The 132,677-nt window shown below is 37.8% G+C and overlaps 14 protein-coding genes, 2 long non-coding RNA genes and 1 pseudogene across 21 annotated transcripts in view; 4 read left to right on the forward strand and 13 right to left on the reverse strand.

Moving 5' to 3' along the window:
• The window catches only part of LOC18022365 (probable xyloglucan glycosyltransferase 8), a 3,075-nt gene extending 2,037 nt beyond the window's left edge, over positions 1–1,038 (reverse strand). Inside the window, exons 1-2 of the mRNA XM_006404936.2 lie at positions 948–1,038; positions 1–872 (exon numbers count right to left, since the gene is read on the reverse strand). The exon at positions 1–872 is cut by the window's left edge and continues 134 nt beyond it. Coding sequence (XP_006404999.2) covers positions 1–586 — 586 coding nt within the window. The 5' untranslated portion in view covers positions 587–872; positions 948–1,038. The remainder of the gene's footprint in view (positions 873–947) is intronic.
• Positions 1,039–4,065: 3,027 nt separating this feature from the next.
• LOC18022316 (ubiquitin carboxyl-terminal hydrolase 19) lies at positions 4,066–7,849 on the reverse strand. The gene is made up of 10 exons (XM_006404938.2): positions 7,494–7,849; positions 7,002–7,179; positions 6,733–6,907; positions 6,469–6,631; positions 6,255–6,378; positions 5,662–5,819; positions 5,469–5,553; positions 5,166–5,378; positions 4,988–5,049; positions 4,066–4,891 (listed from the first exon to the last, which is right to left on the reverse strand). Exons 1-10 carry the CDS (start codon positions 7,739–7,741, stop codon positions 4,417–4,419), a joined length of 1,881 nt encoding a protein of 626 aa, XP_006405001.1. The 5' UTR covers positions 7,742–7,849; the 3' UTR covers positions 4,066–4,416.
• Positions 7,850–9,718: 1,869 nt separating this feature from the next.
• LOC18022317 (F-box/kelch-repeat protein At1g64840) lies at positions 9,719–11,781 on the reverse strand. Its single transcript, XM_006404939.2, has 2 exons — positions 11,629–11,781; positions 9,719–11,115 (listed from the first exon to the last, which is right to left on the reverse strand). Exons 1-2 carry the CDS (start codon positions 11,654–11,656, stop codon positions 9,944–9,946), a joined length of 1,200 nt encoding a protein of 399 aa, XP_006405002.1. The 5' UTR covers positions 11,657–11,781; the 3' UTR covers positions 9,719–9,943.
• A 6,404-nt stretch (positions 11,782–18,185) lies between these two features.
• On the reverse strand, positions 18,186–19,689 carry LOC18022318 (F-box/kelch-repeat protein At1g64840). Its single transcript, XM_024158183.1, has 2 exons — positions 19,568–19,689; positions 18,186–19,345 (listed from the first exon to the last, which is right to left on the reverse strand). The coding sequence occupies exon 2, from the start codon at positions 19,323–19,325 to the stop codon at positions 18,186–18,188; it is 1,140 nt and encodes a 379-aa protein (XP_024013951.1). The 5' UTR covers positions 19,326–19,345; positions 19,568–19,689.
• Positions 19,690–20,150: 461 nt separating this feature from the next.
• On the reverse strand, positions 20,151–22,197 carry LOC18022319 (B3 domain-containing protein REM14). Of its 2 annotated transcripts, none has more exons than XM_006404941.2 (6): positions 22,148–22,197; positions 21,870–21,954; positions 21,485–21,770; positions 21,221–21,336; positions 20,674–21,132; positions 20,151–20,596 (listed from the first exon to the last, which is right to left on the reverse strand). In XM_006404941.2, exons 2-6 carry the CDS (start codon positions 21,921–21,923, stop codon positions 20,333–20,335), a joined length of 1,179 nt encoding a protein of 392 aa, XP_006405004.1. In that variant the 5' UTR covers positions 21,924–21,954; positions 22,148–22,197; the 3' UTR covers positions 20,151–20,332. The 2 variants fall into 2 exon arrangements, with proteins under 2 accessions (XP_006405004.1, XP_024014117.1); XM_024158349.1 differs by having other exon boundaries at positions 21,870–21,959; positions 22,148–22,183.
• A 153-nt stretch (positions 22,198–22,350) lies between these two features.
• LOC18022320 (putative FBD-associated F-box protein At5g53635) lies at positions 22,351–24,711 on the forward strand. The gene is given in 5 exon segments (XM_006404942.2): positions 22,351–22,507; positions 22,784–23,766; positions 23,846–23,986; positions 24,074–24,166; positions 24,168–24,711. Coding segments are annotated over 4 exon segments (1,380 nt in total). The 5' UTR covers positions 22,351–22,507; positions 22,784–22,812; the 3' UTR covers positions 24,360–24,711.
• A 254-nt stretch (positions 24,712–24,965) lies between these two features.
• LOC18022321 (B3 domain-containing protein REM14) lies at positions 24,966–28,307 on the reverse strand. 2 transcript variants are annotated; one of them, XM_024158348.1, is made up of 9 exons: positions 28,222–28,307; positions 27,799–28,087; positions 27,404–27,525; positions 26,991–27,318; positions 26,696–26,817; positions 26,281–26,605; positions 26,031–26,143; positions 25,455–25,925; positions 24,966–25,374 (listed from the first exon to the last, which is right to left on the reverse strand). In XM_024158348.1, the coding sequence occupies exons 1-9, from the start codon at positions 28,273–28,275 to the stop codon at positions 25,111–25,113; spliced, it is 2,088 nt and encodes a 695-aa protein (XP_024014116.1). In that variant the 5' UTR covers positions 28,276–28,307; the 3' UTR covers positions 24,966–25,110. The 2 variants fall into 2 exon arrangements, with proteins under 2 accessions (XP_024014116.1, XP_024014115.1); XM_024158347.1 differs by lacking the exons at positions 26,031–26,143; positions 26,281–26,605; positions 26,696–26,817; positions 26,991–27,318.
• Positions 28,308–28,488: 181 nt separating this feature from the next.
• On the reverse strand, positions 28,489–31,291 carry LOC18022322 (B3 domain-containing protein REM13). Its single transcript, XM_024158184.1, has 7 exons — positions 31,214–31,291; positions 30,835–31,132; positions 30,663–30,746; positions 30,459–30,583; positions 29,489–29,995; positions 28,854–29,396; positions 28,489–28,755 (listed from the first exon to the last, which is right to left on the reverse strand). Exons 1-7 carry the CDS (start codon positions 31,283–31,285, stop codon positions 28,489–28,491), a joined length of 1,896 nt encoding a protein of 631 aa, XP_024013952.1. The 5' UTR covers positions 31,286–31,291.
• A 1,925-nt stretch (positions 31,292–33,216) lies between these two features.
• On the reverse strand, positions 33,217–37,566 carry LOC18022323 (B3 domain-containing protein REM13). Its single transcript, XM_024158344.1, has 10 exons — positions 37,403–37,566; positions 37,026–37,311; positions 36,857–36,913; positions 36,652–36,779; positions 35,794–36,276; positions 35,243–35,707; positions 34,672–35,145; positions 34,059–34,565; positions 33,591–33,956; positions 33,217–33,486 (listed from the first exon to the last, which is right to left on the reverse strand). The coding sequence occupies exons 1-10, from the start codon at positions 37,472–37,474 to the stop codon at positions 33,244–33,246; spliced, it is 3,081 nt and encodes a 1,026-aa protein (XP_024014112.1). The 5' UTR covers positions 37,475–37,566; the 3' UTR covers positions 33,217–33,243.
• Positions 37,567–38,214: 648 nt separating this feature from the next.
• On the reverse strand, positions 38,215–43,602 carry LOC18022324 (B3 domain-containing protein REM-like 1). 3 transcript variants are annotated; one of them, XM_024158343.1, is made up of 12 exons: positions 43,301–43,602; positions 43,103–43,186; positions 42,897–42,997; positions 42,082–42,243; positions 41,509–41,991; positions 40,889–41,429; positions 40,740–40,802; positions 40,509–40,627; positions 39,786–39,950; positions 39,208–39,696; positions 38,662–39,126; positions 38,215–38,565 (listed from the first exon to the last, which is right to left on the reverse strand). In XM_024158343.1, exons 1-12 carry the CDS (start codon positions 43,425–43,427, stop codon positions 38,302–38,304), a joined length of 3,063 nt encoding a protein of 1,020 aa, XP_024014111.1. In that variant the 5' UTR covers positions 43,428–43,602; the 3' UTR covers positions 38,215–38,301. The 3 variants fall into 3 exon arrangements, with proteins under 3 accessions (XP_024014111.1, XP_024014109.1, XP_024014110.1); XM_024158341.1 differs by having other exon boundaries at positions 40,710–40,802; XM_024158342.1 differs by having other exon boundaries at positions 40,719–40,802; positions 43,301–43,601.
• A 107-nt stretch (positions 43,603–43,709) lies between these two features.
• On the reverse strand, positions 43,710–47,059 carry LOC112088138 (B3 domain-containing protein REM12-like). Its single transcript, XM_024158345.1, has 7 exons — positions 46,673–47,059; positions 46,313–46,381; positions 46,077–46,198; positions 45,234–45,635; positions 44,671–45,153; positions 44,109–44,552; positions 43,710–44,031 (listed from the first exon to the last, which is right to left on the reverse strand). Exons 1-7 carry the CDS (start codon positions 46,728–46,730, stop codon positions 43,789–43,791), a joined length of 1,821 nt encoding a protein of 606 aa, XP_024014113.1. The 5' UTR covers positions 46,731–47,059; the 3' UTR covers positions 43,710–43,788.
• A 21,118-nt stretch (positions 47,060–68,177) lies between these two features.
• LOC18022325 lies at positions 68,178–71,359 on the reverse strand (annotated as a pseudogene).
• A 27,044-nt stretch (positions 71,360–98,403) lies between these two features.
• LOC112088141 lies at positions 98,404–100,769 on the forward strand. The gene is made up of 3 exons (XR_002900363.1): positions 98,404–98,788; positions 99,832–99,962; positions 100,607–100,769. It is a non-coding gene; the product is annotated as an uncharacterized LOC112088141 (long non-coding RNA).
• Positions 100,770–102,702: 1,933 nt separating this feature from the next.
• On the forward strand, positions 102,703–105,475 carry LOC112088140. Of its 2 annotated transcripts, XR_002900362.1 has the most exons (7): positions 102,714–102,843; positions 103,021–103,090; positions 103,221–103,310; positions 104,180–104,258; positions 104,505–104,633; positions 104,784–104,910; positions 104,986–105,475. It is a non-coding gene; the product is annotated as an uncharacterized LOC112088140 (long non-coding RNA). The 2 variants fall into 2 exon arrangements; XR_002900361.1 differs by having other exon boundaries at positions 102,703–103,090.
• Positions 105,476–118,557: 13,082 nt separating this feature from the next.
• Positions 118,558–121,153, forward strand: LOC112088033 (uncharacterized protein At3g60930, chloroplastic-like). Its single transcript, XM_024158185.1, has 5 exons — positions 118,558–119,446; positions 119,539–119,759; positions 119,902–120,309; positions 120,383–120,443; positions 120,477–121,153. Exons 1-5 carry the CDS (start codon positions 118,558–118,560, stop codon positions 121,151–121,153), a joined length of 2,256 nt encoding a protein of 751 aa, XP_024013953.1.
• A 2,373-nt stretch (positions 121,154–123,526) lies between these two features.
• Positions 123,527–125,263, reverse strand: LOC112088034. The gene is made up of 2 exons (XM_024158186.1): positions 124,922–125,263; positions 123,527–124,855 (listed from the first exon to the last, which is right to left on the reverse strand). The coding sequence occupies exons 1-2, from the start codon at positions 125,261–125,263 to the stop codon at positions 123,527–123,529; spliced, it is 1,671 nt and encodes a 556-aa protein (XP_024013954.1).
• A 521-nt stretch (positions 125,264–125,784) lies between these two features.
• LOC112088035 lies at positions 125,785–126,945 on the reverse strand. Its single transcript, XM_024158188.1, has one exon. It carries the CDS (start codon positions 126,943–126,945, stop codon positions 125,785–125,787), a length of 1,161 nt encoding a protein of 386 aa, XP_024013956.1.
• Between the last annotated feature and the right edge of the window lie 5,732 nt (positions 126,946–132,677).

Raw genomic sequence — 132,677 nt, forward strand, 5'->3', positions numbered from 1 at the left:
CTAAGCAAAGAATCAAACGATCTACAGACTGTACAAGGAACAGCACAATACAAAACTTGGAGAGAGCTTTGATTGGAGGAGCGATATAATCAGCTCTTAAGCTCAGCCAACCAACATAGAGCAGATGAAACAAGCTCTGGATCTCAAGTTTGCTTATAGGTATATGAAGATTAGGGTTCTTGAAGTAATGCCAGCCTCTGTAATAAGCAACTAACTCAAACCCAAGAATCGACAATGAAGCAGCTAAGAAGAGCTTAATGGCTGAGAAAAGCCATTTGTCTCTGCCAAGTCTCTCAGAACCAAATGGGTGAGTGAAACTGAGCCGTCTCTTGACCGAACCAAGGAGAGACCAGAAGACTGTAGCTAGCCAAGTGAGACATCCAACGGCTTTGTGAGCTTTAAGAAGCAAAACCCAAGTCACTTGCTTAGCGTTCTTGCCTCTACTCTTCTCCATTGGTCTAAACGCACCGTCTGGCTCCTCTACTTCAACGATTGAGTAATTGGGATTCTCCATTTTCACCACAACTGGTGTACCTCTCCTCGTTTCCTTCGCCCACAAATCTGAAAAATCAAACCTTGGAGCCATTTTTTAGCTTCTCCCCAAAAGAAGCAGAGACTCGAAAAGGGAAGAAGTTGAATCTCTTGATGAGAGTTGAAAGTTAAGAAATCCCTGAAAGACCCAAATCTCGAAGTTGAAGATTAAGCAAAACCCATCTTGGGAAACGAAAATGGAGTAGCTTTGAGTGAGGTAAGGAACAAAAATATTAAAGAAACCTGAACAACCCAGATCCAAGAACCCGGATATCTAAAGAACCATTTTTGAAAAACAGACAAAGAAGTAGCAACAGCTCAAAGGGGTCATTAATAGTGACCTGCGAGAGAGTAAAGACAATGAGTGGTTTTGGCAAGAGAGAGAGAAGAGAGTGGAGAGAGGTAGAGATTGATACTTGGCAATGTGAGAAAGAGAGAGAGAAGCAGAAGAAAGGTATCTAAGAAGTTGTAAGGACCCCTTCCACTTTCATGTGAATGTTTCCTCTTCAGCTACCTCAATGATGGCTTCAAGATGCAAATTCATCTCCTTTTCCTAAACTGAGAAAAAAAGTTGGGATTTTAACATCTCATGATTATGAATCCTCATAGAGACGCATTTTTAAGCAATTTTTTTCTTATTTAACAAAAAAAAAAGCTAGAAAGATGAAATATCATTGATACAAAAATTCAAATTATAGTAAACAGCTGAATAAGCTAGTACTCTAAAAAGGGTACAAAATGTTAAACAAATTTTACTTCAAATGAATTATTAAGAAGATTTTGTAATAGTAAACAAACCTAGTTTTAGGTTTTGAATAATTTAGACGTGGCAATTGCATTTGACCACTGTTTACAAGACATTTATTTCTCTAGCTGATACAAACACATACCGTGCAAACCCAAACTCTTCATCAAACACCATTCAATATTTGAAAGAAACAAACAAATTTGAAAGGAACAACAAATTGTTGTGAGTCAGTTTTTTTTTTTATCGATCATTATAAGTTAAAGGAAACAAAATATGTTTTTGTGGTTTAAAGTGATTAAACCATAGTTAAAAATTGATATTACCGTACATCTCGAATAATCATTCAACATTTGTTCCATTTGATCTTCATTTGTTTTGCACGTTTATACATTTTTTATGGCATTTAATATGTTAATAACCAGTACTATTCAAATCCTTAATGAATATATACCAGATTGAAGTTGTATAGGCAATCTTGCTAAATTATCAAAAATATCATCAATCAAGTAACATAATTAATTTGGTGAGGATATTTTCCCAAAAATATTAAATAACATTTCCGAGTATATCTAAATCTTTTGATATTTCAAAACTGGTAACTCATTATATAGAAAAAAATAGAAATTTACAACACATTAAATTAAATACTCATTGATAATTTCATTACACTTGTCTATTTTACAAGGTAAATTAACGATCTTATATGAGAAGAATTATTTATTTTAAATTGGAAAAAAATTAAGTAGAAAATGTAAGTCAGCCGATTTAGATTTTATGAATCTAAATATTTTAAATAAGATTTAAGAAAATAAGATAAATGAAGTATATAAGTTAATATATATATATATATATATATATCTTCTTTCGTTAATTTTAGTTTTAAAATAATTATGCAAGCTTTTCTTCTCTAAATTTATATAAAATGATAAGCACCATTTTATATTTTGCGGTACAAATACATTTAATCATGTATTGGAAAAAGTAAGATTTTAAAATAAAATAATTATTCATTTAAAAATTTCCAAACTTACTGGTTTTGGCCAAATAAATCTCCAATTTTAAGTTGACATGACCGAATTAGACCCAGCATTAATCAAACATAACACACTCCATTGAACTTGACTAATTTTGGACTAAGTTAGCCAAGTCTAGGCAAATTTAAAACTTTATTTGGACAAACGAGGAACTTGAAGATTTGTTTGGCCAATAAAAAAGTTGAGAACTCTTTTGACCTAAATACAAAAGTTTGATTGTGCCCTACTTTTCTAACCATTTTCCTCATTTTTTTCATCAAAGATCCTTATTTTTGTTAGCACTAGGTGAAATGGTTTTGCGTCCATACAACAAATATGGAAACGAAGGAATTACAAGGAAGAAAGTAACCATGATCTCTGACTTTGTAGACGAAAATGATCAGTTAACAAATTTAACGAACGTAACAACTTGATATTTGTATATTATGGATAGTTATCAATTTTTTTTTTATCAACATTTTCGTAGAAATGATTGACAAAAGAGAAAAAGAGACAATCAATTGATCGAAACATTTAAAAAAATAAAAATAAAAAAAAAGCTTGTAATCTGAACATACACGTTTTTCTAGACATTCTTGTCTTCGAACATCACTCATCAGTTTCATATCTTTATTCATCTTCTTTTTCGATTTTTTCCTCTTTCTTTTCTAGTTCACCATATCTCAAGTAAGCGCACTTTCAGAATTTTTAAAATCATTTATTTTCACCCATAATAGCTTATCAAGCCACATATATATAAAACTACAAATCGCTCCCTATTTTAAAAAACAATACTGTTCCGTTCTCAAAAAAAAAAAAAAACAATACTGTTCTGTATTGATTCTTAGGTCCAAGATCTTATACAGTTAAACTCCATATTCAACATATCGCTAAAGCGCTACTCAGGTCGGGGTGCGGTCTAGTGCTTAGCGAAAAAATCGGAGATTAATCAGAGTTTAGTTTTTGAGTGTTTTCATTGTTTCTAACCTATACATACACTTAGCTATATTACCAAATATTCAAATTGAATAGTACATTATACGTATATCTCGTAATACCTAATCTTATTCAAGTACCTAATCTTATTTAAGTACCTAATCATAGTCAACTTCGGATTTGAGTTTTGGAGCGTTTTTTTAAAGACACCGTACTATGGTTGTTCCCTCTATCGTTTTATACTTTTATCTAACACATACGTATCAATTTAGCTCAGACACCACTATGGTGGTTCCCTCTTTGTCGTATTATTTAACACAGCAATTTAGTTCCACACCGTCGAACTCTAAAAGGTGCTTTCATAAACACCATCACCCGATCATCCGTGACAGTCTAGAAAACCAAATCAAAACTCAAACAAAAATCTAGTTAATTTTGTTAATCACTGTTCTTTCCTCTCAGAAACAAATTATCAATGATGATAAAAAAAAGTTTTCACCCATTTGTAGCTCATTTTTCTTTTCTCTAGCATCAATCTAGCATGCACTGTCACTGATATAGGATCTTCCTACCTACATTAGCTTTGAAGTCGTGTCTAATTAACAAAAAACGAACTACATAAAAAGAAAAACGAAAAAACTGAGAAAGCAAAGGCAACTTTTTATGCTGTCTTTAATCTCTAAAGCTGGCCTGTCGGCAACTTCTTTTGAGCCGGTTCAGTCTAGGGACTAGGGACTGGGATGCATAGTGAATAAAATTAAAAAACAAAAACCAGATTCCATTTTAAACCGGTCGAAAATCAAATTTAGTTTGTTTTCTGAATTTTCCAAACAAAAATAAGCCACAAAAGTTGTCACTGTGTTCCTCCATTAATCTTTCTTGCTATTAGAGTTTTGTGTTCAATGGTAAGAATCTATTTCAAAAGACAAATAAACATCAAAAGAATAGCTTACCTACGTGCTTCCGGATCCTGAATCTCTATTTCATATCACTAAGTAACAATCTTGGGAATTCACCAGTAAGAACCTAGACTTCTTCTAAATATGGAAATTCCAGGATCCCCCAATCTTGGGAAGTCGCAGCGTCTAAAGTAATTTTTCACCAGCATTATTGTTAAGTTAGAAGCTCCCCTTATCGATTTTCAAGAGCCATGAAAAAATGTTGTGACTCCACCAGCGTTTTTTGGATTCATTTAGCAGCATCGATCATCTCAGTGTCTGGATCTTCATTCTCTGAGGGTTTGGAGTCTGTAGCAGCAGACTGAGATGAGGTAGTTATGTCCGAACAAGAAGTGTCAACAACCAGATTTTCAACCGTTGGATCTTCTTTCGCATTTGCTTCTTCTTGTTCTTGATGATGATCTGTTCCAGATTCATGTTCCATTTCAATAGAAGGGTTTGACTCGGAATCTACTGCATCAACTCTTTCGTCAACTTCTTTTCCTTTTTCAGAGACAGTTGCGGATGATGATGATTCATTTTTGCATTCACGATCTTCTGAATGTGAGATGATGCCATTGCACAGCGAGGACACACTGGTATCATTTGCTCCCACCCCAGAACTCTCAACAGAGCCACCTTGGCTAGATTCTGTGTTCAATGCATCTGTTTTCTTCTCCTTTTGAACTTCTTCGGATCTAAGACTTGATGGTCTAGTCTGAACCCTGCACCAACACAAGGAATCATAAACTAAAGCTACTTCTCTAAATACAAGATTCTTTGTTCTAGCAAGATTCTTCATCAACAAGTAAAAGGCCCACCTGCTGTAGAGGAGCATGTATGCTCGTTGAGAAAGGACATCTTCTAGCTCTACTTTTGCCACCTGCGAGTTTTTTGAGACAGTATTAGAAGATCTCTGAAAATTCTACTTTTTTCATCATGTTGACATTCATAATAGGCAAACAAAACAACAAAGAGTTCATAAAAGATGATTCTTACCTGAGAATCGTCTATTCTGTACCAGTTTCCGCGGAAGTCCTTAACAAAGCATATGTAATGGCCGAAAAACGAGGCATTCAACATGTCTAAATGGACAATCACAGCGTAGAGTTTGTATATATCAGATCCTTCCATCCCGCTGCTCATGTAAGGGCCAAGATCAAATGTCTCAGGAAAACTGATTCTTTTGTTCAGTTTACCGAATCTCCCACCCTGTACATAGTTTTTAGATTTATTAGACAACCAATGTCAGAGGTATATGCAGATGCAAAGAGACTAACTGAGAGCAAAAGAGATGGTAACCTGAAATCTTTTTAAGGCAATTGTAAGAATATTTGGAGCACAACGAATTGAAAGGCGCTTGCATGCCTTCACATAGTCATTACATCTAAAGAAGAGAGAACAAACTTTCAGAAACACAGTTCATTCACAAGATTCGCATACCAACCATATCTATTGTTAAGAAAAATTCAGGCTCCAGAAGAAATATAAATACCTATCACATTTGTAAAGGTTATCTCCCTGAAGCCACTCTTTAGCTGTGAACTGATCGAGACATTCCTCCAATGATACCGCATCCCCGTGGATCTCAACGGTTAAATCCATCATATTCTCATATTGATCAGAAACATTACTGCAAACAGTACATTGGACCTGCAAAAGTTAAATAAAAAAAACGCAGCGAATGAGGAAAAATTACAGAATGAGAGAGAGAGGACGATAATCAGGATGAATACATCACAAAAAAAGAATAACATGTTAGACAACTAAATTACTAAAGCGAGTTTCAAATTTGCTCACACTACAAGTTCTTAGGAGTACGTGATAAGAAAGATCCAATCCATCCCGTAGGCTAACCTATCTCGAACTTATAATAATCCAATCCAAGCCCTAGCCTAGGCTAACCTGTTTTCAACTTATTACCTAGTGATTTGATGATTCATATCCTAAGACTAACATTAGCATGTCTTATGACTCTTATCGGCACAATGTCTATCTTTGTTGTATTAAATCTAACTTGTGCATCATTGTATTATTAAAATTTGCAAATACAACGCAAGACCTGCTAATTGGATAAGGAAACATTACCTGTGACTGAAGGATACCGCCAAATATATATTGGATAAGTGTTGTTTCTTGGGCACGGGGAGGCACCACTTTCTCTCCACCAAACTCATCGAGGCAAACAGATTGCATCATGTCAATTGCAAACCTAAATCACAAGAAGTTTAAAAGAATTAGCTGACAGATTGACAACTACTCCACCGCTAGGCTTACAATCAACGAGTAACAAATTGCTGACCTCATCAACTCATGAGCATCTTCCTGTCTCCCATACCCAAGATTTCCACCAATGTTAGGCAACCTCGAGATAATGTTCATTGGTGAAAAAGGAAACCGGCTTAGGTTTGCTCTGTCGAGATGAGTTTCAAATTCACAGAAAAAGCACCAATCATTGCGCCGACCTGTCAAACAAAACGTAGAAGCAAAGTTAAGTTAAAATGCATACAGAAAACCCAATTGAAGAGTTTTGAAGTATTAAATTTTTCCTCGAATAGAAATTTACATTCTCTCTTGTGGCCTCTCTCCATAAGGTATGCAACAAGAGGGCGTGTCCAGGAAAGGCATTGTAGAACCACATTAGCAAAACAGCTGTTTCCACAATTGATGAGCCCACAAGGAGCCAATATAGGCTTGTCCCAGTTAAAATATTTAACAAAAGTTTCGTATGGGAAAAGAACCTGCACATGATACAAACGGAATCAATAAGATTGCACAATCAAACCTATCAAGAAAGATTGTCAAAGATCAGATGAATAAAAGAAGACACATTACATCTCTTGGCTTGAGGACAGCCTTGCTTTGTCTTAGCTGAGGAACCAATGCAATCTTAGAAGCAGACCTATTCCCGAACAGAGAAGCTTTGAAATCGAGGTCATCTCTTCTAACAGGTGATGAATTGCATTTTCGATTATGTCCCGATTTCCAATCTGACGCTTGGCAATCCGCAGAGCTAGTAGCAAAGAACAGAGGTAAAACGGAATCAAATCCAACTACACTAAAATCCTAAAAATCAAAACTTTCAAAAGCAAGAAACTTTGATAATCTAGAGGATGACTTATAAAGGTAAAAGACCGTTTCTTTCATTAAAAAATTCCCTAAAAATCAAAACTTTCAAAATCAAGATTGTTCTGCGGAAGCACGAGCTAGACAGTAAGTAACGACCATCGTTCCAATTCTAATCCAGCTACGTCTAAATCAAATCAAGAAACCCTAATTCGGAGAAATTATAAATCTTTTTGCAAAGTGAAGGAGGTGATTGATTACCAGTATTTAACGGATTTGCAACGAGAGCATTGCTTGGTGGAGAGCTTCCCACAGACAGCGCATACGGACGTGTCGGAAACCATGAAGTCTCGGCGGTGGTCGCTGTCGAAACCACCGGAGCCGCCGACCTCGAAGTACTTAGCCGCCGTGCGTTTGACAAAGAAGAGGACACCGATGGAGAGGAAGAAGAGCGTCAAGACAAGCTGCGTGAAGAATTTGAGATCCACCGGTAATCCAACTTCATGCATCTAATTCCTCGAACATCGATCTCGAAGCTAATTTCGCTTCTTCTCTCTCAGATTCGATTCGGAGATGCCGAGAATCTCCTCAGCTTTTCTTTCTTTTTTTCTTTTCTCGTTGTGTTTTAGACTTAGAAAAAGAATGAGAGAATGGGGGGACCTGTTAAATCTTTTGTTTATTACAGTCACATGAGGGCCTTAATTACATTTTTTTAATAAAAAGATAAAATATTTCCTTTTTCTCTTATTTGTTTCCATTGCTATTGTTTGGTCTAAATTTAGTTAATTTAACATTATCAGCAATGACAACTATTTATAGATAATTTCATCATAAAATAATGTAAATTTGATTGATGTGTATACACACAATTTCCTCTATTTTACAATTTGTGGCATTCTAGCATTTTTCACACATTAAAAAACTAATCTAAGATATTTATTTCTCATTATTCATAGACTAAGTAAATTTCTATTTTCCTAATTAATACACTAAATTAGTCAAATTAAATTAGAGTTTTGTTCAAAAATTTGCATTGGAAGTGCAAAACGAGTAAAACAAATATAAAACTTAAAATAACATTTTTGTATAAATAACATTCTTTTGTGTAAAATTAAATAACATTCTTTGTAAATTAGAGGAAGTACATATATAATATAGGAGAATTATCATCTATCTATATACTTATTTGTGTAGTGATTTGCTTATACGTCATGCTCACAACGATTTTCACAGCTTTTCGTTTACGTGTTAGCTCCAGAATGAATTTTGGTGGTAAAAGGACCGTTTAGCCATATTTTACAGTTACATGTTATTTTTTTATTAGATCTTATCTGATGGTGTATAAAAACTTAAAACAAACCGATTTAAATTATTATGGTTTAATGTTTAATTTCATAGTCAATCAAACCGTTTTTCAAATTATATATAACAAAAAAAAATTTAAAAATGTCTAAATTATTATGGTTTAATGTTTAATTTAATAGTCAATCAAACCGTATTTAAAATTATATATAACCGAAATTATATATAACCGTAACAAAAACATTTTTATATAAAAAATAGAATCTATATCTCTTAGTGTTTACCATTTCTTATTTTTCCGAAATTAAAAAAAATTCTAACAAAAATGTTGAAAAAATGGAAACTATTTAAAAAGTAATGGAATATCGTTTCAAAACAAAAAAAAACTAAAATTTTTTAAAAAAAAACTCTAACAAAAAAGTTTTTTAAAAAGGAAAATATATATATCTAACTAATGGATGACGTTATTTGTGATGTTTAAAACTCATAAAACAGTAATCAAAATCGAATAAGTTTATACGGTACTTCAAAAAATTACGTCTATAGTGATCAAAAGATCTGAAAACTATTTCAACTAAGTTATTTGGATACTATTATGTTTTTATTTACTCTCTTCTATTCTATATTATTTTCACGATCATGTATTCCAATATTAAAGTATAAAGAAATCTAACAAACAAATATACTCAAAAATAAAAACCAAATGAATCCAAACAACTATTAGATTTTCAAACAATCAAAGATAAATTATGCCCGCGTCTAGGAAAGTTAACTAGTTTTATAGTTAAAGTTCAAGAGGCTATCACTATCACGTATAAAAAGTTTCATAGGTCTTTTCTAGATCAATTAAAATATGAGTCAGATAACATGCCAAAACAAATTACCAATACGTCACATAATTTTTTTTTTCTTACGGCAAAAACAATTTTATTGATTTCAATATGGAACTACAAAATCAATACGTCACATAATTGTTTTACAAAAAAAAACATAAAAAAAAAGAAAGAAAGCCGATATAAAATAAAGAACCGGATATAAAAAAAAGATATATGTGATGCAAATGAGAAAAGAAAACTTTTTAGAGAAACAGTAGTTTTCGAAACTATTATCAGACTCAATATTTTAAAATTTTTAGTGGCAACTTGTTCAATATCAACGTTCCAAAAAAAAAAAAAACCTTGTTCAAAATCATAAATTTCTCCATAAAGCGGAATTTCAGTGAGACATGCCTAATAAAACTACACTTACATGAATGCATGCATCATCAAAGTTCTGTTGATATTTTAGAACAGACAAAATGACATCAGAGGCACAAAATCTACACTTAATGTCATAAGATAAGTTTGTTTTGGCTCTTACAAAAACAAAAGCAATAGATATCTCAAGTATCCAAAAGTAAAGACATATGGCTACTTAACACGAACACTGAAAGCCAACGCCGGAGATCCAGATACGATGATCTCCACACGACTCTCACTTGAGGATCTCCAACAACCACTGCTGTATACATAGAACGAGATATGAAGACCTAACTGAGTGAACAAAATCGAGTTCCCACTCACACCACAACCATCAGGAAGCTCCTTGACCGAGCAAGCAACATTTACCAAACATCCAACAAAAAACACTCTGTCTCCAAAATCACTAACCTCGACCCATTTACGAGCTTTTACATCTAGCCTAAAAACTCCAAAAGTTGTTCCATCAATAGGAGTCACGTTTTCCTCAACTAGGAAAAGTTCATCATCACCAATAGGGACAAGATAGTTTTTTGCGTCCCTATGCTTCAAGGACCTCCTTAGGCGGGTCGCTTTCAGTGAACGAGGATTGATGACAAAGACGTCCCGTCCAACAAAGGCTGCATAAAATTTGCCTCTAAAAGAAACTACTCCCGTGGATGAATAGCCTGGGACGTTCTCAACTCGCTTCCACTTCCTTTCACCACTTTTGAACACAACCAAAGTGTTAGAGTAGCTGCGAAGCACGAGGAACTCACTTACTCCCTTCTTGCTTAGCTCAAGATACGCCACATCTCTCTCAGATTTTCTCAACCCTTCAGGACTCCAACAAACTATTTGGTACTGATGGCCCATGTTAATGATCTGGCAACCACGCGTGTTCATCCATGTTGACTCACAGTCTAATATCTTCTTCCACATTAAACCAGCTCCTGCTAGCTGCAATGCTGAATCAGATCTTGCTAGCTTCACTCTCAGTGTGCACTGAAGAGGAGATGGAAACTCCATGTAATCCCCAGACTCATCTCGGCATATTCCTCCCACGAAATACTCAGAAACCGACTCAACAGCGGTTGGGACTCTAAAGAGAATCAAAGGGATCTTCTCGAGGGAGCACAAGCCTTGCTTTTCAATAGGATAAGTCGGAAGAGAGTAACTTTGGATTAGTAAGCAAGAAGGAAAAGGAAATAAAGATCTCCACGAGCTGCAAACAGAGCGAGCATTAACAACATCGAAACAGTTGTTCAGTTTCTCGATGATCATTTGAAGTAACTCTTCAGGGAGCTGAGTCCAGTCTGTCATATTCTTTTTCGTTGAAGGCTCTGCCATGTTTATATTGATAGCTGCAATTTCGAAATTACAAATACAAACTTATTAAATTAATAAATATACATGAACCTTAAAGATTAAATCTAATTCCTAAATGAACATTGAAAACAAAAGTTTAAAAACCCTAAAATTAAATCCAATTCCTAAACAAACATTGAAAATAAACGTTTAAAAACCCTGAAATTAAATCCCATTCCTAAACTTACATTGAAAACAGAAGTTTAAAAACCCTAAAAATTAAATCCAATTCCTAAACGAGTATTGAAAACAAAAGTTCAAAACCCTAAAATCAAATACAATTAAGGAAATCGGTACAAAAGGAAGAGAAAGAATCTGTAACAAAACCCTCAGTCAGAAGTTTAGAACCCAGAAAACAAAAGATTGTAGACGACTTCTCCCAAAGGTGACATTTTTGCAGAATTAATCTAAAACCCAGAAAGATTCTCTAAGAAAATAGATTCAAATTACTACACTCCATAGCCGACAAATTTAGTTTGTTGTAAGGACAAGGGAAAACAAAACTGTACCTTTCGATTGCGTTAGAAATTGAGTCATGACGGAGATGTTGACTGTTCAATACCACTCTGAGCTTCGGTCTCAATGATGAAAAGTATCTATCTCAATACAGAAACATGTTGTAATTGGGAAGAAGAAGTTGTCGGAGAAATGATTCGACCATTTTCATCATTTCAGCGAAAGAAGAAAGGAGTAAGGCATCATCTTTTATACCACTCATTAAAACATTTTAATCTCCTATCTCTTCCATTCATTTCTTATTTTATCATTAATCACTCATTAAAACTTTTTAATCTCTTATCTTTTCCACTCATTTTTTATCTTATTAGTAACCATTCATTAAAACTTTTTAATTTCTTATCTCTTTCATTCATCTCTTATCTTATTAGTAACCATTCATTAAAACTTTTTATTTTCCTATCTCTTCCATTCATCTCTTATTTTATCAGTAAGTAAAAAGACTAAATTGTCATTTCTTAAACAATTTTCTGTAAAAATTAATTAAAAAATATAAAAAAACTATTTTTTTCGACCCCATTTTTAAAGGTGGATCCAACCAATTTAGGCATTCTTTCTTTCTTTCTTCTCTTTACTCAAGCTCCATCTCTCGTCCTCTTGCTCAGACTCTCTCTCTGATCCGCTATCACCACCAATGTCGGGGAGATTGGGTTCAGAAATTGACTCCATGCCGCCTCTATCACCGTCTATTTCTTTCACCATTGCTGTTTTTTCCTCTGTTAAACTGTCTTAACTGATAAGTTTCTCAGATTTTTTATATTGAATTCAGCATATGTTGAACTCATTTTAGCATGCACATTGAGAGTTTAACCTTTAATTCTGGATTGATTAGGACTTCAATTTAGTTATATAACTAGATGATGGCCCGATTCGTAGTGCATGTTAAATAATTGGTGAGAACATTTGGCTCTTGCAAAAGAAGAACTGGGTATAACTATCAGTACTGGAAAATATAGTATAACTAGTAAAATTGGTATTACTTGAAGTCGAGATTTATAGAGTAAAACTTGGTGCAACTAGTATTACTATGTATAGTGAAGGTATAACTCTGGATTACTAGTATTACTGATCAAGTGTTTTGTATTATTTTGACAGATACAATGAGCAAAACTATCAGCATTCATTTTAAATACTAAAGTCACATGTATAGTTTACTGTTGAAGACACATGTGGGGAAGATAACTCCATCGATGATAGAAGGTATGATATACAAAAAGCTTGCATTAGATGAAAATAAGATAAAATTGGAAATGAGTTACATTCCACTGCTGGTTGGAGGAGGTGAGGAACGGTTTATTATTTCTGATGATGAAGATCTGTGTGTTTTTCTAACATCTGTTGATAAAGACAATCAAAAATATATTTTATATGTGGAGGCTATGAATATTTCAGAACAGCCTGAGCAAGTGGTGAGAAAGGACAATATTGTTGAAGATGAAATTGGAGCTAATGCCATTACTTTGTACGTACCCAACGAACAAGCAAACGTTATGGATAAAGGTATTGATGCTGAACGTGTGGATGAGGGTACTGATGATGGCCCTAATAGATCAGTTATGCATGAGCCTCCACCTCTGTTAGAAAGCAGTCATCGAATAGTGTCATGGAAATACAGTTTGGGTGTGAGTCAGTTTCAGGAATTTTCAAATAAAACAAACAGTGCAAGAGTTTATGGATAGATGAACATTTCTTAAGTCTTTTGGTTATGTTATAAAGTGGTCGGATAAAACTCGTTACGTGGTCAAATATTCTCAAGAAATGTGTAAATAGGGTTCACGAGCTGCAAGAATCACATGGACAGAAATTTTCTCAGTTAGAACACACACAAAGATGCATTCATGCTCTCGAGCAAGTCAGAGTACAAATAACTCTAAGAAAAAAGGCAATCCATGATTAGTTGCATCACTTTTGCATGATGATTATCTGCATGATTGCTTTCTAATATGTGGAGGAAAGTACTATAAAAGAGAAATGGGCACGGTGTTATTTTTGAGGGGATAGATACAACATAGACACAAGCAACGCTGTGGAATCTTTAAACAATGTTTTTGAAAACGCAAGGAAGTGCTCTCTAATACCCATGCTCAATGAGGTTATTAAAGTGTTTGCTGATTGGTTTAATCAACATCACAAAGAGGATGTTTCTGGATCAATTGATAATAAACTGGTGCCTTTAGTGGAGAATTACCTGCATGATTTATGGAGTGTTGCTGAGAAATTAACTGTGATAGCGTTAAACAGTTTCGACTGTGAATACAACGTCATTGGTACTGATGGAAAGCCTTATTTGGTGAACTTGATATTGAGAAGTTGCAGTTGCCGGTTTTTCAATTTTGAGAAGTATCCATGTGTTCACGCACTAGCTGCTTTCATTGACTTCAAAAATGATGTTTCTAGAGGTGATGATGCCATAGAGATACATGAATTATGTTCAAAATATTATTGGACGGATTTCTAGGTATTGGCATATATCAAGACAATTTATTTAGTTCCGAATAGGTCTCAGTGGAATGTCCCAACTGAGTTCAAAAAGCTGCAGATCTTACCTCCAGTGAAAAAGAAGGGGAAAAAGAGAAGTAAAATATTTTCATCGGCTGGAGAACAGCATCGTCCTAGGACGCAAAATAAAAGACGGTCAATACAAAGACTATTGGCTGCTATTTGGAACTGGTAGATCTCCAATGTAATACTATTTATTATGTTTTATTATCCTGTAATACTAAATAGAACTTGTATCATACTAACTTAAGCATATTATATCAAAGTTCTTCTATGAAACTATTAAAAAATTTAGTACAATATATCCATAAAACCAAAAATTAAAACTAACAAGCAATATTCAAATAACCAAAATTATTTTATTTTAAGAAAAACTAAAGTCATGAGTGAAAAAATAGCATATTATATCAAAGTTCTTCTATAAAACTATTAAAAATTTTAGTACAACATATCCATAAAGCCAAAAATCAAAACTAACAAGCAAATATTTAATTATGTAATCAGAATTATATTTTAAGAAAAACTAAAGTCATGAGTGAAAAAATAGCATATTATATCAAAGTTCTTCTATGAAACTATAAAATAATTAGTACAACATATCCATAAAGTCAAAAATCAAAACTAACAAACAAATATTTAATTATGTAACAATGTACAACTAGTACAACTGGTGAAACTAGGATGTTGGGATATTATGACATAATTTAAAAAAAAAAAACTAAACAAATCCATGTGTTCAGATGTTGGGATGTTATGACACAGTTTACATAATAGTATAACATCACAATTTTTATTTAAAAATATATTTTATATCATATAAAGTTGAGTTTACACAATATATGTCTTATACTTCTAAGATGAGTTATGAACATACTAAGCATCTTATGAGTAAAAAATAAAAAATGTTTATATTTAATATTTAATTGAATAGTACATTTAGACACATACTATTGTGGAATATACTTATCTGTAAAACTAATAAAGCAATTATTTAGGGTGAGTTATTAAAAACATATTATTTCTACTTAGTTTGACATAATTTTTCATAGTATTACTGCGTAGTTTGACATAATTATTCATAGTAATACTAATTAGTTTCTAATACGAATCCAAACACAAAAACTACTAAGGTGTACGTAGTTTTACACGAATTCAAATTCAAAGCAACTTAGAAAAATATAGTTAAACATAGTTTTACTTCAACCCTCAACTCTTCATTTTGTATTGTCTCCTCGCCTACGCTTTTTTCCAGCGGTCTGTAATCAAACATAGATTAATAACAACATCATGTTTAATAACACAAAACCCATGGTTTGAGAAGTAAAATATGGTTACCTTTAAGGTCTCTCCTTGCTCATTCAAAAAAGATTCCAACAGTTCAACTCTTCCCACCAAATCGTTAACCTTATCTTTGATAACATTCATCTTTTCTCCCATTTCTGTTTTCAGAGTGTTTATGAGCTCTACCACTTTATTTACAGGCGTGTTTTCACATATTTCATTGGGGACATTCTCGAGTACGGATCCTAGTCGTGAAACAACATCTTCATTATACATGTCTTCAATCCATATGGTATATCCTTCGTGAAGACGCAGGATCCAACTGTTGACAACAATATCATGTTTATCAACATCGTCATCTTCTTCTGTGAGTCTAGCCAGAAGATCATTTTCTTTTGGAGTAGCTACCACCAAGCTTTCAATGTCCTAAAAATGTAAACACTTAGTTCCAAACATTAACAACATAACAAACATATGCAAAGGATAACTAACCTTGATTGTACCAAGTTTTCCATTTATTTTTGAAAGAGGAAATCCTTTTAATTCGCTTTTCTTAAACTTTGACCTGCACATCCTAGGACAACCCATGTCTGCACCTGGAAAAATACTCCATAGCTCTAAAATTGCCTCAAATGCCAAAAACTACACAACACACATATAGTTAAACTTATCTTCAACTATAATAGATAATATCAATTTTAAATACCTCAAATAAATTTTTACTTACCTCTAAAAGAATACAGAAATCTGGAATTGGCCAGGTTACACCGCCTTGACTAAACCCCCAAAATGAGTCATCGTGTGCGATATGTTCTTCACCATATAGTCATATGACAGTCTCTCCCAAGGAAAGCTCTTACATAACTCGAGATCATCCACCGCAATTTGAAAGAATTTCAAAACGGGTGTAGCATCTACTCCAGTCTTTGTCTACCCTACGACAATGTTGGATAAGAAGAACAAGACCAACTTCTTCAACCTATCTCGACTAGTTTCCATTTCCTCCAGTTTTTCTTTCACGTCTTGATGAGACACTATTGCTCCTTTCCCAAAATGCTTGTTCACAAATTTCTTATCCACGATTTTACTTCCTTCCACATAATGTAGTGGATAGTTGCGACAGTCAAATCCCGATATCAAGGCGTGTTCCCTTAGACCATAACGGATAGGAACACCACGAACCAAACTTCTTTTTTATTTTCGATGCATGCCATTCGAAGAAGGAGCATCCATAAGCTTGTGGTATCTGTCCCTAGGCATGTGGAAAATGTGTTTGAACTGCCGATGTTTCTCAAACCATCTCAACTCAACACTACTCAAAGGATGCTTCAACCCTTCTATTGTATTCAAGAATTCAAATATATAACACCTTGTCGATATCTTAATTTTCTTGACATATTTCTTCGGTGGGAAGTAGTAGAGCTGTCGTTTCGTCTTCTGAATTTTGCAGCAATAATTGAGTTCTACCAAGTTATATTAGTTTAACATATCAATTTCTCTTAGTGTTCTCTAGTGTTACCTAGTTCTACCAGAATTACTAATAAACTCATAGTTTTACCTAGTAATATCGGTATTTTTCCGAATATTAACACAATTTTACGTAGTTCTACCAATATTACTTCAAAAATCCACATAGTTTTATCTAGTTCTTCCATTACTAACATATAAATTCTGCCTAGTTGTACCTAGTTATACTAGTATTGCTAATACAAACAGATATACTTACCGTTGAGACCACATCCTCGTCCATGGCGTATGAATTTCCATGTTCTCCTTCATCCTCTTCTTTATCCGCATCCTTCTCTAATTCTTTGTCTTCTTCTTCGTCTTTCTCTCCTTCCTCTTCTTCGTCAACTTCTTCTTCCTTGTCTGACTTCTCTACATCTCCTCCTTCTTCCTCATCTTCTTCTTCTTTGTCTGACTTTTCTAGGTCTTCTCTTTCTTCTTCAGTTCTCAGAACTTAATCTTCAACCTCTTCCTCCATTTTTGATGCTTCAACCATTGGAGGTGGCGGATCGGAACTGCTCTCGCCCTTGGTTTTTGGAGCTCTAATCTTCTTCTTCTTCTTTGTCCATCTTGTTCTAGCCATTTTTCTCGATCGATAACAGTTTTGGGAGGATTAGATTTGTAGTTATCCCTAGTTTGACGATGAGAGAATCGAATATCGGAAAAGAGATAAAGAGAAATCGTTATGGATTTGATCGATTTGGGGAGAACTCTAAAACAATCCAAATTTTTGGATCAAGTTTTTCGAGTTATGCCCGATATCACTGGCTGGACGGGTTTCATCCAGATATAAAATGTGATTTTTTTGAATTAAAATGGGTTTAAGATTTTTTACCTATTTTGAACATTAAAAATAATTACATTAAAAATTCTTTAAAATAAAGAGAGATATCGGATTTGTATTTGAGAAGGAAGGGTAAATTAGATGATTCCCCAAACGACTAAGGATTTTCAGTGAATAGCGACGTCGTTTCCCGGGAAATGAGACAACATCGGTTTGAGTAGCATCGCCATCTATATTTCCGGTTCAAGGTTTGGTTTCATCCGGGTTAGTTTCACATTTGAACATTTCATGGGCTCAAAAACATATGATATCTATCCATACACCAAGAACACAGCCAGACACGGCTTGGAAATTTCATGAGAAAATAACGGTTGTAAGTTAACCAGTGACATGGCTACTAGAGTTTACCAAGATCGTAGAGGATAGTCTAGAATAACAGGCATCAAAATGACATTAAAGACACACGACCTACACCTAAAATTATAGGATAAGGTTGTTTTGATTTAGATGTCTCAAGTAATCCAAAGTACGCCTTATGGTTTGATTCTCAACACGGAAAGACAAAGTAAGACGCTCTCTTGAGAGTTCCCAATCACCGCTTCCTGCTGCATATTTAAAGATGAAGTTTGCATGGCCTGGCCGCTCGGTGAAAAAAATTGAGTTCCTGCTCAAACCACAACCATCAGGAAGCTGCTTCGTCGAGCATGAATTATTTGCACCGTATCCAGCAAACAACACACGGTCTCCCAAGTCAGTGACCTTGACCCATTTACCAGCCTCCTCATCTAGCCTACGCACTCTACATTTTAACCCAGCAGCATGAGGGGTGGTACTCAGAAATTTCTCAACCAGGAAAAGTTCATCATCGCCTGATGGAATTACATGAAAGAATCCGTTCAGATGCTCTGAGGGCATTAGGCGAGTTGCTTTTAGCAAATAAGGATCAATAACAAAAACGTCCTTGTTCCTAAATGCTGCATAAAACCTGCCTCTAAAAGCTACTAAGTCCAAGCATGTAGTATCTGGGACGTCTTTGAGTTGCAACCACCTCTTTTCAACACTTGTGAACACCACCAAAGTTCTTGAGTAGCTGCGGATCACAACGAATTCTGCTCCTCCCTCCTTGTTTAGCGGAAGAAAAGCCACATCTTTGAAAGTTATCCTCAACCCTTGATGCCAACAAATCATTCTGTAATGATGACCTACAGAGAAGATCTGGCAGTCAAGCATGTTCTTCAATGTTGGATTAGATCCTGGTAACTTCAATCTCAGTGAGCACTGAGGAGGAGATGGGAACTGTGAATAATCCTCTGACTCATCTCGGCATATTCCTCCCAAAAAATACTCAGAAGCCGACTCAGCAGCAGTTGGGACTCTACAGAGGAAAAAAGGGATCTTCTCGAGGGAGCACAAGCTTTCCATTTCAATAGGATAAAGGGGAAGGGAGTAACTTTGGCGTAGTAGGGAAGCTGGAAAGGGAAATGTGGATCGCCACGAGGTGCAAACAGAGCGAGCATGAACAACATCGAAACAGTTCTCTAGTTTCTCCTTGATGATGTGAAGTAGCTCTTGAGGAAGCTGAGTCCAGTCTGGAATCATCGATTTCGATGATGTCTTCATTTTTGTTGATGTCTTCACTGCTGCAATTTCGAAATCAGAAAGACAAATTAAGCTTATGTGGTTTAAGAACCGAACATTTCTGAATTGACTTCATCAAAACAGACTACAATAACAACATTTCCTAAAACGAACACTGAAAACAAACGTTAAATAACCGAAATTACTACATAGACACAATTACTACAGTAAAAAGCCGAAATTCTAGTTTGTTTCACCGTACGGTCAAGGAAAAAAAACTGTACCTCAAGGAGTTACGTTCGACGCTGAGGCACGACCGAGATGGCGACTCTGCAATACCACACTGAGCTTCGATCTCAATGATGAGAGGGTCTCAATATACAGAAACATACATGTGTAAGGCTATGAAGACAAAACCAAAGAGATGGAGAAGTTGTCAGAGAAGAAATGACTCATCGACTGCCTTATAACTTCAAATTTTCATCATTTCAGGGATTTTCAATGACCAACGACGTCGTTTTCCCGAAAACGATCTATATTCCGGTTCAAAGGTTTTGTTTCATTCGGTTTGATTTCACATTTGAACATCCCATATTAATGGGCTAAAAATATGATATCCATCCATTTAGCACCCAAATAAAGGGCCATGATCATTCCTAATGATCCAACTTGCCTTCGAATTGCGTTCATGATTGTAAAAAAAACACCATCAAAGTCACATTTTGACACAGACCGGTTTAGAGATTTCTGGCGACCTGTATCTTAATGCCTTGAGTGTTTCTTTATGTGATACATCGCTCTTATTGGTTGTTTTTGTATTAGATGTTGAGACTTCTTGATATCAGAGTAATCTCAAACCAACATTTACAAATCCCACACAGTAAGGCTAATGATCTCACTCACTCAAATCCTACTCCATACTTAACATGCTACTACAATTGGACCTTACTAGTTAAGGTAAACATTGTTAAATTTTACCAAAATAAAAAAAAGGCCAAACATTGATTCATTTCAATTTGTCTTTGGCACTTACACAAAAGGACACATCTTCATTTGGTCACTTGCTTCACCTTAGAGCAGAACTTAAGAACACAGTTTGCGTCTCCTTCCCAAATCAGCTTCAACATGACCGATTCACCTATCTTCACATTGTTAGCTTTGAAGAACTCTCTCCAGCCTTTTACAAGTCTAATTCTTTTACCTTGGTCACCAGACCGTAGACCCGTAGGCCACTTCACATCGTTTTTATCCAGCAGAGTCATTTTAGTTTTCTCAGTGATGCCATTCATCCTCGTGAAGGGCATTGGTAGAAACTGAAAACAAATATTCAAACAGAGGATTCAGAATCGATAGACTGTAAAAAAGACAATGGCTTGTTGATGAAACTGACCAGGATAGAGTTTTTGACGACCCAAGGTCTAAGAGTTAATGTCACAAATCGGTTTTGGGATGGTGAAGGTGAAGCTTTCCATGTCGATTTACCGGTTCTATGTTTCCTCTCTGAACATTTCTGCGAGCTTCTCTCATCTTGGTTGCTCTCTTCATCGCTTTGCGGCTCTATATCATTAGCTTCTAATGAGCAATCATCTTCTTCTTCTTCTTCAGATTCATTGAGTGACAAACGTAGAACCAGATTTTTTCCTCTCTGGATCAGTTTGAGAGTGAAGAAATCTCCAGCCTTATATCCATTGGCACTACAGAAAGTTCTCCATCCTCTTCTGATGTAAGTAGTTCCACATTTCTTCTGTTTTAAAGCTAAAGTCCATGATCTACCCTTATCATTCATTAGAACAATCTCTCCACATCTTGTGTTTAGACCATTTGCCCTCGCAAAACTCATCGGAAGACTCTGGAAATTCAACATGTATATCTTTTAATCAAACTTAGATTATAGTATAAGAGCTCTTTCTTTTATTCAAATTAAAGAGTAGACACACCAGTGAATCATAACGTAGGCTCGCATGCGTGACATTAGCCACAAAGCAAGAGGGATTTAGTGAAGAAGAAGACTCTGCTTCTCTTTTCACTCTCTTCTTCTTCTTTGGAATCTTCTCTGAAAAAAACAAAACAAAACAAAATCAATCTCTCTACTTACTGATTCATACTCCAAGATCACAGTTTAAACTTTGTTTAATTGTGCACATTTCTTCTTAAATGTCTGTCTCAGATTCAGAGTTAGAAAGAGACAGAACACAACTCACCGAGCTTGTTCTCATCGTCCAAACAAGACTCATACTGAATCTCACAGCAACTGGGTCCAAAGGGTGTGACGTGGAAAGTCATGTCTTTCTCTTGTCTGAAAATAACAATGTCACCGATTCGAAAATCATGAGCGAGAGCGAACTCTTTCCAACCATCAGTGAGTCTCCGGCCATCTTCTACCTTCACTCTCCAGGTTATCTCCGACGCGTCTGATCTCAGCTTCGCCGTAGTCTTGTGCTCATTTTTTCCTTTTATGTACTTGGAGAAGAAAGCTACAGGAATTGTCTGAAACAACATGCAAATACCAAATTAGACCCATCCTTCTTGATGAGATTCTCAGAGAGACAGAGACATGCAGAAAGTGGGAGAAAAGAGAGAGGGTACTAAGTGGCTGTGGAAGTCTGGAAGAAGAGGCTGGAAGAAATGTCTCTTGGCCATGAATCTTCAGAAGCTTTGAATCTCTCAAAGTCTACACTGCATAAAAATCAGGATAAACAATCTATTAAGTAAAAAAAACTGATCCGAATTGAGACTACAAGAACATCATTTTGCTAACAAATATTAAAAACAGAGAATCGAATCCAATTCCAGAATTCGATCAGAAATAGTCAGAATTTCAAAACCCTAAAATCACTGAGAAGAGAAGATATCGTCGTCGTCACCGTTTTCACTCTAGTTCTAGTTCTAGTTCAAGCTCATAAGTCACTCGAGTGAGTGTTGGAGAGCTTCTGCGGAAGGTTTAGGTGACTACGGGGAAATCACGTGCAACACACGTGGTTCGTCTAACATGCGCACATCTTCTTTCATTTCTGGAAACATAATTTATTCTGTAAGAACACACACTGTAGCTATAGGTCCCAAAAAACCCAAATTGAGTTGCCATTTTCGATTAATTTCAGTCTTCTTCAGAGAAAATCGGCACGTGATATCCCCATTTTTCCGGCAACGAATTACATTCCCGCCGGCGAAGTACGATCTACAGTTCCGGCAATTGATTGCGTTCCGTTTGGCGACAAAACACTGTGCTCTTCTTCTTACTTGACCCTTTTTGTGTTCTTCTTTACTTGACCCTTTTTGTGTTCTTCTTCTTACTTGACCCTTTTTGTGTTCTTCTTCTTACTTGACCCTTTTTTTCTTTTCCTGTAATCATCTTCATAAGTAAAAACCCTAGCTTGACTAGTCTCAATGTAGTATAGTTTCACTCTCTCTTACACTGTTTAAGATGCAGATTTTGAAAACTCTTTCAGTGAACTAAAGGAGAATTCTGATTAGTGTTGGTTTCAATCTTTGTTATGCAGATTTCCTTGTTCTACAGAAGAAAACACACATGGTTGGTGGAGGGAAAAAGAAACAGACTCGTTCCAATAGGTCTTCGATTCATAGATTGAAGGAAGATAGGATAAGCCAGTTACCTGATTCTTTGTTATGCAAGATACTTGGCCATCTTCCCGCAAAAGAAGCTGTTAAGACGAGCGTCTTATCCACCAGATGGAAAAGTCTCTGGCTTTGGGCTCCTAGTTTGGAATTAGACTCCAATAAATTCCCAGATTTCAATGCCTTTGCGAGTCTTGGTGACAGGTTTTTCGATTCCAATAGGGTTTCATGCATAGACAAGCTTGAGTTAAAAGTTTATGAAAGTGACAATGATGATGTCGAAGATTATGTAGCTTATTTCACCTCATGGATTGATGCTGCAGTTAAGCGTAAGGTCCAACATCTACATGTTGTGTCTCTTCCCGATGAATACTCATTTGAGATTCCCATAAGCCTTTATATAAGTCAGACACTGGCATTCTTGAAACTTCAACTGGTGGCCTTGGTTAGTGCTGAGTCTTTTTCCTTACCTTGTCTGAAGACTATGCATCTAGAAGAGATCTGGTTTCAGTATCCCAATGAGACCACTTTTGAAAGACTTGTCTCATCATGTCCTGTCTTGGAAGAGTTAAAAATTATCGAGTTTGGGAATGCTCCTAATGTCTTTCGGGTGCACTCTTTTTCACTCAAGAGGCTCGAAATAAAAATACGTTATGCTTTAACTGATGATTACTTAAATGTTGTGATTGATGCTCCTTTACTACGCTGGTTGAGAATCGATGATTGCTTATCTGAAAGATATATGATAAACAACTTGGATTCCGGTGCCAAGTTAGATATTTCTCTCAGCTTTGGTGAATTGCTTCCTAATGAAGAAACAGTTTCATCAAAGAGATATATCATCCGCGATTTGCTGCCCCGGATTTCAGAGGTCGGGGAAATGATCATGTATCTAGACATTTTTAAGGTATATGTTTGTTAATGCAGGTATATGTTTTCTTCTATAATGAAAGTCTCTCACCCACAAGTCTTTCTATTGGTTTCAGGTCATTCATTACTATTCCAAATTAGAACCCTTGCCTCATTTTGGTTACATGTCCCGCCTGGATATAACACTCTGTGTATCTGATCTAAAATGGTTGCCAACTTTTCTTGAGCACTGCCCTAATCTGAAATCCCTCGTTTTGGTGAGAATCTGCTAGTCATATGATTTTTCTTATCTCTATGAAGTTTCTGTGTATTTTTTCATTGTGTTTTCTTTTTTTTTTCATCAGAAATTGGATACTCAGTTTAAGGAGATCCATTCTGAGGAGATGAAACAAATCAGATTTTCACATGTGCCTCAATGTTTGTTATCTTCGCTAAAGTTTTGTTGATATCAAAAGCACAATCAGTGGATATACTGCAGAAATGAAGCTGGTGAGGTACTTCCTGGAGAGTTCAGCAATCCTCAAGAAACTGACTCTACGTTTGAAATATTGTTCAAATGAAATTGTCATCTTCAAGAAACTCCTGAAAATACCAAGACGTTCTACCAAGTGTCAGGTCGTCGTACTGTGATTGGCAAAGGCAAGAGACAACATGACAAAGCTTATGTTCTGACCGGTACAGTCAGTTGATGATTTGCCGCACAAGATTTGCAGTTGTAGGCTTATAAGTATGTTTGTTTCTTTGGTAAATAGAAATGCAACTGTTTTTAGGTACTTTTGCAGGAAATCATTATGCTGTTTATAGAATCAAGTTTGATCTGCATTCAGTGGAACGGTGCGGTGCATTCTGTTGCGGGATTGTTCTGTAATTTTAGCTAATGTGGATGTAATTTTTCAGTGTGTGACTAGTATTGGTTTTCAGAAACGGACACTATAAGATTGACTTATATCCTGTTGCACCAGGCTTTCAATTGAATGATAAGAAGCTCCTAAGGCTTATAACTGTGAGTCTGAGACATAGGTACACTTAAATCTATGTCAAATCTATGTTCATTGCCTTGCGTTTTGAGATTTCTTGCGACCTTTTATCTGAATTCCTTGTGCTTCTATAATAAATAATCTTTGAGTGTCTCTCTCTTTGGTGGTTTTTGTGAGATGGTGAGATTTCTTGAAATCAGAGTATTCTCAACCAAAGTTAATTTAAACCATTCACAAATTCACACACTCGGATCTTACAACATGCTTCAAATAACATACTACAATAGACAATAGGCTGGACCTTTTGAGTTGTTATATCTTACACACATAATAAGCCAGAAACTGATGCATTCCAATTCGTCTTGGGCACTTACAAAAGCTAAAGAAATTACTCATACACAGTTTCATTTGGTCACTTGCTTCAGCTTAGAGCAGAACTTAAGGACACAACTTTTGTCTCCTTCCCAAATCAGCTTCAACATGACCGATTCACCTATCTTCACACAGTTTGCTTTGAAGAACTCTTGCCAACCTCCTACCATTCTTATTCTATCACCTGTTATCTCAGACCGCAGATTCGTAGACCACCTCACACCATGTTTGTCCACCAGACTCATTTTAGTTTCCTCATTGATGCCATGCATCCTCGTGAAGGGTATCGGAAGTAACTGTAACAACGATTCAAAGAAAGGATTCAAGGCTCGATAGACTGTAACAAGACAAAATGGCTTGCAGTGATGAAACTTACCATTACATACTTTGTGAGATTGAAAGGCTTAAGAGTTAATGTCACAAATCGGTTTTGGGATGGTGTGGATGACGCTTTCCATAACAATCTAGGCTTCTTGAAGCTTTTCTCATCTTGGTTGCCCTCTTCATCGCTTTCTTGTTCTGTGGAAAGAGACTCTATTTCATCACCTTCTGAGCTCTCTTCTTCTTCTTCTTCTTCTTCTTCTTCTTCTTCTTCTTCGGAATCTGTGGGGGACAATCGTAGAACCAGAGTTCCTCCTCTTTGGATCAGTTTGAAAGTGATGGAATCACCAGCTCTAAGTCCATTGGCACGACAGAAACTTCTCCATCCTCGTCTGATATAAGCAGTCCCACATGAATTCTTTCGTTTCAAATTTAACGTCCATGATCTACCCATTTCATTCATCAGAACAATCTCTCCGCATCTTGTGTCTAGACCATTTTCCCGTGAAAAATTCCTTGGAAGATACTGGAAATTCATTACAATACAAATGAATATTTTTTTTTATCAACTTAGACCATAGGTCCATAGTATAAGAGCTTTTTCTTTTGTTCAAACTACGAGTAGAAATACCAGTGAGTCATAACGTAGGCTCGCATGCGTGACATTAGCAACAAAACAAGAGGGATATAGTGAAGAAGACTCTCCTTCTTCTCTTTTTGGATTCTTGTTTATTTGAATCTTCTCTGAAAAAAAAAAAGGTAATCAATCCAAGTGGTATTGTATTAGTCAAACTGATTCTCTCTACTTACAGATCCAAATAGCATAATCAGCTTGAAACTACAGTTTAAAAGAGTTAGAGAAAGACTGAAACACAACTCACCGAGTTTGCTCTCCTCATCGCTTTCTGAGTCTGTGGAAAGGGACTCTACTTCATCACCTTCTGAGCTCTCTTCTTCTTCTTCTGACTCTGCGGGGGAGAAACTCAGAACCGGAGTTTCTCCTCTTTGGATAAGTTTGAAAGTGTAGAAACCTCCAGCTTTCAGCCCATTGGCATAACAGAAACTTCTCCACCCTCGTCTGATAACAGTTCCATAAGTCTTTCCTCTTAGAAGTAAGGACCATGATTTACCCTTACCGTTCATCAGTACAATCTTTCCCCATCTTGTATCTAGACCATTTGCCCTCGCAAAACTCACTGGAAGATTCTGTAAATTCATATACAATACAACATGATCTTGACAATTTTCAGACCTTAGTGTAAAAGGTTTTCTTTTGTTTAAATTCGGAGTTAATACCAGTCTGTCTTGACGTAGGGTCGAAGGCGAGACTTTAGCCACAAAATAAGAGGGATCTAGCGGATAAGACTCAGTTTCTCTTTCCGGATTCTTCTTCAGTTTTTTCCTTCTCTGAATTTCCGCTGAAAAAGAAGCAAATCAAGCCAAGTGATAATGGTCAGTCTGATTCTCTCTACTTACTGATCCATATTCCTAAATAAGCCAAAATTACAGTTTAAACGTTTCTCTAGTTACTTGAGCACATTTCTTAAATGACTGAGAGTCAAGAGTTAGAGCAAGACGGAACACAACTCACCGAGGTTGCTCTCTTCATCACTTTCCGGTTCTGTGGAAAGGGACTCTACTTCATCAGCTCCTGAGCTCTCTTCTTCTTCTTCAGACTCTGTGGTGGACAAACGTAGAACCGGAACTTTTCCCCTTTGGATCAGTTTGAAAGTGAATGCCTCTCCAGCCTTAAATCCATTGGCACTACAGAAAGTTCTCCACCCTCGTCTGATGTAAGTACTTCCACATTTCTTCTGTTTTAAAGCTAAAGTCCATGATCTACCCTTATCATTCATTAGAACAATCTCTCCACATCTTGTGTTTAGACCATTTGCCCTCGCAAAACTCATCGGAAGATTCTGAAAATTCATTACAATACAACATGATTTTGATCAAACTCAGATTTTAGTATAAGAGATGTTTTCAAATTAAGAGAAGACATACCAGTGAGTCATAACGTAGGCTCGCATGCGTGACATGAGCCACAAAGCAAGAGGGATCTAGTGAAGAAGACTCTGTTTCTTTTCTTGGATTCTTCTTCACTTTCGTCTTCTTTGGAATCTTCCCTAAAAATAACAAAAAAAAAAAAAATCTCATTGGCAAATCAATAGTCAACTGATTCTCTCTACCTCCACATGCATGTTCCAAAATCAGTTTACTTCTTAAGTATCATTCTCAGATTCAGAGTCACGGGCAGAGTTAGAGAGAGAGAGAGAGAGAGAGAGAGAGAGAGAGAGAGAGAGAGAGAGAGAGAGAGAGAGAGAGAGAGAGAGAGAGAGAGAGAGAGAGAGAGAGAGAGAGAGAGAGAGAGAGAGAGAGAGAGAGAGAACACAGCTCACCGAGGTTGTTCTCGTCATCTAAACCAGACTCATATTGAATCTCACAGCAACTGGGTCCCATGAGTGTCACGTGGAAAGCCATGTCTTTCTCTTGTCTGAAGATGGCAATGTCACCGACTCTAAGATCGTGTGCAAGAACGAACTCTTTCCAACCATCAGTGAGTTTCTGGCCATCTTCTATCTTCACTTCCCACGTTATGTCCGACGCGTCTGATCTCAGCTTCGCCGTAGTCTTCTTCTGCTCATTTGTTCCTTTTATATACTTCAAGAAGAAAGCTACAGGAATTGTCTGAAGCAACATGCAAACACAAAACCAGATAAAGACAGATATTGATGAGAGAGAGAGAAAGAGTGACAGAGAGAAAGGGAGAGAGGGAGAAAGTGAGAGAGGGAGAGAGAGATAGAGAGAGAGAGAGAGAGTACCAAGTGACTGTGGAAGCCAGGAAGAAGAGGCTTAAAGAAATGTTTATTCGCCATCCTCAGAAGCTCTAACTCTCCTAGAGAAAAGAATGTAATGAACCAACTTGAAGAAATGAAGACGACGCTTCATTACCCTTATTTATTGTAAAGCTTCTTCTTTTTGATTGGATAAAGGCTTAAAGTTTAATTAAGTAATCTCCCTTTATTATGGATCCTATTTATTGTAGACCTTCTTCATTTTCCCTATATTTAATGCTCACTTTCTGATAATTAACAAATTTTGTATTTATTAGTCTCCCGAGAACAAAACTTAAGTACATAAGTTGTTTTGGTTTGTTCAGAAATGAACTCCAAAGTGAAGGACTCTCCTGTTCTAACGCCATTAGCCTCACAAAACCATTTCCAATCAATTCCCAAAGCCACGAATCCATCTCTTGACAAAAGAAAAGCCGAACACTTCGTTCCTTCTTTACCCAACATAGTTATCTTCCCAAGCTTGCCGATGCCATTAGCCTTCATGAACTGCCTTGGAAGATGCTGGGAGAAATTTGAACAAACACATTTACGTTACCAATTGGAATATAAGAAAGAGAAACTTAACTCAACTCGGAAACAAGATTGGATGATGAACTTACCAATTTACATGCTCTGACATCTTCAGGTGTGAGTGTTAATTCCGCGAATCGGTTTTGGATTGCTGAGGATGAATCTCTGCTTCTAGGTTTCGTGGAAACCGACTCTTTCTCGTTAGGTTTTGAACAGCTAGACTTTGCATGGAACATAGACATGGTATTCACTTTCCTATTTTCTTCTTTCTTGTTTTTCTCTTTACTGTTCTCGTCTTTGCTTATTTTCTCATAGCTGCTAGGTTCTATGGAAAGAGAGTTTTCCTGGTCTGTTTCTGAACACTCTCCTCCTGCTCCTCTGTCAATGCTACATTCTGCAGGGCACAAGCTAAGCATAGGAGTTGTGTCTTCCCAAATCAACTCCAGTGTGAAGGACTCGCTCATCTTTAAGCCGTTTGCTTTTACAAAATCTTTCAAACCCATTTCCATTTTCATTGTTCCGTTCTTGTCCCGTTGAAGGTTTGTCAGCCACTTTTTACCATCTTTACCTAAGAGATATATCTCCCCAGTCTTATTGATGCCATTCTCCCTCAGGAACGACCTTGGAAGACACTGAAGATATTTGAACAGAGGACGAATAAATATGCGTCAAAAGACTCAAAACCAACAAGGGAAGAATCAAGAGTTGTTTTCGATGAACTTACCAATCTACGAATTCTGTCATAATCAGGTGGAAGTGTAAATGTTACGAAACGCTTATAACGTGGTGAATATGATGAACATGACAAAATTCTTCGTTTCAGGCTACACTTCTTCTCTTTTGTCTCCATGAGTGACTCCATTGAGCTGCAATCGTCTTCACTGCTCTCCCCTTCTATGTTCTCTTCCCCGCTGCTAATTTCTGTGGAAAAAGATTCTCTCCCGCTAGCTTCTGAACAGTTTCTTTGCCTTTTATCATTACAAGATTCTGAAGGGCAGAAACCGAGCACAGGCGTTTCCCCATTTCTCACTAGTTTAAACATAAAGAAGGATTCTGCTTCTCGACCGTTTTCCTCACAGAATTTTCTCCAACCTCGGCTAATGTAAAAACTATCAGATGACTTGCTGAACCTCAGATCCAATGCCCATGATCTTTCCTCTCCATCTGTTAAAACAATCTTGCGGCATTTTCTTGTAATACCACTTGAGTTTGTGACATATTGTGGAAGATACTGCAACCACCAGATTAACACAAGAGTTAGATTAATTTACTTAGAAAACACTTGCAAAAAATAATATAGCAAACGTGGACAAACTCTTTCTTTAGTTACATTATTCTATAGGCATGAAAATAGGAATAGTAGGTGAATAAGGGCAAATCAAACCAATCCACATGAAAGCAAACTAGACCAAACAGCATCAAAACGAACAGTTTTGCAAGTTTTCTCCCACACCAAAGTAAGCAAAGATTAACCAAATCCAACTTCTAACATACATACAGTAATCTAACACTTCTTATCAAACCAATACCGAATTGCAATTAACTAACTTTTGATTTCACTTCAACAAATTTTCTCCTAAAATCTAAGCCCCCAACACTAGAAACAGCCGTTCATTTAGTGAGTCATGAAACCACAGTTATGCAAAAATATTATAAGTATGAGATTTTTGCAAATGCAGGAGTAGAGCAATCACCAGTTTATCTGTGCGTAGGCTCGAAGGCGTGACCATGGCCACAAAACATGAGTCGTCTGATGAGGAAGAAGAAACTTCTTCTGCCTCTGGACTGTTCTTCTTCGCTTTCTTCTTTACGGGAATCTCTGTATCATAATTATCTTACATGTTTAAACCTCTGATACTTAGATTGGACTCATACAATACAAGAGAAGTGAAAATTACCTAAGTTATCCTCATCATCAACATCGTTTGATGAAAAGACCACTTGTGTTCTTGGGTGCAGACGCTTTTTCAACAAATTTTTACCTGATTTGGAGAAGAAAAGATCACTAAAATTACCAGATTTTGCAGTTTTGTCTTACAATGACATCTTTAAATCGCAGAAGTCACTTACCAATGTCGTCCTGACCATAACTGTTGTTGCTCAAAGGCGGAATGTCTTGAATCTCACAGCAACTGGATCCTAAATCCGAAACATGGAAGACCATATCTCCTTCATATCTAACAACGACAACATCGCCGGTTCGAAAATTGTTAGCGACGGCGAACTCTTCCCAGCCGTCACTGAGTCTCCGACCAGTCATCTTCACTTTCCAGGTTATGTCCGACGAGTCAGATTTCAGCTCAGCCGTCGTCTTCTCCACACTGGTCTTTCCTTCGATATACTTGGAGAAGAACTCTAAGGGAATCGTCTGCAAAATAAAGATCAATATCTGTGAGTTAAGCTGTTCGGAGACAGAAAAAAAGAGAGAAGGAGGCATGGTAGTAGTTACGAGGTGAGTGTTGAAGCCAGGAACAAGAGTGTGGAAGAATTGCGGGTGAAGAAGAAGCGTTGGTTTCGCCATTCGGCATTGTCGAAGCAGAAGAAAGAATATGGGAAAAATGCCAAAACATACCTCATTTATTTAATTTTTGGAAGAATCACACACGAACTTTTAACGTTGCCAAAAACCATAAAACTATTTTTTCGATGCATAAAAATACATAAGTTTTTTAAAGCTTCATTTTCCTCCTTCTGATTTCACGGCCGTTAACAGACATAACGGAATCAATAAACAGAGTTAATTTTTGTTAGAAAAAAATGCTAAAAAATACATCAACTATTTAATTTTGCCAGAAACCCACACAAACTTTTTGCATTGCCAGAAATCCACACAGACTATTTTTTTAATCTATAAAAATACATAAACTTTTTATAATTCCATTTTCCCTCCTCAAGTTTCACGGTCATTATAGACATAACAAAATCAAAAAACTGCGTTAATTTTTTATAACACGTGTTAATTACTGTCAAATTAATATCATTATTACCTTTAAAAAGAAAAACCTAAACTCTAATTTTTTTCTCTTACTTTTCAGAAATTGAGTGAAATCGGTTGAAAATATGGTCAATAAAGCAATAAATCATGTTTAGAACATATACATCATCTCCTCGAATTGCTCTTATTAGTCTTACATATCACAACACACAATGTTTCCGACTCGATTTATACTACCAACCATATTTTTCAACCGATTTCACTCAATTTCTAAAAGAGAGAGAAAAATTAGGGTGTAGATTTTTCTTCCCCAAATCAATTTGAAGATTTTTTAAGGGTAACAATGATATGTAGTTAGCACGTGTTACAAAAAACTAACATAACGACCGTGAAACTTGAGGAGAAAAAAAATAGAATTATAAAAAGTTTGTGTATTTTTATAGATTGAAAAAATAGTCTGTGTGGATTTCTGGCAATGCAAAAAGTTTGTGTGAATTTCTGGCAAAATTAAATAGTTGATGTATTTTTTTAGTATTTTTTCCTACAAAAAATTAACGCTGTTTATTGATTCCGTTATGTATGTTAATGGCCGTGAAATTAGAGGGGGAAATGAAACTTTAAAAAACTTATGTATTTTTATGCATCGAAAAAATAGTTTGTGTGAGTTTTTGGCAACGCTAAAAGTTGGTGGATGATTCTTCCAAAAATTAAATAAATGAGGTACTTTTTGGCATTTTTCTCGAAAGAATAAACCTTAGAAATTTTCTCTTTAAAATACAACCAAATTCAAAATAACGGATTTTGGGCAGTGGCACAAATTGGTAAATAAACGGAAAAACAAAGGCATTGTTGGTTTGGACTAAATAGTGACACACAAAAAAAATGGAAAACAGAGAGTCGAATCAAAATCAAAATCAAAATCAAAATCGAACCTGAAATTGAAACGAAGTCAGAAACTAATTTTTGTGTTAAATTGAGCCTGAGGGAAATAAACAATGGGCTTGATTTGGGCCTTCAGATTCTATCCAAATAATCTCCGGCGAGATTGACTTAAAGTAATATGATTAATACAAGTTACGAGTCAAGTGTGGAAGCCAGGAAAGTGTGTGGAAGCATTGCCGATGAGGCGATGAAGAAGAAGCATGTTATCTTTCGCCATTGTCGAAGCACAATAAAGAAAACCCTAGTAAACTTCTCTCTAATGTATACCAAATTTCATCTTATGTGCCTCTGTGGTATAGTAAATAACGGATTATGAATTTTATTTGGACCTATAAGTAGTGGCGGATCTAGAAAAAAGTTTAGTTGGGAGCATAAATTATTAATATGGAACACTTTATTTTTACCACTATATTATATTTATTTTTAATTAAATTTAATTAAATATTTAAAAAAATAAAAAAGAATGAGGCACTAGACCCCACTTCTACTACAATTGCTCCGCCCCCGCCTGTAAGTATCTTTACAGTTGACACTTAGAAATAATATCCGACCGTTAGCGGGATACTTCCTCTATATTTTTAAAAGTCAATTTCGTATTAAGTCTACCGAGAACAAAACTTGAGTACAATGCTTGTGTTAAGTTCATAAACGAACTCCAAAGTGAAAGATTCTCCTAACTTCACGCCATTAGCTTTACAAAACTCATCCCAACCATTTTCTAAAGCAACAGTTCCATCTCTGATGGACAATAGATATGCAGACCATTCCACTTTGTTTTCACCTAAAATAGTTATCTCTCCAAGTTTGTTGATGCCATTAGCCTTCATGAATTGACTTGGAAGATGCTGCAAAAATATATTTGAACAAACACATTTGGTTACCAAATAGATTCAAGACAGAAACTAACTCATCTCTAAGACAAGAGTTGTTTGATGAACTTTGAACTTACCAGTATACAGGCTCTGACGTCTTCAGGTGTGAGTGTTAATGTCAAGGTTCGGTTTTGGATTGCTGAGGATGAATCTCTGCTTCTAGGTTCTGTCGACTCTTTCTCGTTGGCTTTTGAACTGTTAGGGTTTGAATGGACCAATTTGAGCATACGAGTTCCGTCTTCTGATATTAACTCCATCTTGAAAGACTCGCCTGTTTTTAAGTCGTTTGCTTTAGCAAATTCTTTCCAGTCGTTTCCCAAATTCATTCTTCCGTCTCCATCCTGTACAAGATTTACCATCCACTTTTTACCATCTTTTCCCAACAGATCTATCATTCCAGGCTTGTTCAAGCTATTCTCTCTCGCAAATTGTGCTGGAAGAGTCTGGAAAAGATTTGAAAGAAGTATACGTATAATACCAATAAGAGTACAAGAGAAAAAACTAATCATCTGAATTCTGAAACAAGAGTTGTTTGATAAACTTACCAGTTTACACTTTGAGTAACTGGAAGGTGTAATTGTTAATGTCATTAGTTGTTTTTGGGTCGATGGAGTTGAATCCCTCCCTCTCAGATGATTCTTCTCTCTTTCCATTGACATGGTCTCCTCTTTCTTATTTGCCTCATTGTTGTTTTTCTCTTTACTGTTCTCGTCTTTGCTTATTTTCTCACAGCTGCTAGGTTCTATGGGAAGAGACTTTTTCTGGTCTGTTTCTGAACATTCTCCTCCTGATCCTCTGTCCATGCTACATTCCGCATGGCACAAGCTGAGCACAGGAGTTGTGTCTTCCCATGTCAACTTGAGCGTGAAGGAGTTGCCAGTCTTTAACCCGTTTGCTTTAGCAAAATCCATCCAGCCTTTTCCCAGAGTCATTATTCCTGTTCCTTTGTCCCACAGCAATTTCGTCTGATGTTTAATGCCATCTTTCCCTAACAGAATAATCATCGCATGCTTGTTGATGTCATTCTCCCTCGTGAAAGCCTTTGGAAGACGCTATGGAAAATTTCAATAATAAGCAAAAAAATGTGTCAAAACCATTAAAAAAGTGGTTACAGTAAAGAAACCAACCCCCTGAGAAAAAGTTGTTTGATGTTCTTACCAGTATACACTTTTTGACACTATAAGGTGTCATTGTTAATGTCACAGATTGTTTTTGGCTCGATGGAGTTGACTCCCTTCCTCTCAGATGATTCTTCTCTCTCTCCATTGACATGGTCTCCTTGTTTTCCACTTTACTGTTCTCGTCTTTGCTTAATTTCTCACAGCTACTAGGTTCTATGGGAAGAGAATTTTTCTGGTCTGTTTCTGAAGATTCTCCTCGGTCAATGCTACATTCTCCATGGCACAAGCTGAGCATAGGAGTTGTTTCTTCCCAAATCAACTTGAGCGTGAAAGAGTCGCCAATCTTTAAGCCGTTTGCTTTAACAAAAGATTTCCATCCGTTTCCCAAAGCCGCTTTTTTTCCTTTGCTGAATAGCAATTTCGTCTGCTGCTTTATACCGTCTTTGCCCAGAAGAGTAATCATCCTAGGCTTGTTGATGCCATTCTCTCTCGTGAATTTCCTTGGAAGAGGCTGTGGAAGATTTAAGCAGAAAAGAAAAAGTGTCAAAACCATTAAAAGGTACAATAAACTAACAACACCTGAAACCAAAGTTGTTTGATAGACTTACCAGTATACACTTTTCAACACTATAAGGTGTAATTGTAAATGACAAAAATTGATCTTGGCTCGATGCAGTTGAATTCCTCCCTCTCAGATGATCCTTCCCTCTCTCCATTGACCTCCTCTCCTCTTTCTTATTCTCATCTTTTCCGATCTTATCTTTTTTGCTAGGATCTTTGAAAATAGACTGTTTCTCGACAGCTTTTGAAAACTCTTTTTCCTCTCTGTCACTGGCGGATTCTGCAGAGCACAAACTAAACACAGGAGTTGTGCCTTCCCATATCAACTTGAGCGTGAAGCCTGACTCTAAGCCATTTCCTTTAACAAATTCTTTCCAACCCTTTCTCCACCTCATTTGTCCTGTCTTGTCCAGCAGAAGGCTTGTTGGCCACTTTCTACCATCTTTACCCAACAGATATATCTCCCCACCCTTGTTGATGCCATTCTCCATCACGAATGGCTTTGGAAGAGTCTGTAGATATTTGAACAGAGGACGAATAAATATGCAGTCAAAACCAGTAAGTGCAGGAGCAAGAAATGTTTTTTTGATGAACTTACCAATCTACGAATTCTGTCATAATCAGGTGGAAGTGTAAATGTTACGAATCGCTTACGACATGGTGAATATGATGCATATGATAAAACTCTCCGTTTCTTCTTTTCTGTCTCCAGTATTCTGCACTCGTCTTCATTCCTCTCCCCTTCTATGTCCGCTTCCTTGTTACTAAGTTCTGTGGAAAGAGATACTCTGCCGGTAGCTTCAGAACAGTCTCTAGGCCTTCTATTATCGATAGATTCTGTAGGGGAGAAACTGAGCACAGGAGTTTCCCCGTTCCCCACTAGTTTAAACGTAAAGAAGCCTCCTGCTTTTTTACCGTTTTCTTCACAGAAACGTCTCCAACCTCGGCTTATGTAAAAAGTATCAGATGTTTCGTCCAACATCAGATCCAATGCCCATGATCTTTCCCCTCCATCTATTAAAACAATCTTGCGGCATTTTATTGTAATGCCATTTGAGCTTGTGAAATGTTGTGGAAGATACTGCAAACACCAAATTAACAAAAGAGGCATATTAAAAAAGGTTCAGCATTTGCTCATGAGTCTGTGTTTAGATTTATGACTAAACAACTTAGCAATAATATATAACTAACATTAACAAGACCTTTTTTTTAGTTACATGATTCTATATGCAGGAAAGTAAGCAAATAGGACAAACCGAACCAATCCAAATGAAACCATGCATAAATCCAGTTTTATTTCGGCAAGTTTTCTATCACACCAAAGTAAACAAGGATACACCAAATCCAACTTGAAGCTAAAATATATAGTCACCTAAGACGTTTTATCAGACCGAACCAAAACAAAATAGAAACACAGAAACAGTCGTTCATGTAGTGAGTGATCAAACTACAATACCAGTGTATCTGTGCATAGATTCGAAGCCGTGACATTGGCCACAAAACAAGAGTTGTCTAATGAAGAAGAATCCGCTTCTGTTTCATCAACACTATTCTTCTTCTTGACTTTCTTCTTCTTAGGAACCTCTATTTCATAAACATCCCACATGTTACAACCTCATATACAATCTTCTTTTTAAAAAGATTCATACAAGTAAAATTACCTTCATCATCACCAACATCTGTTCTTGGATGCTTATGCTTTTTCAATAAAAAGTCACCTGATTTAGAAGAAGAAGAAAAAGAAAAAAAAAACCGCCCAAATTGATTTTTCTAATACAGTTTCGTCTTTGAAAACATTGATTCTTGTCCAAACGCAGAAGAAAGACTTACAGTTGTTGTTGTTCTGATCCTTGTTACTTGGAAACGTTACGTCACAGCAATTTGGTCCTAAATCCGAAACATGAAAGACCAAATCTCCTTCATATCTGACAAGGACGACGTCGCCGGTTCGAAAGTTATTAGCGACGGCAAACTCTTCCCAGCCGTCACTGAGTCTCCGACCAGTCATCTTCGCTCTCCAGGTTATGTCCGACGAGTCAGATTTCAGCTCAGCCGTCGTCTTCTCCACACTCCTCTTTCCTTCAACATACATAGAGAAGAAGTCTACAGGAATCATCTACAAACAAAATAAATGAATCAGAAGAATCTCTCCACTGAATAAGCTGATTCGGAGAGGGACAAAAGAGAGAAGTAGACAGAGTGGTTACGAGGTGAGTGTGGAAGCCAGGGACAAGTGTGTGGAAGAATTGCGGGTGGAGAAGAAGCGTTGATTTCGCCATTGTTGAAAGCACTTCAACAGAAACCAAACAAGAAAAAAAAAAAAAAAACCCTAGAAAATTTCTCAGGTAACACAAAAGAAAAATATTTTCCTTTTCGTCTTGACTCTAACGGATTTTGGCGGTGGCAAAAATTGTTAATTGTTACGAAGGCATGTTTTTTTTCGTTAACTAAAAAATCCGAATTATAACACAAGGACACTGTCTCTCTGTTTTCAAGCAGAACTTGATCAGAAGATTCATTTCTTTAATCCAGTTATGAAGCAAAAGTAAACGCAGGAAATAATCTCTAAAACCTATGAAGGCAATAAAAGTCTCTGAAGAATAAGCAAAGGAGTTTACTTTTCTTGCTGCATCGTCCTCAAAATCGTGATTAATACAAACAGATGAAGCAGCAACGATTGTAGAGCAATAACACTCCAAACATTTCATGTAAACAACAGATGGTGTCTAACTCAGCAAGAAGATGCATCTCAAACCCTGGCCATGGAGTTTCAGTGTCAATGGATGCTACAATAGTACCAGCATTAGCCACAGTCAAGAATTTTGTGGATTTTGGATGTCCATAAAAAGCTTGGAGTGTTAAGATTCTCGCCTGCATTTTCTGCTCACGCTAGACTCAAAGTCAAAGGTGAACCTTACCATCTTAATGGTAATCTCATGTGTGCCATAAAATAAAACAGGTTCTCCTTAAGAAACCATTGTTAGAAAGCTACTCATGGTCAAGACACCAAACCAAGTCGATTCCAAATGTATCCATATATATATACCTTGAGCATCGTTCCGTGCTATAACCACATAAAAAAAGTTTTGAAAAAACTTGGTACTAGTTACCAGTTATGTATTTGGTCTCCGAAGTTGGAGCAAAACTTAAATACATGATCTGTGTCTTCTCTGGGAATGTATTCCAAAATGTAAGATTCTCCTACCATCACGCCATTAGCCTCACAAAAACCTTTCCAACCATTTCCTAAAGCGACAGCTCCGTCGTTTGATAGTAAATATGCAAACCATTTCATCCCGCTTCTACCCAACATAGTTATCTTTCCAGGCTTGGTGATGCCATTAGTCCTCATGAATTGGCTAGGAAGATGCTGTGAGATATTTGAACAAACACATTTCGTTAGCCATTAGAATTCAAAACAGAAAGTCTAACCCACCTCTAAAGCAAGAGACGTTGATGAGCTTACCAGCTTACAATCTCTGACATCTTCAGGTGTAAGTGTTAACATCACGATTCGGTTTTGGATTGCTAAAGATGAATGCACTCTTCTAAGAAGATCTTTACTTTTCTCAAACTCCCCTGAGCTACTCCCTTCTCTATTGTTCTCTGCTTTCCTTGTCTTGTTCCCACTGCTACGTCCTGTGGAAAGAGACAGTTTTGAAAACTCACTTTGCCCTCTATCATTGCTAGCCTCTATACGGAGCAAACTGAGCACAGGTGTTGCGTCTTCCCAAATTGACTCCAACGTGATGGAATCGCCCGTCTTTAAGCCGTTTGCTTTAGCAAAATCTTTCCATCCCTTTCCCAAACTCATTCTTCCTCTTCTTTCTAGTAGAAGGCTTACCAGCCACTTTGCACCATCTTTACCCAAAAGAGTTATATCTCCAGGCGTGTTCATGCTATTCTCCCTCATGAATTGCAATGGAAGACGCTAGAACAGATATGAACAGAGAATTAAAAGACGCCATTACGTTATGCGATAAAACGAATAAAGTTTGATTGATGAACTCACCAGTCTACCATGTCTGAGACTGTCAGGTGTGATAGTTAATGTCAGAAATCGGTTTTGGCTGGGTGAACTTGAATTGCTCGATATTAGTTGATTCTTCTCTCTCTCCCAAGAGGTGCTCTCCTCTTTGCTGTTCTCATCTTCGTTGTTATAGGATATGCTGATCTCTTTTCCGCTGCTAGGTTTTATGGGAAGAGGCTCTTTCTCCCTTGCTTCTGGACACCCTCCTTCTTCTCTACTGTCAATGCTATACTCTGCAGGGCACAAACTGAGCACAGGAGTTGTGTCTTCCCAATTCAACTTGAGTGAGAAAGATTCACCCGTCTTTAAGCCATTTGCTGTAACAAAACTTTTCCAGCCGTCTCCTAAAGTCATTCTTCCTCTGCTTTCCTGGAGAAGATTTGCCAGCCATTTAGAACCATCTTTTCCCAACAGATATATCTTCCCAGGCTTGTTTATCCCATTCTCCCTCGTGAATTGCATTGGAAGACGCTGTAGGGATTTGAACAGGAGTCAAAACCAACACGAGTAGAATAGAGAAAACTAACCCTCTGAGTAAGAAGTTGATATGACGATCTTACCAGTCTACAATTTCTGACATTGACAGGTGCAAGTGTAAATGTTGCTAAGTGCTTCTCGTTTGAAGAATATGATGAGATTATCTGTGTCGGACTATTCTTGGGACATTTCCTGTTATGACCATCTGAGCTTGAGAAATCTTGTGGAAGAGGCTCTTGTGGAAGAGGCTGTATATGCACAAGTTTCAGATCAAATCACTCAAGACTGGTCAACGAAAGAAGGATCACTAAATATAAGGAATCAATACGATGGCAATTTAGTAAGCGTCGTGATTTTATAATGAAACACATCTACGAGGGGGAAAATAAACCAAATTAAAGCAAACCATATCAAATCAACCAAACAACACCAAAATGATAATTGGTCTTACTTCAGCAAATATGCTCAGAACCCAGAGTTAATCAAACTGACAAAATGCATATAGCTACGTAAGATGTTACAATCAACGAAAACCAAATTATATTGTTGATTAGGTATCTTAAAACCAAAATGCCTATCCCTAGGAGGAAACAGTTCTCATTCAGGACCAATTTGCACATCAATTGGACAAAAAGGGTTCAGGTATTTTAAGCATTTCCTCATGTGACAAAAGCTGTAGAACACTTTATCTACTTTCATGACTGACCAAAACTGAAATTCCTACCCCTAGAAATCAGCTAATGAGTATGCAAAAAATTTTAGCAAGAGATTTCAATGGAGTAAAGTAAACTGAATTATATAATCACCAGAGCATTTGTGTGTAGATTTGAAGCTGTCACGTGTGCTACAAAACAAGAGCGGTCTGATGAAAAAACTGCTTCTGTTCCTGGGTTGTTCAACTTCACTTTCTTCTTTCTCGGAAGCTCTGTATAAGAAATACCCCACCAAAGCAAGTGATTTTAGATCATCTAGATATGATACTACAAGAAAATAGATGAGAACTCAACTGAATATACCAATGTTGTACTGATCATCACCATCATATGATGAAAAGCCTGCTTCTTTTCTTAAGTGCGGATGCATTTTTAACGAAATGCTACCTGTATCAGGAAAAAAAAAACCCCTAAAATTGTTTTCCATCATCCAGATTAACTTCAGTTCGAAGGATAGCTATAATCAATCTTACCAATGTTTTCCTGATAATGGTTTCTGATTGGAGTTAGTACATCTCGAATCTCACAGCAGCTGGGTCCGAAATCTGAGACCTGGAACATCATATCTCCTTCATGTCGGAAAACGGCGATCTCGCCAATTCGAAGATGATGAGAAACACCTATTTCAGGTGAAACTGTTGACTGGATTGCTAAAGACGAATCTAGCCTTCCAAGAGGATACTTTCTGCTCTCTCCACTGCTAAGTTCTGTGAAAATAGTCTCTTTCTCTCTTGCTATTGAGTACTCACCTTGTTGCCGTCCATCACTGTTAGGCTCTATACGGAGCAAACTGAGCACAGGAGTTGCGTCTTCCCAAATTGATTCCAACGTGATGGAATCGCCCGTCTTTAAGCCATTTGCTTTAGCAAAATCTTTCCATCCCTTTCCCAAACTCATTCTTCCTCTTCTTTCCAGTAAAAGGCTTACCAGCCACTTTGCACCATCTTTACCCAAAAGAGTTATATCCCCAGGCGTGTTCATCCTATTCTCCCGCATGAATTGCAATGGAATACGCTAGAAAAGATATGAACGAAAAATTCATATACCCTTTTGTTATGCGATAAAATGAGCAAGAGTTGATTGTTGAACTTACCAGTCGACCATGTCTGAGACTGTCAGGTGTAATTGTTAGTGTCAGGAATCGGTTTTGGCTTGTTGACGTTGAATCACTCCTTCTCAGATGATTCTTCTCTTTCTCCCATGAGCTGCTCTCCTCTTTCCTATTTTCATCTATGTTTTCAATTGTCATAATTTCGTTTCCGCTGCTAGGTTGTATGAGAAGAGACTCTTTCTCGCTTGCTTCTGAACACCCTCCTGCTCCTCTGTACATGCTATACTCTTCAGGGCACAAACAGAGCACAGGAGTTGTGTCTTCCCATTTCAACTCGAGTGTGTAGGATTCGCCGATCTTTAAGCCGTTTGCCTTGACAAATGATTTCCAGCCGTCTCCCACTGTCATTCTTCCTCTGCTTTCCAGGAGAAGGTTTGCCAGCCACTTTGAACCATCATTACCCAACAGATATATCTTGCCAGGCTTATTGATGCCATTCTCTCTGGAGAATTGCATTGGAAGACGCTGAAGAGATTTGAACAGGTGTCAAAACCAAATAAGAGTAGAATAGAGAAAACTAACCCTGTGTATCAACAGTTGGTATGACAATCTTACCAGTCTACAATGTCTGACATCGACAGGTGCAAGTGTAAATGTTACAAATCGTTTCTCACTTGACTCATATGATTTTACCATCCGTCTCGAACTATACTTTTTGTCACATTTTTTTCTAATAGCATCTGAGCTTGTGGAATCTTGTAGACGAAAGTCCAAACACTAAATGAACACAAGAGACAGATCAGATGAACCGGTGAAGGAAAGGGTCATAAATTATAAGCATTTCCTCCTCATGAGATCAAAGAAAGGGACAGATCAAGTCGATATTTGGTTAGCTTCATGATTCTATATGAAACAAACAAGTCTAAGAGTGGGAAAGTATACCAAATCAAATCAAACAAAACCAAAACGAAATATGGCTTTAATTCAGCAAATTTTCACTGAAACTCAAGTAATCTGACCAAATACATATAGCTACTACATAAGTGTTACGATCAACGAAAAACTAAAATCAAATCCTTGCTGTTTTAACCTTTATATTCAAACTGAACTTGTTACCAAAACCGACATGTCCATGCCTAGAAACAAAAGCTCACTAAGGACCCGTTTGCGTATCACTTGGACAAAAAAGGTTCAGGCATTTTCTCCAGCTACACAGCACTTTTTCTTGTTTCATGATTAACGGAAACAGAAATGCCTAATCCTAGAAACAAACAGTTCAATCAGCTAGCAAGAGAATGCAAACCCTTGAAGTAAAGAAAAATTTGAAATTCTATAAACCAAAAAAGAAATGCCTAATCCTAGAAACAAACAGTTCAATCAGCTAACGAGAGAATGCAAACCCTTGAAGTAAAGAAAAAATTTGTACGTACATTCGTAGCTGAGACATGGGCTTCAAAACAAGAGTGGTCTGATGTAGAAAATGCTTCAGTTTCTGGGTTGTTCTTCTTCGTTTTCTTCTTTCTTGTGAACTCTGCATCAGAAAACACTCCACATTTAAAGCTCACTCAGATGCTTTTTATTTTCTTGAAACAATCCCTCACAAGGCAAATAGTCTGATGAAAAGAAGTGGACATACCGATGTTGTCAAGATCATCACCATGACTTGATATAAAGCTTGCTTCTTTTCTTGGGTGGTGATTGTTTTTCATCGAAATGTTACCTAAAACAACAAAAAGAAATTACCTTTTTTTTTTTTAATTTGAATTCCACTCACAGTTTCGTCTTCCGGAAAAAAGCTTTGCAGTTCTTATGATCCCAAAGTGTAAAATCATACCGATGTTGTTGATTGTAGCAGGTACGTCTCGAATCTCAGAGCAGTTGGGTCCTAAATTTGAGACCTGGAACATCATATCTCCTTCCATGTCTGAGGAAAACGACGACTTTGCGGATTCGAAGATCATGAGCGTCACAGCGAACTATTTTCAGCCGACAGTGAGTACGAGATCGATGAGGGAAGCGTTGGATTCGACGTACTTCATAAGAAGCCCAAGATTTGTTCTTTTCAGAGAATGAGCGAAATCGTTACTGTCGGAAACACACAACAAAATCCCTAGAAATTTTGGAGACGGATGATGAACAATCAAATCTTCGTTTATTATATGATTTTCATAATAAAACTAACATAAAGTCCAAAAATTGATTCTTTAAACTCCGAAAACACATACATATATTGGTTAGCTTCTTTAACTTCACAAAAAGGCAAAGTTTGTAAACACTTGACTTTACATGCTTTTGATCAGTCATTTTGTTTTCGTCTTAATCTCAAGAGTTTGAAAAAAACTTAAACACAGGAGTTGTGACTTGCTTATGGATACACTCCAAAGTGAAAGACTCTCCTGTCTTGACGCCATTAGCCTCACAAAAGCCACTCCAATCAAGTCCCAAAGCCATGAATCCATCTCTTGACAATAGATAAGCCGAGCACTTCGTTCCATCTTTGCCCAACATAGTTATCTTCCCAAGCTTGTTGATGCCATTAGCCTTCATGAATTGACTTGGAAGAATCTGCAAAGGATTTCAATAAACACATAATAGAATCAAGACAGAAACTAACCCACTTCGACCAAGAATGAAAGACTTACTAGTTTACAGTCTCTGACATCTTCAGGTTTGAGTGTTAATGTCACAAACTGATTTCCGATTCCTGAAGATGAATGTCTCTTCTCTTCTCTATTGTTCTTGGCTCCTTGGGTCTTGTTCTCACCGCTAGGTTCTGTGGAAACAGACTCTTTCTCGCTAGCTTTTGAATAGCATTGTCCTTGTTGCCTTCCATCACTGCTAGAATCTGTATGGACCAAACTAAGCATAGGAGTTTTGTCTTTCCAAAGTGACTTCAGTGTGAAGGATTCACCCGCCTTTACGCTGTTTGCTATAGCAAAATCTTTCCAGCCCTTTCCCAAACTCATTCTTCCTGTGGCGTTTTCTCGTAGAAGATTTGCCGGCCACTTTGTACCATCTTTACCCAACAGAGTTATCATCCCAGATTTGTCCAAGCCATTTTTTCTCATGAAAGACAGTGGAAGATGCTGGAAAAGATTCAAACGGAGGAGTTTTTTCACGTCGTTTTAATATATATATATATACATGAGTGAAAGTGATCAAACTAATTAACGCTCTGAAACAAAATTTGATTTATGAACTCACAAGTCTACAATTTCTGAGGCTGTCATGTGTAACTGTTAACGTCACAAATGGGTTTTGGCTTGGTGAAGGTGAATCTCTAAATCTCAGATGATTCTTCTTTCTCTCCTCTTTGCTGATCTGTTTACCACTGCTAAGAGGAGACACTTTCTTGCTTGCTTTTTCTCTTCTACTCTCTGTGGAAACAGACTCTTTCTCGCTAGCTTTTGAATAGCATTGTCTTTGTTGCCTTCCATCACTGCTAGAATCTGTATGGACCAATCTGAGCATAGGAGTTTTGTCTTTCCAGATTGACTCCAACGTGAAGGATTCGCCTGCCTTTAAGCCGTTTGCTTTAGCAAACTCTCTCCAGCCTTTTGTCAATCTCATTCTTCCACTTCCGTCCCGTCGAAGATCTGCCACCTGCTTTGTGCCATCTTTTCCCAACAGAGTTATCAACCGAGGTTTGTCCAAGTCATTTTCTCTCAGGAATGGCAATGGAATAAACTGGAAAAAATTTAAGCGGAGAATATAAGTGTGATAAAATTAGCTAATCTTCTAAAACAAGAGTTGATTGATGAGCTCACAATTCTACTGTCTCTGAGGCTGCACTGTGGAAGTGTCAATGTCACGAATCGGTTTTCGATTGGTGAAGTTGAATCTATACATCTCAGATGATTCTTCTTTCTTTCCAACTCCATACACGATTCTTTACTGTTCTTGTTTGTTCCATCATTGAAAGATTCAGTGGAACAGAAACTGAGAAAAGGCGTTTCACTGTTTCCAACTAGTTTGAAAACAAAGAAGCCTCCTTCTTTTCTACCATTTTCTTCACAGAAACTTCTCCAACCTCGCGTTATGTAGAAACTATCACATGATTTGTTGAACCTCAGATCCAGTGCCCAGGATCTTTCTCCTCCATCTGTTAAAACAATCTTGCGGCATTCCCTTTTAAGAACATTTGAGCTTGTGAAATCTTTTGGAAGATACTGCCAAACAAAAAAAAAAGATTCAGACATTTTCAGTCTTTTCTCATGACACCAAGCTGTATAACACTTTGTCTTAGCGTCATGACTAAGCAACTTAATAATGATTTAGCAAAAGTCACTTTCTTTAGTATCATGAAATAGTTAATAAGCAAATAGGCCAAATCAATGTAATCCAAAGCAAACCAAACAGAATCGAAATGAAATTTGGTTTTACTTCATTATACACGCCAAAGTAAACCAAACGAAACTAAAAACAAATTTAGAAAATGCATACATTTACCCATATATGTCTTAGAAAATCGAACCAAAACCATATTGAAATTAACTTTTGATTTGATTTCAACAGGTTTTGTCTCAGACTGAACAACAATAACTGTTAGCATGTTTTGGTTTAGAAAGTGACTTAACCAAACTATGCAACAACAAAAAAAGTATGAGCACCAGAGCATCTGTGTGTAGATTAGAAGCCGTGACAAGGGCCACAAAACAAGAGTGGTCTGATGAAGAAGAATCAGCTTCTGCTTCTGACTTGTTCATCTTAGCTTTCTTCTTTCTCGCAAGTTCTGTATCAGTGGAAACAAACCAAACATGTCAAAATCTTTGATATTTAGTTTTAAAACCTCACCAAAGCAAGTAATCTTGGACAATACAACAAGATAGAACAGAACTGAAGTTACCGGTGTTGTCATCATCACCACCATAGTCTTCTGATCTTGGGTGCTGATGCTTCTTCATTGAAATGTAACCTGCGTTAAAACATGTAGGAATATGAGAGGTATTTGTATATAGACAAGACTAAACAAAAACTTTCACCAAAAAAAAAAGAAGACTAAACAAAAACATCACAAATTATTTGAAAGTTTCAAGATTTCGCAGTATGATTTTTGTATTTCCAAGACCAGAATCACAAAAATCCCTAAAATTTATTTCGAGTCCCACTTTCCTCTCACATAAAAACTTCAACTTTGCAAGCTCTCTGTCACGAAAATATCCCATACGCAGAAATTTCGTTGAAAGGAAAAAGAACCAAACTTTACCCATCTTGTCCTGATCATTGTTGCTGCTCGGTCCTAAATCTGACAAATGTAACACCATCTCTTAAGCCGCTAATATCTTTTTTCTTTCCACAGAGCATCTTCTACTCCACACTTCTTTCCTCTGGAAGCTTCGAGAAGAAAAATACAGGAATCGGCAATGTCGAAAGATCTTCAACCAAACCCTAGAAATTTCTAGGCGAAAAGAGATTTCTTTTCAGGACAGAGAAGAAAAAAACACAACTTTTTGTTCTTCTCAGGGAGCAAATGTGAGTGTTAAGCATTACATCTTTGGAAAAATTCGAAATCTCGGCGCGGAGAGTATACAAATGAACAGTTGTATTCTGATGGATGATTTGTTTGTATTTGGGGGATTTGATCGGACAAAATCAAAATATTTTTATATTCGGATGAGAATTTAAAAGTATCTAACTTCTAACCCGATAAAAGCTAACTGGGTTTGTAGTTTGGTTTGATTTTGGTTTGGGTTGTAAATGTTTTTTTCTTCATTTAAAATATTTACTATTTTTTACCCTGTGCTGATGCACTGGAATTTTTTTTTATTAATCAAGATTTTAATGTAATTTAAATTTTTTTGGAATATAATTTTTCTAACAAGTGACAAAGATTTATTTTTGTTGTTTAGATATAATTTTTTTTAGTATTATTATAACTACAATCATAAAAACATAATTTTAACCCGATCATTCTATTAATTGTAAAAATACAGTTATTATAAAAATATAATTCTATTCTAACTCGTTCATTCTATTAATCCGAAAATGATTGTGGTTAGAAAACATAATTATATTATGTATATTCATATTACTATATAATATAAATATTTATTAATTTTAAAATACTTTTTAGCTTAAAATTTTGAATGTTTTGATAACTTAATCCACATAAAAACATAATTATTAAAAAAACAAAACTAATTCGCCCCATCAAATTACCATGTAATATAAATAGTTATTAATTTTTAATATGTGAAATTTTAGACTGAATAATTATGATTAAAAAAAATACAAGAATATATTTTTTAATCATATGTGTCATTATGAAAATATTATTTAGATTTCAAATGTTAAATTAAATCTAAATTATATTTGAGGAAGTCTAAAAACAATTTAAATTAATATCTAATTTTTATAATTAAATTTAAAATCGCAATTTTTTGAAAATATTTTAAATTTTAAATTAAATATAACCTATATATTAAGAAAATCTTTTGAAACCTAAATTAATATCTAATTTTAGAATTAGATTTATATATAAAAGAAAATGTATTTTTTTTTAACACTGAAAACTTTTATTAAATTTCAAACCAAACCGAGACAAACATTATTTTGTTACATCGAAAACCAACCTCACACAAAACAGTGTTCGGTTTTCCAGACAGCTTTTGTTATATCAAAGAAACATCCTCACACATCAGTGTTCGGTTTTTCAGACTGCAAAAGTTCGCGCAGCCAAACTGGTTCTCCCTGAGCCACATAGGATTGGATTCTATCTTCATTTATGACACTCCTAGCCATCTTGAAAGCAGGTAGGTTAGTCATATGGCTCTCCTTTGTCCAATTCCATTCCACAATCCCCTGTAAGGCTTCTCTAAACTCTGCAACCTGGCCTCTAAATGCCGGCCACGCTTGAGGACGTTGAATAGCATCCGCTATATCCGTTGCTTCCGTTTCAAACAACACTTTCTCCAGCCGATGACTACACATTCTTTCAATTGCCCATTAAGGACTAGTTGCCTTTGCTTCTCGTAAATTATCAATATTTCCAAAAGCTCTCCGGCTATGTAGGAGCACATTACCTTCGGCATTGCGAACAATCCATGCCGCACCACAGAGGTGTTTCCTTCTTGACCACGCAACCGCTATGTTGCATTTGACATATCCTAAATCAGGAGGAATCCATCTCCGGTTTTTGGCGACACCACCAGAGTGGCCTTCCACTCGTTCGATGTCGTGTCTCTCTTGCACCACAAACCAGTGATTCGAATCATCCCATACTTTCTCTGCTGTTTGTGTGGCTGTATAAGCCTTTCCCTCGAAAATATAAGCATTGCGATTTTTCCATAATTGCCACACGATCCATGGAAAGCTTCTCCTTATCTCCACCGGAATCCGTTGGTCCTTTTGGCATTGGAACAAATATGAGAAATTCACAAAGACTGAGCTTGTATGAAAACCTTCACTTGGAAAAGGGAAATTTGTCTGCGCCCATACTTATCTTGCCAATGTACACTCAAAGAGAACATGGTTGATTGATTCACCATTTCCCTCGCAGATCTGACACACCTCATCCACCACTAAACCTCTGGCTTTCAATCCATCTGATACCGACAGAGCATCACTCAGCGCCTTCCACATAAAAACTTTGATTTTCGAGGTAGTTTTCACCTGCCACACTTGTGCCTTGAGCGGGTTAAGGGATGGATGTACCATGGCCTCTGTTCTCACTTCCGATTGTCTTAGTTTCCTCCCCAACCAATACCCTGATTTAACCGAATATTCCCCACTCTTGTTATATACCTATTCAAAACTATCTTTCTTTCCAAAGGCTGGTTTTTGTTGGAGAATTCTGCCAACATCTTCAGGCACAATCACATCGTCGAGCTTTCCTCTGTCCCAGGTTCGAGTTTGAGGATCAATGAGATCCCTCACCATCAAGTTTAAGTCCTAGAACAATTGTCGTCTAAAAGGAGCTCGAGGGTTTTCATCAAAAATCCATCGATCAAGCCATACATTGATTGGATAATCTTACAATAAAATAGGATAATCTTAAAAAAGTTTTTAAACAATTAATTTTTAAAAAACTTTAGAAATGTTTGGTTGCAAGTACTAAAAGTGCTTATGTTTTAATAGAATAGATATTGGAATATACAAATACATGATCAGACAAAATGAAAATATTATATTCGGATGAGAAGTCTAACCGGGTAAAAGCTGGGAAAAAGGCCGATTACTATCAAAACACCATAAACTGATACCAATTAGTACTCAAACAATTTTGATGCACTAATCAGTACCTCACTTCTTAAAATTGGTAAATCAAAACCCCATTAAATTTGTTTTTTGCCAATTCGTGCATTGACTTTAGTTCTGTTAGTCAATCCGTTAATTTGCAAAAAGAAATATAGTATGACGTTGTTTAGATTTAAAATTCTGGAAAAAATATAGCAAAACAACGTTGTTTGAAGATTATTATATTTTTAAAAAATCAAACAAAACATATGTCTTCTTTCATCAACTTGAAACCCAGAAATTGGAGAAGAACATCTATAAATAGAGTTTGGGTGGTGTTTGAAATCAATTCGGAATGACTTCATCGTAATTCAAAGGCTTTCTCAGAGATTCCAGGTAGGTTTATGATGTGAGTGCAGTGGGCAACACAAGTTTTACCCTAGACAAGCTGCAAGTGCACAACAAACACAGTAGTACTTAGGGATCGAATCCACAGAGATCTGTGTGTTGAGGACTTCTAACTGATGGTAAAAACAATCGTAAACCTAATCTAATAAAAAGGGGTTTTGGTTTGTCACTAAATCTAGTTATGCAGAGAATTAAAAAGCTGGAAATAAAAATCGGTTGAAAACTATATGAAAAACGGCATTGGGTTCAAGGTTCATCTTTAGGGTTCATGTTATAAAACACAAGGAATTTAGGCAAGAATTTTCTATGACTCTGAAACTATGATAGACACATGTAAGATTAGCCAACTCTCGTCACTCTAATCATCTAATCACTTGTTCATGTCAATTAACTCTCGCTCTTATGCCAGAACAAGATCATGCTTTGTAGATCAGAATCCATCTCTGCTTATGTATCCTCCGTAGGTAGCTTTCGTCTCCTACGATGGTGATGTCCATAAGATCGAGTTCAGGCAACCCAAATACAACACTCTCGTGGCTGGGATTAAACCTAGGATTGGATTCTGGGTGATCAATCCAGAATTACCGCTTTGAGATTTGGATGAATGGGAGAATCATGTTAAAAATCGAAATCCTTTTCCTAAAAACCTAGATGTCATTCGAACATGGGGTCCCTTTGGATTATCTTTTCACCCAACTAGGTGACTACTCAGACATGGCTGAGGTAGACATCATCATCAGTTTTGAACTAAGAAGAAGAAAAGTAAAAAACAAAAGTTGCAGAAAAACTTCTCTTATTGAAGGCAGAGTGGCAATGGAGAGCTTCTACAAATGCATAAAAATAAAACCTAAAACTACAAATGAGTTCTCTCTCAAAGAGAAGAAAGAGGCTCTCTTACAAAAGACATAAAAGTGAGTATTTATAGTGTTTCTCCAAGTCTTGGGCGTCTAGGGCTTGTAAAATGGGTGCAGGAAGTGTCTTGGGCCTTAGTTGGGCTCCTAAGGTTTTGACATAGGTCCACCGGGGGTGAAACCTCTTGAGCCGCGGTGGGAAGAAGGCTGGCCGCGGGTGAAAGCACTTGTGCTTGACTGGACTTGTGTTGATCGGCCTTCAGTGCATTGATGATATCTGTAAATCTAACCGTTGGACTGCTTTGATTCCAAAAGTGTTCGAAAAATGGTTGTCTCCTCTATAAGTTCTCCAAATTTGGGGATGATCAGACGGTGAGAAGGTTTTCATTGGTTGTCTAACTTCTGACGGCCTGAATTGATCCAAAAATGTACTTTTGCTCCAAAATGCACTCTAAAGTCCCAAGTTTCCTGAAAAGCCTTTTAAAACTCCAAAACATGGAAAACACTTATAAAACCTTTAAAACTGAGTAAAAACACCTGCATAAGATACTGAAAGTGATCCATAAAAGTGGTCAAAATCAGGTGTTATCAGTTGAGATAACATAACAGATTATACTAAAGTCAAAATGTTTCACCATTACATTTCCAAAACTTACTTCCGTTGACAAGCTCAATGGAATCAGTGTATTGATCCTTCCATTTAGAATTTAAATACCAATCTGAAACCAGATCATCAGCCTTGAACTTCTTCTAATTGTCAAACACAACTCTTAGGGCGTGACGGCATGGAATCTCTGTTAGATCCCATCTCCTAAATATGCATGTCTTTTCCTTCATGTTAACTGTGTGATTTTGGCCTTGCTCGCTCATTTCAAAGATACGATCACGGCGAGAGATTGATCTACACCTTTTAACCTCTTTTTCCTTTTCTGAGATGGCAAGTCCAACCTTCAGACTGTGTTTTCCTTTATGTTTGCGAGTTTTTCTCCTTCTCAGCTCACTCCTTACTATAGCCTGTCTTCTCACCATCTCAAAACTCTGAACCACAGGCATAGCATGTGCCTTGTCAATAGCTTTGTTATAAGATCGATAACACCGTATTTTTACCATTTTTTCGGATCGTTTTGAAATACTTTTTCTATGTTTTTTATTGCTTTCAAGTACTTTTATTACGTTTTTCTAGTATTTGTAGTTCCAAGACTCTTTTCAGGAAATTTAGGGAAAAACTTAACAAAATGGATAGAAGACCAGATTTTCAGCTCAGAATCAAACCGTCAGAAGTTCACCCCCGATTGAAGGCCTTCTCACCGTCTGATCCAGCTCAAATTTGAAGATTGCAAAGATGGAACTATCAGATTTCCAGCACACTTTACAGCTTGACAAACCAACGGTTCAATCAAAAGTTACGCGAAGAGCAAGATGTCCCGTAAACCAGCCGACAAGCATTTCCACCCGCGGCCAACAACCATTTGACCCCAGTCAGAGGCTACCCGACCGCGGCCAAGCATCCATTCCCCGCGGCCACGCACTTTCTGACCGCGGCCAGCCAACTCCAAGTTAGAAAGCCCATTTCTGAAGCCCAAATCATTTTCTAAGCCTCAATTGCGGAACCCTAGACACCATGGAGCATTGGAGACTATAAATACTTATTATTTAGGTTGTTTTTATGGAGAGAAGAGGAGAGACAAAATAATTTAGAAGAAATTTACTTTAAGCTTTTGTTTTTAGGTTTAGGAAGAGAGAGATCTATCTCTTGAACCCTTGTTCTTTCTTTTTCAATTTCGATTATTGCTCTACCTTTTAATACTATGTTTTTGATTTCGTTCATCGTGTCTGAGTAGTTTTATTGTTGGGTCAAAGGGATTTTTGATGGGGATATATATGTACGATGAGGATTTCATGAGCTATTGAAGCCGAATCTTAGAACTTTTTCTTATGAATTTACTTTTAATGCATGGGAGTAGCATCAAGAACTACAATCTGATCCAGATGCTTGGTGACACGAAAGTGTTCATCCGGTGTCAGATCTAGTTTGGGAGAGCAAAACAAACATAGGAGTAACCTACCTATGGGCGATTTTTGAATGCTAACGAGTCTTAAACACAATGCATATTTTCTCTTCCAGGGCCAGAGTGGAAACCTACTGGTCATGGTTGAGAGAGATAGTTATCTATGATCATGACAGTGGCGTATTCATACGTCCGTGACTCTAGTTCGAAAAGTTTTAGCTAAGATCTTATTAAATTTACTCTTTAGCAATGTTTTGAATCGTTCATACCCCGGAGAAAACTTCCCTGAAACCCAGCGCCTCTTTTCTATTGATTTACATCGATTTTATTTCAAGCTTTAGTTCATCATTTTCATTCTCTTAATCAATTTTCATTTAAGCAATTAGGTTTAGCCGTTTTTCTTGTTTTTAGTCGATTTCATTAAGTTTAGTTTTTAGGTCATTTTAATTCCCGTATTTTCTCGTTAAGATTAGTTTTTACGTTTTAAAAACACCACCAAAACCCTCACAAATATCGCCTGGTTCTGGACTTCCTTACTTTATATTTCTTTCGAAGGTTTTTGCAGGAAATATCCTCTTTCCCTGTGGATTCGATCCCTAAGTATTAGAATCGATCAGTTGTGCACTTGCGGCTATTGATTTCATTTAGGGTAAAACTTGACAACCCTCTAGCAGAAAACACATCAAGTTTTTGGCACCGTTGCCGGGGAAGGCACACATTTTCTTTTCCGCAAAACCCTAAGAAAGGTTGGTAAATCGACTCTAGAACCCTTTTTCTACAAGTTTTCGTTTTTGGTCCTCATTGTTTCAGTTCCCAAAGCAATGAACCCTATAAATAGAAGTCCCTACTACGAGGGAGGTTTTTACAACACTCCTAAGGCCACCAGACGCAGAGAAGAGCAGTACATGCGCGATCTTTACGACGAAGTTCGAATCTCAGACCCAAACTACCGAGCATACCTAGACGAGCCCTACGCACCTCCAATGGCAAACCCTAGATGATCTATGCATCGCCAACCTCACCAGATTCTCCAGCAAGATGAGAACGCCCAGCTCAGTAATCGATTGAGTCAGCTTGAAGCCGTAATCGTGCAGTTTATTGCAGTTCAAGCCGTATCAAGAGCCGCCCTTCATGAGAGAATTGACAACATGTCGACTCACTTTAATTAACAAAAAGCTTGAAGATATTTCTGCTCAAGTTAAATCCATCAAGACTCAAGCAAACAAAGACGCCGAGACTAAAGAGAGGATAAAATCAGTTGAAGGATGAGTCGGAGAGAATGAAGTCAGCATTCGCAAGGCTAGTGGAAACATCTGCACCTCAGAGATCAAACTCAATGAAGCAGAAGAAACTATCAATGATTATAACAACCAGACCTACTCCTACGTGGAAGAGATTTGGGATGGAGTACACAAGGTTCGAGACAAAGCAAAAGAGATTGACTCAACCATGGACAAAGTAGTTTATGCTCTTGATGAAGTCGAAAAGAAGGTATAAAAGCTTATGCAAAGGCGTGAAACTTATGGTTCAAAGCTTCTCATCAAGGATCTTGACATAAAAGAAGAGGAAATAGAGTTGGAAGATCCAAAAATCAGTTTAGATGGCAAAGGAGAGGATGAAACAACTGAACCATCTCGGAGTCTCTCACCCACGGTCAGAACTCCCGCGACCGCAGCCAACAACCCTCCGGCCGCGGTCAAGAATCTTCTACCCGCGGAAAATAGTACCTCTCCCGCGGTCGTGTGTCCTCCACCCGCGGCAAACCATCAGTTAGATTCACATCAACCTTCTTCGATTTTCACAGGTCAATGTTCATTAGATGTACCTGCTGGAATGGTCAGGACCCTTTTTCTTGAGCAGACAATGTACGCCATCAGCTCCAAAGCATCTCAAGAAGAAGATGAGGTACTTCCCTACAACATAGTTTTAGCATATGAAGATGAATATGAAGGATAATACCTCGAGGACGAAGACTATCGTCTGTTTATAGAAGGAGGCAATCCAGACAAATTGGTGGAACTAGGAGCACCAATCTCCAGAGAAAGACTCATTGAATTCAACAAGTTTTTGAAGACGATCGCTCTTTATACAGGTTTCGATGATATATGGGATCTTGGTTGCCTGCAAGTTTTCTTTAGGTATAGCAAGGAGACAAAGGAGGATATCCGAACCTACTTTGGGAGAGCCAGACGTCTGTCTTTTCCCAGGACATCACCTGATGATGCAGTTTACTCAATTCACCATCAAAGACTTGAAGAATGCAGCTACTACACCAACAAAATCAGCAAAGAAAAGCTCGATGAGTTCAATGATGTAGTTTGAAATTTGCCTGAAGGAATTACCTTTGCCAGAGCTTGTAAAGACTTCATGATAGGCCATTACTTCTCTGAGAGCAAGGAATCAATCCCTGAAATAGAAGACTTGTTCAATCATACCAGAAAAGGTAAACCTGTTCGAACACTTCACAAAATCGAAGGTGCATGTCAGTTTCTCATCTCTTGTTATATTAGAGGTGAAATATTTAAAGATATACTTTGTGCTTCTGGAGCTTGTCTTAACATGATGTCCAAGGAAATTGCTTTGAGACTTGGTATTAAGCACCGGCGCAGGACTAGAGCAAAGATTAGTCTAGCTGATGATTCCAATGAACCACCTAAAGAAATAGCCCACGACATTCCTTTGAGAATAGGAGATTACATTGTGCCTGTCGATTTCTACATTGTCGAAACAAGAGACGCAGCACATTCAGTGATTCTCGGATGGTATTTTCTAGCAACTTCCGGAGCTATAATGGACTGGCCAAACCGGAGGATTTCATTTGCTAATATCGACAAAGATGTCTTCACAGAAGCTGTCCCATATAACAGCAAGGCAGGAAAACGTTCTGCATCAGAAGAGTTTGAATAAGAACTTTGGAGTGACGAGGAACCTGCTAGGCAAAGCAAGGAGATTTTGAAAAAGACTTGTCTTAGGACAAAGTCTTCTTCATTGCACTAAGCCACGTCCTACACCAAATTCGAGCTAAATGACTTAAAACAAAAGCGCTTAATGGGAGGCAATCCATTTAGGTATTGTTTTCTTTAGGATTTTTTTTTCTTTTTCTATTGATCTTTTTTTTTTCTTAGTTTTAGGTGTTTCTTATAAATAAAAAGCCAAAACAATCAAAAAACCAAAAAAAACAAAAAGAAGGATGGTCCCTGACTGCTCGGCCCAACAGGAACCAAAGAGAAGCAGGAACAGGCTGCAGTTAAGCCCCCGCGGTCACGTGAGCTTGGACCGCGGCAAAAACCACTTCGACCACGGCCGCGTCTTTCTGACCGCGGCGGAGCACCAGTTTACCGCGGTCGTATGACTCTGGACCGCGGTAAATGGTCGTTCAGATGATACCCAACCCTAAACCACTCACTTCACCTCATTCCACCTCACCAAGCCCCACTCCACCTCATTCATCACTTCCCCCCACCTTCCATCACCACCTATCACCTTCCCAAATCTCTCCGAATGAATCCGGTCCATCTCCACCAGTATCCCGGATCCAGGTAAGTTCTCTTTGGCCTTACCAAATTCGATTATCTATGCATTTTTCTCATCCAATCTCAACTTGTTTCACACTGAGGACAGTGTGATTTAAGTCTGGGGGAGGATTTCATCCCATTCTAACCACTTTTCTTTCATGAGTCTTGCATTATCTATACTTTTTGCATTTTCCTTAAAGTTTTTCAAAATCGATTTTCAAACAAAAATACGTTTTAAAGGGAATGGTGAACATGAATCAATGATAGTTGACTGTGTGCCTTTAGACTGTTCCTAGTGACATGCTCATTCATGATTTAGGACTAGACTACGTGGTAGCTAAGCACATTTGAAACGAAGTACCCCAGAGTAATATGGATGATTTTGATTTAGATGAAGGAATACACTAGCTCTGTTTTATTTGGACTTAACTTGGACTTAATTCTCTCATTAAAACATTAGACCAGGAAACGAATCATACATTCAGGACTCCTTTACCCTTTTACCACTCTTTGTTGATCCTGAATGGCTAGTTTATCTTTAGCTAGTTCCCCACCTTAACCAAGCCTATTTCAAACCACATGCACACTTGTTTTCTATTATCTTATATGCAGATATGTGCAAAAACGTTGGAGAGAAAGAGGAACGACGCAGTTTTCAGTCACCAAAGGGAGAGACCTGCGATGTTGCCGGAAAATTTTCCAGAAGGATTCAACACATGAGGAAGCTCAGTTTGCCTTAGAAAAATCTTAAATTTGGTACAATCTCGTCCTCTATTCTCTCTTTCATTTAAAAGGCATTTCCCCTTTCCACAAAAAAAAAAAATCTGAAAATAGGAAAGGAAAGGAAACAAAAACCTTAGAGAGTCTAGAGAGGTCGAATTTTAAGTCCCAAGGCAACTAAAGTTCGATTTTATGGAGTTTTGGAGATCATTTTCTGATTCCCGGAAGAATCTAAGTCTGGGGGAATAGCTGTTCACAACAAAGGAGGAAGGATTATGCAACAACATTGGACAAGAAGAAGTGACTGAAAATTGCGGTCATCAACAGGTCCTTATCTCTCTTGCGGTTTTGCATATTATCTTGCATCCTCCAGATTCATCAGGTAACCCGAAACACATTAACTCCACCACTTAAACAGCCCTTTAATGTCAAACACCGTCTACCATGGATGATGTCTTTAATAAGAATTCACTATTGCACTTAATGAATGTAGAGAGCTAGTTGACTGGAATCAAGATTTAGATTATTTAAGTTTTGCATGACAGAAAAAGTGGACTAGTATCTTTTGTGTCTTGGTGAGAATTTTCTAGACTAAGTTGTGGATTGATGCACGATCTTTGGTCCTAGTTTAGGAGTTCATGTCTCTGAGATTTGTGCATTCCCTATTTTTGTTTTCACTTAACCAGTTTAGGCTTTTGCTTTGTTTGGGGACAAACAAAGGTTTAAGTTTGGGGAGTTGATAACATTGTATTTTGACCACTTTTATGGATCGTTTTGAAATAATTTTTCTATGTTTTTTATTGCTTTCAAGTACTTTTATTATGTTTTTCTAGTATTTGTAGTTCCAAGACTTTTTTCAGGAAATTTAGGGAAAAGCTTAACAAAATGGATAGAAAACCAGATTTTCAGCTCAGCATCAAACCGTCAGAAGTTCACCCCCGATTGAAGGCCTTCTGACCGTTTGATCCAGCTCAAATTTGGAGATCGCAAAGATGGAACTATCAGCTTTCCAGCATGTTAGAATATATAGAGACTAAGCGGAATAAAGAGATTTGAGAGAGTGTGCAAAAGAGATGAGAGAAAGAGTTCCCAAAGTAGTGTGTTTATTCATTCTCGTCTTTGATACATATATAGAGGAGACAGAATAGAAACTAGGTTTAGCTAAGCTACAATACAAAAGAAAGTGGTTAGAAACATAAGGAAACATGTGAGTCTTGAGCATGGATCCCGAGAGATAGTGACAGCTCCAACGGTCACAAGACCAAGTGTAAACGACGCGCCAAGGGGGGACCATTGTACGGACACCAACTCTCTTCTTCCTTAAACATCACACGTGATCCCTTGAGCCTTCTCTCCTTATTAAAGGCTAACACCGATTCAAGCCCTAAAGCATAGAACCTTTCTTGACCAATACTCCCCCTCAAGCTTAGCCATCGAATTTGTTTAGATTGCTAAGCTTGAAGACCCATGAGCATCACCTCATTAAAAACCTTAACAAGGAAAACCTCATGGGACAAAACCTTGTTAAGGGAAAAAGAGTGTGATGTCCATGGATCAAGGACTATGATCAAGGGCGACTAAGGTCCACAAGTCCTAGCTTGCTAAAGAGATTGTTGCAAACTTTAAGACTTGCGGCCTTAGTGAAAATATCAGCCAACTGGTCTTCACTTCTTGTGTAGCACGGTAACACCACACCTTCCTCAATCTTCTCACGGACCTTGTGGCAATCTATTTCAATAGACTTTGTTCTCTCATGAAACACCGAGTTTGTTGCAATGTGTATAGCAGCTTGGTTATCACAATGCATTGTAATCGGACCTTCTTGCTCAATGCCAAGGTCTTTAAGGAGCGCCTTAAGCCAGGTTAATTCACTTGTAAGCTTCCTCATTGCCCTATATTCAGCTTATGCGGTTGAGCATGAGACCACCTTTTGCTTCTTAGTCTTCCAGGTTACAAGATTTCCACCAATGAAAGTACAATACCCACTTGTTGACTTTCTATCAACACGATCACCAGCCCAATCTGAGTCACAATATCCCACAATCTCTGTATTATTGTTCTTTCCCATCCAAATGCCTTGTCCTGGACTCCCTTTGAGGTATCTGAGAATTCTTTCCACCATACCCCAATGATACACTGTCGGAGCTTGCATATGTTGGCTTACTTGATTCACGGCGAAGCAGAGATCTGGCCTTGTGAGAGTGAGATAGATCAATTTGCCAACAAGTCGTCGATACCTAAATACATCCTTGAAGGCTTCATCTGATTTCTCCCCCTTTCGATTGACTTTGTAGCCCTCTTCAAGCGGCGTTTTGGCTGGTTTAGCTCCAAGTTTTCCTGTCTCTTTGAGAAGATCAACTGTGTATTTCTTCTGAGACAGAAAGAGACCCTCAGGAGACCTACACACCTCAATGCCAAGGAAATACTTGAGCTAGCCGAGGTCTTTAGTGTCGAATACCGAGTTAAGAAAGGCTTTTGTAGACTGAATTCCCTCCTTGTCATCTCCAGAAATGATAAGATCGTCTACATAAACAAGAACAACCACCAGACCTTGAGAACTTTGGAGGGTAAACAAGGTATGATCCGAGTGAGACTTCTTGAACCCCTTTTCCATCAGAGTGGTACTAAGCTTGTTATACCAGGCTCTTGGAGATTGTTTCAATCCATATATAGCTTTCCTCAATCTCAAAACGTTACCGGGTGCAACAATATCCTCTAAGCCTGGAGGAGGGGTCATATACACTTCTTCCTGAAGTTCCCCTTGAAGGAATGCATTTTTCACATCCATTTGCCACAGATCCCACGAGAGATTAGTAGCGAGTGAGAGGACTACTCTTACAGTATGGAGCTTGGCAACCGGAGCAAACGTGTCTGTATAATCTTCTCCAAAGGTCTGAGTGAACCCTCTTGCAACCAACCGAGCCTTGTATCTCTCAATTTCACCGTTACTCTTATACTTGATAGTGAAAACCCACTTTGAGCTCACAGCTCGCTTCCCTGGTGGTAACTCGGCTTCATCCCAAGTATGGTTGCGCTCCATAGCTCCTCTCTCGTCACCTATAGCTTCAATCCACTCCTTCTTGTCTTTAGCTTCTTCATAGCTTTGAGGAATTTCGTGTTCCTCAATTTTTCCCATGAACGCTTGATGATCAGAGGGCAACAAGGCAAGAGAACAAACAGCCTGAATTGGATGAGCTACAGCTTGACTATTGTAGTAGACTCTGGTGTTCTTGCTGAGCCTAGTACTTCTTCTTAATGGCTGAACAGGTTCCTCTACAATACAATTAGATGGATCCTTGATGAGCCTAGTACTTCTTCTTAATGGCTGAACAGGTTCCTCTACAACCGCCTCTCCTTGTTCTTGTGGGACTGATTCCTCTGCCTCCACTTCTAAGTCATCTGGAGTTGGCTCTTGACTCTGCTCCTCTTCTTGATTTACTTCTGAACTCAATGGTACTGGCTCAGCTTCTTCTTGAGTACTTGTAGGAACCGGCTTATGCACTTGCTTGGGCAGGACTGGGTTCCCAAGGTGATCCAGCAAGAACCGCAGACTGGTAGCGAGATCTGATGGGGAGCTTGACAGGTCTTTGAGACTCTCCCAATTCTTCTTTTCATAGTATCCCTGGTTCTCAAGAAATTTGACCTCCCTGGACACATAAGTGCGGCTATTAACAGGATCATAGCACTTGTACCCCTTCTGAGTTGTTGAATACCCAAGGAATATACACTTTATGCTTTTGGCCTCAAGTTTGTTTCTCTGTTCACCTGGAACAAACACAAAACAAACACACCCAAAAACATGTAAGTGATCTAATGAGGGTTTAGTTTTGTTAAGTACCTCAAATGGTGATGAGTCTTGTAAGACTTTTGTTGGGGTCCGGTTAATGAGATAGCATGCGGCTAAGACAGCATCTCCTCAAAAACGTTTAGGCACATTTGTATGGAACATCATCGACCTGGCCACCTCCATTAAATGTCTATTCTTCCTCTCAGCAACTCCATTTTGTTGTGGAGTGTAAGGGCAACTGGTTTGGTGTAAGATGCCATGCTTGCTAGATGTTCTTTGAATCTTTGACTTGTATACTCACCGCCATTATCTGATCTAAGAATCTTAATCTTGGCATTAAAATGATTAGTCACATAATTTTGAAAGTTTGTGAATGCTTCAAATACACGATCTTTAGAGGGAAGTAAAGTTATCCAGGTATATTTTGATTTTTCATCAATGAAGGTCACAAAGTATTTATTACTATCCCTAGACATGCAAGGTGAAGTCCACACATCAGAATGAACCAAGTCAAAGCAATGTTCATAAATAGTAGATGATTTAGGGAAAATAACTCGACAATGTTTACCAAGAATACAAGATTCACAACTTGTGTGATCAAAAGCAACATCAGGTAACATTAATTCAAGAGCACGCGAGTGAGGGTGACCTAATCTAGCATGCCAAATAGAGTTCAAACTTGCAGAAAAGCATGAATTAAAAGAGAAAGCATTTGAGTCGCTTGGTGAAGAATCCTCGAGAACATATAGATCATCTTTGGTTCCCCCTTTTCCAAGTACCTTCCCATTCTTAATATCCTGAAAGTGAACATCATTAGGACCAAATATCGCATAACTGTCTAAGTCCTTGGTAGCTCTACTAACCGATAATAAGTTAGAAGTGAACTTAGGCACAAACAATGCTTTACTATCTTTATCAAATAACTTTAGGTTACCAGTTCCTTCTATGGGAATTCCATCACCATTAGCTATCACAACATTTCCTAAAGCCGGTTTTATGTTGTTTAACAGTTCAGGGTTACTAATCATATGATGAGATGCACCTGAATCTACAACTAAAGCGGTTTTAGGTTTATTAGAGAAGAAGGTGATACCAGACTGTTTTGCGGCTAAGGCTTTGATAAGAGCCTCAAGGTCGGTCTTTCTCACAAACTCAGTCGAGACATTCATGGCACCATCTCCACCTTGTGTCAATGCACCGGCTCCTTCTTGAGCAAAGCTAGCTCTTGCATCCTTGAACTTGCTCGGCTTCAGGTGGGGATGAAGAATCCAACATTTATCTTTGATGTGGCCCTTCTTCTTGCAATGGTCACAGATCCATGGCTTCCTGTCATCGGGTTTAAAGACACCTTTGTTGGCCGAGATGAGCTCTTGCTTCTTGAAGAGACCAATAGAACCTTGCTCCTTTTGGATCCTTGCACAAACGTCTTCAAGGCTTGGGAGCTTATCCTCTCTCAAAATGTGCTTGATGAGGTCGTTGAAGATGGGGTTTAGCGTGAGAAGAAGTCCAAAGACTTTGTCTTGCTCTCGCCTTTCATTGAGAACTTTAGGATCCAAAGTGCTCGGCCTCAGCATCTCTAGCTCAGCCCACAAAGATCTGAACTTCCCAAAGTGAGCTTTGAACTCCATGTCTTCCTGGCTCAGGTCATTAATCGCCTTCTTGACTTCAAAGACTCTGCTCAGGTTTGTATCATTACCGAACACATTCTTGAGAGTTTCCCACAGAGATTTTGCTGTCTCACAGTAGGAGTAAGCTTCAAGAATCGTCGGCTCAAGGGAGTTTTGAATGATGCCAAGCACGGTCTGGTCTTCTTGGAACCATTTTGCTTCCACAGCTTTGGCTTCTTCATCCTTCTTTCCGTCTTTGGTGGCGTCTTCTTCGGGAATCTGTTCTTCTAAGACGTGATTCCAAAGCCCTCGTCCACACAACGCCGTCTTTGTGGTTCTAGACCACAACAAGTAGTTTCCTCCTTTGAGGATAACAGGAATCACCACCGGTTTTGAGATCTCGGTGTTTGCATCGTTTGAACTCATTTTGTTCTTGAGGGGTTTTGAGAAACAAGAGAATAAGAGATGAGCGAACTAGAGAATGAGAGATTTAGAGAATAAGGTTTGAAGAATAGAAAAAAGAAACTCAGGAAATCGGAACCAATCGCTCTGATACCATGTTAGAATATATAGAGACTAAGCGGAATAAAGATATTTGAGAGAGTGTGCAAAAGAGATGAGAGAAAGAGTTTCCCAAAGTAGTGTGTTTATTCATTCTCGTCTTTGATACATATATAGAGGAGACAGAATAGAAACTAGGTTTAGCTAAGCTACAATACAAAAGAAAGTGGTTAGAAACATAAGGAAACATGTGAGTCTTGAGCATGGATCCCGAGAGATAGTGACAGCTCCAACGGTCACAAGACCAAGTGTAAACGACGCGCCAAGGGGGGACCATTGTACGGACACCAACTCTCTTCTTCCTTAAACATCACACGTGATCCCTTGAGCCTTCTCTCCTTATTAAAGGCTAACACCGATTCAAGCCCTAAAGCATAGAACCTTTCTTGACCAATACAGCACACTTTACAGCTTGACAAACCAACGGTTCAATCAAAAGTTACGCGAAGAGCAAGATGTCCCGTAAACCAGCCGGCAAGCATTTCCACCCGCGGCCAACAGCCATTTGACCCCAGTCAGAGGCTACCCGACCGCGGCCAAGCATCCTTCCCCGCGGCCACGCACTTTCCGACCGCGGCCAGCCAACTCCGAGTTAGAAGGCCCATTTCTGAAGCCCAAATCATTTTCTAAGCCTCAATTGCGGAACCCTAGACACCATGGAGCATTGGAGGCTATAAATACTTATTATTTAGGTCGTTTTTACGGAGAGAAGAGGAGAGACAAAATACTTTAGAAGAAATTTACTTTAAGATTTTGTTTTTAGGTTTAGGAAAAGAGAGATCTATCTCTTGAACCCTTGTTCTTTCTTTTTTCAATTTCGATTATTGCTCTACCTTTTAATACTATGTTTTTGATTTCGTTCATCGTGTCTGAGTAGTTTTATTGTTGGGTCAAAGGGATTTTCGATGGGGATATATATGTTCGATGAGGATTCCACGAGCTATTGAAGCCGAATCTTAGAACTTTTTCTTCTGAATTTACTTTTAATGCATGGGAGTAGCATCATGAAATACAATCTGATCCAGATGCTTGGTGACACGAAAATGTTCACCCGGTGTCAGATCTAGTTTGGGAGAGCAAAACAAACATAGGAGTGGAAACCTACCTATGGGCGATTTGTGAATGCTGACGAGTCTTAAACATAATGCATCTTTTCTCTTACAGGGCCAGAGTGGAAACCTACTGGTCATGGTTATAGTTCTATGATCACGACAGTGGCGTATTCATACGTCTGTGACTCTAGTTCGAAAATTTTTAGCTAAGATCTTATTAAATTTACTCTTTAGCAATGTTTTGAATCGTTCATACCCCGGAGAAAACTTCCCTGAAACCCAGCGCCTCTTTTCTATTGATTTACATCAATTTTATTTCAAGCTTTAGTTCATCATTTTCATTCTCTTAATCGATTTTCATTTAAGCAATTAGGTTTAGCCGTTTTTCTTGTTTTTAGTCGATTTTATTAAGTTTAGTCATTAGGTCATTTTAATTCTCGTATTTTCTCGTTAAGATTAGTTCTTATGTTTTAAAGATACCACCAAAACCCTCACAAAAATCGCCTAGTTCTAGACTTCCTTACTTTATATTTCTTTCGAAGGCTTTTGTAGGAAAGATCCTCATTCTCTGTGGATTCGATCCCTAAGTACTACAATCGATCAGCTGTGCACTTGCGACTATTGATTTCATTTAGAGTAAAACTTGACAAGTCTCACGCAGACAACACATAGATCCAGAAAAATTGTAAAGTGCATCTCACAGCAAGAAATTGTCTTTTGAAGTAAGCTAGACTACAGTTTTTGTGGGTTTCTTTTCTTGGAAAAGGTTAAACCAATGAAAATCAATAAACAATTCAAAAGCAATTAACAAATCAATATCGATACCAAAATCTAATCCAAAACCCTAACATTATCGACTTACCTAATTTCTTATGGGAAATTAAGACACCCACAAAGACATTTCACCTCCAACTTGGGAACTAAATTCAATTTAGTTCAATCAACAACTTTCGCTCATCAATCAACCTTATCGACTAACCCTGACTTGAAATCTTACACATTCGACTGAGAAGGAGGGAGAAGTAGGTCACAACCTTTTGATTTTAATTTATGTTCTAAATCCATACGAGGTTGTTTTGTATATATATATATATATTTTTAAATATAACTAGATTCTATCTCGTGCGCCCGCACAAGAATATTTTTAATTTATCAAATTTTGTAATATAATTTTTGTTTTTTTTAGATATAATTTTTCTAATATGTGATAAAGATTTTTTTTTCTGTTTATATATAATTTCTTTCTATTGATTTATTTTGCTAGTATTATATATGACCGTGATTAGAATAATATTTTTCTAACCGTACATTCATATTAAATCCAAAAATACCATAATTATAAATATGTTATTATAACATGCTCATTTATATTAATCTGAAAAGGACTGCAATTATTAAAACATAATTCTAATCCGTCCATACATATTATTTGTATATTTTAAATATTTATTAAATTTCAATCAACAACTTTTGCTCATCAATCAACCTTCTCGACCAACCCTGACTTGAAATCTTACACATTCGACTGAGAAGAAGGGAGAAGAAGGTCAGAACCTTTTGATTTTAATTTATGTTCTAAATCTATATGAGGTTGTTTTGTAAATTTTTTTTTTTAAAAAATATATAACTAGATTCTACTCCATGCCCCCACACAAGAATTCTTTTTAATTTATCAAATTATGTAATATAATTTTTTTTGATATAATTTTTTAATAAGTGATAATTTTTTAATCTGTTTATATATAATTTCTTTCTATTGATTCGTTTTTCCTAGTATTATATCTCGTCTGTTCATATTAATCTGAAATACCACAATTATATATACATCATTATAACATGCCCATTTAAATTAATCTGAAAAGGACTGCAATTATTAAAATATAATTTTATCCGTTTGTTCATATTATTTATATATTTTAAATATTTATTAAGTTTAAATATTTAAAATTTTATACTTATTGAATAAAAATATATAATTATATATCATTTCCATCTTTGTTATTGAAAATCTTGTTTAAATTGAAATATTTAAATTAAATCTAAATTAGTATCTTGTTTATTATTTTTGTAAAGATATAATAATAACTTATTTTTTGATTTTTGATAAAAAATATAGCCTATATTTAAGCAAAATCTATAAAAAATCTAAATTAAAATTTAAAATTTTATATTTATATTATTTTATTAATATTGTAAAAAATTGATTTGTTTGGCAACAGAAATAACAGTTATCCAAAAAATAGAATAATCTTCAACTAGATTCTACCCTGTGCACCTGCACAAGAAATTTGTGTTTGTGTAATGTAATTTATGTTTTTCTTTCAGATATAATATTTTCTTATAAATGATACAGATTTAATTTTTGTGTTTAGATAAAATTTATTTTTCAGATTTTTTTGTTTTAATAAATTTGATCACGATTATAAAAAATTAATTTTAAGTCGTCCATTCTATTAGTCCATTTATTCATATTATTGTATAATGTAAAAATTTATTAATTTTAAATATTAAAATTTTTAGATTGATTGATTATTAAAAATTATATAATAACATATCTTTTATCATCTCTGTCATTATGAGAATATTATTTAAATTTAAACATTTAAATATAACATAATTAATATCCTATTTACTATTTTTATAAAGATAAGAATAACTGATTTTTGTAAATTTGATAATTATTCTAACATATATTTAAGAAAATCTAAACTAAGTAAAATTAAAAATTGAATTTTCAGTATTATTTTTAAATATAAGAATTCAAATATATAGTTTTATTAATTTTTGAAAATAAAATAAATAAGTAAATTAAATGAAAATATTTGTTTGGAAACAAAAATAATAAAACTGGAATAACAATTATCCACAAACAGAATAGATATAAATTAATGAAATCTTGTTTTGACACAAAAAGTTTTTCTGTTTTAATAATATAGATGAAAGAAATCCTGTTTGGACACAAAAGTGCTTCTCTTTTAATAGTATAGATAATCTTAAACAATATTGTTTAGCCATTTTTTCCTCAGATTTTCTAACCTAAACGATGTCGTACTTAAATTCCATTCCAACGGAGCAACTATTGTGGCATCCGAGTCACCACCGTTTGCAAATTAACGAGGTTGACTAACAGAAATAAAGTTAATGTATGAATTAGCAAAAAAAAAAATGTGTTGGGGTTTTGATTTACGAATTTTAAAGAGTTTAGGTACTGATTAGCACACCAAAATTGTTTGGATACTAATTTGTATCATTTCATGGTGTTGAGGTACTAATCAACTTTTTTCCGGTAAAAGATATTGAGAAGAATAGATAACATTAATACCCAAAGAAAGTGAATAGATTACAAATAAATAAATAAAAAACTAAAACTAGCTTTGAATTTTTCTTGGGAACTTTATAGAAAATACTATTTTTATAAAGGAGATTTGGTTTAATATTTCAAAAAATTTAAATATTTTCAAAACTAATTTATCTTCTGAAAACTTTGGAAACTAACATTTTCAGCATCTAAAATTACCAAAAAATACCTAAGATAAAAAATCAAACATAGGATTTTGTAAAGTTCTAATCAATATTTATGATTCTTTAATAATACAAAAGTCGATTATTTTTTATTTATTTTGTGAGTTGAAAGTTTCTACTAAACTAAATATTTTTACTATCAAATTCCCACGCTTCTATCAAGATATGGCTCGTAATTGAATTGATAATATATATTATTTAGAATCAATTAAGGAAATTTTAATTAGTATATAGACCTAAGTTGAGTGAAACCTGAGTTTCCAAAAAAAAAAAAAAGTTATATGTCTTTCTTCTTAAAAATAATGCAGACTTTTTTTGGAGTTTATTAGGTAAAAGAGTACAATATAAATTTTGAAAACTAACACAATCTATGTAATATTGAATATATATATATATATATATATATATATATAGATGTAAAAAAACATAGCTTCTTCAACTTAACAAGCAAAAAGGAAGATTTATGCACTTCACATGTTTAAGTTCAACACTTCTTTTTTGTCTCTAGTCTCCACAGTTGGAACAAAACTTAAGTACATAAGTTGTTTTGTATTGTTCACTAATGAATTCCAAAGTGAAGGACTCTCCTATTTTGACGCCATTAGCCTCACAAAACCCTTTCCAATCAATTCCAAGAGCCACGAATCCATCTTTTGACAATAGATATGCTGAGCACGTCATACCTTCTTTACCTAACAGAGTTATTTTTCCAAGCTTGTCGATGCCATTATCTCTCATGAACTGACTTGGCAGATGCTGCAAAAAAATTTGAACAAACAAACACCTCTAGTTACAAATTAAAATGCAAAACATAAACTAAACCAACCATTAAAACAAGAGTTGTTTGATGAACTTACTAGTTTACATGTTTTGACATCTTCAGGTACTAGTGTCAATGTCACGAATCGGTTTTGGACCGGTGACAGTGAGTCTTTCCTATTAGGAAGACACTTGTTTTGCAACAGCTCCCTTGCACTTCTCACCACTATAGTGTTCTTGACCTGGTCTTGTCTCCACTGATAAGTTCTGTAGAAACAGACTCTTTCTCGCTAGCTTCTGAACAACACGCTCCTTGTTGTTGTTCGCTTTAGCAAAATCTTTCCAGCCCTTTCCCAAATTCATTGTTCCTGTGGTTTCACGTCGAAGATTTGCCAGCCACCTTGTACCATCTTTACCCAACAGAGTTACCATCCCAGGTTTGTCCAAGCCATTATCTCTAATGAATTGCAATGGAAGATTCAGGAAAGATTCAAAAGGAGAATATAACCAATAAGAGTGCAAGTGATCAAACTAATTAACCCTCTGAAACAAGAGTTAATTGATGAACTTACCAGTCTACCCTTTTTGAGGCTGTCATGTGTAGCTGTTAACGTCACATATCGGTTTTCGATTGGCGAAGTTGAATCTCTACATCTCAGATGATTCTTCTTTCTCTCCTCTTTGCTGATCTGTTTACCACTGCTAGGTTGTATGGTTAGAGACTCTTTGTTGCTTGCTTTTTCTCCTCTACTCTCTGCGGGGCAGAAACTGAGCAAAGGTGTTTCCCCGTTTTTCATTAGTTTGAACATAAAGAAACTTCCTGCTTTTTTGCCGTTTTCGTCACAGAAGATTCTCCAACCTCGGGTTATGTAAAAAGTATCAGATGATTTGTTGAACCTCAGATCCAATGTCCATGATCTTTCCCCTCCATCTGTTAAAACAATCTTGCGGCATCTTCTTGTAAGACCATTTGAGCTTGTGAATTCTTTTGGAAGGTACTGCAAAAAGGATTCAGCATTTACTCATTACAAGAAGTATAACACTTAAGTGTCATGACTAACCAAATTAACCGAAAAAGTATTCTATATGCATTCGATAAGTAAGTGTTATAACTTTGAAGGCAAACAGGCCAAACCAAACCAGTCCAAATGAAACGAAATTTGGTCGTGAACACCAAAACAGACCAAGCGAAACTTAACATAAATTGAGAAAATACATACAGTTGTCTAAGATGAACCAAAACCATAATGAAATCAACATTTTAATTTATTTCAACAAGTTTTCTCCCAAAAAACTGAACCACAATAGGATATAAACCAAAGTGCCCAACTTTAGAAATAGCAGTTCATTGAATGAGTGATTAAACCACAATATGCAAAAACTGTTAGCATGTTTTGGTTAAGTGAGTGACTAAACCACAGTACGCAAAAACAACTCAAGTAAAATCACCAGAGCATCATCTTGCAGATTTGAAGCTGTGACAAGGGCCACAAAACAAGAGTGGTCTGATGAGGGAGAATCAGCTTCTGTTTCTGAACTGTTCATCTTAACTTTCTTCTTTCTCGGAAGTTCTGTATCAGTGAAAAAAAAAAACCATATTAAAAGAAATCTCACCAAACTGTTCTTGAAACAACCTCACCAAACAAAGTAATCTTGGACAATACAACAAGATAGAACAGAACTGAAGTTACCCATGATGTTGCCATCATCACCACCATAGTCTTCTGTTCTTGGGTGCTGATGCTTCTTAATCGAAAGGTAATCTGCGTTTAACATGCAGGAGTAAGAGAGGTACTTGCATGTAGATACACACAAGACTAAATTAATGTCACAACTTCCTTGAATGTCCTAAGATTTCTAAATAAGGTTTGTATTTCCAAGATCAGAATCACAAAAATCCCCAAAATTGCTTTCCAATCACAGTTTCCTCACATAAAAACTTCAACTTTGTAGTTCTCTGTCACGACAAAGAAACAGAACCGAAATTACCCATCTTGTCCTGATCATTGTTGCTGTTTCGAGGCGGTAAGTCTCGAATCTCACTGGAACTCCGTCCTAAATCTGACAAATGTAACACCATCTCTCAAGCCGCTATGTCTTCAATTTCCACAGTGTATCTTCTACTCCACACTTCGTTTTCTTTCCTCTGGAAGTTTCGAGAAGAAATCTACAGGTATCGACCAGCCAGCCCTATAAATTTCTCAGGCGAAAAGAGTTTACTTTTCCAGGGCAGAGAATGAAAAAAAAAACGCAACTTTTTGTTACTCCTCATAGAGCAAATGTGAGTGTTAAGCATTACATTTTTTGGAAAAATCGAAATCTCGGCGCGGAGACTATACAAATGAACAGTGGTATTCTTTTTTTTTTTTGTCGTCCACTTACTTCATTTCATGAAACAAGTTACATACTGTATTTGATTACAAAGTTTTTCCTTTCATTCCTAGCCTGTTTAGCTAAATGATCAACTTCAGTATTAGCAGTTCTAGGAATTTTTATAAAAGTAAAATCACAAGCTTTTGCAATAGATGCTATATCTTGATAGTACACACCTAAATGAGAATGCCTTAGCACTTGTGATTTATCCACGCTCTGTTGTCCTTGCAACGGCTTGTACAGCATTTGCAAATCACCACAAAAGGTCACCTTTGTATAACAAAGCCTTCTTACATTAACAGCAGCCATTCGTAAAGCTTCAGCCTCTGCCTCTAATGATGACTGCACTGGACTAATAGAGCCAGATCCTGTAACTATCCTTCTCCCTGCACGATCATAAAGAAACCAAGCTATGCCAGCTTTATGAATAGGCGATATCCAGGAAGCATCAACAAAACAACAAAGGCCATTTACATGATTTAAGACATCCTGCAACGTATTTAGAGTAGCTATATTATTACGGCACTGCTCAGCATTCAAATTTTGGGACTGTTCTATTGCTTCCAATGTTGTTGCTTCCTTCCACAGTCGCCACTCCAACAAAGCTTTATTAATGATATCTGGCAAAGACCATCGTTTATTGTTAAAAACAATCTCATTTCTTTGTTTCCAGATTCTCCACCCTAGCATATAAAAGAGATTACGTTCTTCCATAGAGGGTGAATTAAGTTCTAGAAATGAATGATAATTCTCATAGAGATTGCAAGACAGAAAATCTTGAGATGGCCTGCTATTCACAGGGGCTAAATCCCAGATTTCACGACTGACTCTACAAGTAAAGAGGAGATGATTCAAAGTCTCTTCCTCTTCTCCACAAACCTGACACGTAGAGTCTAGTATCAATCTTTTCTGTCTAAGCTGATGTGCTACCGGTAATGCATCATGAGAAACTCTCCACCAGAAAAGTTTTACCTTAGGAGGTAAATGTTGTTTCCATAGCTCTTTGTAAAGATGTATAGGAGCTGAAGATGCTTAACCCTTAGATGATCGCAGAAGGTTGTAACCCGATTTCACAGATTATTCCCCATGTTTGGTATACATCCACGTTACTCTATCATCAGCACCTGTAAGCGATGGACGCACCATTTTGATTAAGGGAATATCAGCAAGATTGCAGTATAAGAGCAATTTTGCATCATCCCATTCATATTGCCCTTGACAATAAAGATCTTTTACTTTGAGATTTGGATGAGAAGTACTACCCGGCCCAGTTGCTGACGTAGAAGGTATAAGAGGCAACCATAAATTCTTCCAAACATTAATCTGACTGCCATTCCCTACAAGCCACTTAACTCCTTGCTTAAGTATCTTATTAGCTTGTAGAATACTGCGCCAAGCATAGCTTGAATTCCATTTCTGCTTTGCCTCCAACAAGGTGTTCTTTGGGTAATATTTTGCCTTATACACTTGAGCCATTAACGAATTTGGTCTCTGAAGCAACCTCCATCCCTGTTTTGCTAGAAGAGCAATATTAAAATCCTGCAAGTCTCTGAATCCTAATCCTCCAAGCACCTTGGGGTCTGTCAATTTATTCCAAGATATCCAATTAATACCTCTTCGATTTGGCTGGGAAGACCACCAGAATCTCCTTGTGACTGCTGTGATCTGTTTTATAAGTGCTACAGGCAATTTAAAGCACGACATACAGTATGTCGGTAATGCAGTAACAACTGCCTTAATGAGAACTTCTTTACCTGCTGGAGATAAAAACTTTGAATACCAATTCTCCATTTTCTGAGAAACTCTCTGCACCAAATATGAAAACGCATCATTTTTATTCCTCCCAATGAATTCAGGTAAACCCAAATATTTCCCCAAACCTCCTACTTTTGTAATATTTGTCACTTGGAGGATATAATCCTTCAGCACTGGATAAACACCTTTAGTAAAAGTCACCGCTGATTTCTGAAAATTAACTTGTTGTCCTGATGCTTGCTCATAAGTCTTCAATACACCCATAAGAGCATCACATTCCGCTGCTGCAGCTTTACAGAACAGTAAGGAATCATCTGCAAACAACATGTGAGTTATAGCAGGACCATTTGTACTCACTTTAAAACCAGTCAGGTGTCCTTCTCTTGCAGCCTGTGTGATCAAGTGAGATAGACCCTCCGCACATAAAAGATATATATATGGGGATATAGGGTCACCTTGCCGGATGCCTCTTGAAGGTATAATTTTACGTGATGGGCTTCCGTTAATCAAAATCGAGTAGGTGACTGATGTGATGCACTTCATAATCCACTGACACCACTTATCCGCAAAGCCAAGCCTTTGCATAATTCCTTCCACGTAAGCCCACTCTACCCTGTCAAAAGCTTTACTGATATCCAGTGCCTTGAAAGTTTGTTTAATCTTTCTCACATGCATTGAGTGGAGCATTTCATGCGCAATAAGTACATTGTCAGTGATCAGCCTTCCAGGAATAAAAGCAGTTTGATTCTCAGAGATAATACTTTGAAGGAAGGGCTTTAAACGTTCTGCTAGCACTTTGGATAACAACTTATAAGCAACATTGCTTAAGCTAATAGGCCTGTAGTCTTTTACTTCAGTTGGAGATTCAATTTTTGGAACTAAGCAAATATGCGTATGATTCAAAACAGGATCAAGCTCATTTGTATCCATGAAGTGCTGAATAAAATTTACTAAACCTGTTTTGAGAGATTGCCAGTGATCTTTATAAAAACCAGCTGTTAGCCCATCTGGCCCTGGAGCCTTATCCACATGCATGTTTTGCAGAGCTCGATATACTTCATCTTCCGTAACTGGCTTAGTAAGAGAAGCATTCATATCCTCAGTTACTCTCGGTGATATCTGTTGGAGGAAAGAAGGACAGCTTTGGCTACAGCTAGAAGAAAAGAGGTTAGCAAAATAATCTGTAATAGTAGTTTCGATATCCTTTTGCTTACACCAAATATTTCCTTGCTGATCTCCAATAGATGTAATTCGATTATAGGATCTGCGTTGCTTCGTCTTGACATGAAAATATTTAGTGTTCTTATCCCCTGCCTGTAGCCACAAGACTCTACTTTTTTGTCTCCAAAATTCTTCCTCCATTCTATATTCATGATGAAGTTGAGATTTTAGGTTATGGATAACTTGGTAATCAATAGGCGATGCTTCATAGGCTCTATGCAAAAGCTGCTTTAATTCCAGTATCTTTTTCTGAGAATTGGTAACATTTTGTGTTTTCCACTTGGCAAGGCGTTTCCTACACAACTCGATAACTTTGCTAAACTGGTTGCTAGGAATTTGTTGGCATTCATCCATCCAGAACTTCTTAATATCCTCTTTAATCTCTGCATTAAAATGCCAACGATTATCATATCTGAACAATTTATTTCCTTTCCACTTACCAGTCTCTGTAAATAGCATTAGAGCTCTATGATCTGAGCATTCCCAAGGTAAGACTTGTACATAAGCTGTAGGATAGAGGTCTTGCCACTCGCTATTAGCAACAGCTCGATCTAAACGCGAGCGAACTGTGTGCAAATATCGCTTTCCAACCCAAGTAAATTTTCCACCATATGTTTTAAGATCGTGAAATCCACAGACGGAGAGCATTCTTCTAAAGTGATAAAATGAGGCTTCAGACCTGTAAGCTCCTCCTTGCTTTTCGTATGCATATTTTATATAATTGAAATCGCCAATAACCAATCTAGGTTTGTTACCAAAAAAACCACCTTCAACCTCTTCTAACATCGTATTCCATTGGCGAACTCTATGCTTGTAAATAGGATGACCATACACATACGATAAGCAAAATATATTAGCATCATCTTCAATATACATATCAGCCCTATTAAGAGTAGGGGTTGAGACAAAAGAGAGCTGAACCTGAGCATCCCAAAATATAGCTACACCACCACTAAGCCCATTTGATGGAACAACAAAAGAATGGGCATAACCGAGTTCTGTACAGAGGTTATTAACTATGTCACAGCCGTTCTTAGTTTCTGCGAGGAACATGATATCAGGTTTAGAAGACTTCCTGATATCTTTTATATACTGAATTGTTGGAGTGTTCCCCAGCCCCTGGCAATTCAGATGGAAAATTCTCATGGTTGCTTTGGTGGTTTAAGGGGAACCACCAAACCTCAAAACGCAAGGCCCCTGATTCAAATCATGCGGAAGAACCAGGTTGTTCAAGAAAGAAAGTCACTGATGCCAAAGCAAACATTATGTTCCAAATCTTCTATATCAACTTCAACTGAGGCATGTTCCGAAGAATCATAATCAGCTGCAGTAGAAGATCCAACTTCCTCCCATATTCCCTGATTCATTCTCTGGGGATTGAACATATCTACGCCTTGCCTTTCTGGCACCCTAGCTGAAGGAAGCAATATGGGTGCAGAACGTTGGGCTCTTGAACTTTCACCAACCTCTGCTGTTCTCTTGAGGGCTGCTATTGCTTCTAATCGCTCCTTAACAGCAGCATATGGATTAGTACCAACGTTCATTAGATCTTCCGCATGCGCTGGGACAGTCAATCGCTTAGGACAAACATCATAACTGTGCTTCAAACTGCCACAAGTGGTGCAGAGCTTCTGTAATCCTGCATATCGAAATTGCAAATCCACCGGAGCACCTGTACGCATGATTTGAACCCTGCGGGCAAGAGTGATTACCTATACTGCTGCTGGATGAGTTGCAGTAGGTTGAATGATGACAACATCATCAACTATGCCATGTCTTGAGCCTATGCTGTGCACAATTCCATCATGCCGATATACCGCAGGCAGATTCAGGATCTTGATCCAGAAAGGAATATGATTAAGAAAAGTTGGGTAACTCTGGTCACACCATCGATCAATCGCCACCATCCATCCTTTATGGTTATAGGGACCATTATCCAGCACAGTTAACATCTGATGTTCCTTCCGGAAATAGAAATTGACAGTACCATCATCATTAACTTGCCCTTCCACCATGCCTTCAAGTTGCCAAGCTTTCGGTAACATGGCTCTGATACGTCCAGGTGGTTGATGCTCTGGTTTAAGTCCCCTCGCAACTATACATAGACGATGATCTCTTTCTCCATGTATCCAGTTGTGAACAGAGAGAGTAGAGGCGAAGAACTGATGGGGAAAAACCGGTCGCGCCGGAAAAGTTACCGATCAAAGTCGGAGATTGAAATCCCTAGAAGATTCTGGGAAAATCGGCTTTCTTATCGCCTTATCGCCTTGAGAGCCCAAAGTTTGCTTTCTGTCGCCTTCAATCGCGACTTTTTGAACACTGTATTCTATTGAATGATTTGTTGTATTTGGGGATTTGATCCGACAAAATCAGAATATTTTTATATTTCGGATGAGAATTCCAAATTCTAACGGGCTAAAAGCTAATTGGGTTTGTAGTTAAATTTTGATTTGGTTAAGCTTCTAAGTTTTTTTTTCCTTTCATTTAAATATATAAATTTAGAGTTAAATATATTGGAATATACGAATACATGAAAAAAATTTCCAGTTTCAAATTATATTATAAATAAATAAAATTCATAAAATTAAAAACTCTAATCTCACAAGCATGAAGATGATGAAGTTAGATCAATACAATTGATGGACAACCAAATGTCCAAAACAATAAAAAATAATAATAACTAGATTATATTCCATACGTCCCCACAGACACTATTTTTTATTTTTGTAATATAATTTTTATTTTTGTTTTTGTTTTTATATAATTTTTTAATAAATGATGAAAAATAATATTCAGTTTAAATATAATTTATTTTTTATTGATTTATTTTTGTCTAGTATTATATATGACCGCGATTAGAAAATATTATTCTAACCCATCCATTTATATTAATCTGAAAATAATACAATTAAAAAACGTCATTATAACATATTTATTTATATTGATCCAAAAAGAACCGAAATTATTAAAACATATAACATGTTTGTTCATATTATTTGATATGTTTTAAATATTTATTAAATTTAAATATTAAATTTTAGACTTATTTAATAAAAATATACAATAATATATCATTCTTATCTCTGTTATTGAAAATATTATTTATATTTAAATATTTAAATTAAATCTAAAATAATATTTAGGTTATTATTTTTGTAAAAATATAATAATAACTTATTTTATAATTTTTAATAATATAACCGATATTTAAGAAAATCTATAACAAACCTAAATTAAAACTAAATTTTCGAATTTACATTAAAATAAAATTTAAAAATATATTATTTTATTAATATTAAATTAATTTAATTTAATTGGTAAATCTAAATTAAAATTAATATTTTTGTTTGGCAATAGAAATAACAGTTATCCAAAAACAGAATAGTAGAAAATTAAGTAGAAATTCTGTTTGGATACAAAATACCATTCTCTTTTAATAGTATAGATAGATGACTACCAAAAATAAATGATTAAGCTATATGTTAGTGTTTAATTTATTGAAAATAAAAATCGATATGATAAAAACACAAGTACTTTTGACATTTCAGCTTTTTCACTGATTGTGGTATTGACAACTCATAAAAATTATAACCAATCAAAATATCTATACATAAAAATAGAGATATTTGACAAAATATACTAATTAGGTTTCTGAATTAGTAAAATACACTGTTTTAATTTATTTTTTTAACTAAACTTTTGATATATGTTAAAAGACTTTTTGATCAAAATTCAATTAAGAATAACATAATTTATTAAATAAAAATGAAAATTCGAAATAATTAATATTATGATTTTTTTTTAAGATTTTTTTTTGATAAAAGGTCTTCAAGTTTAAATTTTTGAAATAATTATACTGTGTGACACTTTTTCAGTTTATATTTACATTCTATGACACTTTTGTTTTTAGTATCACTTTCTACTTGAAAAACTTTGTGAAAATACAAAATACTCCTTCGGTTTATTTGTAAATGAATAAACCGATTTTTACAAACCCATTATGATATGATTCCCTTAACTCATTTTAAACCAACGCCATTTGTCTTCTTCTTTCTTCCTTCTTTTATCTTCTTCTTCTTTTCTTCTTTCTTCTATTACTTTCATTTTTCTGTCATCTTTTTCACCAACATCTCCAAACTCAGGAAGAAGTAAAACCAGATCTGAATTACCTTTGAGTCACCAGAAAATTCAAATGTATTTCTTGGCCCGAATCTGTTCTTCACCAACCTCTGCTACTTCCTTCTTCTTTTTCTCTCTCTGTTCACTTTTCTTTCTCTTCTCCCCCTTGTTCTCTTCTTTAAGCTGAATCTTCATCTCTTTTTATGATTAGTATAAGTAAATAATATATTTCTTTTGTCTATGTTTACAGGTATCATGATTAAAACAAGCCTACCCATGGAATTAATCTATACCTAGTTTCTGTTTTTTTTTTTTGAATCTAAGTTGTTTTTTCTTAGATCTGTTTCTCTGTTTTGTTTTGGCTAGCGACATGTCCATGTCCACTTGTACACATATACGATCTCTATTTTGTTCATCTCTATATATACTTTCAATGGACTATATTATAGTGTGGATGCAGCGATGTGGATGTAGCGGTGTGAACGCAGTGGTATGGACGCAGCGGTGTGGATGTTCTCCATTTGCATCTTCATTTCTTATAGATCCGGTCTACAGTTCTTGACAAAGCTCCCAAACTCTCAGTGAGCTTGCAGCTACTTTCCACCATCATATGTTGGTCTCCCGATTGCCAAAGCCAAAGGTTTGTCCGGATTCGCACCTTGATCAATATGTGTGTATTCATGTGGACATGGACACAAAGCTTTGCATCGCTCTCTATTTGTCCATAAGTGATGAACCCTCGACCAATTCTGCTTCCTCCAACGATGGACATAAATTTTATGGATGTACCCACACAGATCAACATAATGCATTTTATGTTTTATATCAATATGGGTGTATCCACGTGGACATGGGCACAAAGTTTTGCATCTCTCATCCTCTTTACACCATATCCCCTATTGTCGCTTTTGTCTTAGCCACGACTCTCAGGATCTATCAAGGCAGGTGAGATCGTGATGTTCAAATCATGTCCATGTTATCTTATCCATGTGATCTTGTCCATTTTAATCTTGTCTAATCATGCTCATCTTGGATTGATACATGTGGATGTTTAACGAGGATATGTTACTCATTCTTAGGGATATACACACGGATATGTTTGTTTGGACACTTTAACTTGCGATTATTATTGATGCATATGTAAATCTTTGTAGTCGACATGTCTTGAATACATATACGGAAATTAACTTGCTATGTACGTCTCTTTAATTATGTTCATATGGTCTCAAATTAACTTTCTATGATTTTATCAACTTACAACAAACAAAAAAGAACGTGGCCATATCCACACAGTTTCCATATATAAGAGTCTGCAAATGAACATGTATCATGTCTATACAGACCTTTCTAGACCTGTCCACATCGGTCGAAAATCGACTCTTTTGATATTATCAATCGTAATTTCTTTACAATTTAATTAATTTGATGATTTTGTACTCACAATTTAATTAAATTTATTATTATTAAATAATTTATGGACATGTACATGACAAACAAACTTTGATTCTAAGAAAAGATACTCAAAATAACTAAAAAAATATAAAAACCAACAATATAAATCTACCATGTGGCGTCCACACGGCAAAACAACATGGCCATGTCCACATGATTGCCATATAAAAGTCTACCATATGAATCTACCCTATGGATACATATATGTGTACAATACTTGAATATGTATAAGGTTTATTGGAATAGGGCATACTAGCGTAGGATTATTCTTAAATATTATGATTTATGGATATGTTTATTTAGACTAATTGTTAGTGCTATAGTATTTTCAATATTGAAGTTGTGAATATATAAAAGGTAGTCGAGAGAATATAAACCAATTGTCATGGACATTTAATTATATCTATATGGATATGTCCACATTAGTCAAAAATCAACTCACTAAGATATTATCAATTGTAATCTCTTTACAATTTAATTAATTTTATTAAATTGTACACACAATTTAATTAATTTATTATTTATGGACGTGTAAATAGCAAACAAACTCTTTGTTTTTAAGCGAAGATATTTAAATAACTAGTACGACGCGTACACGATAATATGTCCATATAGAAATATCCACACTAATTTAATTTGAGGCAACTATATTCAAACATTTTTTGATGAAAAAAACTACTGCACATAGATAACATTACACTCAAAGGATATGTCCACCAAAAGATATCTACAAGGAAAGAGAGTTATGTGTACGCGTCCACTAACTAATTTTTTGTACTTGTCCATATAAATTATTTTTTATACTGTTTGTTCTCCTTCTTATCTTCATACACAGCTGCCATAACCACATGCGATTCTAGTTCCAGAGACGATGGTTGTGCGACCACGAGATCCAAGTGCAACTCTGTATCCAAATTCTTCACCAGCATCTGAGAACAAGCTTCACCAGCATGTGCAGAAATTTTTTTAAGCAGATTTGAGAGTGAGGGAAGGAGAGAAAAGAGAGAGAGAAAGAGAAAAGGAGAAAAAGAGAGAGAGAAAAACTTCGTTGAAATAAAAGAAATGTCTGTGAATGAAGGAGAGAAAAAAGAATTAAAGAGAGAAGGAAAATAATGTTTAACCGATCGGTTTAGAAACTGGTTTAATATATACATTTTTACACATAAAGACTAAAATGGTTTTTTACACATATATGTTATAAGAAAAAGCCAGTTCAAATAAAAGTGCCAAAATCTGTAATTTATAACTCAATAAGTGCCCAATTGTGTAAACCACTCTAAATTTTTTTGAGTTTTTGAAATTTACAAATGGAAAACACACATTAATTTAAAACCTAAAGCCCATAAAGAGAAGAAAAAACACAGAAAAAGCTCAAATCGAAAATCCATAATGGGCCTGGTTAGGAAAAAATTCAAAGAACCAAGATTGCTCAAAACCGGCTAAACAAAAAAATAACCAAAAATTCTAATTGCATTTCTGCAATTTCTGGAGCTCCGCCACCACCACCACAAGCAGGAAATTGAACTTCCACAGCCGCCGGAGCCAGGCTTCACCGACCAAACTGCCACCTCCTAGAAAAGTAGCATGACTCGCCAGAGTAAAGAAGACATCGACTAACTCACCGTGGTGGGATGTGAAGCGGGAGTTAGAGAAATAGAGAAGTAGATCTGGTCACGAAGCAACCATCACCGTAGTCAGCCGTCGCCGGGATACTTTCAAGACCCACCACCATCCTCCAAAGCAGCGAGTTTACTCATAAACACCGGCAGTTCCTCCGAGTTTGCCTTTCAATTCAAGCATACTTGACAACCGCGCTCCAAACCACCACACCGGCTCGTAACCTCCGTCTCAACGCCGACAGCCACTGAAACCAACCCGAACAGAGAAGTCCCAAGCGCCTCCAACTTTAGCCTTTATCTGCGTCACCATATATTATCCTCAGAAGATCCAGATCTGCGAAGGGCCTCCGCCTTCAACCACCACCAAAACTCCGCTGCATCACCGGAGAAGCCAAACTTGCCACCAATCAGCTCCGGATAAAACGCCTAACCACGGGATGAGAAGCCAGGGCAAAGAAAGCTACTGGAGAAGCCCTCTCACGGCTCCGGCGAGAAGAGCCGGACGCCGGAGAGGCAAACTAGATCTGAAGATGAAAAAAGTTTGACGGTGGCTGAGGGGAAGGAAAATTTTAGGGAACCCTAAACATCTGAAGACAAGTCATATAAAGATATTTTATTACTTGATTTTATTTAGATGTATAATTGGATAAATCTTTAAAATTTCTTAAATTTTATTTCGGCACATTTTTTTTATTGTGCTATATAAATAAACATTTTATGTATAGGATTAATTTAATGAATAACCAAAATCCAATATTTGATAAAAAAAAATATATATATAGCCATGAAGATCAGATAATTAAGCAAGTAACAATGTGGATGTATTCGAGACAAAAATACCTTTATAGATAAGAGTGATAGATTGTTAATTGGAGAAATAATTTTTTTCTTTTCAGACGCGCTGCACGCGTTATTATATATAAAATGACTATATGTGAATCATATTTTTTTAGGTATATATATGTGAATTGGTTTTTTATTGACATGATTTTCTATAGATTGACTATATGTGTATAAAACATTTGTACATAGTTTGACTATATATTGTTATTGTACATAAAAAATCTATTTAACTCTATGTCTTATGAAATTCAACAATAAACTTAAACCCAGAATCGAAATCGAAATCCAAATATAAGCCCAAATCTAGATTTCAAAAAATCAAAATCCAAACCCTTAATTGAGCTTCAAATCCAAACCCAGATTTCAACAAAACAATTATTTAGATATCTGTGAGAGAGTAGTGAATTAGATGCATAAAACCAGTCAAGAGAAGAATAATTAAGGAAAGAAACAAAAATTCGATGAAAAAAAAAATTGTGATCTACAACGAGGTTGGTGTAACTGCGTAAAAGTAAGCGGAACATTGTAGAAGAAAATGGAAGATATGAAAAAACAAGAAAGAAGAAAGAAAGAAAAAGAGAAAGAAAAAATAATATAAAAGGCAAAATAGTATTAATATATATAATACACAGAATATTAGCTTCCAATCTTTTTTTGGTTATTCAGTTAAATATAGTTTTTTATGGTTATATACTGTAATTTCCCTTATGTATAGTTATATTTCTTTTTCTCTTAGAAATTTAATAGATGAATCACATTGTGATTTTTTCATTAATCTTTTCTTTAGATGTCTTTTTGCTTTACTCATAAATCTTCATGATTTTATCAAGTTGCTTGTAACTTGTTTTGTTTGACTCACTGCCTTGTTTTCTCAATTGTGTATGTAAACCAAGTAACTGGTTCTATGTGTACGACATTGTCTAATAACCAATTATATAAATTAGAATTTTCAGTGCAGTATAAAATTTCATTTGTAATCCTTCATTACCAACGGTCTTTATAGTCTATTTTTCCTCTTTCTCTTTTTCATTCACCTTAGTGCTTCTGTTTTCATCTCTTTCTTCTCTTCCTCTTTTTCCACATCAACGAGGACTCTTTTTGTAACTTCAACATCATGTGCTGATTCACCATTTGTTGTGGTTTCTTGTTCTTGAGTTGTTTCTTTATAAATGTTCTCACTGTTCCTCGAGATTTCTTCTACTGTAACTGTTGCAATGTGCTCAGCCTGTGTTCCATTTATAGAGGTCTCTTTTTACTCTCGTTTTAATTTGATCATCACTTACCTGGAAAACTTTAATTAAAAATGATTATTTATTAAAATATTGTTTTAATAATTAAAATAAAAACTAACTAGATTTTATTTGTGCAGAAAATCTAAATATATATATTTTTAAAAATATATTATGATATAACTATTAATTAAATTACTTTAAATTAGGTTGATTTTGTCATTTTACTTATCAATAAGTGTAGATTTTTTTAAAAAAAATTGGTCTATTTTTCAAATTATAAACTCATGATAAGGTATTTCTCAAATTTTCTCTTTATGGAATAAACTCTCTTCTCATGAAGCAAAATCATCTTTTCATACTCAAAATTTGTGACACATCATTATTTTTTGTAGTTTCAACTAGAATTTGAAAATATATTTTCTATAAAGATATCTTATATATTGAAACTTCATTGTTATTGAGGATGATATATTTTATCTAATTGAGTGTAAATAATATAGATAGTAAACCATAAAATTTTAGGATAACAGGAGTTAGATTTGATTTTGCTAAATCCAATAAAAAATTCCTCGGATCTAAATTATGATACATCATGAGCTCATATCTTAAAATTGTGGGATATTATCAACTTATTTGTTAATTTTAAAAGTTTATTTGAACTTTTGAGGAGTATGTAAGAATGCATGTTATGAGGGTATCTTTGATGTATAGTTCCATATTTTACACTATTTTAAAGTAACTTCAAAGTTGAGTTGTGTTTTACTCCAATTTTACTCCATTTTTTCTTTCAAAATGGAATCATAACGAAAAAATGGAGTAACTCTATTTTCGCTCCATATTTGGAGCAACTCCATTCTTTACTCTATTTTGGAGTGAGATATGAAGTAGGGTTGGAGAAAAATTTGGTTCAAACTCTATTCTAGAGTAAAATTTGGAGTAGGATTGGAGATAGTCTAAAAGGCGAAGTGTGATACCCTAAAATAATAACATGTTGAAACCAATTATTGAGAGGACGAATGGGTGAAGTTCCCTTTAACAGTTTCTTAACTCTTAAACCTGAAAGAAGAAACCAAAACTCACTAGAAAAAGGGAAAATGAGAGGAAGATAATGAATGTTAGGTTTAAATTGGACCAAAATATGGTATGTTGTTTAATTTGTTGCATTCATGAGAGAGAGATAATAAGTGCATTTTGAAAACATGTTAGATGCTTCTTTAATGAGATTAATGAGAGCTGAATGGACATATGAGAATAGTAAAATATATGTATATATTTTTCTCTAATGTGGGTTTTAAATTCTTAGAGGTTTATTCTTTTTCTCTATTTTTGAAATGTAGAGATTTAACTTATCCATATATGTAGACTGAATTCAGTGGGTGGTTTGAGTTGTGTTTAATTATGAATATTAGGTGTCTAAGTGTATGATGGTGTCTAAAATAGAATAAACTCTCTTCTCATGAAGCAACATCATCTTTTCATAGTCAAAATGTATGACACATTATTTTATTTTATTTAAATTATTTATATATTATATTATTATGTTGGTGTTATTGCATTTTAATTCTCATAATAACTAACATCTACTAATATAGTAGTTTCAAATAGAATTTGAAAATATATTTTCCTATAAAAATAGCTTATATATTGATACTTCATTGTTATTGAGGATGATATATTTTATCTAGTTGAGTGTAAATAATATAGATAGTAAACCATAAAATTTTAGGATAACCGGAGTTGGATTTGATTTTGCTAAATCCAATAAACAATTCATCGGATCTAAATTATGATACATCATGAGCTCAGATCTTAAAATTGTGGGATATTATCAACTTATTTGTTAATTTTAAAAGTTTATTTGAACTTTTGAGGAGTATGTAAGACTGCATGTTATGAGGGTATCTTTGATGTATAGTTCCATATTTTACACTATTTTAAAGTAACTCCAAAGCTAAGTTGTGTTTTACTCCAACTTTACTCCATTTTTTTCTTTCAAAATGGAATCATGATGAAAAAATGGAGTAACTCTATTTTTGCTCCATATTTGGAGTAACTCCATTCTTTACTCTATTTTGGAGTGAGATATGAAATAGGGTTGGAGAGAATTTTGGTAAAAACTTTATTTTGATGTAAAATTTGGAGTAGGATTGGAGATATTCTAAGAGGCAAAATGTGATGTAATACCCCGACTTAGAGTATGGCTGGAAAAATAAATTTTGTGGAATCGACTAGGAGTTGAGTTGGGAAGCAAATTTGGGCTAAGAGAAAAGCTTTGATCGAAGCAGGAAGCAATTTCCTCAAGCCAATTTGAAAATTGTCCGAGACAAGGAGTTTTGGCCGAGAAACGCCTTAACCAGAGTTGGCAAAAAATTGAAGATTTCCCAAACAAGGTAAAACCACCTGGAAGAGATAAAGTAGGGAAAAATAAGAGCTTTGCATGAAAAGGATGAAGAAAAGCTCGGGCAAATTTCAAAATAGTTCGGTGGTGATGGATTTATGATATGTCATGGTTTTTATGGGTTTTGACTATGATATAGGTCTTATTTATATTCTTTCGAGTGTTTTCGAGTCTTTTGGAGTCTTTACAGATCTTATGTGCGTTTGGAGTTTAATTGGAGATTTTGGAACATTTTGGAGCTAAACAGGAATCAAATTCGCGAAGGACAAATCATGTGCATGATGTCGCTCGACACCATGGACAGTGACGCTCGACGCTTGTCAAGGAAATAAGGAAAACACGATTTTGTCTCCTATTTGAAGAAGGAGTTGGGCCCAAAAGTTTCCCAAATATTCCCTAAGAAGCACAAAACGTGTTTTAGGATATATATAGGGTTTTTAGCCTCCTTAGACTTCTACCTTTTACTTTGTCGAAGAACACATCTTTTGCTTTTGGCTTTTTGTGATTTTGAGAGCTTGGGGAGACAATTCTGAACTCTGTTCGTTTAGAGAGAAGAATTTGAACCCCTTTATCTATTATATTCATCTTATTTTGAAATCTATTCAATCATGTGTGTTGTTTCAATATCCATGTCTGAGTAGTTAGCTTTTTATGTTTAGGATTCTCATTAAGGATTTCTCTGGATGTTTGATTAATTGATTAAGTTAGGGTTCATAATCTATTTAGTTCTTCACCATAGATTGTTCTTAAAGCTAATTCGGGACTAATCACTTAGAACTTAGATATTAGGTTGCTTGATTGACACGGAAGTGTAATTGAATAACTGGAAAGAACATAGGGTAAGCAAAGTAGCTATTCGCAAAGGAATTTGGTTTAGATACTTTGTGAACATATCAAACTTGAGCATTAAAGCTGGTTTAAATCTTTCGGGTTTGCAATGGAATTTGGAATTCTAGGATTTTAACTTAGATAATTTTCACAACGGAAGTTGGTTAATTATAATTTCGATATTTCAGTTCAAGAATCGTGCTTAAACCTGAACCCTGACTAATCGATTAATCTGCATTCTTTGATTTCCTGAGAAACGCCCTAAGCGTGATTTCCATCCATTCGAGTTTAACAAACGTTTCTGCTGCTTTTCTACTGCTTCGTTATTTTAATTTGCATTGTCTTGCTTAGCGTAATTCAATTCTAATAGGTTTATTGAGTAAATTTCTCGTTTCTGTGGTTTGACCCCTGCAATATTACAACTGCACATCTGTGATCTTTCAGAGTAGCTTAGAGATTAAACTTTGAGCAGATCAATTTAGCCGAGAATAACCCTAAACCCATGAAAATCACCAAGTGTCAAAGGGATCGTTGGAACTTGACTGTGCGGATGTCAGGAGATTTGTAACCAAGAAGACAAGGAAAAAGCACAGAGAAAAGAAAAAATAGAATAGCATGTGGCAGTGCGACATGTCTCACCAGCCGAGAGGGTCAGCTGGTGAAACTTGGTCTGCAAGTTTTACCTTAGTGTTGGGTACTGTTCACGCACTGTGGAAGAAACTGTGTAGCATACTGAGAGATTCCGGACCAGGAACAATACCATGGCAGGAACAGTGCCCCCATGTTTCTGTCCGCTGACACATGCGGAAAAAGCGGATATAATGGGGGACAAAAGCTGCCTGAGCTGACCTAAACCTGAACGAAAGTTGTTGTAGATACGTGAGGTGTCAAGATGAACTGCTGCATGCAATGATGGGATGGGGCGAAGCAGGCTTAATGGGGAACAAAAACTGCTGAAGCCGACTTAGGACTAGAACAAAAGGATTGTAGACCCGCGAGGTGGCGAGACGAACCATTGCATGCGCTGATGGGACGTTTCAGGCGACACATATATGGTTGCATGGGCTGAACCGCGGCTATATAGAGGACTTAACCCCTTAAGTGAAATTCATTCCAAGAAAACTCTACTTCTCTCTAGAAAATCTTTATGTGTGAGTTTAGAGAGAGAAATTTTGAGAGAGGGTGAAGCACACCGCGAAGGTGGGTCGTGGTTAGGTGTGCAGGCAGGATTTAGGCGAGAAAGATCCGACTTAGCGCATCCAAGTGTCACGGTGAGTCCCTTAGTGAAATTCTCCCTGTATTCCATAAGGTTTGGTGCAGGTATAAGGGTTGCATGTGGGCTTAACCCGAGAGATTAAGGATGTGGTTTAGTAGTGGTGAGAACCCTTGGATACAGCTGTGGGGTATGTATCCGTACGTGCGTCGGGAAGGTGATGCTGGCAGAACTGTTGAGGATACGGTGAGCCGGAGGTGTGAGTCGGTAGACAGAGAGTCAGGCAGTAGTGAGGTAAGTCCCAGTAGGGCAAGTAAGGCAAGACACGGTGGGATTCATTGAGCCGGGAAAAGAATAAGTTCTGAAGGGAAAAATTGGGCAATAGACGGTACATAACCATTGAGCTTTGGGTGTGACAAGTCCCAAAAGGCTGAAGCAACACCCGGTAGGTAACCGTTGAACTCAGTGAGAAGTCCCGAAAGGACAGGCTACAGAAGAGGTCCATGAATCTTGTGAGAAATACGGGAGATACCTGTAAGTTAATTGTGTGATGCATGTAGGTTGCATGTAGTATCAGACCGGAGAGAATTCAGAGAAGAATTCCTCAGTCTAGACACAGCCCAGTGCTGAAGCTCGGAGAGAAAACCTGGGGTCACGCCTTTGGTCGAGCGCAGCATGACGGTGTGGCCCGACTGGCTGCATGGCGGTGTGGCCCGACTGGCTGCATGATGGTGTGGCCCGACTGGTTGGTGAACTGCATACATGGTCGGAATGTGAGTCCACTCTGTGATCCTGTGTTGTGATCGGAGTATGTGTGGTGGCTCATGGGACAGATGTGTCGATCGGGTGCATGTTCGGTGGAACATGGCGCGTTTAGGGGGCTTGCATGGTGAAAATAAAATCTGTCGATGCACTTAGAGTAGTAATCTAAGACATTGCGATTGTGATTGTGATTTAATAGCTTCCGTTGTGTGGTGATTGTGTGAGAACATTGTGATTGCTTGGCTTGAGTTGTCTATTTCTTTCCTTGTTACTTGAGCTTTGGCTATGTGTATTAAGCGGGATTTGGTGGATTATGTGACAGATTCAGGGACTCACTGAGTATTGGTGAATACTCAGATCGGGGATGTTACAAAGTTGGTATCAGAGAATGGTTCATGGTCATGTTCACGGGATCGATTTTTCAAACGGTTTTATTGAGTCAAAAGATTGAGTCACAAGAACACTTTAGGAATCTAGAGATCTGTTTGCCATTAGGATAAAGGGGTGGGAAATTTTAGGACTTACCTTTACCTGATGAGCACTGCAGGATGCCGAGACGATCGGTGAGACGAGATCGTGACCCTGAGTGGCTGCCTGGTTCTGAGAGGAGACGTAGGAACAGGTTTCCAACATTCTATGGTTCAGGGGAGTCCAAACTCATGGGATGAGCCGGATTCATCAAGTGAAGAGTATAGTTCACTTGATGAGATCTACATTATTGGATCGGACACATCGAGTGAGGATATTACTCCAGCTGAGGAGACATTTGAGGTGGATTCAGACGTGTTGGTTGAATCTGACCCTGAAGAAGTAGGGGATTACTTTGGAACGCTGATGACGGGACCCAATCCGGTCGAAAAGTTAGACCTGGATATGGAGAGTATTGGAAGGAGGGGCGGAGACGGGAACGGAAGAGTATGAAGGATACACCGTCATGTCGAACTTGTATCCGGAAGTACAGATATTGTACCCGCCGCCACAAGAAATCATCGAACTGTCTTCTGATAGTGATACGTCCGACAGTATTTCGTCCATGACCAGCGACTCGGACGATTACACTTGGACGGGAGGATCGATGGAGATATCATCCGACTTGGAAGGATCTCCGCTGATCCGGATGCCTTATACCGGGAGGTGCAGTTATCAGCACACGCTGCAGGAGCCGATGACCCTTAGGCAAAACGACCAGTACCAGAAACAGGCCGAGTGGAGGAATACATACCAATTTTTGAGTCACAAGGACTCGAAGCTTGGGGGCTAGTAGGAGAGAAATCCAAGAATGAGGAAAACGTGCTGAGACTATAAGGCTGGTCGAGAACTACTGGTTACTGCGACGTTTTGACGGATCAGCGTTAGGACGGGAAGAGAGTTCCGAGTAGATAGGCAGGGCTAATGAGACGATGAGGAACCAAGTCCATTGGTACAACAAAGAAGAGCATCTGGAGAATGAGTGAAATCGTGCATAGAGGCCTAACCTTGTGAGAAGTGACAACATCGACGAGCCCTTGACCGTGTTGCTCGACAATGCTTGGGTTTATGTCAAGCGAAAAGATGGGATAAGCACAGAAAGCGGGAACCAGCAGGATCCAAGCCAAGATGGATCAGGAGATGAAGAAAATCCAGACCAGAGGAGCAGTGTGGATCATGAGCTTAGAGAGAGGCTGACGGCTGGAGTAGGGTCGTTAAAAGATGATCCGAGCATTTTTTTTGGCATAGGGAAGCCTAGAGAAATTACTTTGCTGGAGAAGGATCGTCAACTCGAGTTGACAGTTTATGAGCATGACAGAAGAAGCAGAAAAGAGGTAACTCCGGAAACGGAGGATGAGCAGTACGAGCCGAGAATGTGCCGACTGGGCCGATCTGTCTGAGAAGCCAAGCGAGAAAGAGGGTGATCGACACTGCAGTATCAAGGCAGAGGTACCCATGTAGGATCTGCGGATCGACGAGACACTTCACCGGGACGTGTCCAGACAGCGGTGTTAGATCGAAGACATTTAGGGAAGTGAGTTTGTGCCTTGTGTGTGGTAGATAAGGACATGTAGACGCGGAGTGCTCCAGGAACCAACCTCAGGAACCAGAGCGCCAGGAGACTTAGTTACTCGCCAGTGTGTCGTTCAGGGAAACGACACATGAAGGAGCTTAGATCGCAGATCCAAGCTAAGGGAAAAGTGAGAGTTTTCCCGGGATGTACCAAGGAATGATACTTGTGTGAAAAGTGGAGTGGCCACTTATGTATTTATGTGTGAACTTATATTGTGTGTTGCTTACTTGTGTGCTTGCGTGTTTGTATGTGTGTGATGTGAAATCCTGTGTGAAGCCGGAGAGGCTAGAATCGGACGCATAGATTGTATGGAAAGGCCTAAGCGCCAAGACCACATGTGGAGGTGAACTTAGTAATATGGAAAACCGGGGGAGGGTTGTTCCATATGTACTATTAGGACCAGGTGAGAATAAGAGTGGCTAGACCACTGTGTGAAAAAGCTTGAGCAAAAGCTATGTAAAAAGGTTTGAGAATGTATACAAGTGTGCTGTTAAGTATGAATGGTTGTATTATGGTAAATATAATACAGACCTATGGAAACTTAACAGGAAACAAGACTAAGACCAAGCTGTGAACGCTGGTAAGTCGCATTTAGGAAATAGTTCTTAGGGAAGAACGTGGTAGGTTCAAGAAGCCTTGGGAAAAATCCTTAGGAAGAGAATAGAACCAGAATGAAACTTGAGGGGGACTGTATATAGCCAGAAGAGAAGGTGCGGAGTCGCCAAAGCAATAAGCCCGGGATCAGGGGGATCACCGCAGATTACGAGAAAAGAAGGACGGGATCAGAGGGATCGCCGTGGATTGAGAAAAGAAGAGAAAGACCAACCACTAAATCAGAGAAGAAGAACTGGACATTTACCCAGGAAGGCAGTAATGTAAGCTGAGAACTGAAGGAAAGAACGGTGAACTGAGGCGAAGGATGTTTCATCATGAAGTGACTGAGCGAGAAGTGAATCGAGCTGGGAAAAGCAATATGATCAAGCAAAGAAAGACGACTAATCCAGAAAATTTGGTATGAATTCTAATAAGGAGGGTAGAATGCAATACCCCGACTTAGAGCTAAAACGTCTGGAAAATAAAATTCGTGGAGTCGACTAGGAATTGAGGTGGAAATAAAATTTGGGCTAAGATAAAATCTTTGGTCAAAGCAGGAAGCATTTTGCTTGAGCCAATTCTAAAATTGTCCAAGACAAGGAGTTTTGGCTGAGAAATGCTTTAACCTGAGTTGGCAAAAAATTGAAGATTTCCCAAACAAGGTAAAACCACCTGGAAGAGATAAAGTAGGAAAAATAAGAGCTTTGCTCGAAAAGGATGAAGAAAAGCTCAGGAAAATTTCAAAATAGTTCGGTGGTGATGAATTTAGCCTAGAATCAACCTAAACCCGTGAAAATCACCTAAGTATCAAAGAGATTGTTGGAACTTGACTGCGTGGATGTCAGGATATTTATAACCAAGAGGAGAAGGAAAAAGCACGGAGACAAGAAAAAGAAGAATGGCATGTGGTAGTGCAATACGTGTCACCAGCCGAGAGGGCCAGCTGGCAAAACTTGGTCCGACTTAGCGCATCCAAGTGTCACAGTGAAATTCTCCCTGTAGTCCATAAGGTTTGGTGCAGGTATAAGGGTTGCATGCGGGCTTAACCCGAGAGATTAAGAACGTGGTTCAGTAGTGGTGAGAACCCTCGGATACAGCCGTGGGGTATATATCCGTAGATGCGTCGGAAAGGTGGTGCTGGCAGAACCGTTGAAGATACGGTGAGCCAGAGGTGTGAGTCGGTAGACAGAGAGTCAGGCCGTAGTGAGGTAAGTCATAGTAGGGCAAGTAAGGCAAGACACAATGGGATTCGTTGAGCTAAGAAAAGAATAAGTCATGAAGGGAAAAGTTGGGAAATAGAAGGTATATAACCATTGAACTTTGTGTGTGACAAGTCTCGAAAGGCTGAAGCAACACCCGGTAGGTAACCAGTGAGCTTAGGGTAAGTCCGGTTAGGGCAAAAAGGGAGCAAGAGACGGTTGAGAACTGTTGAGCTCAGTGAGAAATCCCAGAAAGGCAGGCTAGGGGAGAGGCCCGTGAGTCTTTTGAGAAATACGGGATAGACCCGTAAGTTAACTGTGTGATGCATGTAGGTTGCATGAAGGATCAGACCGGAGAGAATTCAGGGAGGAATTCTTCGGTCTAGACACAGCCCAACGGTGAAGCTCGGAGAGAAACCTGGGGTCACGCCCTCGGCCGACCGCTGCATGACGGTGTGGTCCGACTGGTCGGTGGACCGCGTACATGGTCAGAACGTGAGCCCATTCTGTTATCTTGTGTGGTGATTAGAGTATGCATGGTGGCTCACGGGATAGATGTGTTGATCGGGTGTATGTTCGGTGAAACATGGCGCGTTTAAGGGCTCTTGCATGGTGAAAATAAAATCTGTAGATGCACTTAGAGTAGTGATCTAAGACAGTGATTGTGATTTAATAGCTTCCGCTGTGTGGTGATTTTGTGAGAACATTGTGATTGCTTGGCTTGAGTTGTTCATTGCTTTCCTTGTTACTTAAGCTTCAGCTATGTGTGTTAAGCGAGATTTGGTGGATTGTGTGATAAAGTCAGGCACTCACTGAGTATTGGTGAATACTCATGACTCTTTTGTATCTCGCAGGTAGCCGTAGAGACCGGGGGGCATAGAGGGAAGGCAACAAACACTAGGAGAGCCAGAGTTGATCGCAGTGTTCTTGTAAGATCTTAAGTTATGTAAAGAAAAATTAAGTACGTTTTTAGATAAGATGCATTGAATATTATGTATTGGAAGATGATTTTTTAAAGCGATTTTCAATGTATAATAAAGACGTATTTTTCACAAAAACTTTGATTTAATGATATTAGATCTAGTCCGGGTTGAAACAACTCGGGTTCACAGTACGGGTTGAAAAGCTTTAGGCTGTAAGCTCGAGGAACGGTTACGGTCACGGATTAGCTTAAGTAGTATGAGATATTCGGGCCGATATGAGTCCGTCTTCGCATTGTAACGCTTCCGGCTCGATCTAAGTAGTGAACATACTCAGGTTGGGGGTGTTACATGTGATACTTTAAAATAATAACATGTTGAAGCCAATTATTGAGAGAACAAATGGGTGAAGTTCCCTCAAACATTTTCGTAACTCTCAAACCAGAAAGAAAACACCAAAACTCACTAAAAAGGGGAAAATAAGAGGAAGATAATGAATGTTAAGTTTAAATTGGACCAAAATATAGTATGATGTTCAATTTGTTGCATTCATGAGAGAGAGATAATAAGTGCATTTTGAAAACATGTTAGATGCTTCTTCAATGAGATTATTGAGAGAGTTGAATGGATATATGAGAATAGTAAAATTAATATATGTATATATTTTTCTCTAATATGGGTTTTAAATTCTTAGAGGTTTATTCTCTTTCTCCATTTTTGAAATGTATAGATTTTCATAGGAGTTAACTTATCCAGATATATAAACTGAATTCATTGGATGGTTTGAGTTGTGTTTAATTATGAATATTAGGTGTCTAAATGTATAATATTTTACTGGATATAATTTAACATTGATAACTTTAACGATGTTAAATAATTTTATAGCGCGTCTCATCTATTAAATTAAGTATATGTAGCATAACAAAATAATAATCATTCATTTTAATTAAAAAGTACTGTTACACTTTTTTTAAGTATATCTATAACTAACAACATAAAAAATTTCGCGAAGCGCGGCTAACTAATTAGTTTTAATTAATATATAGCTCTGTAATAAACTAATTAAATATAAATTGATCAAATATCTTTAATAACCCAATTTAATAGACACAAATACATACATTAAAACATGTTAGGGTCAATTAGGCTTCTAGTATTTTTTGGGCCTAATAATTAATTATATAGTACGATAAAAAAGAAAAAAACAAACACGTAACAATTACATTGCTGGGCTTATCCCTTATAGGCACATGGCTGCATAATCTAGGAGTTGATGTGTTGTTTACAAACACAATATCTTTTTTCTTTGGCTCTTTTCTCTCTTCTCTCTTGAAGTTTTTTTCTCTTATACTTACGATCATTTGATCGGATTTTTTTTTCTATATATATCGGATACTTAGTTTCCAAGTTTGTTCGGATAATAAAGTTCCAGCTTTATCTGGAGTAGTTTGCCCATCTCCTCTCTTGTTTAATTAGACTTTCTGGTTATCCAGAGTTAGTCTTACTCCGTTATGAAAGTAGTCTTACACGTGTTCATACACGTATACCTTCATGGGCCAAAGTTGTAACATGTTGATTTCTGTTTGGGCTTATGTTGTAAAATTGTTGGGCTTGATCGACCATGTAATTACCCAATTTGGGTCTTAATAAAAATGACGTAAAAAAAATGTGTTGTTTACAAACATATGAGATAGTGTTTCTATGTTTTGGGTTCTATATAGAACATTTCAAATAAACTGCAAAAATATAAATATCATTCTAAAAAAACGACATGGAAAGTACGAAATATATTGTGTAGATATGTGAGTTAGCAACTTTGAAATATTCTGTTTTGTATAATAAAATTTTAAAAATTTATTCAATAAAAAATTTTATTCATAATTTTGCAATATTTTTTTAATAATTTTTATGATTATATTTTAACATATATTAAGTTTAAGTTTATATTTTAGTCCATTGTAAAAATAGGTTAAATAAACAAATTAATTTAGTGAATGGATTAATAGTTGAATAGAAAATGAAATTTGGTTTTAGTTGCTAGTTACATTTGATTTGGTCGATTGGTTTTAAAAATTTATTATTTTCTTCACTTATTTGGATAAAGTAGCATTTTCTCAATTTTATTTAGTCAAATTATTACTTTGAGTCTCACAAAATGTTATACTCTGGGAGTTAAGTATTTATTGGCGATTTATGGATATTATGCGGATAAAATGAAGATGCAATGCATAGATACTTGGAGATTCTATTTGAAAAGAACACTGGATTTGTGTTGTTGATTTGGACATCAACAGTGTGCATCTGGTGTGTTTATATCGAAAAAAATATCTTGTTCACATGCTATTGTAGCTGCATTAGAGGCTTACTTGTGTTTACACTTATATGTCCTACTTACTCGAAAGACTATTTGTATGTGGCATACTCGTAACATATCTATCTCAATATGATAGAAGTGCAAGGATTCAGTACAGTACAATGCTTTCTACCAGAAGTTCACCGTAAATCAGGCAGACAGAAGAAGTCCCAATGACAATCATGACTATAAATTGCAAGGATGAAATATACCAAACCAAGGAAGATGCACAAGCAATACAATTATTCAAAATGCAAGCAACCTGGTCATACTTTGCCGTTTTGTTTAAGTTGAATTCAGCTAGTCAACAGTATAATTTACAATGACAAATTCTATATTGTTTTTCTAAGCTGTTGTGTTTTTGACATAGTCGTCAAAGATTAACCAAAAGCAGAAAAAGTTTGCGTGAGAAGTCTGCGTCAGAAGTCTATGGGAAGTATCTTGTAGAAGTATTTGTGAGAAGTTTATGTTTGAAGTCTACGTGAGAAAGTCTACACTTGTTTTACTTGTTATACGACTAATTTATGTATAAAACAGTTAAAACAGTTTTATTTATTATGTTCTCTCAACTGCCTACCTTTTCTTCAAATGGTGTATATGTTCTCAAAACCTACAAATACACTATCACTACAAAGAAATATCTCATTCCAGATCTATGAATATGGCCAATTCAGTTATCATGAACTCTCTCCCTTCGGACTTTTTGAACGAGATCCTTCTCAAAATGACTTCTTCTTTGTACGCAGATCTTTTTCGAGCAAGGATTTCTTCTAAAACTCTAAACAACATTTCTAATGAAGAGGACTTCGAAAAGCAGTGAATTTAATATCTCTAAAAACACCATGAATTTGGGATCAACATGTGAGAGTGGATGCTTTCTTTATACGCTTATTGGAGTTGGGAAATCTAACCTCGCTATTCCTTAGAGGTGTATCTCTCTTTTTATACAAGAAAAACTACAAGCAGAGATGGCTTTAATTAGGGAGACATCAGATGGTGGATGCCTTTTGGCTACATACTGTCATACGATGCTTCGTCTAACCATGGATGACAGCGATGAAGTATTCAATTCCTATTGATCTTTCTCGGGCCGATGCAGTGAAGATGAGAATGGTTATGCACCACAACAACATGTGTCCGTGGAATTTTATCGTTTGCATGTTTTTGTCAAGTCATTTACCGTGTCATCTAACTCGACTGAAATGATAAAATTCCACAGACGCTTGTTGCTAAGTTGCATAACCAATCTTATCTTCACTGCATTACCCCGAGAAAGATCAATTCTGGAGTTGAATACTTCATCGCTGTCATCCATGGTTAGACAAAGCATAGTGTGACAGTATTTAGCCATAAGTCATCCAGCGTCTGATGCCTCCTTAATTAAAGCCATCCATGCTTGTAAATTTTCTTCATAGAAAAAGATAGATACACCTCTAAGGAATAGTGAGGTTGGATTGCCGACCCAAAGCTGCGTCTAAAGACAGAATCCACTATCCCATATTGATCCCAAACCCATGGTGTTTATTGAGATATTAAATCCACTGTTTTTTCGAAACCTTCTTCATTAGAAATGTCGGTTAGAGTTTTAGAAGAAATTCTTGCCCTACAAAGATCTATGTACAAGAAGAAGTCATTTTCATAAGGATCTCGTTCGAAAGATCTGAAGGGAGAGAGTTGATGTTAACTAGATTGGCCATATTCATAGATTTTGAATAAGATATTTTTTTTGGGTGATGGTGTATTTGTAGGTTTTGAGAACCTATACACCGTTTCGATATAAAACACACCACATGCATCCTATCGTTGTTTCAAATCAACAATACAATCCTAGTGTAAATGAATGTGAAAGTGCGAGGAACCTAGGGTAATCTAAGAGGTTACAGGATCAAATGACAGCTGGAACAGTAATAATATCAAAAGTTAGCCCGGGCCTAAGGAGATGTACGGGCTTTGGACAAGAACTAGGAAGATGTACAGGTTTTGACTCAGAACCTCTTGGTTATCTGTTGGAGGTATGCCCCGCATCCTCGGTTGAACTCGGCATGAACCAAGATCAGTCCAATTGATCTCGGTCAATGATTGTTTATGTCAAAGTAAGATCGACCCAGTTGATCCCGACCAATTATGGTTATGCCAAAGTAAGACTGGCTCAATTGATCCCAATCAACAATCCGGGCCCAATTGGATAAACTTTGCAGAAGCGACTGAGAAGAAGTCGGCGTCGACCCCCAAATTCTTAGAAATGTTTCCTTTAAACTCAGAGGAAAATTTCTTTTTTCCGGATTCAAAGAGGAAAAGGAAATTACTTTTTAAAACCAACTTTAGATTTGCATATAAAAGAGGGGATTCTTTATAATCAATCTATCTGAAATTCTAGGGAAAAGACTAAAAAATTGAGAGCTCCTAAACAGCTACCATAATTCTTTAAATTTTCCCTATTGTGATTCATCATCCAAATCAATAAAAGCTTCCGAGCAAATTTCTCTTTGTGTGCTTTCTCACATTCAAAATTTTCCAAAATATGATATTATATATTTTTGGGTATATGATGTTGGTGCAAAAAAAGATATGGTGCCCAACCGTCTATATGACATATAAGGGATTTCTTGCAAATTGGCAATGCAATCCACAATTTTCTTATATACGGTGTATGAAATATGAAAAATATTTAAAAACTGGAAACAAGGAGCTGAATTTCTGGCTTCTCAAGCCATCCACGTCAGCAAAATAATAGGAGAAAATAATCAGCCAATAAAAACCCTTAAATTTGCCACTTCATCAGAATATTTTTAAGTAAGAATGATCATTCATCACAAGAGTAGAAAACACGTCGGCCCATTTAATCTAGGTCCACCAACCTCCAGCCCGAATTTAAACAACTCCCCCTATAATAAAAAAAAAGTTCAATAAACTGACCTACAAAGCCCAATAGAAAACATCCCAAAAAAACCTCAGTCTAGCCCATAACGAGGAAAATATTTTTTTTTTCCTAGCCATCTCCATACTCAACTGAGCGTGCTTCAGACCCTAGTTACATTGACCTGAAACAGCTTCGACTCCAACGATTCATCTTCATCTCATTTTCTATTCCGCTTCAACAAAAGGAAATCTCAAACCAGAAGCCGTTACCCAAGAAAATGTACTTTAATTCACCATCAGAGATGCTTCACACTAAAATCACCACTACAACCTCAAACCACGATGGAGAATCCAAAACGTCAACCGTTCTTAAAAAATTCCATTTCACTTCCACATCTCCATCCTCTTTATATACACATCGAGCAGTCCCCGAATTAAAACGATAGTGGTTATATCTAGATACCCATAGACCGAGTCAAGAGGCCTCAAGAGATTTTGATTGGAGCCAATTTCATCTTCAGTTCGAGAGGTAGGACGCTGCGCCATTGTTACAGCGCTGGGGGAAGGCAAATGAGGTAATTGTCCATATTTTATAATATTTAGGTTTTATGAAATCACACAAGTTTTAGAATACAATCCCACGCTTCCAAACATCAAAACCATTGTAGTTTTTCATCATCTTTACACTTAAAGATACACTTCAATAATAAAAACAGATAAAACTAATACGCTTTTTTAAGGGAAAATATGGAATATAATTCAAGGTATGGCTGAAAGAATGAACATATATTCCTCCGCATTTTTCACATCTTCAAAAGTTATGGCCGACACCATAATTTGCTGATGGGTAAAATGAAATCGAGGTCATACAATTTGTGTTCTGGTGATAATGTAAGTTTGGAATCATATTCACTACAACGTTCAAAAGCTCAAAATTATCTTTATCACATGTGGTTAATACGTTAAGGTACTACACTCTATTAGAGATGGTACATCAAAGAAAATTCAGGTATGTAGATCATCAATGTTTTGGTGAATTTTTAAACCACCGCTCATATAAAATCAACCCTGGTTCTTTTTCTGTAGGGAAAATAATATAGATTGGTTCACTGTTTGTTGTTCTCACATTTCTTGCATCATACAAGAAGCTTCCCAACTGAACCTATTATCTAAAATTTAAAAGTGAAGTTGGTAGACGATGACAATTCTATGAATTTAGCCGGTTAATATAAGCTGATGAGTTTGTGTTGTATGGCAAACTCATCATGTCCGTAAATAGAACTAAAAACTTAGTTGATTAAATTAGTATATTTGAAAGAAAAAAAATAGAACAGAGTAGCCATCGATTATTGACGACGTAGAGTTTGTGTTTTACATTTGCAAAACTGTCCACTTGCTTCTCTAATGGCTACTAATTTCGTTTTCAACTCATATCAAAACTGTTGACTTTCTGAGCTGCGCTTATTCCTCCTTTTGTCGACATCTACAGAAATATCAGTTTGGTTCCACCTTAACACTCTTCTGTGGTGCTTTTCGGTGGCATTTCCATTTTTATACATTTCACATATTGAAATATGGGATGCTAACGATGTTTACTCTTAATTCCACCATTTTTCAGATTTATGGATGAAGAAGGGTCACACATCAGGTTACTATAAGGTGGAGTGAAACGTATTGAGATCTCTGCAAAGTATTTGACGGACCAGACGATATAGATATCAAGCTTAGGGAACCCCATCGATTTTCAAGGTAATTTAATTGGCAATCCATATTTGTAAGGATATAGCTTATCAATCTGTCCTTTTGCAGCTCCTGAACGGTAATCTGATAAATGCTCATCATTAACCACTCTCTTGAATTAGTTGTACGGTATACAATGCATAGAAGAAGCTTCAACTTAAGTTTACAGGGTTTTTAATGTCTCAAAGTCATAATCAAGATAGCTACATAGATAGTGGCGTACAATTTCTATAGCATGTATACATGGTTTGTGATTGGTGCCCATACAAAAAAAAATTATTCGACCTATCTAGGCAATGCTTAGTGCTCTTCCAGTGATGTTGAGTAGCCGTAGAATTTATATCATCCATTATCAAAGTAAATAAGAGGAATTACTTTTAACTTCTAAATTGTTGCCGTTTTTTTCTCGGGCTGGTGCTATGGGATTAGAACACATTTAAGAAAATAGAATAAGTATGTTTTTCTCCCAAGATCTATCTAAGAGAAGCCTCTCTCTAATTGTCAATTTTTTTATTCCAAAAACAAGTTAAGAGGATGTAACATTATCGTTTATTTAAGCATAATGTCGTCGAGCATGTGCCAGAGCTAATGTCACTGTCCTCGGAAGTCATACCTCTTAATTCTTTTTAACTTAACTACTGGCATTAAGACAGAGACGAAGTAGTTATTAAGGATTGTGAAGTCCAAGCCTCAAAAGGAATCATGTGACAACTACCATCTCCATAAGGAAAAAAGAATATGCCCTCTTCTTCTTTTATTGACATCAAAGATTGCCCTCTTTTACCAAAAAAAAAAGATTGCCCTTTTTTGTATGTTTGTGCGTTTTTTGTATTTCTGTTTCAATGTGTACAGGAAAATAGTGTATCATAATTTAGAGATTTACAATTAAATAGACTATTGTAGTTAAACAATAATCTTATATAAAAAATAATTACATCTTCATGAATCTACATCTGCCTTATTTTTATGACTAATAGGTTTCACAAAATGTGGATTTTAGATAGGTTATTTTTAAGACAAATTTATTGACAAAAAAGGAAATAATATGAATCTATCTATGCAGGTTTTTTTTTTAAAAAAAGTGGTGCAACATTCATCGGCCATAACAATAAACAAAAGAAAATTTAAAACTATGACAAGTCATGTAATGTGGATTGTAAGCTGTAAAGCATGATCTACCAATCTAAGAATCTAATTTTCTTTTTATTAACTGTATTTGGTTGGAATTATCAGCTTCACAACTTTTCTTTTACAACATAACTAGATTTTAACGCGTGCGTCCGCACGGAAATATTTTATTTTTTATTTCTAATATAAGTTGCATTTATTTTTTTTGTTTAGATAAAATTTATTTTTGTTATTTATTTTTTTTTAAATTAAAAAATTGTTATCATATTTAATTTTAAACAGTAAACTTTGTATATTAGTAGAATAAGAGTATACGTTAATTAAGTATATATTGATCTAATGTTAATTATAAACTTTGTTATTATGTGAATTTAGATTTACACATAAACAATCTATATATCTATGAATTTGCTAATTCATCCGTTTAGTTGTCTTAAATCATTTTTAATATCTTACATGTTTTGACAAACTAACCCGTATAAAACTATAATTATAATTTTATAACCCTATAAATATTTACTAATATGGAATATTTGGATCAATTGATTATGAAAAAATATAATAATATATTTATTTACTATTTGTGCTATTAAAAAAAAAAATATATATATATATATATAAACGGGCTAACCTGTTAGTTTAATTATCTCAAATCATCTTAATATCTTACATATTTTAATAAATTAACTCATGAACCTTAAATATATATATATATATATATATATAACTCTAATCAGTTCGATCATATTATTGTATAATATAAATATTTATTAATCTCAAATATTTGATATTTTAGACCGATTGTTTATGATAAAATACGATAGAATATTTATTTACTATGCATTTTTATAAAAATATTATTTAAATTTAAAATTTTAAATTAAATCTTTCCTGTATTTAAGAAATTCTAAAGTATTAAAATTATTATCTAAATTTTTGTAATAAAATTTTAATTATAATTTTTTTTGAATTTTTTGAATTTAAATTAAATTCAATGCAAAATTTTGTAACTAAATTTAATTAAATTTCTAATAATTTGAAATTTAAATTAAAGATGAACTAAATTTTAGGAAATTTAAAAATATCTAAATTAATAACTAATTTTCGGAAATTAAATATAAAAATAAAATAAAATTTTATTAAAAAACTTTGGGAGTGTTTGGATGCAAGCACTAAGTGTGCTTCTGTTTTAATAGAATAGATTAAACCATTGAGTTCAACCCAAATATATAATCACTTAAAACTAACAAAATTTTATGAAAAAAACTCGGGCGTAGCCCGGGGTAAGCCCTAGTCTCCTTTATATAAAAGGGATTGATTTCCTGGCTTCGTAGGCTATCCACGTCAGCAAATCTAATCAAAAAAATATTCAGCTAACGAAAATGTCTAAACTTGTCACCTCATTAAAACATATTCCAGCCCAACTTAATATTTTAATAAGATAACGAGTTCATAGAGTTGTTTTCCACCCAAACAGGCACACCAATAGAGAAAGTCGAAAAGATAGAAGCCCAATTCAGGCCCAGAAAACGTAGCGAATAGCCCAAAAAAAAGTTCTCACCATCCTTTTACCACATTCACCACCGTAGTGTAAGGTTTTAGAAAATCCTAGAAACCTGAATCGATTCTACTTCCTCGCAGTTCCGACGTTTCAAATCCCAACCACCACTCTGCTCTCTGTGTATATAGACTCACTCTTACGAAGTCTAAATTGACGCCCTCTCTACTTGATCAAAAACTTTCGGGTTACCTCGATCTCATAGTACGTCTTATTCCTATCTCATAAGTCATAATGCTTCTCCAATTCATAATTTCATAATTTTGTTAGATAAAACTCACGCTTCATTTTCTGGAGTTCAAGCCCAAGATCTGTGGATTGAAAGTTTCAGAAGTGGATAATTTCGCGCTAATTTTTTGTTAAATTTTTTTATTGACTGAGGTTGGAACGTGGCTACACCATTCATTTAGACGCTCCGGCAGAAGAAGTATACACCCCACCGAATTTCAAGGTTTGCGATGACCTTTTCCTACTCCTTAAAGTTCTATTTATGATAAGTTGCTTTAGCCTCAGGAGATCTATCGATTCTTTAATGGCAAATTACATAATATGTTTTTGTTTATGAAAACTCACCTCACCAGCTTGAGGAAGTATTTGATGGAGGAAGTATTTGATGCCTAAGACGGAAGCTCACCGGTTCGATCATCTTCTTTCCTTTGGTTGGATCAAAGGTTTGTCTGTCATCTAATAGCCGAAAGTAATGTCTCATATTGTGTATTACTTTTACTGCGATTTGATATAGTTAATGATCCGTATAACTGTCTGTCTGTCCATATTGTAGAACTGATGCAAAGATGAATGTTTTACGTTGAGTTTTTTGTTGTAGAATGAGGAGAAGATAATGATGCATGTTCTTTCATTTAGATCATCCTCTATATTAGTTTGATGTTCATTCCTTACCTCACATATATGCTCAGCTTGCAGTTTGATTTCTAGCAAAGAAATGTGTATCACACAACAGATTACTTTAAGGTAAAACAAAACATATAGCGCTATCTCTGCAAGTTAATCAATGGACCAGACCATATTTGATATCAAGCTTAGTGAACCCCATGATCTTCTAGGTTTTCATATTGTCAAACCAAATTTGTAAGGATATGGCTTTATCAATCTGCCTTATTGCAACTCCTTGATAGAATCCGAAACATGCTCATTGACCACTCTCTTTAATTAGTTGTATGTTATATATTACCTCGAGTTTAGGGGTGTCTCCGTAAGTCCTAGGTCATGATTAAGTTAGCTACATAGATAATTGCATACATATTCTACAACATGTATACATGGTATGTGACTGTTGCCCATACAAAGAATAATATTTTGTGAATTATCTAGGTTCTGCTTAGTGCTTTTCCAGTTATGCTGAGAAGTCGTAGAATTCAGATTATTTATATATCCAAGTAAATAAGAGCTATTCTTAAGTTCTAAATTGTTGACGTTTTTTTTCTCTGACTTCTGCCCATCTTTGTCAATTACGCCTTAAATATTTAACCCCTTTGTTACATTTTTGGATAATGAACTCCTGACACTTTTTTTTTTGCAGGCATTTTGCTCCATGTCTGCTTACTCCTGCACTTTCTACCATTGGTAATATAGTTACTGGAAATACTCAGCAGACCCAAGTATGTAATTCATATTCCATTTATGTCAATCGTCTTCAATACTTCTTCGGATGATCTATCATTTTTTTCCAAAACGATAGGACTATCATAAACTTATTTTTGTTATATGGCCTCTTGGATTATAATTCCACTACACCGATATTAGATAGGATGCAGTGCCTTCAACGTTTATATATGGCAAACGTCATATACTTTACTACATTTACCCTTGGGTTCTGAATAAACCTCTTTGACCTTATTCTTCAGAGTGTGATCAATTATGGTGCTTTACCCATTGCTGCCAACCTGCTCACTCAAAACTATAGAAAAAATTAAAACCATAGAGAGGGAAGCTTGCTGGGTGCTTTCAAATATCAGTGCGAAATACAAATTCAGGTGCCCACTTTTTGTTGCTTATTACATGCATGAGTTTTTGTTTATTTATGATGCACACCATAAACAAACTTACCCTTCTGTATATGACCATCCGCCTGTTGATATAACTAATTGTTTTCAATCTGTCTTTCTATCCCCTAATGATAACAGCCACTCATTGATGCAAACTTGATTCCAGTATTGGTCCACCTGACTCAAAACTCAAAATTTGACATAAAGAAAAAAGCTTTATGGGAATATCGAATTCCATCTCAGGTGGTTCTCATGATCAAATCAAGTACGTCCCTTTCCTCTTCTCTCTTTCTGGCTTAATGATCAATTCAATTCACTATCTCCTCTTAATGTGATTCAGATACTTGGTGGAGCAGAGTTGCATAAAACCGTTATGTGATTGGATGGATTGGACAAAATTTTGAAGGGTGGAGAGTCAGAGAAGAATCAGAAGATCACAGGACACTTGAACTATTCCTAATTTGTTGAAGATGCAGAAGGGCTAGAAAAGATTGAGAAACTACAGAGCAACGACAACAATGAGATCTACGAGAATGCTATGAAGATATTGGAGACATACTGGGTTGAAGAGGTAGATGAGAAGACACAACACCAACCTCCACGTGATCATGATGGTTCTCATCTGGACTTTCACTTCGGAGGGAACCAACTTCCAGTTCCTCCTGTAGGATTCAACTTATGTTAAAACAAACATTTCAAACTATTAAGAGTCTTCTTATATAGGATGAGATCTCTCACACAGTCTGATATTAATGGTTAGAAAAGAAATCTGACATTATGTCAATATCAGCAAATTGTGAATTTATCAACCCTCTCCCATACAAAAATGTGTGCTCTTTTTCTGTTGGAAAAATATATCGTTTGGTTCACTGTTTGTTCTTACAATTTCTTAATCATCGAGCTTCGACTGTAAGAAGAAGAACAAGCTCTTCCTAACTGAACCTATTAATGAAAATTTCAAATTTAAAAGTAAAGTTGGTAGACAATGACAATTCTGTGAATTAGCCCGTTTATATAAGCTGATTAGTTTGTGTTTTATGGTCTAACTCATCACGTCTGCAAATTGAACTAAAAAAAACTAATTACTTGATTAAATTAGTAAAATTGGAAAAAATACTCCTTCTGTTCCTATATATAGGGTGTTTTAGCGTTTTTTATTTGTTTCATAATATAAGGTGTTTTCATTTTCCAATGCAAATTTGAAATGTCTTTAATGGTTTTGACTATTTATTTTTACTGCAGTTTCTTTGGTGATTGGTTATATTTTTATAACTAACTATTACAAAAATTACATAACTACAGAAATATCATATAGAGCTAAGTTTCTTTGTTCTTAACAAATCTTGGAAAACATTGCGATATATAGTGTTAAGATGAAATATATGGTAATGTTTTTTACAGACCATGAAGCCAAGCCAATTGTTTTATAATATTGTAGGAAATTGATGAGGATGATTATAAAAATTATAAACAGAATATTGACCATCTTATTTATTATTTTCAACCTGTGGACATAAGATCTAGCTAGGGAAGGCAATCAAGATCGAACAAAAATAGATAACAGAAATAAGTTACTTAAGTATGAGTTTAGCAATTTTTTCTAAATAATGGTCTTTGTCACCTTTGCAAACCCGACTTTGTTTCCATTACATCAAACAAATACATTTTTCAATTTAAACTTTATATAATGATATCAATTTGGAAAATATGAAAACATTCTCTAAATACAAAATCAATATATGAAAGAATCCGGGCGTAGCCCGGGGAAAACCCCTAGTTAAAATAAATAAAAGCATACACACCAAAGCAACTTTTTTAGATTTGAAGCCGTGTTAAGGGGCACAAAACAAGAGTGATCTGATGAAGAATGATCAATTCTTAGCTTTCTTGTTTCTCATAATTTCTGTATGATCAGTTAAAAACCAAACATTAAAATAGCCGTATTGAAATGTAACCTGCATTAAACATATACAAAGAGAAGTATTTACACACAACACTATTTTAAGGCATATGTACATATTCAGGAGACCACAAAATCTTTCTTCAACAGTTAATTATATTAAGAATAATATAGGGCATCTTTATAAATTCAGGAGATACAAAATCTTTATTCAAGAGTCATAAAAGATTGGTAATTCCAAAACAAAGATGAAAATTTTAGAGGTCTAAATTAAAGATAAACTTTATTTCCAGTCACAGTTTTGTCACGCAGCCTCTTATTATACTTTCAGATTGTAAAAACAAAATAGAATCAAACTTACTGTTCTTTTTTCAATATTGTTGCTGCTTGAAGTTGGGATGTCTCAAATCTGGCAGCAACTGAGTTCTAAATCTGACATATCTTAAGCCACTAATATCTTTTTTTCCTACACTCATTGTAGATATTTTGAAATAAATCTTAGTAAACAAGATGTGAAGAAAAACACCCCTAGAAATATCTCCCAAGCTGAAGCTGTTTGCAGAGAGAGAAAGAGAGAAAGAGAGAGAGAGAGAGAGAGAGAGAGAGAGAGAGAGAGAGAGAGAGAGAGATAGAGAGAGAGAGAGGGAGAGAGAGAGAGAGAGAAATGAAAATTGACAGGTTTTAAACCAAATAAAAAAAGATGAAAGCCCTAGAAATCTTTTAGAAGAGAAACTTATCATAATCTCAAAAAAAAAAAAAAAAAAACTTATCATAATCTCTGCTTACACCTAGACCAATGAAAAGTTAGATTTGCTGGATAATATTGACTTGGTAGATTTACATTTATCATAAAAGGTAAATAATCTATCAATTAAGTATTTAGTACAGAATTATCTGTGTAATCAGTATAATTTTTTAATAACTATCTGTCTAAAATTAAAATATTTTAAAATATTTGTACTGTACTTAAAAAAAATGAAAAACTAAAGTTCATTGTTAACTATTGTCATTTTTATCATCACATAAAAGATTGGCAACTTTTTTTCTTACAGCTGCAAGTTTTGTTTGTTTCTTATTTAAAAATGATTTTATTACTTATGTTTTTATAAAAACATTAGGGACATTTGCATATATAACTTGGTTGAACAAGATAACATGCGTATATAACTTCACTTATTCCTTCATGCATTTTTTTTTATGGAAAAAAAATCTAGTTAATATATAGATGTTCATGGTTAACTTTATTTTTTTTGAACATCATTTTATGCTAAATTATCAGCCACAACATTTGCTGATCTAGGAATGTGAAGAAAACGCAGGAAAGAAAAAGATGAAGCGAAGGTCCTGACTTCATGGAGAATTCCGTAGAACTCCATGATATTGTTGTCAGAGTTGACAGTGTTGATAAGTTCGAGGGAATCTGATTTCATAATTAGTTTGGAGATTCCTCGGGATTTAGCGGCTAAGAGTGCTACTCGGAGAGCCAGGGCTTCGCCTACCAGAGGAGAGAGGACATGCTGCTCTGTTTTGCCTTGATTCCCAAAAGGTCCCGAGAAATCAGAGAAAAACCAACCTAGGCCTGCAGTTTTGGTTTCTTCTTTCCAAGCAGCATCTGAGCAACATATTGTGGTGTTCCGAGGCAGAGTCTGGGGTGGTGCAAGTGTTAAAGAAGCTTGTTGTGGTTCCTCTTAATCATGGTTAACCTATGAATCACTTTCGTTGGTTAATTCTTGATCATAGATTCATGGACACAAATATTTTTTCTTAGAACTTTTACAAAAATTTTTTTTTAAAAAAACACTAAATCATAAATTTTATATTAACCCTAAATTCCAAGTGTGGTTTAATATTAGCAGCCTATTATGAATCCAAAAAATTAAAGGTTTTTGTCGGAACCAATCGATACTTGAAGTAATTTCCCTATAATTAAAATATATAATAAGATAATTATATTGTTAACATGCATACTCACAATCACAGACTCACAGTCAACCTTAAACATTAAAAAGACAAATGAGAGCATCAAAGATAAGGGTATTGACGTTATGATAGCAGCTTTTGGTTTTCAATAATGTGTGTAGTCGGACCCTTAGCTCCCTGATGTATGACTTAACCAAAAACACCACACCGTCAGAATGTGATTGATAACGACAGTCTCCAATCTACAAAAGGATGCTCTGGTGCGTATACATTTATTTATTAAAACGTTCAAACAGTTAATGGGAATAAGATCATGTAACTCTTTGTCTATATTTATATAATTTACTTTAAAATCTCTAAAACCTTTTTCTTCTACACATAGCTAGATCTCTAATTTGGACCATGGAGTACATGTTAATACATTTGGAAGTAGCCCTCTCTTTCTACCAGTTTCCACCGTTACCATTTAGGCTTTTAAGTTAGCATAGCGCATGTAAGACCTAGTTAAAAAAACGAATAGCAATTTTCTAGTCTTGTAATGTTTTCCCACAAACTCCCAATGCAAAGGAAATAAAACATATAAATACATCTATAATATTGTTCCAAATTAAAACCTCAATGCTGCATTGCCATATGTGGCCTATTGTCGTAAGTCTCAAAGACGAGATTTAGTCTTGTTTTTGGATTCCAGGGGTATGTGACGTGGAGATGGACAATTTCAAGGGACCAATTTTCATAGGTACTAGAGGAAATCCGAAATATGGGGACAACTATTGGGGTAGTTCTTGTACTTTAATCACCTAGAAACTCTTTCGTTTTGTGGGTAAAGCCATAAAATTCAAGGGTTTAGGACCTAGAACATCCAAATGTATATCAAAAACATAAATAGATAGACGAATTCACAAAAAAGGGTAAAAACGAAGCTTATCTTTTCAATCAATAATATGTCAAAAAAAGAAAAGAAAAAATGTGAGATGTGCTATGTCTCTGAAGTCCATCAGATATATGTATTGGTGATTAATTATATTCTTCATCCATCTATCAGTGTTTAAGTTTTACAAGTCCTTTGTTCTCAAATTATCATTGATCGAGCGATGGTAGTTGTAATTACATCAATTAATGAACATGGTCAATATATAGAAGAGAATGCTTGAAGGTAGGACTAAGATTACACATTTAAAAAAAAAAATAATTAAGATTGATCTTAAAAACCAACGAACTAAAGAAATTTATACAAATTTTTCCATTGACAATTCATATAATTGGGGTATATGTTAATGGTGCAAAAATAAGGACATGGTGCACAACCATGTATAATATAGGGGATTTATGGCAAATTGGGTGGTGCAATCCCAATTTTCTACATACTTTGTTGATGTTGTTGCCAGGCTTATTGTAATCCACCAATCCTCTTTTCTAAAGTTTATAAAAATATTCATACAATTTCTAAACGTTCATCAGACATCACATTATTGTGTAAGTTCTGTAATAAATATATCATTTGAAATTCCATCCATGCATACTATACATGAAATTAAACTCGTGTGCACAATTATTCATTTAGTAAAAAATAAAAAGAGAGTATAAAATCACATTTGACGACAAATCATATATATATATATTAAAAGCGAGTTCAAAATAAGCAATGGAGGTCTCTGTTGAGTTTCAACTGGTTAATTACCTCTTACTCCTTAATGAGAATAATTAATTTTGAAAATATTAACCAAAATTTTTTAATTAAACTCGATGAGATCAATATCGTCGGCCCATATAAATATCGTCAGCCCATATTAACTATTTTACGTAACCTAAACGAAACTCTAGCGATCTAAACCCTATGCTTAAACACCTATATAAATACGTCTCATAAGTTCATTCTTCCATATCGTTTTAAAAAAACTCTAGGTTAAACTTTCTCATATACAATATTTTCTTTGTTTTGTTTGTGTTCTACGCCGTTTTGATTTCTGTTTATAGATTGCTTGCTTTTTTCTTTGGATTTATTTTGATGTTGTTGTTGCTTTCTATTGTAGACTGATCTTTTGAGAACGATACTGAAGCTGTGAACGCAGGCTGGTCTTTCGAGAAGGATATTGAAGTGCGATTTTATTCTTCTTCTTCAATCAGCTTATCGGTCTCGTGTAAGTTTTGTTAGCCGCATATTTTAGATTATTTCGTTTAGCTTTTTGATTTCAAAACTCTTTATTTAACCTAAACCTAGGTAGGAATCAGACATGCGCCAAAATGTTTTGGTTTTGTTTGAAGTCGACTCCGTTATGATTCTTACTTTTTCTATGTTTGCTTTTCGTTTTTCTTTTGGTGTTGTTGTTTTCCTATTGTAGATTGATCTGCTGGAAAGGATATTGAAGTTGTGTACACAACTACACATCATTCCTTTTCATTCATCGTATCGGTTTTGTGTAAGTGTATTTATACGAACTTTTTATGTTGTTTTGTAACCCTTTTTGATTTACAGTCGCTAGGTTTAAACTAAAACTATGTTGAAATCAGAAGATTATCACGATATTTAGCTTTGCTTTGTATAACGTATCGATTTGGTAACTACTTTAAGCACTTGCTTAGCGCTTTTGGTCTGTCTACTATTGTTTTTTTGTATTTTAGGTCGGCCTGCTGATACGGATTCTGAACTCTTGTAATTATCCTTACTTCTCTCTTAAGCTAATCGTTTCTATTATGATCTTTTTACTGTAATTTTAAAGTTCTTTCTTTATATGTACTTCTTTTAATGTTTATTGTATTTCTTTGTTAGTTGACTTTTATAATGTGCTTTCTTCTACTTAATTCTTTTAAATATACACTTTGTATTATGTTTGATGTGGTGTGTGTTGTGGGTGTCAAGTTTTACCCTAATTGAAATCAATAGCCGCAAGTGCACAGCTGATCGATTGTAGTACTTAGGGATCGAATCCACAGGGAAGGAGGATCTTTTCCTGCAAAAAGCCTTTGAAATAAGTTAAAGTAAGGAAGTCTAGAATAAAAACGGTTTAGTGGGGGTTTGGTAGTGTGTTTAAAATGTAAAAACGAAATATTAAAAGAGAATACAGGAATTAAATGGCGTAATAACTAAACTTAACGAAAATAACTAAAAATAATAAAAACGGATATTCTAATGCTTAAATGAAAATGAACTAAAAAGGAAAGGCAATATTAAACTAAAGCTTTAAAGAAAATCAGTGTAAATCAATGGAGAAGAAAGCGTTGGGCTTCAGGGAAGTTGTCTCAGGGGTACGAACGATTCAAAACATTGCTAGAGAGTAAAATTGATAAGATCTTAGCTTAAACTTTTCGAACTGGAGTCACAGACGTATGAATACGCCACTGTCGTGATCATAGACAACTATCTCTCTCAACCCTGACCAGTAGGTTTCCACTCTGGCCCTGGAAGAGAAGAGATGCATTATGTTTAAGACTCGTCCTAATTCACAAATCGCCCATAGGTAGGTTTCCACTCCTATGTTTGTTTTGCTCTCCCAAACTAGATCTGATACCTGATGAACACTTTCGTGTCACCAAGCATCTGGATCAGATTTTAGTTCATGACGCTACTCTCATGCAGTAAACACGAATTCGGAAGAAAAAGTTCTAAGATTCGGCTCAAAAGCTCATGGAATCCTCATCGAATATATAAAGCCCCATCGAAAATCCCTTAATCCCAACAATAAAACTACTCAGACATAATGAACGAAATAAAAGACATAATATTAAGAAGTATAATAGAAACCGAAATTGAAAAAGAAAGAACAAGGGTTCAAGAGAACAAATCTCTCTCTCCCTAAAAGTTAAAGCAAAAACAATAAAAGTATGAAGTAAATATTTCGGTGGTGATCCGTTCTTCTCCCATTTAGGGTTCCTAAGACATGTATTTATAGTGCTCAAGACCTCTCTGGACGTCACTTAGGGTTTCTCCAAATGTGGGCTTCAGAAATGGGCTTTTTTGGGCTCGGAGGTTGATGGCCGCGGTCGGGATGGCTCTGCCACGGGGAATGAGTGGTTTGCCACGGTCGGGATGCTCCTGACCGCGGAAAATTGCTTGTTGGCCGCGGGTGGAAGTGCTTGCCGGCTGGTTTACGGGACATCTTGCTCTTCGCGTATCTTTTGATTGAACCGTTGGATTGCCAAGCTGTAAAGTGCACTGGAAAGCTGATACTTCCATCTTTAAGGTCTTTAAATTTGAGCTGGATCAGACGGTGAGAAGGCCTTCAATCAGGGGTGAACTTCTGACGGTTTGACTCTGAGCTGAAATCTGGTTTTCTATCCATTTTGTTAAGCTTTTCCCTAAGTTACCTGAAAAGAGTCTTGGAACTACAAATACTAGAAAAACGTGATAAAAGTACTTAAAAGCAGTTAAAAACATAGAAAAAGTATTTCAAAACGATCCATAAAAGTGGTCAAAATACGGTGTTATCAACTCCCCCAGACTTAAACCTTTGTTTGTCCTCAAACAAAACAAAAGCTTAAACTGGTTAAGTGAAAACAAAGATAGAGAATGCACAAATCTCATAGACATGAACTCCTAAACTAGGACCAAAGATAGTGCATCAATCCACAACTTAGTCTAGAAAATTCTCACCAATGCACAAGAGATACTAGTCCACTTTTTCCGTCATGCAAAACTTAAACAATTTAAATCTTGATTTCAGTCAACTAGCTCTCTACATTCATTAAGTTCAATAGTGAGTTCTCATTAAAGACATCATCCAGGGTAGACGGCGTTTGGCATTAAAGGGCTATTTAAGTGGTGGAGTTAAAGTGTTTCGGGTTACCTGAAGATCTGGAGGATGCAAGATAATATGCAAAACCGCAAGAGAGATAAGGACCTGTTGATGACCACAGTTTTCAATCACTTCTTCTTGCCAAATGTTGTTGCATAATCCTTCCTCCTTTGTTGTAAACAGCTGTTCCCCCAGACTTAGATTCTTTCCGGGAATCAGAAAACAATCTCCAAAAACTCCATAAAATCAAACTTCAGTTGCCTTGGGACTTAAAATTCGACCTCTCTAGACTCTCTAAGGCTTTTATTTCCTTTCTTTTCTTATTTTCGGATATTTTTTTTTCTTGGAAAGGAAATGCCTTTTAAAAAGAGAGAGACTAGAGGACGAGATTGTACCAAAATTTGAGATTTTTCTAAGGCAAACTGAGCTTCCTCTTGTGTTGAATCCTTCCGGGAACTTTTCCGGCAAATCGCAGGTCTTTGTCCTTAGTGACTGAAAACTGCGTTGTTCCTCTTTCTCTCCAACGTTTTTGCACTTATCTGCATATAAGACAATAGAAAACAAGAGTGCATGTGGTTTGAAAGAGGATTGGTTAAGGTGGGGAACTAGCTAAAGATGAACTAGCCATTCAGGATCAACAGAGAGTGGTAAAAGGATAAAGGAGTCCTGAATATATGATTCGTTTCCCTGGTCTAATGCTTCAATGAGAAAATTAAGTCCAAATTAAGTCCAAATAAAACAGAGCTAGTGTATCCCTTCATCTAAATCGAAATCATTCAAATTTCTCTGGGGTACTTCGTTTCAAATGTGCTTAGCTACCGCCTAGTCTAGTCCTAAATCATGAATGAGCAAGTCACTAGGAACAGTTTAAAAGCACACAGTCAACTATCATTGATTCATGTTCACCATTCCCTTTAAAACGTATTTTGTTTTGAAAACCGATTTTGAAAAACTTTAAGGAAAATGCAAAAAGTGTAGATAATGCAAGACTCATGAAAGAAAGGTGGTTAGAAAGGGATGAATTCCTCCCCCAGACTTAAATCACACTGTCCTCAGTGTGAAACAAGTCGAGATTGGATGAGAAAAATGCATAAATAATCGAATTGGTAAGGACAAAGAGAACTTACCTGGATCCGGGATGCTGGTGGAGATGAACCGGATTCATTCGAAGGGGTTTGGGAAGGTGATTAGGTGGTGATGAAGGTGGTGGAAGGTGATGAATGGGGTGGAGGGTGATTGGTGAGGTGGAATGAGGTGAAAGGGGTGGTTTGGGGTCGGATTTGATGTCAACGACCAAATGCTGCGGTCAGGGGCCATACGACCGCGGCAAACAAGTACTTGGCCGCGGTCAGGATCACGCGACCGCGGTCGAACATGTGTTTCCCGCAGTCCGAACACCTGCGACCGCGGGGGCTTATTTCGCGGCCTCTTCCTGGTTCTCCATGGTTCCTGCTGGGCCGAGCAGTCAGGTACCATCCTTCTTTTTGGTTTTTTTTTTTTTTTTTGGTTTTTTGATTATTTTGGCCTTTTGTTTTATAAGAAACACCTGAAACTAAGAAAAAGAAAAAGATCAAAAGAGAAAGAAAGAAAAATTCTAAAGAAAGCAATACCTTAATGGGTTGCCTCCCATTAAGCGCTTCTGTTTTAAGTCGTTTAGCTCGACTTTTGGTGTTGGACGTTGCTTAGTCTGATGAAGAAGACCTTTTCCTGAGATAAGTCTTTTTCGACATCTCCTTTCTTTGCTTAGCAGGTTCGGGATGGTAGCCTCCTCCAGGATAAAAAATCAGTCTTGGAACTTCTTTGAGGTATGAGTCTTCAACACCACTTGTGGCAGGAGAACGTCTTAGATGCTTGTATGATGAGGTGAATAAGGTCTCTCTCACTTCATGACATTGAACCATGTTGCAAGATACAAGGACAGATGATTCTCTATGATCTAAAGTGGTGGAGATGGTTAAGCATCCAAGGTGAGGACAGTTTGCTTGTAGAGGTGTCGCCATGGCTTGAACTGTTGGAGAATTGGTAAAAAGAGCATTGGCCGCTGGTGGAAGTGTCGCGACCACGGTGAAAGGTGGTTTTGGCCGCTGGTAGCGCACACGCGACCGCGGGGAAAGGTGGTTTGGCCGCTGGTAGCGCACACGCGACCGCGGTGGTGAATATCCGAGAAAAGGTATCCAGATCCTCTTGCTTCTTGTCTCCAATTCTTTTTCCTTGTGGGGAGTCTTTGGAAAAGAGTCTTGAGAGCCATTTAAGCTTCACTCTTGCTTCGATTAAGTCTCCATCACCTCTCATAAGAGCATTAGTTAAAGGTATACATAAGGAAGTACCTTTGTTCGTCAAGCTTGTAAATCCAGTGTTTTCTTTGGGTGCTCTTCTCTCTAGAACGTATCCAACATCTTTTGTAGCTCCTCCAGGGTCGAATATTGGATCATCCACGCTGCCTATGATTATACAATGAGAGTTCCTTGTAGGAATCGCCGGATGTAAGGTTTTCTTGTTGATTTTCGTGAAACTCATACATCGATTCAGGTAGCTGATGACTGTTTCAACAGATGCCAGGAACAAAGTACCGAATATCAAGGGTTTTGTTCCATCCTTTCTCACCTCCAAATCATGGAAATCAGTAGAAACAAGATAAACTTCCCCTTGAAAGGCAATTCGGGTCTGAAACCAAGTGGAGCTGCACCAGAAAGATCTCCATGGTGAATATAAATCTTAGAAGGATGAAAAATCGAAATACCTGTATTCTCTGCAATGGTCTTTGGTATGAGATTCACATCAGGTCCAGATTCACAAAGAGAATCACGAAATTTCACTTCCTTGATTGAGAATGGGGCATCAAACTTCTCGGAATCCTTCGTTTTAGAAAGCGCCTCCAATGGTGGTTTTGATGTCACCATTAGTGTCTTATCTTCCACGTGGTCTGTCTTACATTCAAGGTGGTGAGGAGCTGAAGGAGAAAAAGGCTTTGGTTCATCAAGAGGAAGGGACTTATTATCTTGTTTGTGGTCTCCGAAACACTTGAATGAATCGGTAGAGACGAGATCGTCACTAGGGATGGAAAGAGGTTCTCCTTTTTCTTGATGGCTGGCTTCCACGACGTGATGATCCAAAGGAATTTCATTTGATGGCCTCTTTCTAACAAACTTGATGGAGGATTCTCCATCTACTTCACAAGATACCCAATACCCATCATCCATAGATTCATTGAGCTCCTGAAGCATATCATCAATCTCGGTTGTGTGAGCCAAAACTCGCACAACCAAAAATTTGTTAAGAAAAAACTTAAGGGATCGGAAACTTCTAGGGTTTATCGCAAGAACAGTAAGATCGAGAGAAGGTTTCTATTGCTGTGAAAGTGTGTAGGTCTTATTGCTCGGGGTTGCAAAAAGTTACAGAATGAATTTTATACATCATCTATTTATACTAACTCTCTGAACCGCCTAGCCGAGAATCTCGGGAGAGATTTTCGGAATATTTCCTTATCGCCTCGTGCGGCTCACTGCCTTTGTATTTCGCCTAAGGTTTTTATGGGCTTCGTCTTCCAAGGCCACGGTTCGGCCCATCATTCTCCTTTGCCGCGGCTCGGCCCATCTAAGCTTCTCCACGGCTCAGCCCATCTAAGCTTCTCCACGGCTAGGGACAATTGCATTTGAGTCGAGACGTGAGCTGGTCCACCTCACCGAAGCGTGGCTCGGCCCAGGCGTGTTGGAGAGGGGCTCGGCCCATTTCTTGTGATACGGCTCGGCCCATCTCTCTTTTCCTCACGGCTCTCCCTACTGGTCTATCTTCACGGCTCTCCCACTTGGTGAGAACGGCTCTCCCACTTGTCTTGGTGAGAACGGCTCTCCCACTTGGTGAGAACGGCTCTCCCACTTGGTGACAACGGCTCTCCCGCTTGTCTTTCTTCCATACTTAGTCATTTTGAGATGGTCTTATCTACGTGGGGTGAAAACCGACCCCAACAGTTAGCCCCCCAGCTCGTCAGTTTCGGAGGCGAGAGTGACGAGGTCCATTACTCCTGACCGTAGGATAAACCATCCAGTCAAGCTGTTATGACATAATCCCAGATGAGGTGTTTTGGGAATGACGCCGAGGCGTTTCCAGGGAGTGCCGAGGGTGCCGAGGCAAGTTCAAGGACGAGGCGATTTTGCTTGGTAATGATGAGCCGAGGCGATTTGAGAAGATTATGCCGAGCCGAACGAAGGGCGAGGCGTTTCGAGGGAAAGTTCGTACCGAGCCTTTTTTGTTAACGACGAGGCGTTTTAAGTGAGGGAGTTAACGCCGAGCCGTTTCGTTAATGACGAGGCGTCTCGAGAGGAAGTTCGTGCCGAGCCGTTTCGTTAACGACGAGGCATTCCGAGAGAAAAGTTAATGCCGAGCCGTTTCATTAACGACGAGGCGTTTCGAGAGCAAGAGTTAGCGCCGAGCCGTTTCGTTAACGACGAGGCGTTTCAAGAGCAAGAGTTAGCGCCGTTTTGATTAACGACGAAGCGTTTTAAGAGAGGGAGTTAACGCCGAGCCGTTTCGTTAACGACGAGGCGTCTCGAGAGGAAGTTCGTGCCGAGCCGTTTCGTTAACGACGAGGCGTTCCGAGAGAAAAGTTAATGCCGAGCCGTTTCGTTAACGATGAGGCGTTTCGAGAGCAAGAGTTAGCGCCGAGCCATTTCATTAACGACGAGGCGTTTCAAGAGCAAGAGTTAGCGCCGAGTCGTTTCGTTAACGACGAGGCGTTTCAAGAGCAAGAGTTAGCGCCGAGCCGTTTCGTTAATGACGAGGCGTTTCAAGAGCAAGAGTTAATGCCGTGCCGTTTCGTTAACGACGAGGCGTTTCAAGAGCAAGAGTTAATGCCGTGCCGTTTCGTTAACGACGAGGCGTTTCAAGAGCAAGAGTTAACGCCGAGCCGTTTCGTTAACAACGAGGCGTTTCAAGAGAAAGAGTTAATGCTGTGCCGTTTTGTTAACGACGAGGCGTTTACTATGGTGAGATACCGGGTGAAAACTTGGATATCCCAACTATTGGTCTTCCGAGAGAAGATTCCTGATTTATTGGCGCGTGCGACCGACGCAGTTCGATCTAGCCATTTCACTGCGGATTCCACGCGCTGTTTGGAAGGTTTCCCGAGGTTTACGCGGAATTCATGCGCTTTGGTTTTCCTATAAATGGGTGAGCTCCTTCATTCTTCCTCATTATCTTCAGACTCACTCGTTTTTACTAAAGGTAGCCCTCCCTTCTCTCTTCTTTCTCTCTCTAGTTTATTTATTTTCCGGCTAGGGTTTCCGAGGTCTCCGCCGTTCCAGATCTTTTTCCGGTAGAGGCTCGCCGAGTCGTGCTGTAACTCTTGTACAAGTCGTAAATTATGTCGAGCTGCTCCGACGATCCGTTGGATTCACTTTTTCATTACGAGCCGAGCCGCGTAGATGCCGAGGCGAGAGGTACGGCAGAATCCTCTGAGGCATCTGTTTCGCCGAGCCCCTCCAATCGTTCATCTGACGAAGCGTCAAACCATGCAAACCCATCAGATGTCGGCTCTCCGGATGGCGAGCCGTCGGTTTCGACGAGCCGTCCCCAGGATCCCATTCCTGATGAGGACATTAACCGCGCCGCACTCAAGGCCGAGGAGGAGGCATTTCCCTTTGACCTTTTCGAGGCGAAGCTTGAATTGGAACGTCTCATGGCGTCCCGAGGTGCTTCCACATCTGGCCGAGGGCCAAGAGTTAAGAGACAAAAACCTGACCCGCCTGGCTCTACGCTCTGCTCCCTTGAGTCGCTCGAGGCGTTGAGGCATCGCTTCGGGATATCCGAGGCGGTGGAGTTCGTCGTTCCAGAGAAGAGTGACCGTGCCGACAACCCTCCAGAGAATCATTTCACTCTGTACGAGGCGTTCTTCGAGCTTTGCTTCCTCTGGTTCCCGATCCCCGGAGTGATCCTCGAATATCTCTGGAAACACGGGATCTCGATTGGGCAAATCATGCAAAGGGGATTACGGCATATGATTGGCATCTTAGTTCGAAGCTTCGAGTGCGGAGTTGATATCGAGCTGAATCACCTGCTGAACTTGCTGGAAGTCAGGAAAGCTCCGAAGGGAAATAGATTCTATATTTCCAACAAGGCGAAGCGACGGATCATCGGCGGTTTTCCCAGCAAGGATCAGTTTTGGACTGAACGCTTCTTCTACGTCTTGGTGAACGAGGCGTCGGTCGGCGAGAATTGTGTTCAAAGAACCAAGACCGCTTGGGGACCACTTGGTAGTTGACCTGAAGCTTTGCCTTGGCTCGGAACTATTTTTGGTATCCTCTTCCTTTTCTGAAATTTTTTCCTTTTCTGCTTTGTTTTGCAGTTCGGTGCTTTCTTCCCCCGATTCCCGACGACCTCTTTACTGTTCGAGACTCTCTTTCGGCGCGGAAGGTTAATTGGAGAAAGAACTTCACCCTCGAAAGAGTAGAAAAAGCGCGAGCCATCCTTGCCGGAGTCCCCGTCAGCTCTTCGTCGTCATGTTCTTCAAAGGATACCCGAGACAAGATGGTGATAATCGCTCTTAGAGAAAGGAAGAGGCGCGAGGTAGAAGTGGCCGCAAGACGAGCTGCCGAGGCGGCTTAGGCTCAGACCGAGGCGGTTCCAGCGTAAACCGAGGCCATCCCTCAGCCCGACCCCCCGAGCCGGGAAGGAGACGAAATGACCCGAGCCATAGAAGGCAACACAGCCGAGGTGGTTAAGAAATGCAGCGCCCGAGGTGGAACCGGGCGAAATTGTTCCCGAAGCGTCCGGGGATGATTCGGCGGTGCGGAGCAAAACTCCTTCAAACTCCGCCATTTTAGCCCTCCCGAAGTCGACAAGGCCCCCGACTTCGGTCGTTCAGAAACACGACCCGATCCGGAAACGTTCGGCCGCTGACAAGGGGAAGGGCGTTGCTGTTCAGAAGGACGAGCCGTCCAAGAAGAGGCGGAAACCGACGCCCGGGGACCCCGCCGCGCGCAAGTTGGTCGTCGACGACTCCGACGCCTCCGCCATCATGTTCTTGTGTGTAAATAACGCGAACACGCGTCTTCCTCCTCCGGAAAAGTTGAGGAGGCCGAGGTCATATGGCGCGATGGCGCAGCGCGGTACCAAGGTACGTTCTATTTGCTTTCCTTTATTTTCGTAAATTTTTTCTAAGTGTTTTAACGCGATTTTGTTCTTTGCAGTTTGTCGCAGCCATTAATGACCTGATGGCCGAATACGAGGCGGACCTGTCTAGGGTCGAACGTCGCTTGGCCAAGGCCTGAAATGAGTCCGCAGCGTCAGAGGCAAAGCTAGAAGAGTCTCAGACCGAAGCCGCGGCGGCAAAGGGGAAACTGGACGAGGCGGTGGCCAGGGCTTCCAAGCTGGAAGAGGAGAAGATCATTCTGCGCGCCAACGTTGACAAGGTCTCCACCTCGGTCATTCGCCTCGAGGAGGCGAGGAGGGCTAAAAGCACCGAGGTGGCGATGCTGAAGAGGCGTATCGAGGCCAAGGACGCCTTGTTCGATGCCAAGGTCAAGAGGGCGAAAAAGGAGGCGAGGCGAGAGCTTACGGCGAAGTTTCAGGAACGCCTTGCCAAGGTGGAGGAGGGTTTGGTCAGGCTTGAGAAGGCCAAAAATGACGAGAACGATCTGGGGCAGATCAAGGGCAATCTTGCGATGATTGCCGACCTGAAGAAGCCGGATGCCCCGATGCTTGGCGACGCGGAGGCGAAGCTGAAAAGCTGGGAGAGTGAGTATGCCGACGACAAGGCGTACGAGCGTATTGCTTCCGAGATTCAAGGCGAGCTGTATTACTCTCCCGTATCGCCGGACTCAGTCGACACCACCCTTGGCAACGAGCCGCTCGAGGAAACAGCGGCCAACTTAGGCATCGTAGATCCGAATGGATCGAACGCGGGCACGCCGGTCCTCTCAAACCTCCTCGCCGAGCGTGAAATGCAGTCCGCGGCGTGATACTCTCTGCTTTCCCCTGTTTTGTCTTTCATGCTTCTGTACTTAGGATTTTTATCTGTTTTCTGAATTCTTTTGTGTAACCGATGCCTGGACGGCTTTATCCACCCGCCATTTATTTTTGCTTATGGATATATTCTTTTTTCCTTAGCCGTTTTAGGATTTGATGCACTTTATTTTCAACGATCTGTGCAAAATTCTGTGAGAACCGTTGGCTTAGAGAAAATTGTCGAGGATGAAAACTGCTGCGTCGAAAATGATTTTGATTGCTTCTTTGGCCGATTTCTTCGAAGTCGATAGAAATACAGGCTAAGGGTCGAGTCATTTAAAGATCTCGTTTGGATTCTTAATCCCGAGCTGGGAGTTAGTTTTGTGGAACATCTCTTAGGTGGTGCTGGAAAGTTTTTAAGTGATCAAGTCGAGGCAAATTTTTGCTGGCAATGCCGAGCCGTATTTAACGACGAGGCGTTTTTGCTGTGCATAGTGCCGAGCCGTGTAAACGACGAGGCGTTTTAGCTTTGCATGGTGCCGAGCCGTGTAAACGACGAGGCGTTTTGGCTTTGTATGGTGCCGAGCCGTAAGGACGACGAGGCATTTTAGCTTTGTGTGGTGCCGAGCCATAAGGACGACGAGGCGTTTTAGCTTTGTGTGGTGCCGAGCCATAAGGACGACGAGGCGTTTCGTTTTTGTTAGCCAAAGACGATTTGGTATTCTCATTGAATCTGACTATGGACCGGCGTTTCCGAGAGGATGACTATGCTTGTCCGGGTTTTAGGAGTTTACTTCGGTTTTAGAGAAAGCGATGTAGTCTCGGCTTATATTCTCGTGTGCGATAGTAAACCGTGGCGACCTGATACGTTTTTGGTCTAATATTTGTATAGCGCGCTTAATTTTTATCCGTATAGGATGTAACTTGCACCCTCGTCCTAGGAAAGGTGGTAAAAGTCCGTTTAGAGAACTTTGTATTTGTTGCCCCGTTGTGGACAGCAACGAGACGAGGCGTTCGGTGGCTTAGTTTGCCGAACTGACTGAGGACCGATTAAGGTCCGAGGTAACCAGGTCATGATTACTCGCCGAAGTGATGGGTGAAAGAATTTAAAAAATCCGAACTTGTTACAATTAGTTGCTGATTTAGAAAGAATGAGAAACTAGCCGAAGCGATAATGAACAAACGTGAAATAAGTATATGATTCAAAACGAACTGAGAATGTGCCAAAGTGGCCATGTTCCTAAGTTTATCACAAGCTAAAATTGTAGAGTTAAAAGAGGTATGTATACGTACCCACTCCCCCCCCCCCTTTTTAGGAGGGGGGACAATTGAACCCGTCCGAGGACGGGCTGCCTACGTACCCTTTGCAGAGATCAAGCCGTCCCGTAGTTCATGTTGGTCGTGCTGTATCCTTAATGATAGTATTCCTTCAGATGCATTGTGTTCCATGATCTTGGAATCGTCACGTCAGCTAGTGTCGCGAGTTCGTAGACTCCTGGACGAACCATTTTTGTGACCTTGTAAGGACCTTCCCAATTTTCTCTCAGCTTTCCTGCGTTCTTCTCGGCAGTATTTTGGAAGACCTTTCGGAGGACGAGCTCCCCTGCTTTGAATCTTCGGCTATGAACGTTTTTGTTGTAGTATCGCGTCGTTGCTTGTTGATAGTTCTGTATTCGAATTAAGGCTTGGTCGCGCTTTTCGTTGATTAGGTCGAGCTCATCTAGCATCATTAAGTGGTTCAAACCCTCCTGTGCTGGTAGAAGTCTTCGTCGAATACCTGGGAAATCCACCTCGGGGGGAATTACGCACTCCGATCCGTAGACTAAAGCGAATGGAGGTTCCCCGGTGGCTCGGCGCGGAGTTGTTCGATGAGACCAAATGACTCCTTCGAGTTCGTCTGCCCACCGTCCCTTCTTGGCGTCGAGCTTTTTTTTCAGACCGTCGAGGATCGTCTTGTTGGCTGCTTCGGCTTGTCCGTTCCCTTGAGGGTATCTTGGCGTAGATTTGCTGAGGCGGATTTTCCACTTCTCGCAGAAGGCTTCGAAGCGTGTTGAGATAATCTGGGATCCGTTGTCGGTGACTATCTCGTAGGGGACCCCGTGTCGGCAGATGATATTTTTCCAGACGAAGTGTTCGACTTGAACATCTTTTATGCTTGCATAGGAATCGGTTTCGACCCATTTGGAAAAGTAATCCGTGAGGAGGAGCAGGAAACACTTCTGCTTCGAGCGATGTAGAGGTCCGACGATGTCCATCGACCATCTCATGAACAGATAAGGTGATGAAATTGACGAGAGCAACTCGGTGGGTTAATGAATTGTTGGAGCGTGCCGCTCACACTTCTCGCACTTTGCTGTAAATTTCTCGCAGTCCTTGACCATCGTGGGTCAGAAGTAGCCGTGCCGTTTAATCTTGATAGCGAGCGACCTTCCGCTGGAATGGTTCCCGCACGCGCCGCTGTGCACCTCGTGCATGATCTTTCTTGCCTCCGGTCCTTCGACGCATGTCATGAGAGGTCTTGAAAATCTCCACTTAAACACCCCGCCATCGACGAGGACATACCGCGCGGTCTGAGCTTTTAGTTTGCGGGCTTCCCATTTGTCGGTTGGCACCTCTCCATCGGCGATATACACTCGGATAGCTCCGAACCATTCTTTGTCGCAGCCGTACTCCGGCTCGGCCGGTGAGGCGTCTTCATCCATAGGAGCGGCTTCGTCGTCCTCTGGTTCTTGTTCAGGAGGATTTATCAGCCGAACTCCTTCCACCTCTTCGATGCTAGGACGTTCGATGAATTCGACTGGGATCGTTCGTCGGAGGTCTGGGTCCGAGGTCGAAGCGAGTGCTGCCAATGCGTCGGCCGAGGTGTTTTCTCCTCGGGGAAAGCGAGTGAGTTCGAACTCATCGAATTTTCGCACCAACTCTCGGACCACTTTGAGGTAAACTCCCATTCGTCCATCCTTCGCCTCGTATTCTCCGTTGAACTGACATGCTACAAGCTGTGAATCGCAAAAGGTTCTTATCTTTCGAACTCCAATTCTCTGTGCTAGTCGTATGCCGGCGATCAGTGCTTCGTATTCCGCTTCGTTGTTCGAGGCGTGGAAGTTCAGGCGAAAAGACTGCTCCAATATTTCTCCGGTGGGAGAGGTGAGGCGGATTCCTATTCCCGAGCCGTGTTTAGATGACGAGCTGTCGACGTGCAGCGTCCACACTTCGTCTAGAGTCGGCTCGTTTGTTGCTTCGACGGGAAGTTCAATGAGGAAATCTGCGAGCACCTGTGACTTTGCAGACGACCTGTTCCAATACTCGATGTCGTATTCGCTTAGCTCTATGGCCCACTTGGCGAGCCGACCGGATTGGCTAGGGCTGTGTAGGATCGAGCGCAGTGGAAGCGTAGCGAGCACAAAAATTGAATGTGATTGAAAGTACGGGAGCAGTTTCCGAGCCGAGACTACGACGGCTAGGGCGACCTTCTCGATCTGGGGGTAGCGAGTCTCGGCGTCGGTCAATATCTGGCTGATGTAGAAAATGGGCTTTTGCTCGGATCGTTCTTCTCTGATAAGGACTCCGCTTACAGCTGTAGCAGACACTGCGATGTAGAGGAAGAGCGGCTCTCCTTCGACTGGTTTTGCTAAGATTGGTGGGCTCGCCAGATAATTCTTCAATTCCTGTTTAGCGCGGCGACTCTTCCTGTGAGCCTCTGCACTTCGTGCTTTGTCCTTGGAGAGGGCATCTCAATTAAAGCTTTGATCTGCTTGGGATTTGCTTCTACCTCGGTGAGTTACCAGATAGCCGAGGAATTCTCCCGAGGTGACCGCGAACCTGCACTTTGCCGGGTTTAGTTTCATGTTGTGCTTGTTCAATTGTTCGAAGCATTCTCGTAGATGCGCGACTTGGTCTTCCTCGTTGAGTGATTTGACTAACATGTCGTCGATGTATACTTCCATAGTTTTTCCAAGCTGAGCCGCGAACATTTTATTGACGAGCCGTTGATACGTTGTTCCTGCGTTCTTGAACCCGAACGGCATGACTTTGTAGCAGTATATCCCGCGATCAGTTATGAATGCCATTTTTTCTCGATCATCAGGATGCATTAGGATCTGATTGTAGCCGGAGAACGCGTCCATCAATGTTAACAGTCTATTCCCTGCAGTGGCTTCGACGAGCCGGTCTATGTGTGGCAAGGGAAAGTGTCTTTTGGGCACGCCTTGTTGAGGTCGGTAAAATCCACACATACTCGCCACTTGCCGTTCTTCTTCTTCACGACCACCGGATTTGTGAGCCAGTCCGGATATTTGGCATCGGCGATTGATCCTACTTTGAGTAACCTTTCGACTTTGTCGTTAACTTCTTTAGCTCGTTCGGGGCCGAGCTTCCTTCTTTTCTGCTTTACTGGTTTAAAGGTCGGATCCACATTCAGCTCATGACAGGTCACGTCGATGCTTATGCCTGGCATATCTTCTGCTGTCCAGGCGAAAGTGTTGATGTTTTCCTTGAGGAGGGAAAGGAGTTCGCTTCTCAGAGGCTCTTCCAGTTTTGTTCCTATTTCGACGCATCGCTCTGGGCGCGCCTCATCTATACATACCGAGTCCACTGCATCGCATGCTGGCTCGGCGCGTGTTTCGCGGCTCTCCGCGATCTGTAATTGCTATAAGAATTTCGAGAGCTGGTTTGCGGGCTCTCGGTCTGTCTTCATCTTTTTGTGGTCGATGTCTGCTCGAGCGTCGGTGACGGGGTTCCTTAGCTTATGCTCGGCTAGGCAGCACATTCGTGACTCCTTCTGACTCCCCCATATCGTTTTAACACCTGCCGGGGTTGGGAATTTGAGGCAGAGATGATAGGTAGAGGGTACCGCCCTCATCCCATTGATCCACGGAGTTCCCATAATCACATTGTATATTGCTGGGTGATCGGTGACGCAGAATTCGACGATTTTAGTGACTCCGCCAGCTACCACAGGAAGCCTGATCGTTCCCATAGTCATCGTCGTTTCTCCTGAAAATCCGGTTAGAGGTTTGGGGATTGCTTCAACCTCGGAGAGGTCGATTCCCATTCTTCTGAGTGTTTCCCTGAAGATGACGTTCACCGAGCTTCCAGTATCGATGAGCACCCTTGCTACGTCATAATCACTGATCGTTAACTCAATCACCAACGGATCGTTATGAGGTCGATCGATTCCTGACGTTTCCTCCTCGGCGAAGGAGATCATTGTGTTTGGTATGTCGGTTGGTTCTGTCCAATTCTCCTTCGCTTCGGCTCGACGCTGATTGGCTTTGATGGAGGATACGGTATCTTGGTAGTATTGGGATCCACCCATGATCATAATGATCCTTTGCCTCGGCTCGGGTCGCTCTTCAGGTTCGCCTCTCCTGTCACGCTTGGGGTTATCGCCTCGTCGGGGAGGATTCGCGGGTTCCGCCGCACCGCTCGGCTCGGCTCTCTCTTGTTGTTCGTTAGGGACGAGGTCTTTGAAGCTGACCGCGTTTTGGAGCTCTCCCGCTGCCATCTTTGCTGCGAGCTTTTCTCCTAAAGTTCGGCATTGAGCCGTCGAATACCCGTAGGTCTGGTGATACTCGCAGAAAGCCTTCTTGTCGTAGTTGGCGGACTTTCTCACCCAAGTGTTGTTGCGCGGCTCTCCTCTTCCGCGTTCGGTGCCTACCTGATAATTATGGGCGCCTTCGCTTCTAGGTTCATCCGAGCTCTGCGTTGTTGTGTTGCTCGATGGGTTGCCCTTCTTCGCGGGGCGCGGCAAAATTGAGCTTCGGATTGCTGCTTTCGTTGCTTCGTACTGCTCGTCCAAGTTTTTCATTTCCTCCTTGTTTACGACGAAGTCTGATGATCGGTGCAAAGCGTCTTGGATTGTTTGCGCGTGTTGAGAGCCATCTCCCGTCGAAACTCGGATTTGTACCACAAAGATCGCTTCAGAGCCTCGAGCGCAGCCTTGTCGCTTATCCCTTCTATTTTGGATACGACTGCCTTGAATCTTGCCATGTAATCCCGAAGCGGTTCGTTCGGTCCTTGGGATAATGTCCACAGGTCGGCATCAGATGTTCCTCTATCCATAAACATCGAGTATTGTTTAAGGAACAAAGCGGAGAGCTGTTGAAAATTGCCGATTGAATTTCGTTCCTGCCTCGAAAACCACTCGAGTGCGGCTCCCTTGAGATGCTCCACGAATAGCAGGCAGTATCCGGCATCTATTTCGCGCTCGGTGAGTTTAGCGGCGTTCTTTGTGAAGGCTCGGCGACAATCCGAAACGCTGTGATGTGTGCCTTCGGGTCGGTTGTTCCTTCGTAGAACGGGATTCTCACCTTCCCCGGCTCGGGGATCTTGGCCTCCGTGAATCTTGCAGTGAATGGGGTTCTCTGAGTTTCTTCAAGCATTCGGTCGATTTCGTGGCGCGTATTTCAGCTACCGTCCGAGCCATCGAGGCTCGCAGCTCTTTGAGTTCAAGAGTTTGTGCGTGAGTCATTCCCTTTGATTGGGGAGGTCGCTCCCGCTCCTCGGCTCGTCCTCGCGCTCTGCCTGCTCGATCCATTGGAGGTTTTCTTCCTCCTCGGTTGGATTGTCGCCGCGGGTCGGATCGGAGACTTCGTCAGTTCGGATGCCGTTTAGTGCCGAGGCGAGCTCTTCTTGACTTATTCGGTGAGCCGAGCCGGTTTGTTGCAGATTCGTGGTTCCGTCGTTCTGCTGGGCGTCTATGTCAATCGCATCGTTTCTTTCTTCGCCAGCTCGTCGCCTCGAGTTTCAGCGGAGAGGGGGCGGCTCGGTTATGTTGACTCGGGTCGCCGCGGGGGTCTGTTCGTCGAGGAGACGAGACATTGGAGGAGCCGAGGGGTTTCTCGCGCCGCTCCCTGAGGCTTCTACAGGTGTCGAGAAATCGAAGCGTCTCCAGATTCCATCCATCGGGTCGGGAATTTCGGCTCTCCAAGTTGGGTGCAGTCGCTCAGCCGCCATCGCGTCGAGCCTCTCTGTAATCGCCTCGTTTCTTTTATCCTGTTCGTCGATTTTTTTCATCAACGCAACCATCATGTTTCGCATCTCCTCCTGGGTTTCGATCGTTGCCGTCGTCGTGCCCGATGCCGGAGCGTCCTTCTCCGCGCCGTTACCGGTGTTGTTGTTGTTATCATCGGGGGTGTTGCTCGCCATGTTCTTCGGATCTTAAAGTCTCGTCGATTTAGAGTAAGAAAGTTTCGAGTCCCCACAGACAGCGCCAAATTGTGTGAGCCAAAACTCGCACAACCAAAAATTTGTTAAGGAAAAACTTAAGGGACCGGAAACTTCTAGGGTTTATCGCAAGAACAGTAAGATCGAGAGAAGGTTTTTATTGCTATGAAAGTGTGTAGGTCTTATTTCTCGGGGTTGCAAAAAGTTACAGAATGAATTGTATACATCGTCTATTTATACTAACTCTCTGAACCGCCTAGCCGAGAATCTCGGGAGAGATTTTCGGAATATTTCCCTATGAAGGTAACTAGGGACGAAGCATTTCCTCATCAGTGCTTTCAACTCATCCCGTATCAACAGGTGGCTCTCTATTACGTTTGCCGCGGCTCGGCCCATCTAAGCTTCTCCACGGCTCGGCCCATCTAAGCTTCTCCACGGCTCGGGACATTTGCCATTTGAGTGGAGACGTGAGCTGGTCCACCTCACCGAAACGCGGCTCGGCCCAGGCGTGTTGGAGAGGGGCTCGGCCCATTTCTTGTGATACGGCTCGGCCCATCTCTCTTTTCCTCACGGCTCTCCCTACTGGTCTATCTTCACGGCTCTCCCACTTGGTGAGAACGGCTCTCCCACTTGTCTTGGTGAGAACGGCTCTCCCACTTGGTGAGAACGGCTCTCCCGCTTGTCTTTCTTCCATACTTAGTCATTTTGAGATGGTCTTATCTACGTGGGGTGAAAACCGACCCCAACATCGGTTTGGGAGACAGACGACATATCTTCATCAAATAGAGGATCATAAAAATCTCTGTGGGCATTGTAAGTTGTTAGGGTCTCCCAGCAGAATCCTTTTTCCTCTAAACCTTCGCGAATTGATTTGTAGTGCCTGCGATGTCCTCTTTTGTGATGGTTCGGAATTGAATTCTGATCCATTGAGGAGGGATCACGAATGCATTGTGCTTCTCGGCGTTGAGTGGCTCGAGGAGTGCTGTAAAAACCTCCCTCATAGTAGTAATTTCGTTTCATAGGATCCATATCTTCTGAAATGGAAACAAAATAACCGAAAAATGGAAAGTTGCAGAAAAGGGGGTTCTAGAGTCGATTTACTAACCTTTCTCGGGGTTTTGCAGAAAAGAAAACGCGTGCCTTCCCCGGCAACGGCGCCAAAAACTTGATGTGGTGTGTGTTGTGGGTGTCAAGTTTTACCCTAATTGAAATCAATAGCCGCAAGTGCACAGCTGATCGATTGTAGTACTTAGGGATCGAATCCACAGGGAAGGAGGATCTTTTCCTGCAAAAAGCCTTTGAAATAAGTTAAAGTAAGGAAGTCTAGAACAAAAACGGTTTAGTGGGGGTTTGGTAGTGTGTTTAAAATGTAAAAACGAAATATTAAAAGAGAATACGGGAATTTAATGGCGTAATAACTAAACTTAACGAAAATAACTAAAAATAATAAAAACGGATATTCTAATGCTTAAATGAAAATGAACTAAAAAGGAAAGGCAATATTAAACTAAAGCTTTAAAGAAAATCAGTGTAAATCAATGGAGAAGAAAGCGTTGGGCTTCAGGGAAGTTGTCTCAGGGGTACGAACGATTCAAAACATTGCTAGAGAGTAAAATTGATAAGATCTTAGCTTAAACTTTTTGAACTGGAGTCACAGACGTATGAATACGCCACTGTCGTGATCATAGACAACTATCTCTCTCAACCCTGACCAGTAGGTTTCCACTCTGGCCCTGGAAGAGAAGAGATGCATTATGTTTAAGACTCGTCCTAATTCACAAATCGCCCATAGGTAGGTTTCCACTCCTATGTTTGTTTTGCTCTCCCAAACTAGATATGATACCTGATGAACACTTTCGTGTCACCAAGCATCTGGATCAGATTGTAGTTCATGACGCTACTCTCATGCAGTAAAAACGAATTCAGAAGAAAAAGTTCTAAGATTCGGCTCAAAAGCTCATGGAATCCTCATCGAACATATAAATCCCCATCGAAAATCCCTTAATCCCAACAATAAAACTACTCAGACATAATGAACGAAATCAAAGACATAATATTAAGATATAGAATAGAAACCGAAATTGAAAAAGAAAGAACAAGGGTTCAAGAGAACAAATCTCTCTCTCCCTAAAAGTTAAAGCAAAAACAATAAAAGTATGAAGTAAATATTTCGGTGGTGATCCGTTCTTCTCCCATTTAGGGTTCCTAAGACATGTATTTATAGTGCTCAAGACCTCTCTGGACGTCACTTAGGGTTTCTCCAAATGTGGGCTTCAGAAATGGGCTTTTTAGGCTCGGAGGTTGATGGCCGCGGTCGGGAGGGCTCTGACCGCGGGGAATGAGTGGTTTGCCGCGGTCGGGATGCTCCTGACCGCGGGAAATTGCTTGTTGGCCGCGGGTGGAAGTGCTTGCCGGCTGGTTTACGGGACATCTTGCTCTTCGCGTATCTTTTGATTGAACCGTTGGATTGCCAAGCTGTAAAGTGCACTGGAAAGCTGATACTTCCATCTTTAAGGTCTCCAAATTTGAGCTGGATCAGACGGTGAGAAGGCCTTCAATCAGGAGTGAACTTCTGACGGTTTGACTATGAGCTGAAATCTGATTTTCTATCCATTTTGTTAAGCTTTTCCCTAAGTTACCTGAAAAGAGTCTTGGAACTACAAATACTAGAAAAATGTGATAAAAGTACTTAAAAGCAGTTAAAAACATAGAAAAATTATTTCAAAACGATCCATAAAAGTGGTCAAAATACGGTGTTATCAGCTATATTGTTCTTGCTCATCCCGTGACTCCGTATGTTTTTCAGGATACTCTTAGTCAGTGTTTCATCATATATTCGTGCTGGAATATGTCTTCGACTGGTATTGATTATTTATCAGCACCTATCTTAAGCTTTCGTATTTTAATTAATTAAAACACTCGATCATTTATATTTGATATATATATATTATTAACATTGATTAGGGGTTCCATTCCTACATGTGCACCTCCTTCCACCACCGCATTCGTTCTCAGATGATGAGGAAATGCCTGGTTTGGACAAGAAGAGTAAACTGGAAGCTTGGATGGAATGTAATCGTCTTCATCCTGAAGCAAGGGAGTTGACATATCCTCAATTCCCTATGGAGTGGGTTGGGGATCGTGAGCAAGCACAATGGAGACGCCGTTTATCTCAAACTTTGCAAGTCTTTCTCTTACAGTGTTGTCCATTATCATCTGGTGAACTTTATTACCTGAGACTTTTGCAGAAGATGAAAAGAGGGGTGTTTTGTTTTTCTGATCTTAGGACCGTCAACGGTGTTCAATATTCAACATTCAAAGATGCTTGCTACGCTATAGGATTGGTATCTGAAGATGATGATGAGTTTATTGCAGGGTTTTATGAAGCGAGTAAATGGTCCTCTTCGCATGCTTTGCGTGTGTTTTTTAAGATTCTTCTCAGGACAAAGGCATTGGCGAATCCTGCGCATGTTTGAACTGCATCAAACACTTGATCTTTCCCTCTGTCGATTCTTGAATATCCATTATATGTTCTATTTCTGATTATGTTTTAGATATCTTTTTAATATATTCATCAGAACCTTCTATTCGGTGTTATGGATTTGTCTTTTATGTCATTTTTATTGTGTAAGAATTAATGATGTCAATGAGAACTTCGTTCAAAGTAAGACATTTATAAGTGTCTTTCACGTGACCATTTAAGGAGAAAATTAAATATTTCAGTCGTTGAGATTTGCTAGATGAAGGAAACTGATCAATTGCATGCCTTCATCTGAGACAATGCAGGAATAGACGAGGATGAAGACAAAGACAAAGAAAAAAACATATAAAACCTGGAAGAAAAATAAAAAAATGGATAGCCTAAATAATAGAAGAAGGATTAAGATAAAAACATCTGAAAGTTGAAAAAGATAAAAAAAATCAGAAGAATAGGAATAAGAAGTTGGAAAAGTTAGAGACAAAAAAAAAAACGGTCATGAAGAAAATGAAATAGAAGAATAAGAAAATGAGAAGATGATGTAGATGAAGTAGAAGAAAGTGAAGATAAGGAGAGCAACTAAGAAAAATCAGAAGAATATAAGAATTCAAGTAAGACACATAATATTAAGGAGAAGAGGATGGGACGAAACGGAGAAACAATTGGAGAAAAAAAAAAGAACGTCCAAAATATAAATATGGTAAAAAAAAGTCAGAGACGATGAAAAATAAGAACAAAAATATATATCAGAAAGAAGGTAAATGCAAAGATAAAAAGTATGAGTAAATGAAGACGAAGCAGATAAGGAAGAGGAAAAATACGAGATAATAATATGAAGAAGAAAAACTGAATGAAAAAGATGAAGCCTAATTCGGAGAAGACAAGGACGATAAAGA

This window comes from Eutrema salsugineum, unplaced genomic scaffold (assembly GCF_000478725.1).
Source record: "Eutrema salsugineum unplaced genomic scaffold, Eutsalg1_0 scaffold_15, whole genome shotgun sequence".
Taxonomy (NCBI): domain Eukaryota; kingdom Viridiplantae; phylum Streptophyta; class Magnoliopsida; order Brassicales; family Brassicaceae; genus Eutrema; species Eutrema salsugineum.

Bases quoted from the DNA above. Each gene is read 5' to 3' on its own strand.
- LOC18022319 (XM_006404941.2), bottom strand. From the start codon at position 21,923: ATGGCCAAGAGACATTTCTTCCAGCCTCTTCTTCCAGACTTCCACAGC. The intron at 21,337-21,484 runs GTGAGTTGTGTT...TGTTTTTTTCAG, and splicing joins GGACGATGAGAACAAGCTCG to AGAAGATTCCAAAGAAGAAG. The intron at 20,597-20,673 runs GTCAGTTTCATC...ATTTGTTTTCAG, and splicing joins TCGTCAAAAACTCTATCCTG to TTTCTACCAATGCCCTTCAC.
- LOC18022321 (XM_024158348.1), bottom strand. From the start codon at position 28,275: ATGGCGAATAAACATTTCTTTAAGCCTCTTCTTCCTGGCTTCCACAGT. The intron at 27,319-27,403 runs GTATGTCTTCTC...ATGAATTTTCAG, and splicing joins GCCTACGTTATGACTCACTG to AATCTTCCGATGAGTTTTGC. The intron at 26,144-26,280 runs GTGAGTTGTGTT...TTTTTTTTTCAG, and splicing joins CGATGAGGAGAGCAAACTCG to AGAAGATTCAAATAAACAAG.
- LOC18022317 (XM_006404939.2), bottom strand. From the start codon at position 11,656: ATGACTCAATTTCTAACGCAATCGAAAG. The intron at 11,116-11,628 runs GTACAGTTTTGT...TCGAAATTGCAG, and splicing joins ATTTCTAACGCAATCGAAAG to CTATCAATATAAACATGGCA.
- LOC18022316 (XM_006404938.2), bottom strand. From the start codon at position 7,741: ATGCATGAAGTTGGATTACCGGTGGATCTCAAATTCTTCACGCAGCTT. The intron at 7,180-7,493 runs GTAATCAATCAC...CTTTGCTACTAG, and splicing joins TGCAAATCCGTTAAATACTG to CTCTGCGGATTGCCAAGCGT. The intron at 5,050-5,165 runs GTAAGAATCATC...AAAAACTCGCAG, and splicing joins ACAGAATAGACGATTCTCAG to GTGGCAAAAGTAGAGCTAGA.
- LOC112088138 (XM_024158345.1), bottom strand. From the start codon at position 46,730: ATGGTGTTACATTTGTCAGATTTAGGACCGAGCAGCAACAATGATCAG. The intron at 46,382-46,672 runs GTAAAGTTTGGT...GTTTTAACGCAG, and splicing joins CAATGATCAGGACAAGATGG to GTTACATTTCAATGAAGAAG. The intron at 46,199-46,312 runs GTAACTTCAGTT...CCACTGATACAG, and splicing joins TGGTGATGATGACAACACCG to AACTTGCGAGAAAGAAGAAA.
- LOC18022318 (XM_024158183.1), bottom strand. From the start codon at position 19,325: ATGAAGACATCATCGAAATCGATGATTCCAGACTGGACTCAGCTTCCT.
- LOC112088035 (XM_024158188.1), bottom strand. From the start codon at position 126,945: ATGAAAAACTTGGACGAGCAGTACGAAGCAACGAAAGCAGCAATCCGA.
- LOC18022324 (XM_024158341.1), bottom strand. From the start codon at position 43,427: ATGATCTTCGAATCCGCAAAGTCGTCGTTTTCCTCAGACATGGAAGGA. The intron at 42,998-43,102 runs GTATGTCCACTT...TTTCTGATGCAG, and splicing joins TGATGATCTTGACAACATCG to AGTTCACAAGAAAGAAGAAA. The intron at 41,992-42,081 runs GTAAGATTGTCA...AAATCTCTTCAG, and splicing joins ATGTCAGACATTGTAGACTG to CGTCTTCCAATGCAATTCTC.
- LOC18022323 (XM_024158344.1), bottom strand. From the start codon at position 37,474: ATGGCGAAATCAACGCTTCTTCTCCACCCGCAATTCTTCCACACACTT. The intron at 35,708-35,793 runs GTAAGTTCATCA...AAATATCTACAG, and splicing joins ATGACAGAATTCGTAGATTG to ACTCTTCCAAAGCCATTCGT. The intron at 34,566-34,671 runs GTAAGAACATCA...AATTTTCCATAG, and splicing joins GTGTCAAAAAGTGTATACTG to CGTCTTCCAAAGGCTTTCAC.
- LOC112088034 (XM_024158186.1), bottom strand. From the start codon at position 125,263: ATGGACGCGTTCTCCGGCTACAATCAGATCCTAATGCATCCTGATGAT. The intron at 124,856-124,921 runs GTAACTCACCGA...GCCCTCTCCAAG, and splicing joins GAGAATTCCTCGGCTATCTG to GACAAAGCACGAAGTGCAGA.
- LOC112088033 (XM_024158185.1), top strand. From the start codon at position 118,558: ATGTCGAGCTGCTCCGACGATCCGTTGGATTCACTTTTTCATTACGAG. The intron at 119,447-119,538 runs GTAGTTGACCTG...TTTGTTTTGCAG, and splicing joins GACCGCTTGGGGACCACTTG to TTCGGTGCTTTCTTCCCCCG. The intron at 120,310-120,382 runs GTACGTTCTATT...TGTTCTTTGCAG, and splicing joins TGGCGCAGCGCGGTACCAAG to TTTGTCGCAGCCATTAATGA.
- LOC18022322 (XM_024158184.1), bottom strand. From the start codon at position 31,285: ATGGCGAAACCAACGCTTCTTCTTCACCCGCAATTCTTCCACACTCTT. The intron at 31,133-31,213 runs GTAACTACTACC...TTTATTTTGCAG, and splicing joins CTGGCTTCAACACTCACCTC to ACGATTCCCTTAGAGTTCTT. The intron at 29,397-29,488 runs GTAAGTTCATCG...AAATATCTTCAG, and splicing joins ATGACAGAATTCGTAGATTG to TGTCTTCCAAGGTCGTTCCT.